Source organism: Hippoglossus hippoglossus, chromosome 4 (assembly GCF_009819705.1).
Source record: "Hippoglossus hippoglossus isolate fHipHip1 chromosome 4, fHipHip1.pri, whole genome shotgun sequence".
Classification (NCBI taxonomy): Eukaryota; Metazoa; Chordata; class Actinopteri; order Pleuronectiformes; family Pleuronectidae; genus Hippoglossus; species Hippoglossus hippoglossus.
The window spans coordinates 15,942,059-16,073,906 of NC_047154.1; the positions used below are offsets into that span (position 1 = coordinate 15,942,059).

General features: G+C 40.4%; 2 protein-coding genes and 1 long non-coding RNA gene across 5 annotated transcripts; 2 read left to right on the plus strand and 1 right to left on the minus strand.

Annotated features, from left to right (window-relative positions):
* Positions 1-17,295: 17,295 nt before the first annotated feature.
* Positions 17,296-82,077, minus strand: LOC117760705. 3 transcript variants are annotated; one of them, XR_004613710.1, is made up of 4 exons: positions 41,282-41,438; positions 20,787-21,099; positions 19,044-19,337; positions 17,296-17,469 (listed from the first exon to the last, which is right to left on the minus strand). It is a non-coding gene; the product is annotated as an uncharacterized LOC117760705 (long non-coding RNA). The 3 variants fall into 3 exon arrangements; XR_004613712.1 differs by lacking the exons at positions 20,787-21,099; positions 41,282-41,438 and adding an exon at positions 81,983-82,077; XR_004613711.1 differs by lacking the exon at positions 20,787-21,099 and having other exon boundaries at positions 41,282-41,434.
* Positions 82,078-95,407: 13,330 nt separating this feature from the next.
* adgrl4 (adhesion G protein-coupled receptor L4) lies at positions 95,408-108,729 on the plus strand. Its single transcript, XM_034583471.1, has 16 exons — positions 95,408-95,468; positions 95,895-96,044; positions 98,405-98,554; positions 99,713-99,862; positions 100,136-100,206; positions 101,044-101,223; positions 102,345-102,528; positions 102,646-102,759; positions 103,205-103,404; positions 104,844-105,023; positions 105,816-106,019; positions 106,368-106,588; positions 107,111-107,177; positions 107,305-107,396; positions 107,518-107,686; positions 108,220-108,729. Exons 1-16 carry the CDS (start codon positions 95,423-95,425, stop codon positions 108,280-108,282), a joined length of 2,241 nt encoding a protein of 746 aa, XP_034439362.1. The 5' UTR covers positions 95,408-95,422; the 3' UTR covers positions 108,283-108,729.
* Positions 108,730-110,866: 2,137 nt separating this feature from the next.
* vtg3 (vitellogenin 3, phosvitinless) lies at positions 110,867-124,638 on the plus strand. Its single transcript, XM_034583327.1, has 28 exons — positions 110,867-110,998; positions 111,534-111,554; positions 111,643-111,794; positions 112,218-112,469; positions 112,997-113,158; positions 113,257-113,405; positions 113,498-113,648; positions 113,955-114,112; positions 115,825-115,990; positions 116,100-116,225; positions 116,394-116,612; positions 116,861-117,078; positions 117,160-117,257; positions 117,338-117,462; positions 117,959-118,060; positions 118,163-118,282; positions 118,425-118,614; positions 118,726-118,813; positions 118,980-119,165; positions 119,748-119,886; positions 119,983-120,151; positions 120,672-120,781; positions 120,860-120,946; positions 121,701-121,907; positions 123,187-123,332; positions 123,552-123,690; positions 123,808-123,921; positions 124,135-124,638. Exons 1-27 carry the CDS (start codon positions 110,929-110,931, stop codon positions 123,913-123,915), a joined length of 3,858 nt encoding a protein of 1,285 aa, XP_034439218.1. The 5' UTR covers positions 110,867-110,928; the 3' UTR covers positions 123,916-123,921; positions 124,135-124,638.
* Positions 124,639-131,848: the final 7,210 nt, after the last annotated feature.

A 131,848-nucleotide genomic window follows, 5' to 3' on the forward strand; every position in this document is an offset into this window, starting at 1 on the left:
TACGGTGGCTACTCTCCCTAGAAGTGTGCGCCCAGACGCCACAGGCACAACTCATGATGCTCAATTAGGTGAAAAATAAGAACCCCAGAGTAAAAACTGGGCCTAAAGGAATCGTTGCATGAAGCACGGCCTCCATGGGAGGACACCACTGAAGAAGCTGTTGAAGTGTCCCTGAAGGCTTTGTGGACGGATGAAAGGTCAATTATTTTGGAAAGAGCGTGCGTCATTGCAACGGTGAAGAAAGGCGGGAGAGAGCGTCCTAATTTGGGGGCTGCATCAACGGAAAGATAATTTGCAAGTTTATTCATGTCTCTGAAAGTGAGTTGGATAATACAGCGGGATAATGACCCCAAACTGTAAAATTAATGAAATACAGAATGAGCCCAGACCTCTTACACCAGACATCCAAGGAATAGGACTAAGCTGAAGTGGTTCAGAAACGAAGAATGGCTCAAAATTCCTCCTGAACATTGTGCGGTTCTGATGTAATTGCTGCCACAGGATGTTTGAGTAGTTTGAGCAGCGGCACTGTGGATGGGTGTGTTCGCCAAAGACATGAAAGACTGTGACTGTTTGTGTGTCATTTGCTTAAGCGCATTGCTTGTGTCTACACTTAGATAAAGATCTGATGATATTTTATGACCAGTCAATGCAGAAAAACAAGTCCTTCACATGCTTTTTCTTGCCACTGCCAGAACACAGTTAAACAATTGTCTTCTGTGGTGATATACAACAAAAAAAAAGTGTCACCGCGCCTATATTGAGATATTTGGACTCGCCAAACGCTCCTGCACTCGCATCTGTTTGTGTCTCACATTGTGTGAGTGCTTTTGATCAAGAGGGAGGCAGGCCATTCATCAGACACTGCTGTCCATTCAGTCCTCAGTGGGGCCTGTCATATAGGTCTCTTACCAGCCCTGAGCCATGGTCAATTTTCAGCCAGACAGCTTCCTCCCTTTGCGATAAAAAGAAAAGACCAAGTTTCAGGATTTATGGTTGATCTGCAACAAGCCTGAACATCTCCTGAGGGAGCACATAAAACACTGAGGAAAACAGAGTGTGAGCAGTAACACACACATTTGTCTTTTATGGCTCGATGTACTGATAATGATGTTTGATTTTCCATTATGTTCCAATGAAGGGTGAGAAAACCCAAGGCTGCTACTTTGATGTCCTGACCCTTTGCTGTAAATGCCCGTGTCCGTAATGTAAACTTTCCCCATTAATTCCGCTGGGATTGTATACCCTGAGAAAGATGGTTAGGTCATACCAGGGCCCCGAGGTGCTCATTAAATCCACCTAGTGAACAATATCATTGTGATAAAAAGGATGCGATGAATCTTATCAGTATGCAATGCCGCTGCTGTTTTGCTTATGATGAGGGACCCGCGCGGCTCGAAGCAGCTCCTCGGTTGTAAAAGGCAAGTTAGCTACGATCACTCGCCCATCCTTTGTGTAATATGTCTTTGAAGGATCCTGTGCATATTTACACGAGGGTATATGTGGTGAGCATTGACAGTGCTTCATTAAAAGACTGATATATTCCCATTTCATTTGGTGGAATCCCCCGTGCCGTATTTATTGGTTGTCCCTGGCAATACCGTGGAACATTAATAAAGCAAACCAATATCATTCAGCTTGGATAATTAGGCAGCCCATCCCTGAGAAGACGCTATATGGCACATAAATTCTATTAATAAGCCATATATTGGTTTAAGATCTTCAGGCACAAGATCTAAACTTGACATGAGTAGAAGAAGATTATAGCACCTTGGTACAAGAATTAATGGATAGTTTCCTCAGGTACTTTTCAAATAGGTAAACACTCCTTCCTGCACTCTTTCATTTTGCTACTCAAATATGTTTTAATTAAGACATCACCGATTCTTTCTCTGATATTATTTAACCTTTAAATGAATACAGCCCGTTTGGTTTTGTTCGACTGACTATGTTACTAAATCCTGTAACTGCATGGTAAAATAATTTTTTCGTGCTAAGTTTAATGTTATTTATATTTTTGGATCCAATTAATGATTGAAAATAGTAATACACAATATCTAAAAAATAATGTATTTAAAGCAAACATAACAAAATGCTAAAATACAGACGCTGTCTATTTAGGAATTAAAAGCAACTGCAATATGTACAACTGGACTGGATTCATTTTGTTTTGAATAAACACCTTTTCCTGCTCTCATAGAAAATATGGTTCGCAACAGAGAAAAGCTAAAAACATACATGACCCTGCCCCTTTTTCTGACCCCCGTTCCTTTCAAATAACGTTTGCACGGTCCCTAACCATAGATGTGAGATAATATTGAAAGGCATTAAGTCACTGAGCAGCTTGTCGAGCAGAAGTTTACCTGATATAAATAATTAAAAGTACTTTAATGCTAATGTTTACACTAAACAGCTTAATATAATAAAAATTGTAGTGCAACTCAGGACTTCTTTTATTTCTTAATACTGGAAGCACATAGTGTGGGTTGTATTATTGGTATTTATCATTCTGCCTGCACTACTATCAAAAACATATTGATATATGCATATATCTATAATCTATGTGGAATATTACCGACACCCACAACCACCTGAGTGGAGGCGAACACGCTGCACATAATTTGTGACATTTTGATAATGAATTTAGCTTCGGTCCACCAGGAAATGACATAACACATATTAGCAATTCCACCTACATATTTTCAGTTAATGAAACTTTGCTCACATGCTGTTCTCAGTCAGGTTGGCCTTTCCTGGGACAATTATTCATTTCATTTAACCAAAGGAGCAACAGCTGTTTGTTTATCGACAGAATATTCAAGGGAAAATAACTGGTTTAATAAAATCTGCTGAATACATTACAAAAAGCACCTCAGTGAAAGACCAAAACTCCTGAAATAAAATCTCACAGATTCATTTATATTTGAGCCGATTACAACCTTTAGACTTGAGGCTCAGAAAACGCAGATTTTATTGTGAACAATGCTGATTTATAAAGCTCTGCTAGCTGCCTCAGAAGATCGACATGGAGAAGAGGGCAGGTTCAATGCAAACCCTCCAGCGCTGACTCTCCCACCACTCTGGTTATAATTACCTCCCTGACAGAGAGGTGGAAGGATGCAGTACAGCACTGAGTGGCTGAGGTATGAGCAGGGCGGAACAGTTTGGCTGAACCCAAGTCTCATGAATACGCTATTTGTCAATTTTCCTCCTAATTCACTCATTTACCATATTTCCCATTATATCCTGGGATTCATTAGACTGGCACATTTGTCTGTGAGACAGCTCCCTAAACTTCATTGCTGCTCGGACGAGTAACAATCCAAACCTCAGTCTACACTGATCCAGACCAATCACAGTAGCAAACAGCTGCCTTACTCACACAACTGTGTATAAACAGCAGCTGCCCGCAAATTGTTAAACAAACGGAGAGCTGATTTTCTAAATGCCTCCACTGCGTCCTCAAAGGGAAAACAGCAAACTCTATTGATCAGTGGCCAGTGGTTGATTTTAAGCGGAAATTAAAATCAAATGGACATTGGTGGATCAAGACTCTGAACCATCGTTATTTACATTATTACCTCTATACTGCATCAATGACACATCCTGCCTAAGCCTGTTGTGAAAATATAAAATGCTAACACGCACAAAGACTTAAACTCTTAGTGGATGTGACACCAGGCCCCATCTTAATGTAAGTAATCTCTCTCTCTCTCTCTCTCTCTCTCTCTCTCTCTCTCTCTCTCTCTCTCTCTCTCTCTCTCTCTCTCTCTCTCTCTCTCACACAGAAACGCTAATTCAATTGAAGCTTAAAAAAAGAGTCACAATCATTCCCACACTGTAAAAAGTAAGACCAATGTGTGCTGTTAGTGCTCATGTAATATGAGTAATGGACTTGTTGGGGGTGGATGGGCAGAACCTCCCATCATGCTCTGGGACAATATTAGAGACATAAGTTAGGTTGTGTTCTACGACATTATCGATGTTGCATTTAGGTACCGTGAGGGAAGTGATGAACACAATAGTAATAGGTGTATGGACAACACATTATGGTTTCTATCAACAAAGTTGAGCAGTGTTTGCAAGACCACTCTCTCTGCATGAGGTCTTGCCTTTGAGAATTCAAAATTTAGAAAATACATACAAAAGTGAAAACATTTTAAGAGGAATAAAACGTAGATATAAAGTGAAGTAACTCAAGACTAATAATAAAATTTACTCAACAATTGATTTTCTTTTTTTTTTTTTTTTTTAAAGAAAGATTAACTAAGCATTTCCCAGCATGCACCGAGCAGACCTGCCATAGTATGAACGATACTAAGTGACTTGGGCAAACACAACATTCAGACATTCACAAATGTCACATTATGGGAATAGATGCCACGTTTGTATCATCTGAAATGGAACCACATTCGCTTGTTTCACTTTTGTATTCAAGTTGAGTTGAGAAGGAATAGATTAACAATGACTGAGAGCTGTGCCATGCATACTCGTCCCAGAGTGAACGATAGGCTTCATGTGTGACCCATTCGTCTGACAGAGAGCTTTCAGAAACTGTACAACCTTTAGTGAATGACTATTGATCTCTTGTTGGCACATTATCTATGAACTGGCAAATATCTCTGGAGGGAAATGTCAGTGTGGTGACAGAGGTGATCCCACTCAGTGTCTTTACTGCAGGCAGCTGGTATGTGATGGAAAAGTCTCCCACACAGAGGAACCTTCTCCAAACTTTACCATCCGGAAAATTACATATTGATTTCAGAGCTTAATTGATTGGGAAACATTTTGATAGGCTACGATATTCTTTTAATAATACATTGGTCACTTAAAGTACTTCTTGTAAATAGATGTCTGTGCAATATATGTAATTCCAATAGGTGAAAAACAAAGACTAACTAATATGGCCTCTTTGCTAATATGAGGGTTATAAGATGTATTAAAATTGGTGAAATGCGTAAAACTTGTGCAAGAGAAGCCTTTTTTCTTTCCCTGAAGATACTGAACATAGGTGTTTAAGTGTTAAATGCATCGTGTGTTTATTATATTTAAGAAGTAGTAGCTTGACTTGACTTGAAATTGTTAGTAATGTTGGTTAAACACAAACAGAAACACAGACTTTGCCAAAGGGGTATTTTGAGGTTTTACTGTGACTTTGTGCTTTGAAACACTTTTCTCTTCCTGGGCAGAGACAGCGCTTGGCAGCAGCTACCACAGTGTCCTTCAGGTAACACACTGAAGCCTTTTGTACTACAGGTGTTCAGGTTCCCCTACAACCATGACTTCTGAGCCCTCTATTAAAAAGCTGACCGCTCCAGGTGAGAAATGCAAAGAGAGAAGCTGTGTGGGGAATGAAATGCTCGCAACACATTCCTCGAAAGACTGCAAAGAAGTTGTACAATGACGGGATTTGCATATTGCTTCCACCTCCAGGCAGCCGAGTCATGTCTGGCTGCCAAATGGGTTTCTATCAGCAGCGGTGAAGTGGCAGAGGACCCATCTAAACAGAGGCTGAGCCAGGACACTGATCTCCTGTGAGAAGAATGTCTGACTGTCCTCTCAGTCATGCAGTGGTGCTGATGGGCTGATAAACCTCTTCCCTTCCTGTGACACCCCTGATTGACTAAAAGCAGAGTCACGACTCCGGGAGACACTATCTCCTTTTCCTCCTAAGGACCTCGAGGATAACTGTGACAAGCTGCTGACCCCCCATGCCCAGGTCCGATTTCTCCAGGACGGGGGCCACTTCCTGGCCAAACACTAACTACCAAACGAGGAATGAAAACCACTGCAGCTCCCTTCACATTATCAGGGCTGGGGAATTCGCTCCCCTGAGACCTATTTACTCATCGGCTTCCTCGGTAAGATAAACGTTACACTTAAACTGCGATGGCTCCGACTGACAAACGGGTGGTGTAGCAGGATGGGCTCCTCGCAGACGTGTTGGCTCACTTGTAGCTGAGGTGTTTCCAGAGGAAGTCAGCCGACGCCGGCTGATTAACTGTTATCGTCGCAGATTTGTTTGTATTTCAGAGCATAAAATCAAATCATCGCTAAAAAGGAACGAGGAAGATAAGTACGGTTTTATGGTTATGTGGCAATATCAAGTTGAAATGGATCCTAACAAATCAGAAAATTAGGGGGTAAGTGAGATTATTTACTACACAACTCCACGCACCGTGAAAAATTACGTTTATAAAGATGTTGTGGTTTATGGGCAATATATATGCACATGGCAGAGACAAATAGCTTTCCCTTACTGCGTAGTTAAGAATAATGATGGTCCCCGATTGTTTTAACAGCAGAACACAGCCTGACACAGAAACGCAAACACATTCTTCGGCCAAAAGCATGACATTTACAAATGATTTCCCGAGGAAGGGTTTATTTAGGGGCCTAATGTATCTGAACAATGTCAACAGCTAGTTTCACATGTCAGCGGTGGTGTATATGTAAACCTTTTTACACGTTTGATCGATGTTGCCAATGAGTGACATACCAGACTTTAATTTGTGTAGTCTTTATTCCAAATGTCAAAACAATGAAGATATGCAGACCATTGCACATGCCGAAGATTAGTTTGAGTGCAGTTAAATAACATGATGTGTAGCCTACTGGTCTTTGTGGTATGTGATACTCGTATCGTGGGTAAACAAGTGGCAGCAACAAGTAGAAGTGACGTAGGTATTTTGTTTTTACCTACCCCAAGAAGGTTATGTTTTTATCTGTGTTTGCTTGTTTGTCTTTTATTTAGCAAGATTACACAAAAACTACAAAAAGGATGACTACAAAACTTGTTGGAAGGACACAGTATGGGTGAGGGAAGAAGCCCTTACATTTCGATTTGGGATTTAGATCAGGGGGCGGATCCTTTACTATTCTGAGCATTTTTGGATGTTTTCACCAATTTCCCGGGAATAACCCATGGATCCGTGTCCAGTTTGGTTTGGCTTGACTGAATTTAAGATGGCCTTGGTGGAGTTATGCGTTTTTCTAAGTGCTAATCCAGTGACAGAATGAACATTTTCAGTATCATGCATTATGGCTTCATCCTAGTTATCATTCATTTCTGGAAATCTTTTGTTGTCTTCCTACAAATTCTACCATCCCACTCATTTGTTAATAACCACAGTCTATGAATTGATTTGCAGAAAAACACTTTCACAGTGGATTTCCAGTAATGACCTGGCCTGCTGGTCAACACAGAGGAGGTGAAAGCAATTTTTCACTTGGCCCACAGAGACCATGATTCTAATTTGAATAGTCCTGTGTCTCTTGTTTTTATTGTTCGGGCAATTTATTTGAAAAAGCACATGGGGCTCGGTGGACGGCTGTGAGCTGCGACAAGAGGAAATTATCGCAGTGTAGAAAATTACTGTTATTGTTATTATTGTTTGGTAAATAAAAAGGAAATAGAGAGAAGAGAAAATTATGAAAGTGTGAATCTTATTAATTTATTGTATCCCCATTAATTTATTTCCATTCGTCAGGCTGAATTGTCTTAAGAAAACGTGAAGAAAGGAGAATGAATGGAGATTATTAGAAGATTATTCAGGATGTTAGAATTAATGTTAAAAACATCAAGTGTAAATAAATCATTCCCAGGCAGGTCTGCATAAATGCAACGCTAATATGACAGGTGCGGCAGATAGAGCGACTTTAACTGCAGTAATGTGACAAATTTCTAATGTCCGTGTTAAGCAATAATAAAAACGTGTTCTGAGTTTTTCACACCGCAGAAAAAAAATAGCAACCACACAATCAAATTTGAATTATTAATAGGAAACGTCCAGATGTTGGCAGGACGGGAGGATAAAGGACGGGAGGGGAGATAGCTGCTGTGGTGGAGGATTATCAGTGAATCCCAAATGAAAGTGGGTAAAACTGCCCAATAGAATGGTCCCTGCGCAGCCAGATGTTGGGGCTGAGCTCTTCACAAAATCAGTCCACCTCCTCTTCATCAGTCTTGTGGAATTTGGAGTTCTGCAAATTTGTGGAATGAAGACATTGCTAAACAGTACGTGCTATGAGTAGCTATACCCACTGATGCTAACGAGTTCTTGCTTTCATAAACTTATTATCGAAAGTGGAGGGCTTAGCTTCTGCTAACAGTTAAAAGATCTGGGTCCTAAATCTAGTTCTACATAGTTCACAGTCTTTTCACAGGTTCAGCAAAGACTTTTAGAAACAAATCTCCGAATTACCTCGACACAGACTTTAAGTAAAAGTGAATATGTGGGTCAGGTAGAACTACAAGAGGGATTGAAGTCAAATCGTTTGGATTTGTATGGATGGTTCAAAAGAGGACGTGTGCAGGGTGCTGAAGAGCAGCAGCATACACAGCTATACAGCACATATCTCTCTCAACTACACTGTTAAATCCATGGGAACAATCACTGACATTATATGTAAACGTGGTGTCTGATTGATACTGGACACACACTGACCAGTGACATTGTTCTGCCACGACCCAGTAGGCAAGAATGGTTTTATGTGATGGGCTGGATTAACTGATCCCTTAAAAACTTATATTTAACATTAACCTAAGTTAAGTGATTAATTTAGACGATACAGGATTAGAGGTTGGAAAATGAATTTTGAATTTCATTTACATGTTTTTAAAGCTGTATTAAAAATGTGCCTTTGTTTTTGTAGATTGCCATTTGTTTCTGGTATAAACACATTCACACAAGCTGAATAACATTGACTTGTAGCATTTAACGTTGATATTTACCAGACTTGCATCTTAATGAATGGGGAGAGCCACAACTGCACTTTCAACGGTCATCTGGAAATAAAAAAGGGCACAGAATCTCCAGTCAAATCTGATTTTATAAAGCTGCTCTAAGCTGTGCCGTATTTCCATCAGATTTCCATGTGTAACATCACATCTAGTGACAAACCCGGAGATAATCATCGCACGACTCTGCTGTTCTCCTCAACTCTATTCTGAGCAATTTACTGTTTTCACTTCATGTTGCAACTTTAATGTTTTGGTTCATTTTCAGCCTTCACATCAACCTCATTTCCAGTCTCAGCAAGCAGCTGTTCGGAGCCAAAATGCTCTCACTAATCCACTGTACGCTATTTGCCTGTTACCAAACACTGCATTAACAACATTGGCAATTAGCTAGTGAACATATAACAGCATGTAGTGGATAAATAGTCAGATTCTTCCCTCAGGGGTTAGAGGGAATCAAAAAAGAGCTAAATAGGCAACAGTTTGCTGACATGTTCGTCAAATCAAATTTATAAAGTGATAATCAGACAGGATTGTGTTTACAGCTTTTAACCCTGCACCCAAGAGGCCCGAAAAAACCTGTTAATGTTGATTTAAAAATAATTCCAACAAAGCTGTTTTATACTCAGTATCACAGTCGCTTTCTCACACCGCCACACTTTCATGGTTTTTGCAATGTTCCCAGACGCAGCTACTCTGAAGTTGATCCAGCATTTATTCCGGGCCTAAAAAAAAAAAAAAGGAAAATCACAGCAAAAGCTCTCAGGTGACAATGTCGGAACAATGAACACTTTGGGCAAGAGCACGCCGCGGCTCTCTCCCGACACCAAGGACGAAAATAATCAAAAGTGGTTTGTTTGTGCAGCATGTCTTTCTGAAACTGCAGTCAGCGCGAACACAAAGCACTTCTTTGCACTCATGTAAACATCCGAGGCAGAACAGATGGGACCGAATCCAAAGGTCATGTTGTCATATCACAAATGGACTTATGATGCAGACATATGTGGCAGCTCTTTAGAGCTTATGAGTCATGTTGTCTGGGCTGGCAGCTAAACGTTAGCCTCGCTTGTAATCCACAGTGCTCAGCCTCCTTCGGGAGCCACTACAAACAGCACCTTGTCTGAGCACATAAGCACGAACCCCAGCCACACACGGAGCTTGTTAACTGTACTTTTATGGGCGGCTCATCCACGCTGCAGCACCTGGGAGGAAATCTAACGCTGAATGGAACCTCATCCCATGCTCAGCCACAATTTTTGTGCTTTGGTGAAATTTCCAGAGCAAACATTTTACACCTCTAATAGTCGAAAATGGTGAATTTTCCAACAGGGGGCAGAGTGATTACAATTGACATGCTGTGCTTGGTTGTCATGTGTGATCAACTTTAAACCCTTTTAAAATCCACTCTGAGTGGAAAAGTTTCAATCAACTAGTATTTTAGGGGAAGCTGTGACAGGCTGACGCTATTTCCAAAGTTTTTGGAGGAGGAAATGTGGCTGATGTTGGTTTAAATTTGATAAATACTTGGATTTACAATAAATTACAACTTAAATTCTCCGAGACTGTCACTGACTCAACACCAGCATCTTTCTGCCCCAACCTCTTCCTGTGTGTTTAAAATTCAGGATTTAATCATAAGCTACAAATATTATCCCAAATCCCTTTCATAAGATCACCCTGCAATCTGCAAAGGAACAATGCAAAGACCTACTTTAAGATAAATTCCGCGGTAATCCCGCTGCATTGTGATGAATTGGATTATTGCATCAGGAAATCCGCAAAACAAAGAAAGTATTTTGGGGAACTTCTTGAAGAATATATAAAACAAACTGTATATTTAAATCAACATTATTATTTAATTAAGCTCAACATAAGTTGAAGTCACAAGAAAATGAAGGAAAAAACAACAGTGAAACAAACTGTAATAAAATCTAATGGCTCAAAAGCACAGGTATGTTTTTTTCTGAATTTCAAATAGTCTTATCTTAGAAGTTGGGTATAAGTGTTAAAGAAAGAACAAGTTAAATAAAAGTGAAAATGCAATTGGAAAAACTTCCTCTAGAGAATTTGCTGACAAGACATTGAAACCCACCTCCGGCCGCTGATTAATACTGTGAGATCCAACTGACAGTTTCCGAGAAAATCAAGTAAGGAGACCTTTGAGATGATTTCATCACATTTAACATTTCACTACTTGTCTCGGCCTAATTGTTACTTCACAATGACTGAGTGAGCGGTAATGGTTGAGTAAACGTTCTCTCTTTTTGGCGGAAGGATATTAATGCATCCCATCATTTGTGTTTCCACAGAACATGTGTGAAGCATCAGTCTCTCCACATGGAGCAGCTGTTACAATAATATATAGTTGAGTGAGTCCGGGTGGAGGAGGCACAGTGACTCAGAGACACTGTCACACAACAGGAATAAAAGGTGTTTGTGTTTGTGTGTCCCACTTTTTTTTCCAAACACGCATGACTCAGGTTAAGTGGAGTGAATGTATCGACTGAAATATGTTTCCATGTCCATGTCCACGATTGTGTACAAACATGACAAGAATAGAAATCATGAAATTGAAGTTTGCAGGTTATGGACACAAAGGTGATAAGAAACGGGTACCAAAATACACAATACAACATAAGTGGTTTTTACTACATATCAAAACCTCTCACAATGTAAAAGTAGTATGCAAAACTGTGTTTGCAATCATTCATTTCACATCAACTCCCTCCATCAAAAAAGTGAATCTATAGGACGACGTTCATTTCCCAATCACGATCTAAGCAGTTAGGGTTTAGTGGACTCCACAGTGTCAGGGCTGTAACGTGGTCTAACAGATGTGGGGATGTCACGCAGCTGTAAACAAAGAGCTTAGGACACAGGAGCTTTGTAGCTTAAAAAATAAGGCTTAAAAAATAACTAAAAGACAATTTTACCTTAGGACTGTTACTTGATTGACTCTCTGTAAAAAGTTAAAAAACAAAAGGTTCGCTGCTAAGCTCCAACTTTCCACGCTCAAGAAAAATGTGGAATAAAGGCTTTTAAAAGAAGTTTTAAACTCTCCGAATTCCCGTTTTTCATTATAATTGATAGGATATTTATTCCTCAAGTACATGTTTCCAACTATTTGGTTTTGTTAATTTATGCTGATTAACTGTTTCCCTGCTAATTACACTCAAGTAATTACAACATAAATCTCTGAACTTTCATTTGAATAGAAATTTGGTGACAAACATGACACATTAACAAACCAAAATGATTAACGTCTTTCAATTTAACCAAATATATTTTAATGTGGGGTGTTGCTCGGGGGCAACAGGAGTTACCGAAGACTGATGGGTTTGAAATGAGGGCTCAGCGTCTTCTGAACTTCGTACGACCAGGACCTCAGACGGTCACTTTTAGAACGAGGATAAAAAGGTCGTGGTGGGTGAAACCAAAAAAAAGGCGACAAGCAGTCGGCTGATGTCGTCTCATCTACATTCCCCCCGACACTGTGCAGGGTCCCCGGAGGACTGGACCGGACATAAGAAGCCATAAATGATTTTCTTAGCACCGCAAGTCGTTGTTGTGTTCAGGAAAATGACCAGACTGTCTGAGATAAAAGCAAATGTCTTTTGGAGCCCGGAGAGTCGGGATAACATGAATGAAAATGTTGAGGTTGTGGGCTGAGGGAGCAGAGGAAGGAAACCCAATGAGGAGGTGAATGGAAGTCATTTTTGTTCTCCTAATAATTCATACTTGATAGACGAAATGCATGAAACGCTACATTGAGGACAAGTTCAGATCTATACGCAACACCTTCCTCTTTAAAAAAAATGTCTCTTCATTATTTACACAGGTCACAGACCCATTACTCCTCAAGGTGTTGACAAAACCCGCCCCTCTCTGCCACCCCCTCTCTAACCTAACAAAACTAAATTGGAGAATGGTTGAACAAACTTTTGCATGTAATCATACACATATTTTATTCATGTAATGATATGCAATATGAGCTAAATCTTTCCGTCTCAGCAGTTCCCGCGTGCGCGGCTCGAACACAGCACCAGTAACTCAACATAAAAACTGTGTTCGCCAATTGATACCAGTCTCTAAATTTAGGACACTTAGAAATGCAGATTTCTCTTTAGTTAAACACACAGCACATTTTGTCCAACTTAATTACACAGAGTGCTGTGGCCTACTTATATCTGTACACTTGAGTTTCTCCAGTGAGGGACCGAACAGGCAGAAATAATACATTTCAAACTCTGCTCCTTGCCAGGCAACTTATCTAGCTTTGAAGGCAGTAGTTCCAAGATGGCTTAAGCTGCTCCGAAAAAAAAAAGTGAAAAATGTCAAGTATGACAGTGTGTGGTGAGGAACGAGCTGCAGACTGAAGTGCACTGCAAGAAAAATATTTCACATCCACTGTATCGTATTCTAATAAACCACATTCTCCACCAGCGGGGGGATTATGACTGTCCATTTGTCTTGGCTGGGCCACCACTGCTAGGGAGATACTCCCCGTGCGTGGCTGCACCATGCAAAGTTAAAAGCGACCGCTGCAAGTCATTTGTCTCTGGTATCACTGGTTTATTGGAAGCCAGGACCTCAGCTCCACTGGATGATACATTATTACCATCACTTGCCCTTGTTTAATTACATCCGTGTATGGGGTCTGGCATCACATCCTTCAAAGCGTAACCATCATGGGAAACTTTGACCAACGTCGGCCTTATTGTGTCATATAATCCCGTGTTTGACAAAACACGTGAAAGAATATTTCAGCAATAACTAAACATCAGTACGGTATCTCGACAGCTTATCCATTAATATGGTTTATCACAGCCGCCGAATATGAAATGAATTCTTTGGCCTTTCCCTGGACTGCAAATGAATAATGAACACCACATTAAATCTCCACATGAGAACCCTTTGAAGAGCAGCAATTTTTTTTTCTCTTTTTCTTTGAGTGACTGATTTTGATTTGAGCCCAGTGTTGTTTATTTATCACATCATTTAATTTCTCCATACTGCTGTTGTTCTATTGGAAAACCACATCCTCTCAAACTCCAGCTCTGGTGAACATATCTCACACATCAATGAATTCAATGCATTAAAGGAAAAACCAGACATGTGCTACACACGTTCAGGGCCATACATCTAAAAACTGAATATTAAATGAATCAAATCAATATGTATTGCACCAGTATCTTTGCATGTTTGTGTATCTGCACATTGTTATTGTCCGTGTGCTTTGAATAGACCTTCAGTTTATTGAAAGACATTAAATAAGCATATATATACATATATAATTAAAGAACTGGGATTATTTCAAAGACATACTGAAGAAAACCTTATGCCAGAAGCAGAGAAATGTGCTTTCTAACCCAAATAAAATGTGGATCTTCTCCTGTTGAGTTTGGTTTATTTTAATATCACTTTTTGGTGACACAATGAAAACCACGAGTTGTAATTAGTGCATCATTAATAATGTTATTTATCTATTAACTCATCCATTGGTAAAGTCCAGCTCGGACCGATAACCTGTACATTGATCCATGAAACAAAAGATGCTGTTTGAACGAGAGTAAATTCCATACATTTTTTAGACTTCTGCTGCATATCATGACATTTCGATTCAATACTTTGCAGATTTGAATCAATCAGCGGCATAAGCTGTGAATGTGATTTCCCTGTGACGGTCCCACATGCTCAAAGTAATCTCATGAAGACATCCTGAGAAGCACTGACATGCTTTTCCCAAACTCATTTTGCAGATCATGCCCATTTGTGGAAGAGAAACAGTTGTGTTTGTGCTTATTTTACCCCTGAAGCCTTTCAAAAAAAAAAGAAGAAAGCAGACATAAACAAATTAAAATGAGCTCAGCATGAAATCTGATACGTCTTGCCTTATGAATGCGACGGCGCTAAATAGACTCATACGTTTCTGGCCTGGATTTGTAACCAATGTACAGCAGCGACAGTGTTTCCTCGGCTGGAGCACAAATAAAAGCACCTCGCAGGAGTGTAAGCCACACATTTGTGTGACATAGCAACGCTCTGGGGAACAGTTGGTGTGTGACTGTAGTTTACATAATGTAAAATAAACAATCCAAATAACTCCCCCGGTTAACACTGCGCTCGGATATGTTGGGAGTCTCGGGCTGCAACTGTTTCCTTTTATTCACATTGGCCATTTTTCAGACGCAAGCATTCCACATGCAATAAGATCTGTGTGTATCCGTACAAGAATGCACTTCTGTCCATTCAGCAGCTGCAATCATAAGTCTACTTTTCCTTTCTCTCTTTTCCTCATGTTGACAAATCGAACGGGAAAATCCCCCCTGATTCTCTGAGAGGCATATTTCTCTGAGAGGTAAAAGAAGAAAATGCAACAAATCCACAATGAGAAGTAAAAGCGTCTCAATCTTGACTGATACTCTGCCTAATCTCAGCTCCAGAGAGAGAGAGAGAGAGAGAGTGAGAGAGTGAGATAGATCTACATTCGGAGTTTGCCACCAAAAACTCAATCGCTCCTTGGATGACTAATGTGTTGCTGGGACAGAAGCCCTGCAATGTGTGCTGAGATCTCCCAGGGCCTTTGTGGCTCTCACATGCTGGACATCCCCATTGAGACAGTAAAGAATAGGTGGTCACTAGGTACGGACACAATGAAACCCAACTCAGGGACTGGAACAATTGCTCGGGCTGTCAGAGGGCGACAGAAACTGTAATTAATGATATTTTCTATTTTCACAGAGGAGAATGGGCATCTGACAGAAGCATTATTAATGAGCGCAGCCTTGTTGGGGGGGATAATGGCAGTTTATTAGCAGAAAGACAGATTTAACAGATCCCTCTCGAACAAAGGCTCTAGACACGTTGAAAAATGGAGACAATCTGCCCCAAAGATCCAATGGGGGAAAATGTTCAATACAACAAAAATGTTTGTATTGTGATCATATTCTCCCGCCCCCCCCCCCCCACCCCTCCTCGAAACCATCTGTTCAGCAAGTTGATAATAAAAGAAGTCGGTTCTGTTTTTTTCCACAATCTTATCTCTTGAAAATAGCGAAAACCGTACGTTCTATCTATTTCTTTAAGGATTCCGTGGTAATTCATCTACACACACTATTGTCTGACAGGTACATAGATGGATATTTGTTTCTTTAGATAAACAAACATACATGAATCTTCATTAAAAAGGTGATTTATTGAATTCTAATGAGGGTTCCTTCACTTCCAGCATGGCTATATCAGAGCTTTAAGATGATTAAGTATAGAACCAGAACATATAGGCTACATCACTTTGGATAGCTACACCAAATATCCATTGTCATGTTCATACGGGTGGACATTTCAGAAAAATTAAATACAGAAATAATCAGAGCTGAGTAATAATACAATAACAATAATTAATGCAATATAATTTCCATCAACAGCAATGTAAAAAAATATAATGGGTACACATTGTTCAAACATGGTGAGGAGGTATAACACATTCTTGTCTTTAATGTTCTACCTCAGATTTGTAAAATGTTCTGCTGTTTATCCAGTTTAAAAACCACAACAGAAATCAGTCTTTGAACTGAAATAGAAATAATGTGACATTCAGTTATATTTAGCGACTGAAGTTAACAATTCAGTCCTAGAGTCCTAGAAACACATATGTTAAATAAGAGGATTTTTTTGTTATTACCTCCACTAAGGAGGTTATGTTTGATTCACTGTTTGTTTATTAGTTTGTTAGTTAGCAGCATTACACAAACAAACAAACTGGACAGACAAATGTGGTGGAGGGATGTAATATGGGTCAGAGAGGAACCCACCTAAATTTGGTGCCTATCCAGATCAGGGGGCGGATCCAGGATTTTCTTTAACATCGCGAGACGGGGGCCATTCTTTGACATTTTCACTGATTTCCGAGGGAATAATTCATGGATCTTGATGAAAGAAATCAGGCATTTTGAAATCTATGAGTGTGTAAAACTTGGTTCAACTTGATTTGATTGAAAGGGACTCTATACAGAGGTATGCGCTCTACTATGTGCCATTCAAGTTGACCATTGTGTTAAAAGCCTCTTATTTAAACCCCTGATGTCAAACCTTTACCTCTTTACTGCAGCACATGCACAGTATGAACTGGAACATGCGTGTTTCGGCTTGTTTGTGCTTTTTGTTGGAGCTTTTTGACGTTTTCACCAATTTCCCAGGGAGACATGGATCTAGGTGAAGAAAAAAAAGGCAATCTTAGGGCACTGATATCTTTGATAATGTACAATTTGGTTCAGCGTGTTTAGATTTAGACGACATTGGGCCTTGTGGTACGCGCTCTGCTAGTTCTTCATAATATCTTATGGATGTAGACAGGCAATAACCATTTTTGGAAAAGATTTATGAAACATTTTCTGGCATTCAACAGATACCAGCCCCCCCCGCTTCATTCATTTCACTGGACTGAAATATGGCTTCGATGTGACACTACAGGCATGTGCCACTGAATGGATGTATGAGACGATTTCCCGAAATGAAACGATACAAGCTCCCCCAAACCCCCTACCCCGAACCTATTTTCAGTTCATGTAATTGATTCTCATCCAGAAAGTTTGACGGCATTATGTTTGTTTGAAAAGTTAAAAGAATTCGGCTAATTTCTCCCCAACCAGGCGATACTTAACCAGATTAGAGTGGCCACTTCAAGCTTTGTTGATGCATCCAAGTGAGGCAGGGCAGCCCAGCTGCAAAAGCTGATCAAAAGAGAGAGGGGGAATGTGATATTAACATCAAGTGCTCCAGCGAGTGACTCAGACAAAAACATTGAAAAAAACATCATTATTAGACACTTCCTTTACCCATGTTTGGAAATGAATATATCTGTTTGTCAAGCAGCTGTGTGCATCCATACATGGCATTGATTCCTACTTTAACCGGCATTATAAGGCAATTCCTCTTTTCCCCTTCGCATCCCGTTATTGGTGATATGCTAATGACATCCGCTGTGATTAGTGATGTTCTTCTAATCTTTATTCCGCGGTGGCCTGAGCAATCACAGAGGTAGAGCTTCGAGATCTACAGCAGCAAGCTCGCTCTTCCCGTCTGCCCCGACTTGATTTTATTTCAATAATAACTAAAATGTTTATTCAAAGGCCACTTTGGTGCACCACTGCGCATTTGCAGATTCAGGAAACACACTCAGAAGAACGTAGGAAAGCCTTTCTTCTCTCATGACCTGCCTCTGGTAAAACGTGTTTAAAAGGTAGAATTTCCTGCTTCACCGCAAATGCTTAAATGCTGAATGTGGCATCGTTTCTCATCATCTCTTCATTTAATCACTGAATTCGCTCCGGTAAGTTTACACTTGTCAACAACAATCTACAGTATCCTTTTTTATCCCTTATTTTACGCATGCATTTCAAGTCTATATTTATTGAAACCATTGTCGGAAATGACCTGTACGACGTTAGTTGAGAGGTGATTGAATTTGTCTGAGGTTTCTGTGCAGCAGCACTTGTGGAGTTTATATAAAAGTCTATTGTATCCCCGGGGAGTGCGGGGGCTGTCCAAATAACTGTGTGGTCTCACACTGTTCCCAAGCATTTGAACTGGAGTCGATCCAGAACACAGACAAAATGGATTATTTGATTTTGTCCAGTTAACTTTGAGAATTCAAGAAAAAAAAAAGAAGAAGGTTACACAAACGGCACCGGCAGCAAGTCAATTTAACTTCCTGCTTAGAACATTTACTAGGACATCACTACAAAGTTCAAACGTGCCGGTGCTATGTATTGAAAAGAGCTCTGTCATTTAACTGGTAACTGAAACACTTTCATAAGTTTCGGTTGAAGTCCAGCGGCTATAAAGTGTCTTTGAATCGAGACACTACAGGGGGTAGTTACTGGTGCGAGTTTGCATTGAAATGCACCTGGAAGCCCTCCCTAATTGGCAGCCGTCTCTAATTGGCAGCCATCTCGTTTGGCTTTGATACTGCACCCCATCATCTGCATGAGCAGAATAGGCCATTGTCTAGGGAGGAAGCACAGGTGAGTTACAGGCTAATCGCCAAAGACAATGCGGCCAGTGCTCGGGAGGAAGCAGAAGTTCAACACGGAGCCATAAAGCAACGCCGGAACAGTGTCATTACAGCGTATATTCATAATATACTGTACGCCGCTGTTTCGCCGTAGCTTGCGAGAAACCGTATTAATGTGGGCAGTAAAACCCGAGTTTAGACAGCAAGATCCAAGGACCCTCTAATTAAGAGCGCTATCGCGGGGACAGCATGGGGAGTGATCTAATGGTGAGTGGCCATGCATGTTTTTACCTGCAGTGTGCTTTATCTACCGACGCCTCGCAGCAGGACCTTAGACCGACCAGTCTACTACTTTACTGCTGAGATATGGACTGAAACACGCAGGCACCAGGAGCAAGTCAAGCACCATTACAACTGGAGTTAAACAAATGGGGAGAGCGTGTCTGCCGGGGTCGTGCAAACAGCACGGCCGGTATGAGGTATCGTAGAGGTACCCTGGCTTCGGATGAAGGCATGCTGCTTCCTGAAGGTGTGGCGAGAGTCTTCACACCACCTGCGGAAGTGAAAAAGACCTCCCGCGTCTTCCTGTGATAGGGTGAAAAGAAGCGTTCATGCTATTAGAACAGCGCGGCAGCCAACTACAACACAACTCAGATACCCAAGGTGCTAATTACAAGAGAATTAACTTGAACTCGCAAACCACAGCATGCAAAGCAAAGGTCTTTTTTTTGCATCCTTGAAGAATATTTCAGACTTTTCACTGTACTTTTTGTTTTTGGTAAATTTGTTCAACTCTCCCCAGACGTGTAGCTGCAGGCTGTGATTAATCATCAGAGTTTTCAGCAGTTGGCATCGGGGCTGCACAGTGTATGAAAAGCACAGAGAGAAGAATCCATATTGATGCAAGATGACAGACCGGTGGCCTATTGACTAACCTGCTGATTTGTACAAGTCAGAGGGATAATTGAAAATGAGGAAATGGAAGAAAAGTTCAGGATGGTCATTTTCTAAATCTAATATAATTATGTTTGGCCAACTGGAGAAAAACACACATTTAAACAGTAACACATATTCGGTATTAAACCTTGTGTTGCCTCTGCTCTGCCTGATCTCTGCAGTCCTTGTGCCGTGTTGCATGTTTTGCACAAGTTTAACATTATCAGACATTTGTGCCATGAAGCCCTGGCGTGTTGTAACTCTTCTGAGGGTTGAAAAATGGATTTAGTTAAGTGCAGGAAGTATTATGTTTAGCTCAGGGCAAAGTGTTCTGTTGAGTTATAGCAGCCGATCAACCACTGCTCTGCTCCGGCGACTGCATGGGGTATTTGTTTACACCAAAGGAAATGAAACTATTTCCATTTAACTGTCCTGATTATTGGCCTCCTTTGCTTCATTCCCCGATACATGTGATATGTTTCCTACTGTTACAATGAGTATCTGCTTTGACCGCAGCAGATGGATGGAAGGAAGAAAAAAAAATAATCCTCCGAGTGAAGGAAATAAAAAAGTTGTGCATCACATGAAGCATCGAGGAGGAATCCTGTTTCCCATTACGTCTTCATAACCGACTGAGTTTTTATGCAGAGGTGATAATGCAATTAGCCGCACTCCCCCTAAATGTGTGCCAGATCGTGCTTGGGTTTCAAAGCGTCGCAGAAATACTATCTTGCTTCAATTTCAGGGGACCTGTGCTTAATTTGGCCTCCTTTATCTAATAGAGTTTTCCTTTTTCTGGCTCCATGTGGTTTGCTGTTGGCTCAATCTAAATAACGGACCACAATGGTCAGCCGCAAGAGCCAAGAGACTGATGTTTTATCTGCGATATTGCCACATTTTTATCTCTCACTTTAACAAATTTAAACTTGAGAATCCCCACTGCTGCTGAGACCATTATCAGTGTTTCAGATGTGAATATAAAGAGTCGCCTTTGCTAGAAGCAGGGGGGGGAAATACAAAAATAGAATTGTGGCCTTTGGTTTTCAAAAACAGCAGAGTGCGAGGCGGAGCTTTTCGAGATGACCACAGAAAACGTACATTTTACCCACATATGGCTCCATCACTTGATATAAGCTCCATATCTTGATTTTCACGTATTCCTCTCAGCATAAATCCCCCCTGCAAGGAATGAATGCTGCAGAGGAGTGGAAGAAAGGCAGAAAGAGGGGTAGGGTAGGTGTGTGGTGGTGGTGGTGGTGGTGGGGGGGGGGTGGGGGCTGGAGAAAACGATGAGTTTGATCCTGTAAGCTGGCGCATGGCCTCAACCCTTTAACGTTTATCTCGCCGGCAATGGTGGTGAATCCGTCACCAATCGTCGGGACACCCCGGCTTGCTCCGATTCCACTGCCCCCTGGAGGAAATAAAAACACAGCAGGCAAATGTAATAAATGCGTGATTCGATTCTACGCTGCTCGTAGATACTCATTTTTTTAAGTCTTTTATAAAGCAGAGCCAGTTTAACAAGTGAAGTCTTCTGCACTTTGCTGTTGAACTTGAGTTTACAACCCAAATCAATATGCTTCAGCTATTCAGAGCAAATGGTGCCTGTGTGGTTGATTTACACAGAGAATGGATGAGGGGGGAAAAAAAGCACAGAAAGAGAGATTCCTCAAAAATCATCTGTTCTCTACCGACGTCTGTCCTGTTACAGCTTCGGAAGCAAATCTACAATCTCTTGTCTCCACGCTATTAAATTGTTACCCACCCATTACACTAAGCACAGATGCCCCTTCCAATCGGCAGCTGGCGCGCTGTATATTTCCGTTAATATTTCACATTAGCCCGTGGCACTACATAATGCCAGATGATTGCTTGTCTGTTATGGTATATGATGAGAAGTGTTCGGGGCTGCTAATGTGAGACGTCTCTGTTTACCACTTTGATGGATGGCCTCCCTGATAGGACCTGAGTTACATTCAGGGGTGTCACAGGGAAAAAGATGACAGATGGGCCCAGCTGCCGAAGATATCGACACTTTGACCAGACCATGAAGACATTAATCACAGCACGGCTAACCAGCACTGAGGGAGAACGGGCGACTTCTCTTATTAAGACACAAGTTGTGACTGGGGAGCGTGCAGTGTAATGGACCGTTTAGTGATCAGAAGTTATATAAATATTATACGGCGAAACACAAACGAAGACAAGAAAGCTGCAAAGAACTGAGGAGACCCAAAGAACTTGTAACGTGATTAACTGTCACCAGAGATTAGGAGCCAGTAATAAAGATAAACGGGGGGTTGTTGATGCTGTAATATAATATTAAGTGATGGCAGATATCCAGAAGTCGGTGTCAGAATGAAAAAGAGGACACTAATGGCTCTTTGGGATCTTCAGTATCAGTCACACCATGCTGTCACGCTGATAAGACACAAGTGGTGGTCACAGTGAACGGGTGTCGCCATGTTGTATCTATGTGGTACATCGTGATTAAATATTTATCCACCCTGACAGAATCACCATAACTTGTTTATAATCAGATTTATTTTAGTTTGTTTCAATTCTTTTTTTTTTTAACACAGATTGTCGTACAAAGTAATTCAAGAGCGACTGTACAAAAAAAAAGGTCCTTCTATAATTGCTGCAACTGTCTCTAAGTCAAACAGACCAGCTGCATGTTAGTGGTTCTGTAGCACAAAATCATAGGAGCTGGAGGAAGTGGATGATGATGTTCGTCTTAATAAATCCCAATCAACACTAGGAAGTGAAAATGTGGACCAAGTCTTGTGTTAAATGTTGATAACATGAATAGTGTTTGTCAGGGTTGGGTTTTCTTTGGGGTGTTTCCTATGCCAATGCTAAATCGATACCATTAAAACAGTACCGGTGAGTACACGGTGGCAAAGCTGATTCTTAACAAAAAAAAAAAAAAAAAGACGGTCGCAGAAAAAAAAAGGTTATTTTTTTTGTAGGGCAAATTGGACCTTGAAATTTAACATATTAACCGTTTAAAGTATACTCAACTTAAACATACAAATGTAAACGAGTGCATAACTCTATTATCTCCCCACCATCGGGGCCAGGGACGCTCACGCTCCTAGGTGATGTGGGATCATGCAAAACGTCATATATTCAAATTTATCCCTCGCACGGAATTGTTTTCAAACGCTTGCTGCACATTCCTGTATCAAAATCCTTTCACATGAGATACAGCCACACTTTCGACCGTTTAGTTTCAGGCATTTTGTTGTCGCTTTGACTCGATTTGGAGGTTGCTGCTAGCTTACTGTTACATGCTGCCAGAGCCATGTAGAGAGTGTGTTGCCACCAGAGTTGAGTGTAATGTTAACTGAGGCCCGTGTGGTGATGTTTGTGTTGCCTGTAAGCAGAGAATTATTCAGTACAGAGCTCAGGCACCGAAATCTGTGTTGTTATTCGGCTCGAGACGTACCGACCGTAAAGGAATTGGTGTCTAAGTGGAACCCTAGTTTTTATACATTCATATTTTCTAGTCCCAGAGTTATATGATGTCATACAATCCTACCTTTTCTCACAAAAAAAACATCACCCCATCATTTTTTTGATTATTACGACAGGCCCTCAGCTTTCCCTAAAAGAGTGATGGACCAGACAACACAAGTCGAGCCGACAAATTAGACTTGAAACCATTTATTAACATAATGTCAGGAAGTTCATTAATAACGGCGTTCTTAATTATTCATGCTCTTGTTTCACCAGATACAGCAATTTTCCTCCTGCCGGGCTACATATCTCAATCGGCTAAGGAAGATTTGAGAAAAAGGGGAAGGCAGAAAGTGAGGGGAAGGAGAGAAAACAGGGAAAAAAAAGAAAAAAAAAAGAGTAAAAGCGAGAGAGAGAGCGAGAGCGAGAGAGAGATCACAACGCACACAAAGATGGGTCATTATTTCAGCACCGCAGGGGAGACAGTTAAACACCACTTTGTTCTGTTCAATTTGACTCAGTGCAACATAACGTGCAACCATCTGGGTGTAAACCAGCTTATACCTTATTTCAAGCAATTTTATGCATCTCATAAGTACGACTGTTTGACTACCCATGGAGCTGTGTATTCGCTGCACAGCTTGGTATTCTATGGAGATCCCACCACTGTTATCAAAGTCACAGTGGCCAACTTTCATGAAAAATGCCTTTCGCACCAGCTGTAAAACAGTCTCCAACGCTGCGAACTCAGAAAATACTCTTTGGTTCAATTTGTGCGAGGTCACTCTCTGTAAACCGAGTACTCACTCCTTTGGATTTGGCTGAATTCATCTCGAAACATTTTTTATTTCTCTAACACATCTGTTGCAAAAACTGTTGCACGGAGGGAAAATATGAAACTATATTTGTATGCTGCTCTTTAATGTCTTGCCAACTCTCAACACGGCTTCATTGAGGTCACAGGAAACACAAAGACTCCTCCTCCTTCTGTTGAATGCCAGATGAGCGCTCCCTTTGTTTATTATGAATATTAATATCTCTGGTAAATACAATCCGACGACAATAATTTGGTCGGACGTGTCTACCTCTCCGCCCAAACATCATGAGGTTTGGCGATTGCCCACTGTGGCATACCTGCACAGATGAAACTCATCCCATATTCTAAATGCTAAGTGGTTTCATCCAGCAGTGAGGAATGGAATAAATATCCGGATGGCTTCTCCCTCACTCAAATATATTCTCGCACACGATTGCTTGCACCGGTGCTTAGCAACGTGGAAGCCGAGCATGATCAAAAGGGAAAGAGGGAGAAAGCAGCGAGACAGAGAGAAATCCTCGCTGACAGTTGCTTTCTCCATGTTTCTGTGTGTTGTAAAGATGTTCCCCTCGCGACTGTGCTCGAGACAACTGACCCTTTGTCCCCGGTGTAATTAAAGAGACCACAGGTGAAGCCTCGGGGGAGCACTCCTCACTCGTTCAGCACAGTGGCCACTGTATCAAAAGAGTCAGTGTCAAAGCCTGTAATGGTAGAATCCACATCTCACAATATTTTCCAAAAATGAAAGCCTCCCACCCTTCATGTGTCTTTTTAATCAACTCGTTAATCTAATCATTTTAATGCATGATACATTTTTTAATAAGAGCATATAAGTGCATTTGTTATTTCTTATATCCTGAAATATATTAAGAGCAAACACTTCAAAGTTGATTTTTATAAATCGTATCAATAAATACAGATTTTCTCCCTTGAATTACGCTTCCACAGTTTGAATCAGCTCCAAGCTTTCGCCATTTTGATGAACAACGAGCTGCACAGACAACTCACAAATGCATACGGTGATGAGTGACTGTTTTCAATTGAATTTCTTATTATAGTAAAGGCAGTGTTCAGTCATTTATCTGATGAATTCATTCGACTGTACCGCGGCTGGGTTGCGGCACATTTCAGCGTCTGCAGTCACATTCACTCTCTCCAGCCTACAGCTGCTGCAAATCCGGCATGAAGAGCTGAAGACAGGCTCTCGCGACAATGTCAAGCAATACGTGCAATCCCATTTCTCTGTGTGAAGAATTCCTACATATTGAGTTTTGAAAAACAGGGTCTATGTTCCCTCGGAGAAATGTCCCCATTCTGTTTGCCAGATAATGACCAGTATGACTTCAAAAACAGTCCACTCTAATTAAAATCCTGGTCCGAGGCGAAACCGCATTCCAAAGGCAGCAATCTGATGGAGCGCACGGATTCACATGAAACATGCGGCATTACAACAGACTTTGATTACTGAGGTAATCATCGGGTGTCAATCATTCAGCATACCTGGCTGAGATATTTGATATTTCTGATGTTTTGCAATATCCATTAGCAGCATGTGAAACACTAAATAAGAAACGTACAGATAATAGTATTTTCTTTTTGTCGGTTTCAAAAGACGGCAATGCACTGGATAATTGGGCTTCACCCAAAGAGAAAGCTGTTTTCATTGGGAACAGTCAAATGAAATATTTATCATCATGCTTTGGACTTGGTTTGAGAAACTACAGATTCCTGCCATTCTGTTAATAGGGGTTATGAAGTCTTGCAGCCCAGGTGGTGAGATAAAGGGTCAGACAGACAGGAGATGAGTGTTTCTCCGAGTAGATGGTAGGTACGAGGACGAGCCTCGGAGATTTCACAGAAAACCTTAGAGTCGAGAAAAACTTCCCTGAACCCAAAGTACATTTACCGAGGTGGATATTTTCGTGTGTGAGTCTGTTTTATGGTTATCAGAATTTCCTCGAAGAATATCTCACCTATTGTAATGGAATCAGCAGGAGATTGGTCGTGGGCCAAGCCTTTGGTAAAAAGGCAGACTGCATAATACCAACAGTGTGGCCATTTATAAGATACTTTACACTTTGGCTCATAACTATCGAGTTTCAAAGAATAGAACTCCACAATGCGATGGCATGTTGCCAATGAGACGCCATGGCAACGTGATGAATGGACAAATATGAGCATTACCTTACTTACTTAAAAAATCATTCTGGTGCTGTTCACAGACAGGATTTACGCAAAGGTAAATAAAATAATCATACACTCAAGCATTTTAATCAAGTGTAGTTACTAAATTTCCTACGGGATCAATAAAGTATCTCTCTATCCATCTATCTATCATTACATTTCATAAACCTGTTATTCATATCAATCAATTTAATTTGTTTAGCACATTCTGTACAGGGGTCGACTTGATGCGCTTCACAGTAAAACTTAGAAAGCACATATAGATACTCCACACTCACAGCCACCAATACAGCACACAGACACATATAGGACATACAATATATTACAAGAATATATATGACTCTTAAAAAGCTTTCTTAGAGGTGTGTGCTTCCTGAGTGAGTTCTACTTCCTACGCTGGGTTCGTCCTTCAGATGTAAACTTGGAGCTTTAGTACAAGCAAGGCAGTGCTGCTTAAAACTCATTACCTGCACTTGCAGTATCTGCAGACACAGTCGTAACCTTCTCTTTGTAAATGCTTTACAGACTCAAGTTCATCCCACCGGCTTCACAGCAGAGCTAAAAAACAGCTGCACAAACCAGCGATCACGGCTCCGAACTGTTTAGCCTACATACTATGGTGATTTGTGTAATCAAAGAATACAAGTAAATTGGTGTTTTTATGGCCTGTCTCCTCTTCCAGTTGAAATAAAATAACCTGCTGTGAGCCATCATCAACAAAGTGGTGCCAGAACCGCTTTGACCAGCACATGAAATACTGCAGCTCGCAGAGAGATCCTCTGCTCCGCTCGCTGGAAACACAAATGTCACCGGGCAACGCACAATTTACTGAATGATAAAAAGAAAATATAGGTTTCTGGAAATGTAGTGAACTTTAAGTATCCATTAGGCCACTGTTTGTTTCTTCTGGGAGTTGGAAGGTATGTTTGAATTGTCAGAGTGTAAAAAATGAACATCACGACTTAAATATGTTTTGTTGATTTTCCATGAATCAAGCAGCTGTGCCTTAGTGGCACAACTCTCCCACACGCCACAAACTGTTACAAGGTGGGCAATACTTCAGCGCACTGTGATTAGCCCATACATCAAAAATTACAACTCACCTAACTAACCGTACATGTTGGACAGAAAAAGGAGAACTGGCCAAAGAGCGCTGCTGGCACACATTCATGACAACTGTTGTAAATTTCATGTTCATTTTAGTCTACAAGTTAAGTTTATATACCGAGTACTTTTTGACTTTCTTGCAGGTTTTGTTCTTGTACCAGAAGTATTGGAAGGTGGATGTGTAATAAAAGCCACTTGACTTTGTCACCAGAGTCTGTGCCTGTAAAGTTCAGGATACAAAAACACTTTGGTTAAGGTTATAAAAGCTGCTGGTTCCAGTTTAATGTTTTACACAAACACATCATATATTGCTCTTCAAGGCAGCATTGGTTTGATGTTTCTTAACCTTAAAGAGTCTGTAAAATTATAAAATGATTTAATAAAGTCCATCATTCCATTATCTATATCGTTTATTCTATGTACCGTGGGTCGCAAGGGCTGCTGGAGCCAATCCCAGCCGACATTGGGCGAAAGGGGGGTACAGGGGCGGGTCCAGCATAAGAGACAAACAACCATTCACACTCTTACGGACAATTTAGAGTCTCCAATTATCTTAACCCCAATCTGCATGTGTTTGCAGAAAGACCCTGGGTGAACCGGGATTCAAACCGAGAACCTTCCTGCTGTGAGTCAACAGTGCTAAAGTGCCTAAAAATGAAATGAATCACAACTTAGCAACCTTATCATAATCGAGTACCTCAAGGGATTGTGTAGTTCAAACTAAAATGCGTCATGACTGGGAGTTGTCCTCCCCTGTGTTACTTTGTAATCACTGAGTCACCGACATGTTGATGGCGAATGTACAAATCCTCGTGTTTTGACTGATGGTGTCTCTGGGGACGGTTTCTTTGTCTTCACTTGTGTTTTACACTCTGCACAAAGAGCTGAACTTTGACACCAGGAAATCAGGTTTTTGTCTCTTTTTTTTTTTAGGTTTAGACAAAAACACTTTGATTAGCGACATATTGTGGTTTTGGTGATAAATAAATAATCAGGCCATTTCTCCTGCTTCATGTCCCTGCAGACTTCTTGTACCTTATTATTTCTAACTTAAATAATGCTGTAATTTAGAGGAAAATAAATAAAAATGTTAATAAAATATATTGTCGGTGAACAGTTATATATTTATACAATATACAGTCATTATGTGAGACTCACCATATTGTTAATTGACCACATGGTCTTGTTATGTTACCAGAAAGTGTTGTCTGTCCAGCATTATGTTTCCTGCCAAACGCATTTAATTGTTGAAAATGAGTTAGTGAGTCAGTGCGTTTTCCAGGAGACATGGTGGGAATTCAAACTGATAGGAACAGCTGATGGGCTAACCACCCGTTTACCAAACTGGTTCCACAGAGGACACACAGATTATTTATCAATCTGACCAAATCATCATGTGTTACCACGTAATTATCTAGTACATTCCAGGATTTTCACCTTGTACCCTTTGGGTTGACATTCAAAACCAACATGTGAATATTCCTGAGTGCATTTATTCAAAGGTCAAAATCTGTGATGGAAAATTTATGGATGTTTACCAGACGTTAATATACGAGATGGCACAGCCTTAAGTATTTTAATCGAGACATGTCAGTAAGTAAAGTGTGAAAAGCATTGCTGCTGGGTTGTTATTGATTTTGATAAATGCAAATAGAACCATCGTGTGAAACATCTTCCCCAGCACACGCTGCCTCCGATTTGAAAAGACTTCATTGGCACTGTCTGCTGGTGCCACCTGGCAAGCCCAAGTAGATTTCTGTATGGCACCGCCACTCCAACCACAGCACACGTGCCATACAGATGGATATATTCTATTAATAAAACTAATGAACACTTGCTTCACACTCATTGGGCCTTCTCCGTTTGGCCAGTAACCACTCAGTGTAATGTTTGCTCAGGTGTTAATGAAATCTCCCGTTACTGCCCGGACTCCACAGAAACATGCTGCCACCGTGACTGATCTGAAATAACACCATGTGCAGTGTTTCTGCAAAGGTTCCTAATATCAGCAGGTAATAGACTTTAGTTACACACCTTTTACAGTCCATTAGAAGCAGCTGTACCAGATGTATGTGTTGAACTTTAGTGCTACAGATCGAGGCCTGGTGCACACAAGTGGATTTTCAACTCTTACTCTTTAAAAAATGTAGGAGACCACAGACATGGATTGAACGGATTTTTAACATTATAATCTTCAGAACGCACACACTGGAAGATTTCTCCAGAACGTAAGACAACAGACTCGCCGTCTGTAGGGAACGATTTCACAGAGACGATTTCGAACATGAAGGAGGATCGGTGTGGGTTCTGTTTTGCAGAGAAGACGGGATAAGTTTGGCTCATTCATTATGAAGGGTGAGCTGGAGGCGAGTTGGAAATCGGGGAGGCTCCGACACAATCGGTCACATTCTGATTATTTTGCAAACGCCTCACACTTCAGGATTACTTGGGCAGATAAGCGGCTCCGACAGCCCTAACGTCACCGTCTTTATACTGAAGGTCATTGTGTTTTATGTTAATTCAGGGATATTAAAGATTCAGTCTATCACCCTTCATTGCAAAGTGAACGCTGATCAACAAATACAGATTGAGCCGCCACTGTACCTCCACAAGCCTCATTTAGTGTGGCTGGATTTGCTTCACAGTAACAAGAGAACATCCAGACCAACGTTAATGTCTTTGTTACTTTGTTTTCATTAGATCCTGAAGGTTTTGGTTTCACGTTGTAATTTAGGGAGCGGACTAAAGACTTCTGTATGACATATGGACATCCTGTCGTCATTACCTATGTGATCTACCTCTACTTGACATTGATTGGTTTGTAAATGAACTGACACCACCTCGTTTGGTTTTACTGAATTTTGGTCCGGACTGTGGTGTTAAAGAGCCATTAGATACATTTTAGACCAGTGTAACATGAATACATTTTAGGTGAAATATGCAAGATATTGATGTTTATACATCAAATGTGAATATTTAAATAGTCGAGGTAGCACATCGGTATCGTCTTAACGCTATGCCACAATTGCTTTTTGGTATTTAGCGACTGGTGGTTATTTTTATAGCACAAAGCTCTTTACAGCTTTGCCCACTTACCGCCTGGCAGCACGCTACCATGCAGAGCACTGGTCTAACCATTGGATGAAGCTCAGCGTCTTGGTAACAGACACTTCAAGAAGGGTTCAAATGCCAATTCAATTCAACCCCGCTTAGCCACAGCGATTTCCAAATAGAGCAGGAAATTCTTTGTAAGAGTGAAATCTTGGGGGCAGCTGTGGCTCAGAGGGTAGAGCGGGTCGCCCACTAACTTCAAGGTAATTGGTTTGATCCCCCAGCTCCTCCACTCTCACTCTGCATGTTGAAGTTTCATTGGGTAAGATACTGAACCCCCGGATTGCCCCTGATGGTTGTACCAGCATTGAGTGCGAGTATGAAATGACTGAATGGCTCTTTGAGTGGCCGATTAAACTGAAAAGTGCCACACAAGTGCCGTCCATTTAATGAATATGACATTTAGGTCTTCAAATCAAGCGTCACATTTAAAAGTAACAGCATCTCTAAACATTTATCTTCAAAAAGCAGCATCTGTGTGCTGTGAGTGAGATGCCTGTGAAAACCAATAATGCGTCTGCTGTTGTGTGTCTGGGCTAAAGAGGTGAGGGCAGTGGAACCACTAGATCCACCACCTCAGGGAAAGAGCTGTCATCGTCAGAGGAGTCTGTGCAGCCCTGACGAGCGCGGGTGTTTTAACAGACTGTACAGTGGGACGTATGCATCCGACAGATAGCGGATCACAGACAGGTCTCTGTGGTGTTAACTGGAGTGTGTCCGCCAGACCAAGAGCCGTCCCTTATATTGGGAAAGGCTTTTTAAATAGTGCCGGAGCTACAAAAGACCAGCTACGTATACAGTATAATCAGGTTCCCCCGTTTTCTCATGCTTTCTGCTCCGCATTGTTTACTGCATTATTGCCAGGAAGATGATGAAATGATTTACTTTCCTTTTTGGCCCTGTAAAGTTAAGCAGCTTAATTTTCATGTTTTTCGGTCCAACCCTTCTTTCGAACTCCCCCCCAGGGAGACGTCTCTCTACTGTTGACCTCTCCTGAATATGAAAAATCTTCCTGTATACAGACCTGATTATGCAAACACTGAATCTGTTCCACAAATGGGAGATAACTTGAACCTGCATAATTTCCTGAATATGGGTTGTTTTTTTTGTGTTTGGATGATGAATAGGGAAACATGTTGTTGCTCATACCTGCCCAACTGTAGCTCATCCTTCTTCCTGTTACCTTGGGCCTAATTTAATAACCTGAGACTCACTCAGCCAACTGTGATCCTACTGTGCGCCCTGATGGCAGAAATATGTGTAAACACCTGCACTAATTACCTTCTCTGGCAGAATATTTATGAAATGAATTAAAGCATGCGTAAAACGATTCATTGGTCAGAACACGGGGGCAATTTTTCACTCGGCCATCCAAACATCTCGTAGCCCGAGGGAAGCACGGCCGCGTTCCCACTGAAACTAAACAGCATTATCTCCCCGTGACTATTCATTTTCAGGACTGTTTGTTGCAACCAGACTAAACAAGATTATCCAACAGACAAAGATGAGCATTGCTCTGCTCTCTAAATCAGGCCACGCTGATTGTTTACATTAGATGTAATCTGCTGAATGTGTTTATTGTCCCGCGGACGTTTCGCTTTTTCATGAATTTCCTCAAATAAAACGATGACAATACCCATTCCTGAAAATAGTATCTCTCGTGAAATAGACCTACGCCAAGAGTTGCCGCGTAAACATCTTCTTGAAGTTTGAGAGCGCTCTGCAGGTACTGTAGAGGACAGAGCACTCAGCCTGGAGAGTTTAAGGTCTAGTTGAGCCAAAACTTCTCCGAGATTCCTCTGATTAAATTACATCAGTGGAATGTTCTTGTCCTACACGTGTGCTGGTACTGGAATGACAATGAGCGAGACAAACGTCCAGCATGATTAACAGTGGTTAATGATTTCTCATAGCGACTAATTATCCACGTTTGGTTATCTTGTACCAGAAGTTAGTGCGAGCGAGATAAATTGATCACGGAAATCATTTCCAATCCCAATGATGATTGGATCTAATTTGAAGAGTCAAGTCAAATCCATTTCTATCTCATCAGTGAAAATGACAAGAGATAATAGATACTCAGTTCTCATTCAGCTGCTGCAACGTTCTATACACTTGATACACTAGATAATGAATTTCATTGATGGACTTTTTTTTTTCTTTCTATACAGATCCAGAACAGTAACAAACTGTTACATCACGCCCGATAAAAAATTCAAAAGCTTACTTGGGTGTTTCACTCAAGTTGCTGCAGACTTTTACTGTGTAAAGAGAAAAAACACAATGCTGATCATAGAACAGGCCTAATGACATGTGAATTGAGCAAAGGGATTTAGCCACAGACCAGTCTTGAGAAATGTGGGAAATCAGCAAAGGGACTTAAATCGAGATGGCAGGATATGTTTATCAGTGTGAGAGGAGGTGGAGCTGCAGAGCCAGGCAGTGGTTTGACAGTGAAGCTGCTCGGGGGAAATGTAAGAGAATGAAGGTCAAGATGGTGGAGAGATAATTTGCTTTCTACAGAGTTAAACTGCCAAAGTGAAGGAGGAAAAATGTGGAGTTTTTTCCTATTTAAACATGTTTAATTTAATCATCACCACACCTCATCTCAACAAATGACCCCAACTCGAGTTTTCACTTTGTTTAGCTTTATTCAAATTTTGAATTCAAATTCGACGATTGCGGATCGAAAACATTCACTTATTATAGTTACCTCAGACAAAGAGTTTATGTTTTCATCTGCGTTTATTTGTTTGTTTGTTTGTTTGTTTGTTTCTTGTTAGCAGAATTACGCAAAAACAACCAGACTGATTTCCACAAAATTTGGTGGAAGGATGTAGTATGGGTCAGGGTGCAGATCCAGATCAGGCAGCGGTTTCAGGAAAACCTCTTTCACTTTCTTTAACTTTGTGAGATGAGGTGTTTTTGTCACGTTTTCGCTAATTTCCCAGAGAATAATTCATGGATTTTGATGCAAATAAACTGATATGTATAGGGGACTGAAATCTATGAGTTTGTCCAATTTGCCACAGTTTGATTGGTTAAAGTGTCTGTTGGGCCTTGGTGGGAGGTTTGTGCTCTACTGAGTGGTATTCTAGTTTTACATTGAATTCCCAATGCACAACGAATAGGAGGGGAAATCACCCTGTCCAGCAGAAAAACCTTAAGGTGCATATCTTTGCACTTTTGTAGAACAAGACAGGAAATGATTCCATCAAAAATGGGCCATGGAAGCAAAAATGGTCAATCAGCTTATTCAGAGAAAAATGAAGAAATGTCGAGACATTGAACGATTGAAAGATCTGAGATGTACTGATCCAATCTGAAGGATCTTCTTTTTTTTTAACCAAAAGTATCAGTCCAATCTCTTTGCTCCGTGTTTGCCAGCTGTCAAAGAGGCACTGTTGCTCACCCTCAATCCACTGGAACCACACACAGCGCCGCGAGCCACTGAACTGCAGAGCACACAGAAACAAATAAACAGTGGCCAGCATTTTAGTTAGTGATATGACAGCAGTGTGAGCAGAGCCACTTTGAATAAAACTAAAAATCAACAGCAAATATTTTTTTACATTTGAATTAAAAAATGTTTTTGTTCATGTTGAGGTTGAAGAAAGGTCATAAAAATAATAATAAAAAAGGTTGTAATAACATCGCCACACTGGTGCTTTTAAAACAGAATCAAATTGCTTTACACATTTTTATGTTGTGAATCTTTTTTGTAATTGTGGAATTAAAGACTGAAAATATATTGGATCAATGTTGGCGTTGGAGCTATATGATGAAGGACAAGGATTGGGGATAAAAACAGGAGTGGATAGACTCCTCGAATCAATGTCATACTAAAGAGACCAGCCCAGGAATGTATGCAGGCGCCGGTTATTTACTATCTGAACATTGCTGGATCTGAAAGTCACATTTCCTGCTAAGGGCAGCAGTTACTGTCCTGCAAATCACGAAGCTGTGCATGCTTTGACTGTGCATTCATTAGCTGGGTATAGCCACGCTCCAGCAGGTGACAGGCAGTCAGATGTGACAGAGTGCAATATTATCCCTCAGACACAGTCTCACCCGTTTCAGACAGCTACATCATGAGAGGATGATGTGTTTGAATTATTGATACATTCTCAAGGTTGAGTGCATCATGCTTTTTGAGGGGCTGTGAATGCCTTGAAAAGGGTTTTTAAAAGACAAGGAGTGCATTCAAGTCTGAAATCCCACAATTAGAGCGATGTAAGTACACTAGAGCTATAAAATGATAACCCCCCCCACCCACCCATCCGTCTGAGCACGAGATGCAGCTCTCAATGACCACGCATGGGTTTAGGGTTTCTGAAGACTTGTGACAGATGCTTCTGTCATTCCGGTGCAGTTGGAACATTTTATCCACGAGCACCGCGGATCACAGAGAGGGAATTTGTTATAATTAACAATAAGAAGTGAATGCATCCTATGGAGATTATACTAATTACTTGAGCTATCTAGGAGGTTCACTATAGGATCAGAGCGTTCTCTGCGTGTGTGTGCTTCTGTGTCATGTGGGGTTCTCTGAGAAAGAAAAACAAACAACCTTGTTTGTTTAATATTAAACTGATCTCTGGGATGGAAAGCGCGAGCCTTCAACAAAGGCACCACGAGTTCAACGTGAACATTTATGGGGTAAAGTTCATTATTGATTGTATCTAAATCTTTAATAACAAGGTCTCCGGTCAGCCATTATTCCAAAACATGCATTTACAGTCCTCAGACTTTTGTCCCTCTGCAGCTTTAAAATTAGTAAATGGGTCTAATTCTCTCCCTCCCTCACAATCCGCCCCGTGCGTTTTAGGACTTGAAACCCGCGCGCCGCTCCCGGCTCACCTGCCCCGCTGACTCGCCTGCAGGCAAGAAGCCATTTGAAAAGATATTTGGAAATTTGTGAACTTATCCTTGAAAGTGACTCTTCATATTGAACTCACGACAACTCAAAGTTGCGAGCATAATGTGTCTGTGTTGTCAGCCATATTAACAAAGTGAACACACCATTAAACAATGTCATTAACCACCGACTCATGCTAATGTCTTCCTTTAACTATCAATGACGCTTAGCTTACTGGTCTGAAAGGGAAATCTGTTTTCTGGATTATTAGTCCAAAAGAGGAGGAATCACTGAGCACTCTGAATGTTGTTGTGGTGCTTGAGAGGGTGGGACACTGCAGTTAACTTGAATTGAAATAATTCAAATGGCAAGGATGGGCAGCGCAGGACTGCTCGTGATTGTTTTTATTGATGTACTTGTGAGTGGTAACCACAGAGTCAATGAATTGGGTGTTGCTTTTATATTGTGTCCTGTGCAATATCCCATTTAGCATGCCCATCTAAATGCTAATAAGATGAAAGCTGTTTTAAAATTGCTCAGTATAACCGATGTGGTAATTCACTGATTGCTAACTAACTGTAACTTTCTGGCAACTTCAATTCCGTGTGACACCTGGAATTGTCACTAAACTACTTTGTTAGTGCTGAGCTACTTACTTCTCCCCAAAAAAACAAAAAAACAAACGGCAAACACCTCTGCCTTCTCTGTGTTTTTGTTTTTCTCTCTTTTTTTTCCTTCGCGCCCCTTCCGTTCCGACCAACATTTTTATCATTTCCCTCTCGATCGACTCACACCTTCTCGCTGCCGGGCTGCACGTCTCTCAAAAACCATTCCATGAAGGCTGAGGGATTCTCAACAGATCCGACCCTGAAAGCACCCGCAGCGTTTGCTTTGCTCACTCTGTAATGAGACGTGACAGTGTGACCCCCCCAGTCATGACTCTCCTGTACGTTTCTGATGCTATACCTCGGTGAAGGATCGACAACAGAAGGCTGGCGTGAGGCTTTAAAATCCTTCAACGAGCCGGAGAAATATTGGTGGTTGTTGCCTGTGACTTTAGCTCCTGTGTGACACTCTTGTTCCGTGGCTATATTAATCAGCCTCTGCCCGTGGGCGCCAACAGATGGCTTTGATAACTTGCTTAAAGCAGTCCAAAAACTCCACAGATAGCGGTACAGTAAACCAGACATCCATCTTTGGCTCTATTTGTTCCATTCCCCGTGCAAACAGAGTCATTATGCACTTGGCTTGGGGGAGAGATTCCCTGTCACGCAGCCTAAACCTCTCCTCTCCAGCGTTTGGATCCGTGTCATCTGTATTTCTTTAAACTAGTCAATTCACATGACTATTAAGTGAGTGTTACTGGTCCTGGCCACCTTGAACAATCTGGCATTTCACAAGACGTTTCTTTTTTTCACGTGGAGGCCTTTTGAAACAACTCTGACACTTTGCCGTTTCTATAAAATAAGGCACACCTCCTTTTTTTTTTTTAAGTTACAGACCCAGTTACCTTTTTGAAAATTACTATAATGCAATTCCTGAAAAATATAAGCAGCAATGAAACAAAACATTAATGGTATTTGCCAAAAACATAAGCAAGCAGTATTATTTTAAAGCAAAATACTAAAGAGTGTAGTTCCTTTAAACATCAGTTGAGCTTAAGCAGAGCTACAGACGATGAGATACTGTCACTGCAGCCGGTTTTATCATTAATGTTTATTTTCCATGTGTAGTAGAATATTTCTTTACACTTGGAAAAGGAGGTAAAGTGACCTTTATGTGCTATTGACGCTTATTTCTTTGGATTTCAAATGATAACGTAAGAGCACAGGCAGCTTTAGTCTCATGTGGAAGAACAATTGCACATTTAAAGCACTTTTGATAGATGAGTGTGAGCGTTTCAAGGTGACTCGAGTATTTCCCTCATAATATGGTTGTTAATGTAGCTTCCAAATAACGGAAATTTATGCAGCGATTTAAAGTCTGCAACCTGAAGTACATCTTGTTTTCAGGTGGCCCCATTATCACATCTTTGCATTTCAATGAGCACCGAGCTGCTCACTACGATATGCTCAATTTATGCCATTCTTCTACACGCCTGAAGAACTGGTGAAGCTAAAGAAATAGAAATCTGGGAAATCATGTAGCTCAATCAACACGTGGTAGGCTGTGATACCCCAGCTCCAGCCAGACCATCCAGATGTGCGTCAGCCTCCATATGTTTTCAATGCAGTGTTCGTTTAAACTGTCATGTCACATCTCTACACTTTTACTCAGATTATACAGTCGTTAGAAGCTGATAATCAGACTGAAATGCTAGATTGGAGATGTGGGCAGTGATTCAGAAGTCTGGAGCTGTGCTGCAGGATGGTGCGGATCACTATTAGATGTACAGTATGTGCTTACAACCCTTGAGATGTAGGTTAAGAGTCAAGATCCAGCTACAGGTCTGTTCACACCCGTCACTGCCTCCTTTTGTCCTGCATTCACATCCTTTGTCTAATTTCTAACAGATTCCCTCCATTCCGCTGCCACCACATCCAATCATAATCATTCAAAAAAAAACCCTAACAAACATAAAAACCTCTGACAAGAACGTATAATTCATTTACTTGGTTTCTTCTTACAAAAAAACACTTCTGTCATACTTTGTTTGTGTGTCCTCTGCTTCCCGTAAAGCTCTCTGCAACAAACCTGTTTGCCAACAAACACGCTCCATAAATAAATGTGGCTGAACTTCAGCTGACCTGAGAAAAAGTCTGGAAATACAGATTTGGCGTGTGGCGTGATAAAATGTTCGCCCTACCCCAAAATTCTATACGACGGGAGTGATGGTGAAATTAATAGATTACAGAAAATCAATACGGTATTAAGGCTACTGAGCACCAGCATTCGGCTTCAGTAGAGCTGAAATTAAAGGAGTTTCAAGTGCCAGGCTTTAAAAAAATGTATGTACGTCAAACAAATACATGCATGGTCACCCCCGCAGCAGATAGCTTTAATTAAAACACGCCAATCAAATAAGTGTTGTTTTACTTTACTATTTTCTGTGATTGGTTAACTGTCACATATCAAAGAGCAGTATGGATTAGTTATCTTGGCTGTGTTTGCTCAAATGTGATAAAAAGTGCAATATGTGAGAGAGAGTTTTTATATTAACTACAGAGAAAAAACAACAGTTAGAAAATATAGCACAAGGAGGGTAGACGGGGAAATACAGTGAAATACAAAGAGATAACGGAAATTATCAAACTTCTTTGTAAATAAATTATATCACACAGCCGGCAAGAGAAATAAATAGATTAGTTTATACACCGACTGTGTGTGTGTGTGTGTGTGTGTGTGTGTGTGTGTGTGTGTGTGTGTGTGTGTGTGTGTGTGTGTGTGTGTGATCCACAGTAAATAAATTCAGAAATATACTAGCAGACGGTCCAAAAAATAAAATGCATACTTCTATTCAAACACTGGGGGGCACATGTTTTTTAAATCTGCCTTTCTCCACCTAGCGTATAAATCAGCTCTGGATTCTCGGTATCCTTCAGGCGAAAACACTGTTACGATGACATGATGCCAGTGGAATCACACTCAGACTTCTCGGAGAAGCCAAAAGCCACAAGAGTGACTTTTCAGTGATTTCCGTGGTTTGACTTCCTTGATTACAAGTCAAACATTAGAAATCTGGCTCCGCTCCTTTATAAGCAAATCCCCATTTTTCTCTGTTCAGGGTTACACTTAGGCCCAGATGCACACACCCATATAACACGACTGCAGCTACACCCGTTTATTATAATATTTTATGGCCGTAATATATTTGTGCATTGCCAAAGCCGTGGCTATTAGGCGAGTATTCAAATGAGGCATTTGGCAAAAAAAATGCATTTCTATCATAAGACATTACCGCCGTTTTTTTTTTACCTCAGACATAACTATATACAACTATTTCGAGCACAAACGAGACCCAGCTTCGTGCAATCCAGGAAACTGGGCAGAGAGTGAATGGTGGGCAGATGGGCAGTGGATAAAGTCTTTTATTTCCACCATTGAGCAGCTCCACACCTTGGATAATAGGAGCCAATTCAGTTCAGCCCATAAAGAGCTTTATCAGGTCCTGTCAGCATGCCTTGCAGGGGTGAGCCGACAAATAACAAGGTAGTGAGAAAGAGAAGTGGTGGGAGTCCGGCTCCCTAACCTGTCCCCCCCCCTCCTGCCAGTGGCCATCTGCATTTTCAACACTCATTTCCGCTTGATACTTCAGATAGGAGATGCCGGAGTTGAAAGTCTTGTTTCGGCACCACGAGAGAGAGAGAGAGAGAGAGAGAGAGGAGGAAGTCAGAGGATTCAAAGACGCTGCTCTCCGTGCATCTCAGACACGTCACAAAATGTCAGGCTCTGCACAGGATGCCTGGTGAACGGCGACGCCACCCTACACCGCCACACCTCACCAGATAGCTCATTCCAAAAAAATATGCAAACAATAGCTGGATCGTTCCTAATAATTTTTGGAATAATAACACAATCTTTTTGTAGCTGGATTAATAATGTTTCTATTGCTCTAGAATTAGTGTGTTTAGAATGTTTCATATGCAGTTGATTTTAGGTCAGCGCGTCTTAACTATTTCAGAAAGTCAATTTCTGGGAAAAGACCCTATTTAAGTGGTAAAAGATGAATAATCCATGTCAAATTACAGCCCTCAGCCTGATTCGATAGGCTTGTCAAATCCAAACTACATTTCTGTCTCCTACCTGACTATATTTAAAAAAAAAAAAAGAAAAGTGACTGTACATCCCTTATAAAGCCTCTGGAGTTGCTGTCAAAATAATAAGCTGTGTTGTTGCAAATGTTCCACTATATTCCACGTGTGCTGGACCATATTTGAGGAAGTGCTTTACTTCTTCAATTTAAAAACAGGCAGATTTTCGTCCGCCACCAGTCAACTTTCATCTGAACTGGCTTCACGGATATTTGATGAGGAGTGGGAGGAGGAGGAGGAGCAGTAAAACACGCGATGATGATCACGACACTTGTAAGTGTGGTATTCTGGTGCACACCCATCATGTGCAGAGCTAAAACCTGCATCACACAGGGTAATGCCATTTTTCCACATATAAAAAAGTAATGTGGGAATATGTCATAATTATAATAATAGTAATATTAATAATAATGATTATAATAATAATTATGATCATGATAATGGGAGTGGAGTTAAACGGGACATTCTGAATAATTACTTTCTGGAAGCCTGGAACTACACATTCAAATGTGTATTTAAAAAAAATCTAAAATAACACTTTAAAGATGAATATCAGTGTAATATATTTATTTACTTAATATTTCAATTTAAATGTATATGTGTATGTATAAGCACATTTTTCTTCTCCCTTCTCCTTCTTCTTTTTGGAAAGTGTTGGAGGCACACAGTCGTGAGAGCTCTTCCATCCAGTTTGCCTCATGCTTGCCGGAATAAATTGGTACCATATGGCGTGATGACAGGATCACTCAATCTTCTGTGTACCTGAACACCACATTAATCATTTTTGGGGGATATTCTTTCCCTTTCATCACACAGGAATTTCCAAATAGCCGCTGCCTTTATTTCTCTCACACATGTCGTGGATTTACATACACAGGCTGCTACACTCTGCCCTTGTTAGGAGCCAGACCGTTTGACCAAGTTCAAGCTGGAGCAAAACAAAATGTTGAGGTTACGTGTCAGGTGAGACTTCCTTCCTGCCCAACATGGTAACTCACATTCAGCGTAATGTGGTTAAGAACTGGGCACATGTTTCAAATTAACTTTTTAAATAAATATATTATATATAAATATATATATATATGTATTTTTTTTCTACATGATAGCCACACTATTATTTTCGTGTATATGGAACCAGTCTATATTAATAATTATATCATTATAATCTATTATAATAATAGAATGGCTGAAAATAAATGTTTTCCCCAACGACTTCCTGTGCCAATACGCCACTTAATTAATAAATAAAAGAAATAACAACTATATTATATTAAATGTCTATATGAATTATATTTGCACCTACCTTGGTTAAATGTCTAGGCTGTAATTCCAGTGGTTTGTGTATGGTCTTACAGCTCCTTCCACTATTTAAGAGTTTTAATAGAAAGGTGAAGCGAGTAAAATAGACTGAAGTGGCCCAGAGGTGAGAGAGAGAGAGAGAGAGAGAGAGAGAGAGAGAGAGAGAGAGAGAGAGAGAATGGGACAAAGGAGAAAGAGTGGTCTTTATAGCAATGTCCGCTTGATGAATCAGACATGTCTTATTTGTTGGCTGCACTGCAGGGGAATTTGCATTGATTATTTTCCCCTCAACAGATACATTTAAATCAATGTGGCACAGCGCGGCTAGAAAAGTGTGAGAAAATGTACAAGGCACCGAGAGCGAGAGAGAGCGAGCGAGAGAGAGAGCGAGCATCCCGGAGCTGTAACCTCGGTTGGACAGGAGGAGCCACAGCTCCCCCTTCATGCCGAACAGATGAGATCAGGACTGAAAGCAGCTCTGAGGACAGCAGCAGCAGCTCTGATCTGCCTGTGATGAGAGAGTGAGAAAATAAAAAAAATAAAAAAAAACAATCTCCTCCCTGCACCCATGAAAACATTTCTATGTGCTAATATGTCTTCATTACACTGCAATTTTTCATACGCCGTTCTGCCAAGTGGTGTTTTCTGCTGGTTTTTATAAGAGGGAGGTGCTCCATGTTTCACAGTTTGCTTCTGTTTCTTTGAAAGCTGTTTCTTTTGAAAGTGTTGTTTTATTGTTTCATCTGTCTTTAGCTTTTCTGAGGATCTACAGCTGTAGGAGAGTTTCAGTTTTTTTTAAAGTAGGTAAATCTAAATCCATTTTAAGCAATTTAACATTGACAAAGAAACTGCTTTGGCTTGATGTCTTAATTTTAATATAAATTTGAGGAACATAACCCTTTTAGTTTTACAACCTGTCATATAAATGTAGTTTGACAAAATAGTTGTAAGATTTGTTTTTTATGTGCTTGTTTGTTTTATTAGTTAGCAGGATTGTGCAAAAACAACTAAACAGATTTCCATGAAACGTGGTGGAACAATGCAGTGTGTGCCAGTGAAGAACCATTACCTTTTGGTGCAGATGCGGTCGGGGGGCAGATGCAGGATCTTTTAAATTAAATTATTTTAAATTGCGGGACAGGCCGTCTTTCCGTCATTTTTGCCAATTTATCATGAAATAATTAATAGCTCTTGATAAATTTTTAAAAATACATTAAGGGGATTGATCTATAGGTTTGTGAAATCGTGTGCAGCTTGATTGAAATTAAGGGGACTATTGGGCCTTGGTGGTGTCGTGCAGCCTACTGAGTTTCAATATGAATTTGAGAAATGTATACCACAAGGAATCACAAAAATATAGTCTGACAAAATAGTCTCTAAAGGTATTTTTCTGCGGCTTTTATTTTACTTTTTAAATCTATTTTTGCATTTTACATTTGATCTACATCATCTTGTTTGTTTGAATGGAATACAGCACAGGAGGCCATTCATTTTTGAATTGTATGAAAAATAAGTCTGCCAACAGTGGTTTCAATACATTGTCAAAAATGTCTTAAATTTGTATAAATGGGCGACAAAAAACCAACTGGGTTAGTATTTATGAATAAATAAACAAGAATTACATCATGACTTCACCCCCCTTTGATGACAAATACAGTGTTGATCAGTAGAAACGTGTTTGATCATCTGATATTTGCCAGTGGAAAGTGGGTTAGGTCATTACTGTGATGTAGTGTGGAGCTGGACTCGTCGCAGGGCTCACTTTGAGTGAAGCGTCCCCAGATGTTGAGCTGTTAGAGGGGTTTTTGTCCTGCACTGCCCCCGCTGCAAACACTGAGCAGGAGCTTCTGCAGGGGGACACGACATTTATTAATTTATTAATAAGTTGCAATGAAAGAAACTTTTATAGTATATTTATAATTTTTGAGCATATTTTTACTTTTTCATAAATGTCGTGATACTTGTTTTTTTTGCTGTTAGAGCTAAATGATAAAAATATCACTTTCTAATTGGCTGGACGATTTGTAACACACACACGCTCAGACGTGCACACTCTCATACACACACACACACACACACACACACACACACACACACACACACACACACACACACACACACACACACACACACACACACACACACACACACACACACACACACTTCCAACTCACTCTCTTTTCCTGTCTCTCTCTCTGTATTTCCACATCTCATTGATAATTTCTCCTGGCGCTTCAGCCTCTCACAGTGAGATCAAAGTGACTGTCACACACACTCACACACACCGACACACACACTGCTAGTGGAGGACGGCTCAGGAGCATCTCCCTACAATACACTATTCCTCTATGGATGATGAAAGAGTGTATACTGGGGAGGGGGATGACGCTGTTACGAGGCAAATGCAGTAGGGGGCGTTGCATTAGGCGCACCTCACATGGGATTGGTTTACTGGATGCCATGAGTAACAAATGGGTTAAGTTAGGACTTGTCCTACAAACCAATCCACTCCAGGGCTGACTGTGGCAACAAGACTCTGAAGTCAAATTAACCTTTTGTCATGGCTGTGTTGGTGGCACGGCATTGAACAGAAATTTACTGTATCAACACACACACACACACACACACACACACACACTACTATGATAAGTGTGTAATCTCAGAGAAAACAACAGTGATTAGCTAAATTTTAAAATAATTTCAACCACAAACGGTCCCCTTGTTGCAAATGGCATAAAAAGGAGCAAAAGGCTTATGTAAAGTTTGCACACTTCCATCCTTTGTACGCGCTCGTCTTCCCGCTGCACAGAGAGAAGCAGAAGAGAGGCTTTCCGATATCTCCTGACTGTCTCTCTTTTCTCTGAAAGGCACATCTTAAGTCTGACTAAAGCGCACACTCGTCTCTCCCCTAGGGTGCAGTGGCAGTGGTGCAGAAAAAGTGAACTGCCGAGGACCCCACTGTTTAGCAAACACTCCTACTGAGGGGAGGAATTAATTATTCAGAGCCAAGGACCAAGGCAGCCCCATTTGATTGCACCACAAAAGAAAGGTCAGAGCTTTTCATATGAGGAACCTCCTGGTTCTGCACCCTGTCAGCTGAGGGGATGTGTACAGTGCACGTGGCTGAATGGCAGTCTGGCTAACAGCTCTATTAGCGCGAGGATGTCTCGGCGAAGATGTGTTCATGAGACATGTGGCAAACAGCAAGTGCAACACGGTCGCACTAATAAACATGCTCAGCAGCTGCAGAGGAATTGGTGAGCGGTGGAAATGATTTCTCCGGCTCCACGTGGAGCTGGAGGTATTTTTAACATGAGGGAATCTTAAGATTCAGCTGGTGCCACGGAAATTAGAGCCACTGAAAACAGACTTCATTCAAATCTGACAATTTCAAGTTAGCAAATGATGCTTTCCCAGATTAACAATTAATATCTATTTAATCTACAGCAAAACAGCTCACTAAAGACTGAATTATTCTGGCTGAATTCTGCAGATACAGTTTGGACTTCTGTGGCAATTAAGAGACTTGGAGAAAGTTTGGTGTCAGGCTTCATTCCCATAGCGAGATCATCTGCATAATCCTATCAAATTTCACTGGGAAAGGCCAAAGCCAACCACGGTGTAAAATGCCAGATTTACATCAAATGCCTTCTTCCGGCTCCGAGCTCACAATGCCAACTTCACAGAACAGACCATGAACACAAAGTGGCAGCGCAAACCAAATCCTGGCTACAAGATCCTCGGGTTTTATGGAGTAAATCTGCCGTTAAAGCAGAATACTGCTGAGGCCTCGTGGCATTGTTGTCCGGCACTGTAGGTCATAATCTCTAAAAAAAACTGTGGACCGGCAAAACCCAGCGGGGATGAAAACGGAGCCAGGAGGAGAGCAAATTCAACAACTGTGCAACAGGGGGTGCCTCTTCACTCCCTATTGGTGTGTGTGTGCACTCAACACATAAAGCCTGGAGTTTCTATTGGCTCCTTCCATTGCTCTTTCAGCCAATCGTCTACGTCCCAGCTCTACCACTCCATGGAAACCAGGCCTGCACCAGTAATGACATCAACTCCAGTCTTCTCCCAGTAACGGGCACTGCAGTATACAGCATGTTTATAAACAAGGTTAGGAAAGTTTAATGCCAAACAAGAGGGGGAAATAAATCAAAACATGTGCAACATAGATTTCTAATTTCACTCAGTAATCATACATATAAATTACAAAGTAAAACCATCATAACAGATCTAAAAACATAACTCCTACCGAACTATAATTGCATGTAATCAATCAGGAGGTTGTGTTTGCTAAGTGTGGTGTCTTCACCTTACCAGTATGAATTAGCCCACTGATTTATGCTCCTGGAGCATTATGGCTGAATAGACAGATACAGATAGGAAAAGGGGGGGATCGCTCCTTTCTGGGAAGATTTCTTGCAGATGGTTGAGCCATTGCATCTTAGCTCTCTCTCAGATCATTAATTTCCCAGGTAATAAAGCCCCGTGTTGTTAGCGGCGCCCCTTCCCCCTGACGCCCCGTGCAGGAGGATGCAGCTGGGTGTAGCTGGTGAGTTGTTGCCAAACGGAGATGACAGTTTGCTCCACTGTTCATCAGTGAAACCACGGAGCCATGCTGAGTCTATAGCACATGGATGAAAAATTAAACTCGGCATCAAAAAATTAATGTGTTGTAATACAGTCTGCTATTTGTCCCCAAAGAGGTTTCTATCACGGCTTCAGGTCGGCTTCGAACGCATCAATTAAGACTTGACAGATATGAGCTTTTGCAGACGTATTTAAATTGAGGCTCACGTTAGACAATATCATGGTGGAAATTGATGAAGAAGCAATTAGACCCTGGACACCTAAATTCTCTATTCCCCTTTTATTGAAATGTTCTTATTTAAAGTCGATCAAGTGCTGACAAGTGAGCTTTCTCCATTTGCTGATAATAATAATATTTTAAGACGCAGTTAAAAGCTCCAAAATAAAGCTACTAAACGGAGCTTGTGTTAGTTTTATTTTTTTGAGGGTGAACATCTGTGCTCAGCATCCAGAAATTGTTTTTATTGTAGAATAAAAATGCTAAACAAATGAGTTTAAGATGAAATAAAATATATGAATCAATAAATGTTATAGTTTACAAGGTGAAGATTAGACAAAACAAATCTTAATTAAAGGATAAATACATAAATACATTTTTACTGAACTGAAATTCCTTTGTACGTCAAAGGCTTCCAATGGTCACATTTTCATCCAAATGCTGCAGAAATCTTAACATAATTTCCATAAAACTGGCAAAAACTACTACAAACTAAGGTGCATTTTGATCCACGACGCTGTTGTGTGAATACTATGTTAGTCGGGAGGATCAAAATGAACAGTTGGTAGCTGGTAACTCTCCAGTTGTTGCCATCAAACCATTGCAGAAGAAGAGAGCGCCGTGTACGCGGTGTAATTAAAAGAACGTCTGTCGAAACTCAAATGAACAAAAAAAGCGATGTGGAAAACACGATGGAGATGAGCCATTTACTTTCGCTTCATGTGTGACTTTGAGGAACATTACCGTCTCCTCGCCGCGCCTCACAGATCGGGTGTTCTGAAGCTTCAGTAGATGTTTGCATTTTGCTTTTACACCGAGGCCAAGTATTTTAATTCAATTTCATTTTATGAATTCTTTGTGACACTATTCAGATATTTTCACTGTCACTGTGGAGGAAAAACGCACTTGATGTTAAGTCATGGGCTCACTACCCTCTGTATGCGCCGACTCTAAACCCAAGTGCTGTATTGAAATGCATTATATTTCTCCACTGAAGCCGAACTGATACAGGTCATGTTCTTTTCAGACGGATGTGGCGCAGCAAAGAGTGAGAATTTATTCAAGATAGTCAAAGGTATTATCTGCAATCGTGTGGTGAGTGTAGCCATCATCAACTTTGAAGTCAGGCAAAATGCACGAGTCTGTGGAAATACAAAAGCTTGACTTTCTGATAGCACATGCATTTCATCACATTTCACATCAGAATACAGAGCTGCCGGCCAGTCACAGTGCTCTGGCAATCCAAAGGCTATCTGCCGTGCGGGAAGGGGAAAAAAAGGAGAGCGGAAAAAAAAACAATCTAACCTTGATTGTCAAACACTTCAGTGCAGTGCCAGCCTCATGAACCTCTATGAGGCAAAACAGCAACACAATCTTCCCACTCATAACATATGCGAGGATCTCTGGAGCAATAAACTGATTCTGAGAGCTCTCATCAATCTTTAATCCCTCCTCAGGCTCCGTGGGGCCGCGGTGAGTAAAAACCTCCCTGCAAAACCAGAGTGAGGCTGGAATCCAGCGCTTTCAAAGTTCAAGCAAAGGCCTGGATGACTTGTTGACAGTTGATGGGACCAAATCAGCCGAGGAGCACTTTTAACCCCTTCTACCTGATGTCTGAGGCACGTGCCAGGAACCATTTTCTGTCTAGACCAAAGGTTTTTCATTTTATTTTGTGTGACTCTTCAGAGCTTTGTAGCCGATGATAGAAAATATACATCAAATATATTTCAGGACACAACTATGCACTGTGTTTAGCCTTGGTTGTGTTCTGAAAAAACAAACAAAAAAACCCCCAGAGGGATCATGTTTATTCAGGCTTTCAAGCCATTTCACTGGATACATTTAATATCAGTTCATTTAATCCGAGGTATTATTGTCGAAATCCTTTTGGACAATTCCTGGGAAGTTATTTAAAAATAACAAGACCAGGCATGCTAGCTGAATGAAAGTGAAGAGAGTCACAGCTGCATTTTAATTTATCACTAGCACATACTGTAAATTCTTCATGTATGGAATCATGTCTTCCACAAGTTATACTCCAGTTGCTCGTGCACAAGGTTTCACAGCAGCAACCTCTTCTACAGCTCAGTCCAGAGGAGGTTTATCAGATTTTTAATCAAGTTTTAGTTTTGATATATTGGAAGTTTTTCAGTACCCGCTGCCACTATGTTTGTCTTTGGTGTTACAAACTATTTTATTCAGGATTCTTTAAATGTACAGTGTGTAACTTTGGTCACTAGGGGTCTCTTAATCGAAACCATAACAAAAGACATAATTTGACCGTTGCGGAAAAGCGTGAGATCATGGGAGTTGTTGTCCTCACCGCCGTTGCCGATGTAAATCTACCTGACGTAACTCAGGCGCAAATCCTGTTCACAGATGAGGTGATGTATTAAAGTTTTATTCACGTTATACAGCAGTCAATAATTATGAGCCATTACGAGTGACCAATAGAAACATTGGAAAGGAAAAACAGCCGCCTGGTGAACTGGCTAGCAGTGGGTTTTTCCGTCATACGCTGTTTCCCCAATAAGTTATAGTAGAGTAAAAACACAACCAAAATGAAACGTCCCGTTGCCTTGAATAAATTTGGGGATTTCTCTGGGTTTGAACATTGTTGGAAACATTTTGGATCATGTTCGTACACAAGTCAACTAAATATATAACATAGGTCTAGTTGTTTGTTGACCTTTTGATGAGAAGAATTGTTACATATCATATCTGTGAGAGGTTTGACAATTTGTTGGACGTTGGTAAATAAATCCACTTTACATTAATTTTTTTCAAACTTGTCACCATACGTTGGACTTCAGTACCGTGCTGCCAACAGCTAGGAATTATTTGGAGGGAGTTTTTAAGCGTGAAGCTGCCTGGTGTTGTGTGGGCTTTGGCACTTTTTCATGGTAACCAAAAGTCAAGGACACGGACTGAGCTGATATGACAGAGGACAATATAAATAACTATCTGTGTCATCGTACCGAAGCCACAAACACAGCAGCTGGGTGGAGCCGTGTGAGTTGTTGCCAAATGGATGTGACAGTTTGCGCCACTGTAGATCAGTGAAACCATGGTACATCACCGAGTCTGGAGCAGAATGATGAAAAATTAATTCAGACACAAAAAAAATTAAGTGCCTCTGGAACAGTGTGCGGTCCGTCCCCAGAGGTCGTTCCCCCCCGCATTGAGGTCTGCTTTAAATGTGTCTACTCCGAGTGGAACCCGGCAGCTTGTAATGCGACCTAAGTGACTGTCTGCTGACTGCGAGCCTGAGCTTCAGACCCACCATATGTCGTTTTCTCAATGGCGTATCGCAACTCAGTAGATTCAGGTGCCTGATTATGGAGCAAACAAAGAGCGGCAAGGTGGCCTGAGAGAGCGATGGGAGCGGCTCGGGGGGTTTTATGAAATGCGTGCGTGTATATCTGTCTCAGAGGAAAGCACTAAGAAAAAAGATGATGGTCCTGTTTACACTGGCTGTGGTCAATGAGAAGCGCTAAAAAGAAAACGTTGGTTGGACGCTGCTTTAAAAGTAAGGCTTCTCACTGTGCGGGCTTTGGCACCAGCATCCAGAATCCCTTCGACAAGGACACAACCTAAGAGGATACGACGGGGGCCAGTCCAACCATCTGCATGGTCACGCTCGAGCCGCAAACAAACATTATCTGTTTATTTTTAATATTAGACAAAACCACTGAACCCACTGGAGCGAAGCCAGACAACCTTCGCCGGCCTCCTCGGCTAATTTGTATCAGAGCTCGACTTGCTCCCCCCCCCTCCCCCGAGTAGTTTCTGTTAAAGCTTGGTGTTATGAAGATATAACAAGTTGGAGTAGGGGAGGCTAGAATGGGGGGGGGGGGTTACCCGCTGCAGAAGCAAAGCAGGTGGCCAGGTTGATGACAATGAACAGACAGCATTGGTGGCCTAATTTCTTCATGTCAGACAACACCATATGGCTCCCCTGCTCCCCTCTACCTATTTAGAAACTGCATCCACATATGCAGGTATCGGAGTCTTCAGGATTAATTAAAATGGGGGGGGGGGAGACAGGATGCACTTCAGTCTATATACTGGAAACGCTGTAGTATGAAAGGAGAAAAAAACGCATATCCCCACAGGTATTTAGGTGTTATGTATGGCACGTCCTTGAAAGCAGCAAGGTTTCAACAGACAGCGCACTTTCTTTCTTTCTTTTTTTTTTTTTACCCCAATACATCCTCAACTTTGGCGTAAAATGGAGACAAGGCCTCTCACTGTTGTGGAGCACTCACGTAGAAAAGTGGAATATATTCAATTAATCTTTCTGACCTTTTAGTGAATGTTTTCACAGGATGACAAAAAGAGCCGGGGCTCGCTCCACCCAACTGGATATCAGCGCACGCACAAGGTGCAAAACAATATGAAATCCCCACGACGGTTATTAACTTTCAAAGACAAGCCAATACCGTGATGCATTTGTTGTGGCTGACAAGGTAAATAACAATAATGATGCATAAATGTTACGAGAAGAGCTTTGTAAAAAAATCTCGGCCCATGATTGTTTCCCAAAACTGAAAGTCAAAGTGTTTCCCTTGACAGCTTCGCCCGCACACCACCAAGAGGAGTGAAAGTCTCAAAGTGTTACCACCAGCAGGATTTATTCATAACCATGTGACTCGTGACAGTGACGGCTGACACCGAGTCTCTCAAAGCTGAGGTGGTGACAGGTAACAGGGTAAAGTATGTGCGCCATGGAGACAGGCCAATCCCTTATGTGCCAGCGACAGAGTATGGCTCCATATGGCTCATGCGTTGCACATGGCTTCGGAAAGTAGAACACATGATTTATTACTGTTCACCTTCCATGCAAGTATATTCAAATGTAATATGTTTATGCTTATTTTTTTAGGTCACATCGATTATAAATTCACAACATGACGGGTTAAAAACAAGTCAGTTTCATTAAAAGTGTTTTTTTATAATAGAGATTACTGTCTTTGTGTTACATTTTGTTACTATCTCCATTTACAGCTTCAGTCCAAAAACATGTTCCTTTATTCAGAGCCCGGTGTTTAAAAAAAAGTGAAAATTAAAAGAGGGACATGATCAAAACATACTTAAAGTTGTAATAGTTATTATGCCTGTTATGATTATAGCATTTAATCCTGTTAATTTGAATTCCATTTATGTCCAAACCCCAGGGATTATTCCCAGGTGTCATCTTAACACAGAAATAAGGCCGTAGACAAAAGCATAAAGTTTTCAGTGAGAAAGTGGTGAAGGGCTCTTGTCACCCCCCCATGGGTTCCCAGCAACATCATGCAGCGGGGGACGAATAAAGCAGAAAATGGGTTTGTGCGGCGTACAATGGAACGCAGATAACAAGAAGGACATGCATTGAAAATGTCCTATAGGGACGAGTTTGCAGAAATGCCTTGTTTCTGTGAGACCGTGCAACGCCGAGCTCTTAATGGCGCACTAGCGGGGGTCACCATTAAGTGACAAAACAATATCAGTGGGGAAACATTTGCATCGCGGTGTACAAATACGCAAGTTGTCAGGCATAGCAAGCCTGGCCTTTTCAACGTGACAGCAATCCCTTTAGGTGCGAGGCGAGTGCAGCTCAGTGGCGCAGGGGACGGCAAGAGATTTGGTGGTGGGGGGACCAGGGGGGGCTGCGGAAGTTGCATGCAGTGAGGTGTGTGTCAGGGCACCAGAGACAAAGCAATGATTACACACAATGAGAGAGCAGAGCGCACGCTGACACTAATGCAGTCCGAGGGGAGACACAAGACAGAGCACTTGTGACAACTGTGAGAGGGCGTCACTCCTCTGACAGACACCATTAAGGGTTTCATGGTTTCTTCTTCTTCTTAACACACTGGGATATATTAAGTAAACAGTGAGCAACACAGAAATGGAGCAAATAGTTACAATAATAATACAAAAATGTATTCATTAAAGTTTGTTTTTATCACATTGATGCAGCAGAAGCAAAGACAAGGGTTATTTTAACTCAATTAAAACTGAACAGCCTAAAATTAAATTAAAGTTAGACAAATAAAACAAAATAGAAAAGAAAAAAAAGTATTAATATAAAATCTTAAACTGAGAAATTTAATTGTTTAATGAATTCTTATTTTTCATGGTGCTAGAAACCAACAGTAATATAAAACTAGGAGACCACTCAGATGAGCATGTACCTCTGCCAAACAGTCGCCTTCAACTCAATCAAGCTGGAAACACTCATAGATATCAGAACCCTAAATATGCCAGATATTGTTTTGATCAAATTGAAATACTTAGCTGGGAAATTTGTGAAAACGCCAAAATAGGCTTAAGTACTTTGCAATGTTAAAGAAAGTAAAAAAATTATTGGATCTGCTCCCTCATCCGAATCTACGCCAAAACATAAAGGAGATATAAAGGAGCAGTTTGTAGAATTTCTAAGGATCTCTTTGCAAAAATAGGATATAATTCTCATATCTAACTTATATTAACTGTGTAGTGAGTACTTATTGTTACGGTAGAATGAGACTTATCTGTTTTTTATATATCATATATAACATGTGTCTCGGGTCAACTTCCCACGGACATCACCATGCTGCATATTGCTACAGTCGCCCGGAGTGGACAAACCGGTTAGAGATGGCGTTTCGTGTTTGATGCAGCAGCATAAATTCAAAAGACGAAGGAGAAACGCGCCTGACGACAAAAAAAAGAAGAAGTCGAACCCGGAGGTTGTTTTTAAGGAAATTACGTTGAATGGAGGATTATACTTAGAAATTTACAACATAAAAAACAAAGGAGCGCGTACCAGTATTGTCAAAGAAGCAAAAAACGCAACGTGGTGAAATGAAACAATATATAAGCTTCACTAGAGGCTAAACACTTTAATTGGTTCTCCCTTGTGTCCTGGGTTAGCTAACCCGAACCCAGCCCAGCAGAAAATGTCATGGAACTCGGTTAAGTGCTTTTTGTGTCATCCTGCAATCCAATAAATAGATTAACGAAAAAAAAACATAACCTCCTCAGGGGTTAAATATATATGTAGGTAAATGTAGGTAAATAAGGCTCGTAGAAAGATTTGGTACCAAGATGCCCAGAAACTAATTCAGATGCAACTGGATTTCCTGCATGTCCAGTTTCTAAGAGTATAAACACAGTTGTTGTTGCATGAAACAGCTCTGGACACTTTCACAGGGTGGACCAGTATCCTGATAAGGAATTCCTCACCATGCTTGACCATCACTCTGCTTAATCTAATCCACGAGGATCTTGATGAAAAGTGTTGATGGTTCAATTTACATCATGAAGCAGCTTGTTTTAACAGAAGATTGTCAAAAATGGGTTTTTACCTTTTTACATTTATTTATTTATGTGTTTCCCAGAGATTTAGTTGCTGGTTTACTTGTAGAGTAAAACCTTGATTTAGTTCACTTGTACCTGAATGAGGGATCCTTCACTGGAATGAGGGAAATATAGTATGAGCCATAACTGTATTCAAACACACACATGGTGTTTAAGATGTATAAAAGCAGATACAACTTGGCTACAGTTCGCTCAGAGGTAGTGTGTCATGAAGCCATTACAACTTCTAATTAAATTTGATTTGGGAGTCTTACAGCACATTACACATGCATAGGAAGCGCTGTTATTGATTTTGACTGAGTCTACCTGTGTGAGTTCCTGTGAGCCACGCAGCCTCCATCTCCTGCTGACAGATGGGAGTCCTGATGCCTTACTGACTGCATCTCACTTAAGGGATGTGCTTCTGGCACATGCAGTTTGTTAAAACAACACCTGTCTGCAGCTCTCTCTGTGTGTGAAATATTTAAGTGATTCTGCACAAATACCCATCACCATATGTAATACCATGGAAACTTAAGTAATTTTTTACTTCCAAACAGTCACTTCATTTACATTTCAATCACACAGCTTCAACGTAATGTGTGTGCAACATACAGGAGCTGGAATAGAAACACAGACAAGTATCTGGAGACAGTATTCAGATGAGAGATATCTAGCAGTGACCTGAATAATGAGCCTAACGATCACATTTTAAATAATTAAGAAAACTGTCATTTGCACATCAAACCTGCTGCAAACACACAGACATCATCCAGCATTAAATATCTGATCACACAACTTAGAATATGAAAGGTTTATATGATCAGGTTTATACACTGTAGCTTTGTAGCAGTGTTCATTTGCTGTTAATGTTCACGAAAACCTGACTAAATTGGTTTGTTAACAGCTCTTTTGTGACAAAAAACCCAAATCACTGAACAATAACTGCGACTATATCGACATGCAGCATTCCATAATCTCATTTTCTGTTTGTTCAAACACAGATGTAATCCAAATGGCCTCTCTCTGAATGGTTGTGCTGCTCATCCTGGGCTCTCAAATCATCTTTCTGGTGAGTCTGCCCGACAACAAGTGCACTTGGAACAGTGCAACGCTGGACCTTCTGCAATTTACTTACATGTTATGGCTACTGGAGAATCGGATAATGAACATTGAAGGGAAGAGAACATGAAGGCAGCGGAAATAGGTTCACATTTGGATTCACTTCAAGTGTATTGCCACCGAGCAAATAGCTGGTTTTGTCAGGGGATGAAACCGGTGTCATGAAAAACCACAAACCTGAAGAGACACCTTAACGCACAACAGGCAGAAATTGAGCTGTTACTGAGCTGTGTAACATTAATTTACATTTATAGCCACATTAAACCAACAACTACATTCAGTGGGGTAAGAGTAAATATGAAGATTAAGTCGTAATGAACGTCAATCAGCTCTGTTGTCTGATGCTTTACTTAAAACAGACTTGTTTTGGTGCATCAGAAATAAATAAATGACAAAGCGCACACAACTTAACCACGCTATGTAATTTCAGTAATGATCTCATGACAGATAAATGTCTATTCGCCAAATCTATGGTTGATAAAATGCAGAGAACATAATGAAGGTTGTAAGTAGCCATTTCGTGCTCGTATCTTTTTATGTGTGAAAACAGGTTCCAGAAATAGTTTAACCCGTTCATTTACCGTATAACTAGAGCATCACTACCCCTCAGGCGTGAAAAAAAATCACAAAATACAATCAACACCTTCCTGCCACAGTCCTGTTGCAAGAGTCCCATAGGATTTGCAAATGTAGTGGCACCTTTTCAGACTTAATCTTAAAAATCAGCTGGATAAAAAGATTTTTTAATATTATTATTGGTCTGAACTGAAAGTAGACTGATATGCTCGTTTGTCTTTTACTTAGATGACACTAATTTGTCCAAAGTTTGGTTTTTTAAAAATGGACTAAAAGTGTCAAAAAATTTGTAGGATTTTAATCTAAAAATAATTTAAAAAATCAACACGACTTTGCAGTGAGATGCTACTGAGACTGAAGTGGCCACAGAAGAATATGTTGAGTTAAACTTCTCCAGGCTTGTTGGTTGCTACACCAACAGATATTTTTTTTAAAACAAACTATCAAAGCTATTTCTGTTCTTTTCCTCTGTGTTGAACACATAGAAAAGTGCCACTGGCAATGACACTGATGCCTCAGCTCAGTAAAAACCTTATTAAATCCAATAAAACAAACACGCAGGGGCCAAAACGCATCTGGATTCTTAAAACAAAGCTCCGAGTCACACTTTGTTGTTGCAAAAATGTAATGATCATCACAATATTCACAACCCTCAGGTTCCAGGTGTAACTCTCCCTCCACGTTTCAAACAAGCAGCGTGAACAGCTCGGGTCCTCTCTTCCATACATGCAACTATTGCCTCGGTTACTGAACGCCTACCGTATTCCTAAAGGAAGGTTTAATCTGTTTACAAACACTGTCATACAGTAAACCCAAAGGCAACACTGTAACGCGGAGAGGAGGAATCACCTCGGTAAATGACAGAGAACTGCTATCAAAACATAATGATATTCTGTATTTTAACACTTTGGAATGGACCAGCGCTCCCCGACTGTCACCGTAAGCTCTGCTCTCTCATGACTCCTGACTGGGAGACACTTTTGGGAAAAATCAACAAAGGAGAACTCTTCATCATCTTGGCAGGCGGGTTTCTTCACAAATTACCTTTTCCCCTCCATCCGTCACACACAGGGGAGTTCACCTGCTTCTGGAGCACAATGCTCCGCCGCTCACTTCCCCTCACATCGCACCTCTCCGCGGCTCATCTCATAAAATATTTCTTCATTACGACTTGAAAGAATGTCACAAATGCTGTGAATTTCAAGTCATGTGCAAAAAAAAATAAATAAAAAAGAAACTGACAGACACTTAAAACTGTCACTGGGGAGATAATTTGATTAGTTTCCCTGCTGGCTTTAGACTTATTAATATAACCAATGTTACGCCAACAGCATTAATGCTCTTTACAGGGTTTCCTAAATATTTCACCAAACCAGTGACCTACAAAATTGCGGGGCTACGTTTTGACAGCTTCTCAAAGCAGCTGCCGAAGTTACCGCAGGTTACCATCCTTTGGTTTCATTTGCATTTGAAAAGAGGCCTGTGTCAGCCCTCTGCCAGGTTGCTCTGCACCTCATTCACGTACTGCATCCAATGATTAATCCAATGTGAAACACTAATAAGCAGCAAGCATCACCCCGTGGACTGGGCCTAATTGGGTCAATCAAAGATGAGCTACGGAGAATCGCAGAAGGGGGAGAGAGAGAGAGAGAGAGGGAGAGAGGGAGAGAGAGAGAGAGAGAGAGAGAGAGAGAGAGAGAGAGAGAGAGAGAGAGCACTTTCAGTACGCCAGCAGTTTTACAACTATCAGCGCAGACCCCTGCAAATGAACAGGCAGAGGCTTGTGGACATTATGACGGGGGCCTTTGATTAGAAAGAGTCTCCTGATACACTGGCGGTGACATTGCATATCTCGCCTGCCCATCTTTGGATCTGACATCTCACTACGCAATTTCCACTTTTCCCCCGCGCTCCGAGAAAAGGAAGGGTTTGGTTATAATGTGAGAAAGGTACTTGCATGTCCTCAACCCTTCTGCGCTGGAGTCCCAGAAGACTTGTGATTCCAGAGCCTCTTGTCCGGTGCTTTGCATACTGATGGGCTGAGTGTGGAGGCGTGCAGCTGCCGTTCGGAGCACCGCAGTATACAGTGATGCATTCATTTTTCATTAGGCTTTATCTGTCCTCTGCAAGATGAAATATTGCATCAGGATTTCACTCGCACTTTTATTTTTAAAACCTTTCCTGCCATTTACAATTGACCTCCATAGACTTCAACCGCAGCCCCCGAGGCGGCGGCCTGGTGTCAGCGAGCGCATGATGAATATAAGATTACAGAAATTACTGTTTGGTGATTTAAATATCTGAGCCTCATCTGTACTGAGTCTAATTGGCGGGGGTTAATTTGCCCCTGCTGTGGCTGGCCAGCAGCATTTTAGATTAAAACTCAATTGTGTTATATGAAGCGCACTTGTACACAGAATAACAGTCAAGTTATTAAGTGTTCACCCCGGCCCTGCGATTTTAAATACAGTATAATGTGGCTTTTTTGGGACCTGTTTAAAAGACACACAAAAAAAATGAAAAGATGAAGTAAGGATGCAATTATTCAGTCCTTTAAAGTACCTTCGGCTGCAATAACAAGGTTTTTAAATGGCAAATGTAATTTATATGTATTTATATAGAGCTTTTCTAGTTTTGATGACTCAAAATGCTTTACAGTAGAGTTTTGCCATTCAGACACACATTCATTCAGTACATCTATGTTCTCTTTGGCCAAGGAATGGGGGATCGAACTGCCAACCTTTTGGTTGCTGGACCCGCTCTACCCGCTCTGTAAGAAACCACCAAATTTTCAAGTTCTGCCACAAACTGTTCTGCACTTTTTCCTCCTGCAGGATTTCTCTGTATTTTGTTGAATCCATGTTCCCCTTTATCTTGGCAACCCTTCCAGGGCCTGCTGTGGTGAGGAATCCATCAGGCAAGATCCACCACAGCATGGAGCTCTCACCGCTAAATGCCACAAGGCAAAGAAACGCTTCTACACATGTTTTATATGAGTTAAACACGAAGGACACAGATTCATTTGGCTACCAGGCCTCACAATCTGGAAAACAGACATCTGATCTAATGTGAGGTCACGTGAGTGCTCACCTCGGAGAAGAAGCAGAGTGTGCGAGATGAAAACAGACAACAGACGAGCTCGGCAATTGCATCCAGCTCGGGCCAAGTTTAGAAACATTGTGCAACTGAAGCACTGGTGTCATCAGTAAAAAAACTGACAACACAGATGGTCCTGCTGTCCACAGGGGAAACATCATACCGACTGTTCTGGGTTTAAATATAGCATCGGAGATTATATTGGAAAAGGTAGCGATTAATTACTCCAGCGCTGCATGAAGAAGACTACATTTCATCTTAAGAAAAGCCAATCTCATAATGATTTAATCCCCTCATGGCCAGAGACATTCATTTTATTTTTAGAATCAGATAGACAAGTGAAATTCTCACTTAAAAACAGGTTCAACTTTAAAAAGATAGTTGTTGATACAGCATCACATCTGTCAAAAATCCTGAAACTAGTGATACGTGATTTAACAACACGCTGAGGTGTCCTTGAACGCACCAATATGGAGGTAAGTCTAAAACCTTAGTTGGTTACCAAGAATGATCAACAACAATTGAACATATATGTAATTCAGGTATGCAAATAGTTAATAGTAGAAAAAAAGTACAACAACCAGTGATGGTTCAGGAACTATGTCCACAAAAAGAAGCCGAAACAAAAAGATGCAAAGTCATATTTACTTGTGCTGCAACAAAGAGGTAACATTTTAACATCAGTGTTTCAAATGAGAGGTTATACACTTTTTCAACACAATGGTAAAGTAGAACAGCACACTGATCTGGTGCATAAAGCAGTAAAGTCTAATGTCCAGATTTCCAATACAATCTGCGATAATGTTCAAGTTCATATTTTGCAAATCATCAGTGAATTATTGACCTTATTCTGAGGGTCATGTTAAAAGTTGGGCACTGAACTAAAACAGAATTGAAGGCATCAGTTTAAGAAGCCGGTGATTCTGCTGAGAGTCAATAAAATGCAGCAAACTCTGTGACCCAGTTTTTTTTTACCACTGAATAAGAAAAACAATAAATAAGACAGTTTTGTAATACATGCACGCTGGCTTAAAATCATCAGCAAGAACAGTGGAGAGTGTGTTGTGTAAAAGTGTCTTCATTGCTTCAGTGCTCTGTGACTGATGGAAAAAGCAGCTTTTCTTCTGCCAGATTGTGTTTCAGTTATGACAGAAAGATGACAGTTGATGATACTGATCCTCTAAACACAAAATACTGTTTTTTCTAGCATTTGTTGTTGTATTGTGTTACGTTGTAGTGTAGATAGTGATAAACACTGTTTGTAAAGCCCGTGTGGACACAACAGCACAGGCCGCCTGTGAGCAGGAGGGATTGAACCGTCTCGACATGTGACTGCCACAGTCAGCCACAAGGCCATTAAATTTTTAACCAAACCTTTTGTAGTCCCAGTTAAAAATGTATTACTGCACAACATGACAAAGTTTCTCTTTTTTCCTTGATGTGTGTGTGTGTGTGTGTGTGTGTGTGTGTGTGTGTGTGTGTGTGTGTTTGGATGTGGCCGTTAATGGCGCATTCACTGCTCTTGACTTTTCTTTCCATTTGCCTGCAGGACAGATGTGTTTAAAACACACTTGTGAGCACAGCAGCATGGCTAACATGTAATCTATCTAATTATGACAGGGGAGGGGTTCCCCTGTAAAATATTAAAGAGCCTCCATAACCTTGGTTTCACCCTCCCTGTTTACACGCTCCTGACACACACACGCACTCTTTGCCTGTTAGCTCCGTGTCCTAAAGCTTCACTGGGATCTCCAGCACTGGTTTTACACCAGTGTCTTTTCAAAATAACTTTTAAACACAATAGCAAAGTAGAATTTTGGTAAAAGTGAATGGAAAAACAGCTCTGCAATAAACTGATTGTTGTGTGAAAGAAACACAGATTTAGCTGTGACATTTAATTATTTAAACTTTCTGTTGTCATTATACTATATTACATTGTGATGAGTTGCTGTTATTCTGACCATGAGGGCTGGATACACGTATCTGATGGTTCTCTGCATCAGAAAATAAAATCTGACATCTGAAAAAATTAATTTTACAAAGGTAGAACCTATAGTGGTGCGTCATTGTATTCAATTATTATGTCAATTTGCTTGATATTTGTGTATATATAACATGTATAAATAACAAAATTACCATTGATCTATTTAAAGTTTGGAAAATCTGTATATTCTATAATTATGACAAACTTGCACCTTTTTTATCATCTTCTTACTGCATTGGTCACGTGACTATTTTGTTCCAATCATTCTCCAGTGATTAGACCTGCAGTAAAAGTTGGACATTAACCCGAGAGATAAAATAATAACGAGATTTCAACCCCATGGGCACATTCAAGTCGGCGGAGTGAGAAATAAAAATGAACCAAACAATGGATTTGAAGACTAATTACAATTCTCGTTGCGTTCTTAATATAGTTCTTAAACAAGGTGCTGCATTTCTATTATATAAGTACATAAAATTGCTCACATGCACAAACTACAAAGAAGATGTATAATCCTACTTTTGAAACAAGCAACAGATTGATCCCACTGACACAGAATTGCATTGGAACAAACTTATCGTAGCAATCAACATAAATTATTTAACTTCAACCATTATATCAGTTTGTTAGTTCGACATTTATCGCACAACAATAACTTAACACTCAGAAAGCATTGAGATACCAGAGTAAACACCCATAGCTGAGTAATATTTCCAGGAAAATCAGCAGGCAGTGGCAGCAGCAATTTGCTTGGAATAAAATTAGATCAAATGTGGTAAACAGCAATAAAGAAGGCGCATGAAATGTTAGTGGCGTGTTTCCTCCAGCTCAGCCACCTGTGATGTGTAATCACTTTTAAAAAAGGAAACAGTTTGCTTCCCCTGCAGCTGTATCAGGTAAACTGTTGGGGAGATGTAGTGTCACTGTTCTAATATGACTTTTTAACAAGATCCAATAGTTTTGGATATTTTCTGTTTGATAACGTGTCGTGTTTTCTGTTTTACCCAGTGTCTGTGTGGTGTTATCCTGCAGCATGTCCCAGCTATTTCTCCTCATGTGGGGGAGGAGGAGCAGGTTTGGGGTGAGGGGTGGGGGAGTTTCTGGGGGGAGTGCCGGGGATGAGAGGGTCCAGGTGTAAGCATTTGACCGCTCACATGGGGAGTCTTCCTCCCTGAGATAAATGGAGAAACGTGGTATCAGCAGGTCATGTGTAATAAGCGTTCATGATTAATGTCTTTAAAGACGAATCACCTGAGGGACACTTCAATCAGGAAGCCACGCTGTGATATGATAAATGTGCACTTCTGAGTTAAAACACACACACAGGAGAAAACTTTCTCACTGGCCTAATTGCCTCGGCACATGAAGAGGATTCATTTGATCTTCCAGATTTGTTTTCCAAAGGGAACATTTCGACACATTTTAAATAAACTTTGAGCTTAATTTTTAATGCCGTTTGACCAATATTGATATCGTACTTCTCCTGAAAACAGAGGGACGAGTGTGTGTGAACTGCTTTACACCATTTGAGCTTCGCAACATGTGGATTTTGTGTACCAGGAAATTACAAATAAGCAACAAAAAGCAGCAATTACATCCGGCAATCTGTGTTTTTTTTTTCTTTCTTTGTATCTAAACCACAACGGCTCATTCATTCCGGTTCCAAGTCATTCCTCAGGCTCAGTGTAGCATAACGTAAACACATACGTCATCCACAGAGTTCAGCCACCCTTTGGTGCTGCACCTTTGGTAATGAGCAAAACTCCTGTTTGCCACATACTGTTCAGTGACAAACTGATGAATGGACAGCTGTGTACCAAGCCTTTGTGCTAATATTGCTCATAAACAACAAACAATATGGCCAATTGAAGTTGTACCGACCAAACATCCAACTCATCAACCAAACATCCATCCAACTACCAACATGAAACTTTGCCTGCAAAAATAAAATATAGCACGTTATCAGCCATAGCCCATTATCTTAATTTGCCTTAATTATTTATAATCCAACATATGAAATAAGCCAATTCAGATTTCCACACCCATATCATCAGCCTTTAGCGCAAACATTAAAATGAGCAGAACATCCAAACACAGCAGAGTTATCTCACCATTTCAGATGAGAGTCCATGTTGCTGTGATGTGTAAACTGCTGTTCACAAACTGAACACGTTCTGGTCACAAGAAGCAGCATATACTGACAACCTCTTTGACACGGTTTCAATTATTTTGGAGCCGACTCCAGGTAAAGTTTTAGTAAACATTAATCAAGTTGTAGACCTAGCAGTCTCCATTAGGTTGGGTCAGTCCAGAATTGCAAAAAAATGGGGTCGGGGCTTGTTTTTCAAAAACACCCCACAGCCCTTACAGGAAGCCTGTCTCTTCTGCTGCCAAAATAATTGATTAACCTCAGAAATGTATTGATGTAGTGCTTTTCTCCTTGTGAACGTAACAATGAGAATTTGGTCCGACGAGAGCATATTGAACAATCCATCAGCCGGTTGAAAAGGAGAGAGAACAGCCCGACTGTAAATCACATGTGAAAACATGTGGAATGGATCAAATTATATTCAAAGAGTTAGTTAAAGTTGGGATTAGACTTTAAAATGTTCCGTTGACTAAGTGTAACCAGTTTCTGAAGAATTGTTCAAAACAAATCCCTGACAAGTGAAAACGAGTTGAAAGATGGTTTCCCTGCAGAAGCATACTGAGAAACAAATTTCCAGCAATTGTGGGTGTTAGAGAAAGAAAGTTTGAAAAATGCAAACAGCGAGGGAGCATTATTCTGACCACTTCATATTCCAACAGGCGACAGATAGACAGATACTTTATTTGTCCCCATGGGGAAAAATTGGCTTGCAGCATAATCACAAGGTGTTTCATCACGACATCATAGAGCCACGATCACAGAGTCACCAATGGCATCCTCATAAATCCTCCAACACATACGGAGTCAGTGATATATACACACATGCCAGTGCTCCCGTGTGGGGGGGCGGGGGGTGTAACTGATAAGCTACAAATTTATGTTCTGCTGGAGTATATAATGCTTTACAAGGAAAAGGCTTCCAGAATGGGAACGATTTTCTCCTCGGACCAGTTGCATCAAGCAGGACCTTTGTATGTTGCCCCTTCAAAGGGTAAAAGTTATACCTTCAGAGTAAACAAAGTTTTTGTCTCATAATCGAGGTGGTCCTATTGTTTAGCCAATGTGGTTCTGGGAGATAAGGAATTCTACCCTGGTTGCATTTTTTTATGGATCATGGAAAAACATTTTGCAAGTCAGAAAAAGGTCTTACGGGCCATGCTATTCTGATTGATTGTTTCATGGTAATGATTAGACACCCTAAAGCTCCTGGTTAAGGTTAGAGGTTCTGGTCGTAGTTCATTTCTAAAAACGCCAATGCCAGTATGAAGCAAAAGACAGGATGTGATTACTTATCAATATTTAAACAAAATAGCAATCTTTCCCCAACCTTAATTGTTACCTGTTAACTATACGTGTTGCAGAAGCCTAAACCTGAATATACACCCAAGAATCATGATGTAGTCACCATTCAAATATTCTGTGTAGAACGATAACATCGTATAACATGGGTAAAGTGTTATTACAGTAAGTTTATTGACAAATTCACAAATCTGTAGAATACAAGTGTCATTTAAAGAAGACAGGGTTGAATACTTCGAAATATAGCTTCAACTTGTGTAGAACCATTATCACTGCCTCTCTAGTGCACAAACATGGCAGATTGTATTACATGTACCGCCATTGAAGTCTAATCTTTCTCTCTCTCCCTCAGAAAAACATGAAAAATAAAAAAAACAAGATTGTATTGTTTGCTCATCTATTTCCATTTCTCAAAATGCCCGGCCTCCTGTTGGTTTGTGTAGCTGGGGTTCTTTGACCACCGCCGTGGCTGCAATTCCTCCCACACAGGAGAGAATGGCATGACATTTACCAGAGCTGCAAGGCGGTAATACATTTTTTTATTTTTTCGGAATGGCAGCACTGGAATATACAGGGCTGAAAGGACCCACGCTGGGCCCCACTGGGACTCCTTCACACTGGCACGCTAAGCTCATTCAGATGGGGGCAGTAATTACAGGCATAGAGGCAAAGCTGAACTAATGCATACAAGGTGTAACGGGCTCACAGACCAACTGTCTGTCAGTTTGCTGCTGGAACACCCGTTGGACCTAACCATAACCATTATGACAGATGTTTGTGACAGCTCCTGTGATTTACAGTGGCCACAGTGTCCTCGCTGTTCAGAGTGATCAATCTCAAGATGACTTCATCACCACGGATTTAATTTGAGGTGATTAATTATACACTCATATTTACATGTAATGCCACAGATCTCTGAAACAAAGTCAATCACTGACCACACTGGAAACCACTCGTGTAGCTGCGGATTCTTACTTTCATTCCCACTGGCCAGTGAACACAGCTTTACTATTCTACAGTATAAAAAGCTTTGCCAGCTCATCTCTACTGCACCACAAAAGTGACACATCCCCACCTGTAATTGTGCCCTGGTCTTTTTTTAATCAAGGCATCATGTAGTTAAGACAGCAAACTGTACAACCGCAGAACACACAGAAAATCCTGCATGGAGTTGTAATGAGGCTTGCCATTATTTAGAGTCACACACACACACGGCCACTGGATTTGCTTAACACAGTAAAGTATATTTATTTCCATGGACAGACATTTGTCCATGAAAATAAACCAGTGGGAGCAGTAACCTCCGGCTCAAAGGCCATATTTTCTGATTTTAATTGGGTGTCTTCACGGTCGCATTGAGAGAGGTCTCTGTTGCAATACAAAGGAGGAAACTAAGAATACCACTGCCCTTTCATTATTCCCATAAACACTGCAATTGCTCTACAGTGAAATGAGAACTTTTGTAAACTCAGAACGTGCACTTGTTAACTTACTATTGAAAGTTAACTAATTAAGAGGTTGGTGATGGTTGTTTGTCTGCTTGGCTGACTCTCTGCCTCTTTGTCGGCTCGTTTTGTTGTCAAAGCAATTTCAAATGTCTGAGGCAGCAACCAAAAACATCATCTCAGTAGGGTGGCACTGGAGCAGTCATAATCAAAATCACATCTCAGCATCTTTGATATGAAAGCTGACCCCCCCGTGAACATGAATATCAATCTCTTTGACTGGCACTGAGCGTTTTTTTTCCCCTAATACACGACTGAAGAAACATTGAATTATTTTCCAAAAGAACTTCTACTGTTCTCACTTTTCTAAATTTGAATTAATTACATTTTCAGGATTATTTAAATGTATCTGTATCCCTGAAAAACCACAGCTTGCTATTTGTTGTCTGCAGAGACCACTCTTTAATTTGCGGATGGTCTGCAACAGCGAGGCCAGACCTAGAAAATGCAAATGACTGAAGCCGTTTTACGACATGCACCGAACTCCAGGGGCTGTTTGTGAGAGCGAAAATGTCAGAGTGAGAGGCTCCAGACATTTTCCGAAGTTTCTCCTGCCAATGTCCAAATGAGGCCGTGTGAGAAAATGGCAAGAGATCCTCAGGAGGATTCCCTGCGAGCGAGTGGGTGTGTTGATGAGGTTTCTAACACGCGTCGGGTGGACAAACAAAGAAAACGGCTTGAGTGATAAAGTTACATGATTGGTTGGCCGGCCGAATGTTGGAATTTCTCCATTGGCCGAGGAGGTAATTTAGCCAAATGTTCTGGGATTTTTTGGAGAAAAGCAATTACAAATAGCTCATTTGTTTGACACTGCATGATTATCAGTATTGAGCAGAAATTGTCAATGGCTAATCACAGAATTAGCCACTGCCATATCGCAGCAAAGAGGGTTAGTAACCAATGCGTGGCAGTGGTCGTTCATGTAGAAAAATTGCAGGTTGCCGGTAAATGAGACATTAAAAGCAACTTAAGGTCGTGTTGCAAATAGTTAAAGCCAACACCCTGAGTCACGGTTATATTGCAGTTGAGAAAGTGCTGAACACAAACCTGACACAGCAGAGAGAGGAGCCAGAAGCCGTGTCCACTGGCGACTAAGTAATTCCCTCTGGTACTGCAGGTAAAATAAAAACTGGGCTATCAGACGAAGGTGTAGCTATGGCTCAGGTCGTTGGGCGGGAAAGTGAGTGGGTCAAAAGGCTGGAGTTACACAACTACTGCATCAGGATGACTGTTCGTAAACTCGCCCAAAGAACGACACTTGCTACCAGAGATACTTGCTGTTACTAACAATTTCATATACTACAAGAATCCCCCTATTCTAATGCAAAGACTAAATGAACTCTGAATTGAAATACACAACAATCTGCTGAATCTAACTCAACTATTGTCTACACACTGGCTGCTGCTGGAGCGGGCAGTTAAGGGCCTTGGGCTGCTTTGCTCTTGGAGTTGCATGAGGAGGTAACTGAAGGAGACTGATCGGTAGCTGACGGACAGCACCTCCAAACCTACATGTCAGGATACTGTGTGTTGACACATGCTGACTGACATCTTGGTTGTGCTGACCTGCATGAACAACATGTTCCAAAAAGATTGTGTTAACAATTCAAAATAATGGTGAACGTCCAACCTGTCCAGAACATGACCCTCATTAGCCTGAAGGACTCGACACATGGACCAGTTGAACATACTCATCATACTGCATATGATCCTCTGCTGTAGATTTAACTAGCCAGCATTGGATAATGTATTTTAAATGAGCTCAACCTTAAACAATGCAAACATTATATGTAATACTAAAACCATATACCATATTTTCTCCTAGATTATTTTCACACTGATGTTGCTTCTTTTATTTTGGTAAAAATATGAATAGGAATATCCAATTCCACCACTGCAATAAAAGCATTAAAAGATCCCACTCATAGAGGCTGCAGCAGACATTTTGCTTTGTGCACACAGAATGCATCACAGAGGTGACTAAGCATGGAGCATGTGGGCATCATTGCCGACCTAAACACATTACTCAATGCTTTTAACTATGCAGATGCTGAAAGCTCTCTGAAGAGCTACAGACTGGAGGCTTTCGAGTGCGTACACAACCACTTCGGGTCACAGAGGGGTGTAGCACCGCCGCCGGTACAGAAGAAGTGCTACTTCCTCCCAGTGAGAGTGCTCACAGGATCAGGAAATCCCTCCTTGGGAGAGTTTTGCTGACTTCTGATCACTTCCCTTGGAGAAATATTCCCCGACTTCACATCTCTGGCTCTGGTAATCCCCGTCCCTGGTGTGGCAGCAGAACGTGGGTTCAGCTTTCAGAACAAAGCCAAGGAACAGAGGAAAAGACGCTAGACCTAAAAAGCATTCACTTGTACTGGAATCTCCCCCGAAGCATTTCTTTACAAGAAATCAACCGGTTTAGGTCAATGAACACCAGGAAGAGGGTTAATGTGTTTAATATTGGTTTGTTCAGAACTTATTTGTGTAATTCTCTACTGTTGCAATTATTATAAATAGTTATATTTTGGCCTTGCAGGAAAACAATATAATTTTGGAGTCAACATGTAAAAGAATCTAATTAATCAACAAATCCAATCATCCAACCATCTGCTTTGTGTGTTGTTGACTTAGCATTAAATGTCTCATTGAAAATCTGTTTTTATGACCCCGTCTGAAAATATGACTCAAAATGAAAAAAGAACCCATGCTCTGCCTTTAAAGGTCATATTTTAAAGTCCACCTCTTAATTCTGCCCGTGTGAGAGTTTGAAGAAAAGGAAAGTCCAAATTTTACATAATACCGGAAATTCGAGCCGAGCCAAACCCTGACACTGATCCTCTGCTGACAAATATAATCCTATCAAGTTCATTGAGTGGAGGTGTTGTCGTTGCTAAGTTATGCACTTAATGGATCTGGTTTAGAGTTTCAGGTTCCTGTTGTAGCGGAGGTCGGAGGCCTTTAAAAGCCACCGTGAGCCAGTTACTCAGTACGGATCTCCTTCCTGGCTGTAATGAATCTCACCGTTGGGTTTCTGTGGAAAGTAACCCAAAGAGTGACAGCTTCATAAGGACAAGGGACACAAATGTATTGGTCATACAAAAGGATCAATGTCTCTGTTAAACCAAGTGCATGAAAGTGAGATAAAAAGAGTAAATTAGTTAGTATGTACTGGCGAGGATATTGAGCTTGTATATTTATTTATATGTATATTTGATAAAAAAGACTGCCAAACACTTCAGTTCTCTCTACAATGGAAATCAAATACTGTTCATACAGTTTGTCCCGAAGTTCCCACAAATGTGGTACCCTTAATCCCAATCAAAACCTGAGCCCTAACCTTAACCACTATGACCTCATCACCCAACCCCAACCCATTGGATCTGGGTCTTAAACCTACACAACCTTAACCTCACACTTTAACCTTAAGTCCTTTATTTACAGCTTGTTAGAGCTTTTACACCTGAATCCAAAAGTCTACCTTTTAATAATTTATCTTAACTCCTTCAATTACTTGCACTCAGCTGCAACTTGAATTAGACCATGGCTTCAAATCCTAATCTCAACCAATTAAACATGTTTCATCACCTAACATTAACTCTGACCAAACCAAATTCAATCCGCCTTACCAAAGCTTCATGACACATTTCAAACCTAGGAAAACTCTTCCCAACCTTTCGAGATAGATTCACAACACTAACCCCTCCAACTATATCTATACCTGGACTTAAACTGATGAAGTTTCAGTGAAATCTAGGATAATAAAGTTTGACTGTACATGATTTCAAGCAGGATATTGTCCACCAAGCTGCTTAAAAAAGGATGCAGTAACACAGAGACCTGTGATCACCCAAACAATGTGGGACTCAGGTACTAGATCTGTTTAGCAATGCCTTTATATTTAATACTGCACGAATAAGACCATTAAAAAGTGTTTTAAATACTGCTGACTCATTTCCTAAAGGGAAATACACAATGCAATACAATTGGTAATTCACCACATGGCTCTCATTCAGAAATGCAGGGGCCACAATCACCTTTATTTCTTCTGAGTTGGCCGCAGAGAGAAAAACACCTTAAATTTGAATTAAGCTTGTATAATCAAACGCCGGATAGTGCTATAATCAGGATTAAGAGAGAGAGTGTGGTTTATGAGTCCATTTGGATGTTACATGATCTAGTGAAACACAGAATAGAGTATAATGAGCAGTAAAAATTTTATTCAGTGAGAAAAATCTTCCAGCATTACGACGAGAAGTGCAGCATAAGAAAATCCATAAAAACACATGCAATGTTAATAGATTTTAATGATTGATTCAAAGATAATTGGAACGTCAGGAATGAATAAGTGCACGAGAACAGAGATATGCTGGAGAGTAATGGTTCAGCTGGTGGCAGAGATTCAATCATATAACAGCCGCTGCAACCTTGATGCAAAAATGACTCGTCTCCAAAACACCAGACGATGAAAACCTGAAAAAGTTAAGTGCAATTGAGTTCAGTTCAATTTCGTTCTTTATCCTGGAGCAGATAGATGGGGAAAAAAGTCAATGATCAGACATTGGATACTGGGGTTGTAAATGCCATATAAAATGGATGTTAGCAACTTTGACTCAAGTTTCAAACATTTGAATAGATATTTTTCAGTGAAGTAATAAAAATCATTATTAGTACTTAGAGGGCTGCTCTTAACTATGAAATATGCAGTATCTGGATAATGAGAATGCTCTTATTCCCATAATCTTTTCTACAAATGCAAAATAATGTGTAAAACAGTATAATGAGTGGTCTTGAGTGGATGTGCTGCATGCGCCTCCTGACCCGACCGTGACCACGGACAGTGAAGATGTTTCCTTGACAACAAAGAGCCACGGCTACCAAAGCCCTAGTCAATAGCCAGGGGTGAAACAAACATCAGCTCTCTAATATTTAAAGTGGCCTCACTCCCCAGTCATTTGAATGCAATGAATAGGTCATGTGAAAGTCAATTGATTGGGACAATCCCATGGGTCATACAAAGAAACTGGGAATGAATCCACTTTTCAATGGAATTTGGCGATAATCTATACCTGCAAGCCTTATGATGTGATCTGACGTAAAGCAGGGCGTATGATTTCAAACTAGGGGAATGAATTGATTGGTCGATTGATCAGCAAACAATCATCTTCCCCCACAATGCCGACCGACCTCAACCTCTGAGGACCTGAACACCTATTTGTCTCAATCTGCTCAAGTTACGACACAGAAGTTATGTTTTCACTGCTGTCCATTTGTTAGTTTATTGGTTGGTTTGCGTGTTGTTTGTAACCAAGATGACACATTTAACATGACAATACAGGGCAACATTTTCACAGGTTCCGCAGGAAATATTCCATGAATCTCAAGCTCAATCAGTTTGGTGTCAGTAAACATGTCTTGCACAAGTTGTTCTGCTTGTCTTTCCCCTGTTCCTCCTCCCCCTCTATCAACACATGAAGAAGGGAAGACACAAGCTGACCTGAAGAAATTCTCATGAAACTTAGATGCCCCAGAAAGCATGTCCAAAAACACGCAGTAAAAAGTTTCAGTACATCACAGAGCAAAATACCTCCTTGAACAGATTGCTATTCTTTCCACGTCACGCCTCTTGTACAATACAATAACACCGCCGAGCAGAACGGCAGCCTGCACAGAGGTGTCCTACTTTAATAAATGAGCTGTAGCTCATGTAGCTCGCAAAGAAATCAGATCATCAGAACTGCAAATGTGCAACACAATGTTGTGACAAAGTACATCTGAGGCACATTAGAGGTTTAAAGTAATGAAATTGCTGCTTTTATGAAGAATCACTTTTGAATTTGCATCGTATTCCCTGTGTATATACTCAAGGGTACGACACGGTTGTCTTCAGGTGTTTTACTAACATCAGTTCCTGTACACAAGTGATTTAATCAAATTAGGAAGAACAACTCTAACTGTAACTGGGAGATTATCATTCCCACATCAATGTTATTGGCTGCCTCTCTATATCTAAATTGAGTTAATGACGGTTATATGAATCAATAATGTGTAAAAGGCAACCTGCGGATGGTCTGATGGAAATTGGCTGTAGGAGTCATTAGTAACGATGTCGTGTGTCATCAGAAGAGCTAAAGAGCCGCACACGAGCCTCCTAGAAACAACACGTGGCAGGGACCTACTGTGAGTCTGTATATGAAATCATTGATATGTGGTGACTGTCAGTTCAGAACTCTGATAGTATGATCAGTGCTGGTGGTTGAGCAGTATTTTCACCAGCACAGAAACTATCAGAGTCATTATCGGCCCGGCTTGCAGTGCGTGTTTAGTATATCCGGAGGGTGACCATTTGGGAATTACAGGAACACCACTAAGCTGTAAAATTACCTTCCGTGCACGCTCTGATCTCGTCTTGATTCAAAGTTGAATTGCTTTGTGGACGAGTTTTCCACCAACAATCACAATTAGTTTTTACAGTTGAGCTGTTTAGAGATTTGTTGTTATGTTTCCTTGACTGTTTTAAAGACTTCACTTGTTGTTATGGCTCCATTCAGGAGACGTTTGCTTGAAGGACTTTATGGCCCTCTAAGCAAACAATCGTTTAAATTCAATTAAGGCCATGAAACACAGTTGAAAACTGTCCTTTTAAAGCTTTGTTGTTGTGCAGTCTTGACCCATGTGCAGCGACTATATCCAGCCTAGTATGTGTGTTGCACGTGACACTAGGTAAACTCTTGCGAATGTGCTGTGAATAAAATAGAATCATTAGCACAAAGCTCTGCATAATGAGGAATAAACAATAATGGGATGAACCCACTGTGCTTCTGCCCATCAGAGAATTTCATAATTAGCAATTAGTGGCCATTGTATTACGGTTGGTGCAACTCGAATCTGGCTGAAGTGTCGACATTCACTTACCTATCCGGAGGCATTGAGAATAAAATATCCCACTGGATTCGGACGTGATTAATGTCTGTCACAAGAAGGGCTGCAATGGCAGATTAGGCATGATTATGAGAGGGCTCATTTATTTTCAACATGTCATTATCTTTGACAACATTGACGAAGCAAACGGCCAGACTGTGTTTATGAGTGCAAGTGGAAGCAGTGTTTTCCTGATCATTAATAGTTTGCATGAAAAAAATAATTAAATAAAGTCGAGGAGGAGCAATGAAACAGTAAGAGACTAATTACATTCCACAAATGTGCATTAGTGTATAAATCAAAATATAGACATTTTAATTCAAACGTCATTTGGAAGCAAAGGTTTTGATAATAAAAAAAATGCACTTTATGGTGCAAGGAAACACTGAAATCTATCGGCCCTTCCAATACTGATGCTGTCGAACATGTCATGTGCAGTCAGTTTAGATATTTACCTTTTCAAAATTGTAAATAAAAGAGTAAGATTTATGTAGAGGCGGCATTACTGTGATTCAAGAACACAATTAAAAAGTTATTGTCATCACAATGTAAAAATGATATACTTATATCCTAAATTTAATCAAGCTGCACTCATGCATATTAGTTTCCTAAATGTGTCTGACTCTCTTTAAGATCCATGAACTGTTTCCTTGGAAATAAGTGAAAATGTAGAAAAATAGGATCGACCCCCTGATCTGGATTCACAGCTAAATTGAATCGATTCTACCCTGATCAATACCACATCCTTCCACCAAGTTCCCGTGGTAATCTGCCCACCAGCTTTTTTGACAAATCCTGCTAATCAACAGACGAACGCAGTTGAAAAAAATAACCTCCTGGGTGAAAGTAAATATGCCAGAAAGTAAACTACACAGAGATTCCTCTCTTCACCTTGACTATTGTTCCTCCTCGTTCATTTCACCCAGATTCAACCCCCGTCAGACATCTTGTATCTTGTCCTCATTAATTCTCTTGTTTTCATCTCCGTCCTCATAAATCTAATTATGAAAACCAAAAATGTTTGACAATTGTTTTTTTTAACCAGGTGTCTTGTCATTTGACCAATCATGATACATTTTGATGAGCAAAATGTGAATAATTAATCGCTGTTTTCCGAGGACTTGATTGCCAGAAAACCAAGATAAATACAGTCGGAATAGAATCATAAAATATTCACTTGTGTCGTGAACATTATTAACTCCAATGTCATTCGTACATAGATGCACGTGTCCTCGTCCACACAGCTTGACCATGAACTCTGAGGTAACTGACGACAAATAATCACTGTATTCAAGACGTCGTGTTGCGAATGTCAACCAGATATCATCACACGGCAAGAAACACTGACCTAAAGCCTCAGGGTCAAGGTTCAAAGAGCGCTATCTGCAGCGAACACAGATCTCCACCGCGTCCCTGACATATCTTCCAGTCGGTGCTGCAACATGTTTTACAGCGATTGTGTTCGGGTGTAGTGTGTGACCACTTCTGCGGCCCCTCTAGTGAGCGTCTCGCACTCGACAAAACGCAGCAACACAATCGATGACCTTTCAGCTCCAATAAACGTCAGACATCATCATCGGCACGCTCGCTGCCAAACTGTCTGTGTAACTGATCTGATTACAGAATACTCTGTTCTTTTTGTCTTTGCACTGGTATTTAATGTCTTTACTTCTAAATGTAAAATTAAAAAAAAATGTAGTAAGATTATTCCATCACATTGATATGGACGGTGAGATATTTCTTTTTTCTCCTTCCCTCCATAACCCAATTATTCTAGGAGCGACTGGACTCAAAATAAGAGTTGAGTTTTATCTGAGCCTTTACATCACGATGACTTGGTGCCATCTACTGTTAATACAGAGATCATCTGATGCTTGGGGATGTTGTGCACTCGAAAAACCACTGAGATCAGGGCAGCTCAGATTTGAGATAAATGCATTCTCTGCTTGGATTTATTTTGTTAAATGTGCACTTCTACATTTGTCCAAAACAAATCTCTATTTTATTATTATCAGAATTTTAAAGAAAGAAAAGAAAAATCCACCATTTTGCTCACCATATGAGGAATTTTCTGAAAAAGGAACAAAGAAAAACAACATGAATGTGACACCAGCTCATTTCTCATTAGAATAGCTTGTATAACCACAGGCTCGATGTTGTTTGTGTTATTATATAGGAAGACTCTCACACACAAAGCCACTCCTCATGTTTGCCACGAGCAACTCAAAGCAACACATGCTTCACTATATTCACACAATTTGTACGGACGATCTTTCCCCAGAATTTCAACATGGCGCCTCCTTCGACGGGTAGTGTGTTGCCACCGCCGCGGACAAGTTGGATTGTGGGAGTTAGGTATTAATTAGCATATCAGTGACACAGATTAACATACATTTACATATATTACGGCTGAATTAATCATGGCATGTAGTAGAACTTGGAGAGGCATCTGAAAACAGTCTGCTCTGAAGTCGATTCAAGGAAGAGAGCTCCCTGTTCTTGCATAGTAATCTCATGCAGCTCCAATAAGCCCATACAGCGTGTACAATAGCAGCCTGTGATAACCGGGCTCTCGCATACATGGTATTGATTGATTTCTCAAATTCAGCATCTTCCGTTTCCTTGGTGTGGCTGAGTTTCTCATTAGTAAAGGATTTGGTTGTAATGTTTTTCGCAAAAACATTTTTTTATGGAGTTGTTTTACAATGATTCGGCTATAAGCTTCAATGTGGCTGCTTCATGTCAGGCTTATAGGACCCAAACCGCTAAGTCGTGACCCACAACAAAGTTATCAATGCTTATGAGAAACCAGGAGCTTTGGATACTTCATCTTCATGGAAAAGAGCGCCACTCTGAAACAGCCGAATATCTCCGACAATAGAGCCCTGTGTATTTGTCTATTTGTGTGTTTGTTTGTTTGTTTGTTTGTTTGTTTGTTTGTTTATTTCTTACAAACGCTACAGAACAGATTAACACAAAACTTGGTGGAAGTACATGGGCCAAGAAAGAACCCATTCAATTTTGGCTTGGATCTTGATAAAAGGGGTAAATCCAGATTTTTAAAGAAAATCATTTCTTCATTCTGTGAGTTTTTTTTATCTTAATATTTTCACTCCCCCCCCCAGGAAATAACTCATGATATCTATGTGTGTGAGGAATTTGGTGCAGCTTGATTAATGTAAAGGAACCGTTTGGACTCCGCGGTGGTAGATGTGCTCCACTGAGAGCCGTTATAGATGATACTGTTTATTTGGCTCTCCTTGGTTCCTTACTCGACCTTGGGGTCAGCTCACCATGTGGGTTCACCTCATTAGTCAATAGAGACATTTCTGAAATCACAAATCTTTCTGAAATATTGTAAATATTATTTAGCTTTTATTTATTTCCATGAATTTGAATGTTTCATTTGCGCTCTTGAGGACAGAAGATGTGTAATGCTCAGTTGGTGAATGTAATTTACTATTTTGTCAAGGTATATTATGTGAAGTGTGTGTATGTTGTGCTTAGGACTCTGCATTACTCTTAAAACATGACATTTACATTTTTTAGGATGAATTTTAAACATCTTTCTTTTTACTTGTGTCCCTAGTCACACAAGCGTCCTTGGGTTTCTTGGAAGGCGCTATATAAATTCAAGAACCTGAAAATTGGGTCAAAGGTCAAAATTTACAGGCACAAGAAATCGTTTCTTTATTCGCAGTTGGTCATAAATTGTAAATAAAAGGGCCAAAATATCAATTTCAGTCTCTGTAAAAGTTGAAACAGGACGTGTGTCATGTGAATAACATATATATCAACCCGAAGTCCTCTTTCAGCCACAAATCCATCCCCCTCTCAGCCGAGGTGAAGCAAATCCACAAAATAAAATTGATAAAATAAAGTGAGTGAGTCTCAAAGTGGAGGGATTAAACTAACACATCAAATGTCACAGATTCCATTATCAGCATTTTGGTCATGGCTACTTTTGTGGTTTGCTATCTCGGCGGAAACACACAGCGAGGGTCCCTATCTAGGTATGAACACAGATCCTGCCTCTGGCCCAGGTAGCACATAATGTGGCAGCGCTCTCAGAGATGAACACTAAGCAGATAATGTGGTTCCTCCCAATACTCATCATTAACTCCTGACTGCCAGGTATTTTGTTACAGGCCATATTGAGCCGAGACCATATCATTGGTAGTATGACTCGGGTCCTGACCGCCTGTTCCACCCAGTTAAGAGTAATACGAATGGGTTCCTTTTTAAACACTACTTAAACAGCCCTCTAAGTGTTCTTCAAATTGTAATGTAATGAAAGTGCCATGCATGAAACTGGAATGCAAGTGCTGGAGCAGCCGGTATCACTTGAAAAGGGGCCATTAAGAAGGCAACCTGCAGGACTTGATGGACAGCTTCTTCTCTACGTTGCAACACGGAAAAGGGCTGACAACTTGAATTATATGGTCACTGCAGCGGTCCGTATTGGCTTTGTAGACCTGCTGACACCTTCACAATCAACTTGACCCATCACACACCGAGCCGTTCAGCCAGTAAGAAGCGTGGGTGCAATGAAAAGCAACTCCTATTTCACGTTACCCTGAGTATATGTAGGTACGGCAAGCGACTCTTCCAAACAATGTTTCAACCAAAGAAAGCGCAGGAGCATGTAAAGAGTAAATTATTGTTTTAACTCTGGAAATGTCAGGTTATAAAACATAAGAGATAACATATACTTTAATTACATTCATTTAATAGAAATGATGACCTGAAGGGCCACGTTTTACACACTGGGAAAAGAAAATAGTTGGAACACATAAAATAAAACTATTGGTAACACAAGAATTTTAATTCCTTCAAATAAAAGTTTGTTGTGTGTTACCAATTGAAGGATTTTTTTTTTGAGTATTTAAGACTATTTGTATTTCTTTCGGCCTGATTGTGACGATGCGTCTAAAACCTAACATCCAGTTCACACAAAAAAATGTTGTTACCTCACATTCACCTTGAAAACATTATCCAGAGTCATGACTCTATCATTACCATTTTAAATAGAGAATATAAATCTGTGCAATCATTTCCATAAACATGAAAATCTCCTTTAAGAAAAACATTGTTCTTTAAAGATAAATACAACAGATTACTTTATTTATTTATTCTGAAAAGAAGCTGCAACTCATTGCATGACTTGACCTGAGGTGATGTTTTTTTTCTTTCTCTTTCTTTACCAAAGCAGATAAAGACGTTTTAGAAGAGAGATGTTTGTTTCATTATTCAGATCAAGATCTAGATAAAGAGAAAGAACAGCTAATCAGATGCATACAGAAAATAAGAGCATCCATGTGTGTGCTAATGTACACTGTTGTTTAAAATGTGGAAAAACCTCTGTGAGGGGATTTCCTGGTTATTTTATTGAAGCTGTTGCCCCTTCAGTCGTCTCTGTTTGTCCCTGCTGAGCTCGGCTTATTAGTTTTACTTTGGGCCTCATGTGTAATGACCGAAGCCTCAATACTACATATTATTATATACATTATTCATGTTATATTACAAACAATACAGTGAGTGTGTCGGAGGGAGAAGTGTCTGAAAACGCAGACACTGCACTTTTACAGTCATTCATGCACAGTAGACAAAAGGACTTGACGACTGACATTAAGAGGATGTATTCAGAAAATAGGTGAAGTTCTACTGCTCTACTTCTTTTGGTGCAACAGTGATTTTATATTTATCACTAAAAGTGTGTCACTTTCGAGGGTTTTACTACCACTGCTGGTGTCGAGAAAGACTGATTCGCTTTTCTGCGATTATGCTTCAACCACGCCAATACCCACCTCGATACGTCTCGGCAGATCCTCTCATAAGATATTGTAAAATATGCCTTTTGGTATAGCCTGACGCCTTCACGTCTAACATGGTGGATGGGATCCGTGGTGTTTTGAGTAACTCCACTTCCTTAGGGGAACGATTTATACATCACACAATGCCGGAGCCAGGAGAAGGCCTGACAGCCTGAGAAATGGGAATGTCAAATATCTGACTTGAGCTTTTTATGGCAGTTTCTCAGTTTGTACTGAGTTGTGTGGTTTGGGCCTGGGAATACTGAGGCCTCAGAGAGATTCAATACAGACGTTCTGTTGATGCTCTCAGAGACGGTCCGTTTGACATTTTGACACCACTTCTATTAGTTTTGTCTATTTCCACCACTGGCTTGTCAGTCAAAATGAGAGAGATACTGGAACCTCTGGTGTGAATACTCAAAAACAGTTGATTAATCATGCGTGAAGGTCCGTCAATTAATCAGCAGGACATGGACCTTTAAAAAACTAACCAATTCAACTGAAAAATGCAAGACCGCAATGAATTCTTTTTACACATTAGCCATGTTCTTTCCTATTAACGACATTTAGGTTTGGCTAAACAGTCTCAGAGAACTAAGCAATGGAAAGTAAGTGGTAAGAGTGCATTGTTTTTGCGATCTTTCAAACAAGACTTGGAAATTATGATAAAGCTGTGGAGTGTACGGTGGCCCTGAAGTGCAAACCACAACGGCAAACCACAAAACAAAAGAACAAATCATAAAACACAACGGTAAATAAGAAGAAATGCAATAAAATGAATTCCTAACAGGAAAGATAGTCGCTTCCATCAACAAGTCTTGTCGCCGATTGGACGTTTGCATTGTCCTACTTTTTAACAGGAACAAAGTGCTGACAAAATGTGTTTTGTGATTTGTCTTTTTATTTGCCGTAAAGACTTGCACTTCTTTCGTAGAGATGATAAAACATTTTTAAGGAAATTGTTGACAGAAAATTGAGATGTATAAAGATAAAACCAGCACAAAATACAGTCTTCCTGTCTAAATATTACTATTAATAATATCAGATATAGTGATCTACCAGCTGCAGATTCTTCTAAACATCTCCACATAACTTCAGGATGTTCCTGCTCTTTGTGATTCCACTGTAGCACATGCCTCCGCCGAACAATATTCCAGTACTGCTCGGGATGGGGGGAAGGTTGCTATGATCATGCATGCTTGCTGAAATTACATGCAAGGCCACCATTTTGAGGCGTCTAACAAAAGGGCCATCCGGTGGCGTAGCGTGGCATCGAAACGACAGTCTTGCCCTTGCATTGTTTGACACGTCACACGATGGCAACGCAGTAACTCCTTAGCTCCTAGAGGTCACGGCGGATGGATGCACCACTAATCTCTGACACTCACTGTGGGACGGCGGGGGAAATCAACGCAAACTGGGGCTTTAGATAACTTCGCCATCCACCAGCGACCTCAAATGCAGACACATCTCTGGGCGCGCTGTGCTCCGTCGACCAAATCCCTCTTACTGCTCGGTGACTTCAGACAAGGAGCCGGCGCCCGCCCCACAAGGATAAATCCCAGCAGAGAAAAAGACTATATATTAATCTGATATTGTTGTTTTATTGTTTGGGGAATCATGCAGTGCAAAGGGATGATTGATCGGAGGGCTTGAGAGACTTTTATATTGTCAAATAGGTCCATTTAGGGATCCGTGGATGTTTCTCCAGGGGAATTGATCTCACCAGTCCAAAGATACATAAGTAGCATCATGTACAAGTGTTTTCCTCTCAGTACAAAAGAATAGGAACTTAGATACCTACTTACTAACTAGTACTGGATTATAAATTATTCTATTAAATAAATACTTTGTATCAGTTTTGGTAGAGGCAGATTTAGGGATCTAATCATTAGGTACAGTTCCCAAACGAAGCCTATATTTGTCTCCAGTATCCTGTCGACTCACTCTACTCTGGATGGATAAATAGTGACTGTATCCTCCTCTGTGCCCCAAGAGGGAATATTATCAGGAAGGTTTGTGGTTTCATCGATTTCAAGGCTGCAATCATTCCCATCTGATGTAGTGGGCTGAGTGAGGATAAGTGAAGCTCTGCAGTCCGTGGACCGGCTCGGTTTGACAGAGGGACAAGTTCAGAGATAACTTCAACGAAAACAATCCACTCGCTACACGGGTCTAAGAGGTTATTTCCTGTAACCACCGGGTGCCAAAGCATTGCCACTCTATTCAGTAAATGTTTAATTACACCGTAAGGGATAGAGAAACCTGCCCTCCAGATGCCCTGGTCCATTTTTGTCCTTTCAACTTGAAATGTATGTATTATCTTTCTCTTGGGTTTCTAAAATTGGTGGTTTCTGTAATTAGTATTCTGGTTTGAAATGCTTTATGTTTCTTTCTCCACTTTTCTCCGACAGAGCACATTCATAGGATGACCCTATTTCAATATACTTGCGTAAAAAAAATAAAATGCACAAAGTACAAAACACCTCTAATGGCCCTCTCTGGATATCTCTGTACAACTCTCTAATGGTGCTATCAGAGTGAGTTTCAAACCATTTAGCAATTTGCGGTGAATCAGGGAACACGAAGAAAAGAAAAAAAGTTGAATTCACAGTTGCTGTGGTTGAAACATCAAGACAGATGGAGGAAAATGTGCTTGCACAGGTTTCTCTGAAAGAATAGGGAAACAGGGAAACCCAAAGCAACACCGTACTTGGTTTTAAAAAGGTCTAATAAATAATGATGTTAACTTCAACACCCTCTCCTCTCCATTGGAGCCTCCGTCGTTTCTCCATCCCTTATTTATCACGTGCTTATTTTGGTTTTAGGTCAAATTTTATTCTGAAAATATGGCACAGAAGCCCTCAAAACCTTTCATGCCTTCACATCTATATGATTCCACACTCACACACACACACACATTATATATATATATATGTGGATTACTGATATCCACCATGAAAATAAACATAATGAATTAATCAGTTGGCTATGTATTTACGGAACTGGCTTCCATAGCTCATTGTGTGCTGCAGCGTTTTAGTGCTCTATCCAAAAACCTTGTGGGAGCAGCAGCAGGGAGGATCCCCTTTGTGTCCTCTGGCATTTTCCATCACTGTTCTTTACTGTCAGTCAGGGGCACAAAGACAAGGCACTCTGGGCCTTTTTTCTGAAGAGCAACCTAATTTTCATCCAGGAAAATAACTAGATTAAATATTACGAACATATTAAATATTACAACCACTCAAAATAGTAATTGTAAGTAATTATAAAAAGATGAATTTGCATTTCCTGAAGCACCATTTTAATGGATTAATTTCCCCTCAAATTGAGGGATCTATGAATATCATGTTTTTTTTAAATCAGTGTTAAACCTTTTCCTCAGATGTCAAATTAAATGTTGCGCACCAAAATATATCAATAAACGAACGACCCAACTGGCAAAGAAAAGGTAAAATTCTATAGTTTCATTTGTTTAAAACAAATATGTAAACAATTAATTATATCCTTAAATGTGTCTTTTTAGGGGAAAACGTTAAAATGATTCCATTATATTTAAAACATTAAAACAACGAGTAGAAATTTCAGCCATTTCGCTGAAAATCAATCAACCAACATCAGCAAAGCAAAGATTAAACTCTCAAGCATAAGTAAATAAAATCTGCTTCTCGTTGTCTTAATCAATCTGTTTGCCAAACATAACATAAAATAAATATCAGAACATAAACACTTGATACAAAATTAATGGCCACATATGCTAGTTTTTTCCTGCAAGATATATTCTGATGTCAAAGTGCCCATCCCTCTGCCGAAATCACATGCACGCACACGTCAGCAGAGCTCGCACGGCTCGCCACCGTCACATTTAACAACACAGTACAGTGAGAGAAGCCTAACGGTCCACACTGCCTTGTATTTCCCTGGTAAAGACCCAGCGAGCAGCTCTTCAATAGTAATGAACTTCTTAATGTAACAGTCATCACTCAGCCTGGCGACAATATCACCAGTCCACACAAACTATCAAATCGCGTCCGCTGCAATAACATTATCAGGAAGTGCCTCCAATTTATCTTTATTAAATCAATAGGGATCTGATAGCCTTACCTGCAGTGGAGAGCTTGGCCCGGCGTTGGAGCCGTGAGTGTCTGGTGCATTGGGGACAGGGGGGAGATCTCTGGTTCACTTGTTGTTGGTCGGGGGCCCGGGTAGTTTGCTGTGTGGCTGGAAGCGACACTCCTGAGGGCCCACTGTGAATAGAGGTCAGGATAATAGACACAGTCACACAACAAAGACTGATAATCCTGTCTCGCCCCACAGCTCCCATGTTGCAATCAGACATTTTAAGAGCAGTTAAGTTGCAGTGAGGGGCAGCTGAATGAACTGCGGTTAGGAAAGACTCCCAAGGTCCCATTATGGACAGTAACCGGTGTCAATTCGCAGCAATTAGACCACTCAGATGTGTCAGTAGACAGGCCTCAAATTAATAAATAAATAACGCCGACCACAAGTGCACGCTGATATAGGCTTTTGAGTCATTTGAGTCTCCCAGCGGTGTATTTCAGAGCGGAACACTTAGTCCTTCAAAAAGTGACGAGGTGTACCTCCTCCCCTCCACTTATCCTGGGTGACCTTTGAGTGAAAATAGTCCTTAGCGAGCAAGTTGCTTAAAATCTGCTTCCGCCGGCCATTAGCAACATTTGTTTAAAGTGGCACACGTCCTTTAACGCCGCTTCACTATCAGCTCAAACTGCTGAGATACACACAACGGTAAGCAAGACCACTGCGCTCTTTACTCCGGGAAAGCATGAGTCAAAATCTGACATTAGCATTAGCTATAAGATGAGGACTAAATTGTAATGGTGCAGATAATGAATAAATGAAGGCAGAGGATGCAGTTATCTCCCAGCTGATGTTGAACACCGTTCAAATGTACAGATCAAGGTTGTTGCCTTAGGCCTCGGAGCAAAGGGAAGTAAAAGAGTAGCCCCGGGCTCACCACTGTGTTGTCTCTGTAAAACAATATTTTTTTAGGATCATCACAGTCTGGGGACGATTTGTAGTCTTAGAGTTGGGTATTTGTTTCACTACTCATCTTGTCTGAAGTCCAGTGAAATCAACACTTTATGGAAAACTTATTTCTGTAAGGATTACATTATTTTGCTGATAATATATATATTACAAATTTCGTCTCCTCCTAAACAATTTTAAATATATATAATATTGTGATAATGTTGAAGATCATTTTCTAAACACAGCCATGAAATATGATCTGACAAGAAATGTACAGACACGACTTTATGAAGATGGCTACCTCCACCAAGGAGGTTATGGTTTCATCAGCGTTTGTCTGTTTCTGGACCCAAATGCAGATGATGGACTTACAGACTTACAGTCACAGGAAGGCAGGTAAACAAAGTGCAGATCCAAAACTCCACAAAAGAGTCGACTAACAATGGAGAGTGAAACTGAAACAGTGGGAGCTCAAAACGACAAACATACTGTACACTCACGACCTGACCAAGACAAAGGGAAACGTAGAGACTAAACACACAGAGGATGCAGGTGAAACACATGAGGACAGGTGTAGACAAGAGCAGGAAACAGGAAGCAGACAGGAAGTAAAGCAATAAAGATGCAGTTTCAAAATAAAACAGGAAATGAAAACCTCAAAGGGCAAACAAAGACAAATACCGAATACTTAAATTCATTACATTAAAAAGTCCAAACACAAAAACGTCTCTCACGAATTGTTATTTTGCTGGATTACTAAATAAAACATCTGGTTTCCAAGAAAATTGGTGGAAGGATGCAATGTGGGTCAGAGAGGAAACGATTCTGGTGCGAATGGGGACGGGGGACTGAGAGAGGATACTTTTTTTTTTCTCTTCTCTTTAATCTTGTGACATAAATAATTGTTTGTGTTGTTGTTGACATTTTCACAGTTTTCCCAAAATAATTCATAGATCTTGACGAAGAAAATCAGGGAAAATTTGTGAAACTAATATCTTTGAGTGTGTGAAATTTTGTGCAGTTTGAATGAATTGAACAGAGGTATGTGCTCCACTGAGTGCCAGTCTACTTTCTGTAATTATATATATAACAGAAGTCGTCTCCTTCTTAACCCTTTTGTAGGAAAACATGGTAATAACTTTAAAGATCATTTTGTAAGCACGGTCAAAAAATAAGGTCTGAATCTTCACTCAGAGAAGATGGTTCTTTATGGCAAAGAGGACGCAACACGTTGAATGTTTTCTCTCTCTCTCAGGGCCTCTTGTCTCATGTTGTGGCCTTTAACAGGGAACAAAGCAAACGACCACAGAGCTGAGCCTCTGCGTTTGACTGGGAGCGCTCAATCAAGAAGAAGTCATTAGTTCAGAATACGGAGTAGCTTTGCTGCCCGGCTTCAGCTGAACGCCTTTCACCTCTCAGCGATGCATAACTAATGCGCAGCGGCCTTTGATCTGATGGAGACAATCGCGTCACACGTGCACGGACACCTTCCACCGAGAGAGGAGACCTGTCCAAGTAAGTGTCAGCGAGCAGCCCTCTCACAGACGTGCACCGAGGAGGAGAGCGTGAGCAGAGAGTTGGAGATGGGTAAAGGTTTAGGATGCCAGCAGAAAGAGAAACATGTTCACTGGGATCTCAGAAAAGCAATTAAGATGGTGATGTGATAATGAAACCTGTGCACTTTTAGTTTAACAGGGCTGCAACCATTGATTGTTATCATTCATGATTAATCTGACAATTGTTTTCTTTTTTCATCACTTGCACAATAAAATATGAGAAAAAAAGTGAAAATTGAATGACAAATTCTCAAATTGAAATATAAAAAACTGTTCTACACGACCCACAGTCGAACATATTCATTTTACTATGACACAATTAGATCATGAAAACCAGCAATACATTTGAGATGGTGGAGCCAATAAATTATTGACATTTGTCCCTAAAAAGTGACATAAATTATTTATTGTAACCAATCAACTTCCCGTCAATCAACTTATTGTAACTTAGTAGTTTTCATGAAAATAGATTGAGAAGCATTCCTCATTTTTTCAAGATGTTTTTATTTCTTGATGATATCATCAGGGTATGTCAGCTGGAGATAGATAGATAGATAGATAGATAGATAGATAGATAGATAGATAGATAGATAGATAGATAGATAGATAGATAGATAGATAGATAGATAGATAGATAGATGGATAGATACATTGTGTATGGGTAAAATGTGTTTCTCTGGAGGCTTGCAAATGGTTGAATATTCAATTATATTCATTATTATTATTAACTTAAATGAAGAAAAATATAAGCTGAAAAAATAAACATTGCTCATATGTTTAAGTGTGTTTTTATGGAGGCAGTGCGATTTGTAGTTATACCCAAAAAATATATAATACTAAAAATTACTAATCCTTGGAAAGTAAGACTGGAATCTGTGGTTAGGTGTCAAGTTTTTTCCTCTCAGCAGAAATGAAATCACATTAATGACAGCTGTCAGCGGCTTTTCAGCGGCCGGAGTGGACACTTCAGTTTGTGATTCCCCCCAAGAAATCACAGGAGCCTGTAAAAGCCCTCTTCTGTGTCAGCAGGGCAGACCGGACGCCTGTTCCTGGACAGTCGGACACACTGACACAGCTGAAAAACTGGAGAAAAAAGGAAATGGTAAAGTTAGCGTTCGGAGAGCTCTCCTCCGAGAGGTCAGAGCAAAGACAGGTCCCCCTTTCAGACTGTGAGAAAAACGAGAGGCTGTGTAACCTTCACCACTCCTGCTTTAACCAAAGTACCCAAACTGTGTGAAATGAATGGTCACTATGTAATAATGGTGATTTAAAAAAACGTTACAATTGCCTCTCATTTCCATTTCAGATTTAAGCTGTTAAAATACCAACGGTAATGTCCCGGCCCTTGCTGCTGCGATTTATTTAATCCTTACTCACCACTGTGAAGTGGTGAGGAAACACGGAGACTGCAAGAGGCAACACCGACGTCTCACATTCTGTATTTTTATATTTCATGTTAGAAAATAATAAATTGTTTAGAAACCAATGTAGCAGAATATTTTGTACAACTCTTAGGAGCTGTAGCGAAACGTCAACAAGAGCAAATACATCCTCAGCTCTCTGTATCTCACCGAGGCTGGAAACAGGTTGGGTTGAACTCAGGGAATTTATTAGCACAACCTCCCTGGTGGGTGAAATTCCAGGGAAAAAGGCAGAGAGGCTTCTTCTTCTTCTTCACACTTGGCTGTAATGCCATGAGCATCCTCTGCTGGTAAAGAAACACTTCAAACACCACGGCGCCTAATGAAACATGCCAGAGAGGAGCTAATTAAAACACAACCTGCATGAATAACCCATATGTATATACCGCCTGTTCATTCTCACATTACAATCATTTCTTACACTATAGAATACACTAACGAACACATACATACACACCAGGGAAATAAACTCAATGTCAGGATGTATGCAGATGACAGCATATAAAATATTTCTCTAATTTTATGCAGTTTTGTGTGTTTATTATTTTTGAATTATGAATGCAGAAAGCAGGGTAAATACAGCCAAGCATAATGTATGAGCCCTTCGCCTTGGACGTGGTGATTGTGTAAATAAAGATGAGACAGAATCATTGTATCTCTGAGTTAGGTGAAAACTTTTAAATGTAAATTTTCATTTAAGACTGAAACTTACAAATGTTTTCATGATTGATCAAATCTGACAATTATTCGGTCTGGTGTTAGAAAAGAGTAAAACATGTCAGGAAAAGGCCCAAGTTTTGGCGCGTATGCAACCAGGCCAATATTAACTTTTCACCAATATATCCGTGTAAATTTAGACTAATTCATTTTTCAGCCGTAGACTGTATGTCATTATAAGCCACAAAAATACAGTATTTGTAAAATGGAGATTTCATCAAACACTGCCAAGGTGTGTAAGAACAATGCAGCAATGCCACGAAACAAGAAATCTCCTTCCATCCAAACCGAATGTCTCGCCTGAGGGTCAGAAGCGGTTCAAAGCAGGAACACACTGCAGCTCTCACTCATTGTCAACCTGCAGCTCACAACAACTTTGTCCTAACCTTGCCAAAACACTACCGCCAAAAAAACACAAACCTACAATGCTGCAAGAGAAACTTGTTGTTGGAATGTTTCATTTATAAAGGACGTCACAGAATTCTCAATTTTTAAAACAGAACTTTCAACTATAAATCAAAAACAACAGCGGTTGTGTTTGAGTTTTTTTCCGTAGCCGTTACACTTCCTGTATTTCCCAGATCCACGGCAGAAAAGCTGCTTAGGCCATGAATCAGATTGGTGGGCCTATGAAAAACCACCATGTGGGCACAATAATAACTCATTGTCCACAGAGACACGGGCTGCAGTGGTAATCTGCAGATCTCCTCACTGAGGAAATATAGATATTTGTAAAAGCGCTGAGGGGATTAGGCAGGGTTTTCTACCTCCTGCTGTACGCGGCCCGAGTCATGCTGAGAGAAGTTCTGTGGAAGTCTGTTAAAGGACGGAGAGGATTTGACCCAGCAGCTGCGTGACTCTGATATGACCCAAACAAAGCCACCAGCATGAGGGCGCAGTGCGGGTGTCGTCTGTCTCCGTGGCTCAGCCCCCGTCTTTACAAAGGAGACCAACATGTTGACACAGAATATAGAAAATCTCAGTTAAATTGAGACGCAGCATCAAGAGGAAATGTCGATTTGTGAACGTTTGACGAATTATACGCAAAATATAACGGCCGATCTGACTCTCACAGTGAGGGATTATTAAGAAAAATGTACAGCAGTCTTTTAAAGAGGCTTCTCTCCAAGCTATTAGTCCACACCGCCGATGCACATACGCAGCTATTAACCCTCTCAGTGATTCTCCCGAGTTAATTCCTGATGAAAAATAAATTGAGTTGCTCGCTACACTTTCATAACATTTCCTCCCTCAGAATAAATGGGCTCCTTTATGAGAAAAGACACTGTTGTTAATGATTTTATAAGCAGGGAGCCCACCTGACATCCTGTTTTCTATTACTGTTCTTTATTCAATTTGGAGGCCGCGCTGCAGGTGACCTAACCTATAAAAGGGCACTCCAAACTAAATTATCAGGGCTGCTTGAAATTTTATAAATTCAGACTCGGCCTCACAGAGGGATCTCAAACCAGAAACTAATGGCTTCACCTTTAGCTTAGCATAAATCAATCACAGCAAAGGTTAGAACACATCATGCCAGGACTTATCAATGCACTTTTTTAGCATCATAACATGTAGTCATTTTGGGAGTGTAAATGGCCGATGCATGAGGTCATACGTGAGAAACCCTGTGTGCTTGTATGTGCTCACATGTATGCACCCTCACATTCATAATAAATAACTGTGCCTTTAAGACGGACATGTGCAATAAAATCAAACAAAAAGTATATTATTTGAATATCAGTGTAAAGCTATAATAGGACAATGTTGTTTGATTGGCAGCTTCACTTATGTATGTATCACATGTTTATAAAGAATTCTAACATAAAATAGCCTGAATGATTAGAATTTTATTAAAGCTCTACAATTTAAAATATAATTAATTGAAAATGAAAAGCCAATGACGTCAGTAAATCTTTTATATCATTTTAAAGTAAAATTGCGAAACATTCTTTGGCTTTTCATATGTGAGGATTTGGTGTTTTTTTTTCTTTTCTTTTTTTAAAAATGAATATATTTGTGCCTTCACTGTTAATCAAACAACGAGCCATTCAAGACAATATTCAATATGCTTTTTGAACTTATAATTGGCTTTTTTTCACAGGTAAATTACTTTTTTATGACTAAATATATACAGTTGAATCAAAAATAAAAGTAAAAGTTAGTTGCAGCCTCACTTATTTATATAGATATATACATAAAGGTGCCATTAAAAGAGAATGTAAATGAAATTTCAGAATGATTAGATGGGATCTACCTGGAGAAATCCCCTTTATAATAGAAGTGATACAGATTACATTCATTTTCATCATTATTTAGCATTTATTTCTATTGGAACGCAGTTGTGAAACTTAGTATAAAAAGCAACACTGATCATTTTATTTTGTACATTTGTAAAAAAGTGTCAGTGTGAAGCTTGGTCACCTCAGCAGGATCCTCTTTATCCTTGAAAGAGCACGAGTCGTTTTATTCCAGTTGCGAAACTAACGAGAGGCTGGTGGCGCCAAGAAAAGTCCCAATCAGTAACACTTGTTGCACCTGAGAACATGGAAATCTTTGGACTTCTGAATGTGAGAAAATGGAAAACAGTGTCTCATAAAGAAGTCTGGAATATGGATTGGATCATTGGACTGTGTTCAATCTGAGTCAGGACAACTTTCATGAAGCAGTCGAGCGTGAAGGAAACTCATTTGTAAATTGCTCCCGATCTTTGGAAAAATTGCTCCTTTTTCAAATTTAAGTCCAGATTTAGAGTTGAAAAGGAACAAAGACTTTTCCATATATGTATGAATATATATATATATTTACAGCTGTATAGGGAGTGAAGTGTATTTCAGTATCAGCCAATAAGCTAAAAATGCAACTTTTTTAACAAGATTTCTTTCTCTTCTGCTCTTTGTGAAGTTTGACTGCTTCTAGAAACATGATAGGTCCATGATCAGATTCATAATATAATAGTAACAATGAAAATAATTTAAATATCTATGATTACATTACATGAGCTCGTACTTTTAGCAGTATTATGGTCTCCTCCAACATAAAGGATTTATTCTTCTCAATTTAACAGACTAGAGATAGAGATGGTCCTGAGGTCCACATGAGTCCCGTTGTAGAAAATGAAAATGAAAGTGAAAGATTATTCAAGTGCTCATTTGTTTGGAAGCAAATAAATACCTACCTAAAATATTTGTACATATTAAGAATACACATAGTATTTTAACTACTTCCATGAAACTAAAAATAATATCTGCTGTCATTTATTTGGCATGATGGATAAACGAGAAATAATTTAAATGCACTAAAATGTTCTTATCTCAATTTAAAGTCACACACATACTTTTTTCAATACATATAATTCTCAGTATAGTTAAATTGTTGAGCATTAATTGCTACACCACCACTTTACTATTTTTCTTTGTAAATGCAACATCCAAAGCCTGAGCTATGACGCCTCATGTTGACATTAATGTTTTATACATGTCCTATTTCCTTCAGTAGGGTCCAGTATGTAACTCTAGATCAGTCTGACTATAAAATAAGAACAACATCATGTACAATTAAATGTTCATCCACAACGATAAGGACAATCTGTAAAATGAGTAAAATTGCAGTATATCGGTAATAGAGTGAAGCTGCAGTGAGAACAAAGAGCAGTGTGCTACGAGCTCTTCACCAGGTTTGGTTAATTTAATTAACGCTGATTAAAATGATATTCATCACCTTCGGTCAATAACCTTGTTACCTCATTAGATTGTAAACTCCTCCCACAGCATTAGACCTGTCAGGCAGGTAAGTAGCTGCCTATCGAGCCTCCTGTAATCCCATCAAGAGGTCGTGTACAAAGATGTTGAACCTTGAAGAGAAAATAGTGATGCATTGATTATTCTTCCACTCCTAATTAAGAGGGGGGGCATTTACTTTATTTCCCCCTCACCCATGAGAATTACGTGACTGCAATTGTTCGGGGTGGACAAATTTCCTTATAGCTTTCACATCAGAGAGTTGTCCCCCGATTCCTCTTGACTGTTCTGCAGAGCCCCAAAGATTCTGCAGAGTTGACACGATACTTTCCTGGATTGATTCACACAAGATCCAATGTTTTCTCCAAAAGATTTGCGGTTGCTGAATATTTGATGTGAATAAGATATAAATAAAGCAATAAACAACAAGACAGAGGAGAGCAAAGATAAAAGATAAACAAAAAAAGAATTGAGAGGAATAGTCTTTGCATGACTTTGTAGTTGAAAAGCCAACAACTGTGATTTACCCAAAACTGATTTGCATGTGACCTTGTCAAACTAATATAAGTCAGGATGCAATATTGAGCCTGTTTCTTTTCATATTTATTTTATATTTATTTCTGAAGTTTTAAGGTGACACAAAGCAGCTTTCTATTTTCTACTTTAAGTTTGGTCATTTTGACAGAAAACCACGTGTTCAAACCTTAGACAAAGACAACTGACCTCATTTCAATTCAATTCAATCCAATTCAATCTTATTTGTATAGCTCCAAATCATAATATTCATCTCAAGGCACTTTACATAGAATTCTTAATCATACACAGGAACTTTGATGTAGCGACCCACCTGATTATTTTTTACATTTACAGCACATGGTTTCAAATGTGTTATTAAAACCTGTCAGATATTTCCAGGGACAATTTAGCAACTAGTAACTTCACTATAGTCTTAAGTGCTCCTGTGTAACAAATGGAAATACAAGGCCTTGAAAATCTTGCATCTCTTAAACGTAATTTGACCGAAGAATCACTCTTTGACTGTTTAGCTTTTTCATATTAGTCTGTGAATAGCATGCAGACCTTCTGCCACCCGTGTGTCATAATGTGTCTAATAATTAACATTTTCAAAGTCCTCATACAGCACTTTGGTGAATTTCAGAAGTTTGACTTTATTTATTCTCCAAACACTGTATGTACTGCTCCACTTCTCGGCAAATGTATCTGACCTACCTTTATTGTGACATTTAAATCAAGGGTGTTTTAACCTGAACTTGTTCATCATGGTTAAAAGACTGTAAATCTGAGATATTTAATATGTGTTAAATAACCGTCAGAGCCTTCACACTACATATGGAGTCTGACATGGCATGTGAGAGGGAGGAGCCTCTGACCACCAGGCAGCAGCTTGAACCCAGAGCCAAACCCTTGATTTGCTGCTGTATCTCTGAATATGTGGGAACAACAGTGTGTGGCTGGTGAAGACACTTATGGCCAAACACACTTTACTTTTCACAACCGTACATTGTGTCTGCTCTCATATCTACAGCAGTGAACAAGCTTAAGTACTGCAGTACTGCTTGTACTGCAGTACTGCTTGTACTGCTCTTATGTCTCTGGCTCAGGACGTAGAACAGGTCGTCCTCTCACAAGAAGGTTGGAGGAAAAATTAGATGGATTCAAATGTAGTAAAAACATTAAAAATATTAAAACATAAGCTATATTAATAATTAACACAGACACATTTATATGACAAACTCAGACCTGACCTAAGTAAAATCAAGATAAAAAATATAATTAGATTGAAAGTTATTAACAGTGGGATGTCTACAGCTTCAGGGCAACAGAGAAAGTCTGGTCCCCTTTAGTTTTAAGGTATAAGGTTGGACTGAAAGAAGTTGTTGTGACTCAAGTGACCAGAGTAGAAGGAGATTGGTAAAACTAAGGGGCTAAACCATTCAGAGCTTTAAAAACATTGTGTTATATTTAAATGTATGTCCCCATAATCAGTTTAATGGCTAAAATTGTGATTTATTTGCTACTTTTCTTTTACTATTGTATGATATAAAATGAAACAAAAAAGGGAAGGTCTTTAATTTCCTATCAGTGGAAACTCGATGGAAACCTGGCGAGGTTGTGTGTTCTGTGTGAAGAGGGAACATGGATGAAGATCCTCGTTCACATCCCGTCTTACCAGTCACATGTTTTACCCCCCTGATCTTAGGTAACATGTGTTTATTACAGAGTTTTCTGTCTGTAAAAGTGAAGTTTGAAACACCTACGCTGACACGAATGGATTGTGTCTGGTCAGTATTGGTCAGCCCAATAAGAAATCATTTGTTGACTTTATAAGAGGATATTCTTGATCCTCTTATCTTCCGCTGACCAAATGCTGACGAGCAAAAATGACCAAAATTGAAGTTGACTGACTTTTACTCTTGTCGCACCTGACAGGTCTTTTTTTTTCAGTTCTTCCCTTTAAACGAAGTGAAGTGTGTTTTGTAAAAGCAGAAGCACCACCTATACTTAAGTGTAGAGTAAATGTTGCGGGGTAGATCTCCACACACACAGAGCAGCTGGCTTCTCTGAACCAGAGCAGAAAGCACACTTTTGCTTTGTGCACTGAAATATTCAAGAGCTCCAAGTTTATGAGACAGTTACTGCCATCTGTGCCCCAGCGCTCAGTCCTCCCGTCATGGCTGAACATAAGGCCCAACATCAGAACTGATATGTGTGAGAAGTGTCACATAGATTCTCTGGTGTCGCCCGCGCTGCAAATCTCAATATCACCTGAATGGCACAAACAACACTCTTCATTTGCCTCCACACGCACACACACACGCACACACACACGCACAACCCCATGCAGAACTCTGGTGCCGAGTCAAAATTTCCATATCCATGAGCGAGGGAAGGAAAAGAGGAAACATTTACACAAGACTGCCTCCACACAGTCGCAGAGAGCTTTTCTCCTAGGTGTCTTTTTTTCATATAATGTCATTGTGGAGCAAGCAAGCTCCTGCGAGAGCTTTTACGAATCTCTCCCTAAATGAGAGATTTCCTGAGACAAAAAAGCGGAGGAGGAAGGGTGCAATCAGACCAGGTTTGTTCGAGACAACATGGCTTCCTTCCTCAACGTTAGGCGAGTGTGTGTCAGAGCGAGACATTCAGATGTGGGGCTTTTTTTTTTTTTTTCACCGAGCACTTTCCCAGGACAGTAATGCAGAGCAGTTCTAATGGTGTCATTCAAAGCAGCTGCCTTTCTCCAGCGATAAACTGAACGCCCTGCCTAAGCAATTCAAACCGCCTCCACAGATTGCAATACAGTCAACAAAGAACTTATCTTCCAAGTGGAACTATTCATCAATGAATGTGTTTGTGTGCCAAGAAGTAGAAGGTAATTTGAAAAGATCTCAGCCACACCTGAATGGCTACTTCTCTTCATTCCACTTTTTGTCTTTTTTGTCACATTTGAATTCATTTGTTTCCCTGCTGCCGCTGCCGGTTGCAGTGGCTTTTAATAAAACCTGCAAATTTAGGTGTTTCTCTCAGCATTGTGTTGTGTGGGTCAGTAGCAAGCCAACAAAAACCATAACACCCAACCCTGCTCATTTCCCGCACACAGAATGGGGTCATTAGTCCAATGCGAGAAGTCGACGTGCCAAAAATAAGACGTGTTGTTTTATTGCTTATCTTCAAAAGGCACCCTGAGCACATGAGAGCTGCACAGCCTTATGTTTCTGTTCATACAGGCATGTTTTTACAACACAGCTATTACTTAGTCCACGTTGATAGAAATACAATGTGCTTAGAAATGTGAACAATGGCAAACTGCACCATAATTCACCAACATTATAAATGGCACATGTGCAAGACCAAAGGAAAAGAGCAGAAAATGGAACCTTTATGTAAATTTGGCTATTGATCCATCTGTCCTTTCATCCATCCATCCATCCATCCATCCATCCATCCATCCATCCATCCAACCATTTTCTTGCTCTTCTCTGGGGTTGGGTCACAGTGGCAGCAGGCCTAGCAATGTGTTCCCTACTAAGGCTGCAACTTTCTGTCCGAGCTCAACCTGAGCCCAACAGGGATTCTGTTTTGTGTTCGAACCCAACCTGAGCCCGACGTTTTACCCGATTACAGGCACGTGCAAGGGAAAAATTAAGTAGATAGCCTGGCCAACGTCACCAAACCCTCACCACACACATTCCATTTCATATACAAACCTGGCCCGACCCATCATAGCCCGTCGTGCTCTGGTTGGGTATCCGCCCACGTCTCTCTCCCCAGCTACGCCTTTACGCTCCTCCTGGGAGATCCCGATCCGTTCCCAGGCCAGATTGAATATGAAGTCCCTCCAGCAAGTTTTGATAAGACTAGATCTGCATACATAAATATTTCTTTCCACTTTGTTTTCTTTCATTTCAAACAAACGTGTGATTCATAGACAATCTACGTAGCTAGATAAGGCAAGAATTTTGTTGTTTATAGTATAAGAACCCGGTGAGTGACCCGACATACATCAACCACTCCACAAAAGAATCTGCATCACAAGGTTCTGTATATAAACTGAAAGTGTATCCACAGTCTGAGTCTGGAAGAATTACAGTTGTTTAGACCTTTGTCTGAAGAACACTGAGATGGTCAGAGGAAGACACCCACACACACACACACAGCGTTGGAATGTGTGTGTGGATTTGTGTACCGTCCTCTGCGGAAGGGAGGGGGTCGTCCTTCAGTTGAAGTTAGTCGGTGTTGTTTTGGCCTGATCTACACAGCCCACTGTTCGTGTTCGAGCTAGAACAATGGCACTGAGGCCTTAAAATAGCATCATTTACTGTAAGTCACGGTATCAACACACAGAAAAAAAGCTGCTTAAACTCTTCTTATATGAAGTGTAGAGCCAATTGAGGAAAGTGTGTCGGGTCAGAGCGGGTGGTGAAGGGACCGGGCCGCATGTTTGTGAAGGCAGATTAAAGAGCAGGACAGGAAGGGCCAGGTTTGGGGAAACAGGAAAACTGATGCAAGGAAGTGGAGTACGTCAGCAGCCGGCCCACCAGCCTCTGTGCTAAAAGTAAAATCAGACCCAGCGCGAGCATGGAGTCTTTGCTCAAGTCACCAATGAAACTTGTACTTTTGACAGGTACGTGAGCTTATGTCTTCTACATCATGGGCAGGTGTCTCACACAGACACAGCCACGCATGTGTTTGTATTTATCTCGTCTCCTTTTTACCTAGTTTGGCTTTAGATTTGAGCCTGAATGTAATATTTCTTTAAGCGTATAATAGCTGTATTTTGTGATGTTTACATGTACAATATATTTTGGATTGAGACAAGGGTGTTCTAAACTTGTATGTACAGTGGTTCAGTGGTTAATGTCACTCAACATTGCTTTTTGATGTTGTGCGAGCAGCAGGTAAACACAGTCAGAGATATAGATATGGAATAAGTGAACATTTTTATACCACAGTTGGGGGGGAAAAAGCAGCAGTTGCATCACGAAATGGTCTGGAATATAAATGTCATGGTTTGTGCTGAACTTACACACTTTCACTGCTTCCTACGCAGCATGGCTCTCCAGTCTGATGGACCCATGCAGTCTCTCTGACATTTGTGATTCTTGTCACCCACTTGCAACATGCAAGAGCCTAAACGGATCAAACGACGCCTGCTTCTGTAACCACGGATACACCGGAGACGGAACAACCTTCTGCAAGGGTGACTGCCGACACACAAAATCCACTTAGAGTATTTACATCCATGCAGGAGCGCAGACAGTCGTGTGTGTGTGTGTGTGTGTGTGTGTGTGTGTGTGTGTGTGTGTGTGTGTGTGTGTGTGTGTGTGTGTGTGTGTGTGTGTGTGTGTGTAGCTGCTGCTGTGGAAGTATTTTTGTTTGTGACTGATCATCATGAGCAGACACAAGCATTAGAGCAGCATTTGTACACATGTAGGTTAAGGTAGAATGGTTGTTGACTGAGCAGAGCAAAATTACAAAGATGGAGGCCACTAAAAATATGAATTCACTTGGATTTGTTTAAGCTTTTAAAGGGGCAAGTTAATAACAATAGCAGCTTAATTAATATTTATCGGATTTTAAAAATGGATTAACATAGATACAATTACATTTCTTATTCAAAAGAAAATCAACTAAATGATTGTTGCATGCGAGGAAACATGTTTTTTATTCCTGTGAGTGATCTTTAAAATATATTTTTTTCAATTTCCTAGTCTGTGAGTAAGTGAAATAAAGATCCATATTTGTAGTTTGACTAACTACGTCTCTACCAAACTGTTTTTGGGACACAGTTGTAATACTTTTTGTGAAAATATCTCCATGATGCAGCTTCATTAATTCATTTTAATGGCCTCTCAGTCTGCATTGTTACTCCAGTTATGTTTCTGGGCCTTTTAGAATTCCTGGAACCCATTTTGTTTCCTGACCTGAAGTCTGATCACAATCACAACGGATCTTACATATTTCACGAGCCAAAGGTAGATCAGAATGCGAGTAATATAAACACGGCAGAGAAGGATTTTAAAACAAAAAACGCACAATGAAGTTCAGGGTTAATGGAGTTCCTCTGGAGGAGCAGATTCCAAAATAAAGTTAGGAAAATGTTAAATGGATTTGTAAAAGTAGAGCTATTATTAGCATAATTTCAGAGATTGTGACTTAAATAATAAAAATGGGTCAAGCTTCTTTACTTTGTTGGTGTAAAATCACTTATTTATTCAAGTATGTTTATTGAATTATGTAAATGTTATTCATAGATAAAGAGCTGATCCATACAGTGTATTTAACATTTTTAAAGAACAAAGTAACAAAGGCCAGAAACACAGTGTGTACAGTTCGCTTTAGGAAAGCAAGGCATCAAAGTGCATCATAAACTACGTGGTGTGAAGTGTTTGCTCAGCCATGATGGCTGAAGGGTCCTGTGTGTCACGGAGGTATTTCCTCTTTGAATAAAATCACCTCCTGTCATCCGAGTGGAGGATTTCCCCTCCAGGACAGCTTTTGTGCGGAAGGTACAGACGAGCGGAAGAGCGGAGCGTCCGTCACAGCTGGACTAGTGAAAACAACAGTGGAAAGTCTTAGCAGGTCATTTCCAGTAAACTGGGAGAGCTGAGACAAAAGGTGTGTTTGAAAAAGATAAAGCCGGAGGAGCATTTCGCTATTATGAGTGGACCAGGCTGCTCTGTATCTGCTGCCATGGAAACCTGGGCTGGAATTTTAAGTCATTTGAGACACTTGTAATCAAACAACTGCTCAGGAGTTAGAAATGTAAATGATAGAAATGTCCACAGCTGAGCATAAACATGTTCACGTCTAACAGGAATGGTCCAACAAATACATGAAGCTGCATGGTTCATGTTCAGGAACTGTTTTCAAGATACCAGTCGGCAGTGGTGGGATGTAACAAAGTACTTTTACTGAATTACTTCATTGCCCAAGTATTTTTTTCCTTTGTCTGTACTTAATTTAGTAGATTTATTTTCAGGTACTTTCAGGACATCGTTTTTTTATATTTTCAAAAGTGATCGATAACGATGGGGGAATCGGTCCATTGATCCAATCAGAGTAGGCAGGTAACACTAGGCCCCGCCTCCTGCAGCAGTAGTGTCACTGATGAAGAGACACTGCCAAGGCTCTGTCATAATGATGTAGCCTAGTTGTAGTAACAGTAGTAGTAGTATTAGGGAATAGGCTGCACATTTACTTTTAATTTTTTTACTTACTAACTTTTTCTCAAACTGAAAAGTTAATGTTTTACTTTTGCTTTCTATTTGAGTAACACACGCAAGTCCAGTGGTCAATGTAAACTTGTTGAACTTCCAAAGGTACAATGACCTGCTTGACTCAGAAGCTTCACATAAATGTTTACTTTTTATCTATTTATTTGTACTTTTACTCAAGTAAAATGTTTGAGCAACTCCTCCGCCACTGCTGCTCAGTCTGTCATCCACTTCTTCAGTTTATCCCAGCAAGATAAAAAACGATTGGTCAAACTTCCACATGCACAAAACCTTTCTTGTCTGTAACAGAAGTTCACTTTCTGTCCTCGTCTCCTCGCCCCAGATGACAACGAGTGCCATAACGTGACTAATATCTGCGGGGACAGGGGGACCTGTACCAACACAGCGGGCAGCTACTACTGCACATGTGTCTCTGGATACACATCCACGGGTCCGGACAAGTTCCAGCCCAACGATGGCACCGAGTGCCGCGGTAATGTCTGATTCCCTCTCAGTGTTTGTATAGATGACATCATGATCAGTGCCATCAAATGTACTGACCGAGGGCTTCACACATATATCACATGTACGAGTGTGAGTGAAAGTAGTTACTGTATGGCAGTGAGGGTGTCAGGACTGTGTGTGTGTGTGTGTGTGTGTGTGTGTGTGTGTGTGTGTGTGTGTGTGTGTGTGTGTGTGTGTGTGTGTGTGTGTGTGTGTGTGTGTGTGTGTGTTTTTGTGTGTGTATACTGTTTTCCCTTTCACTCTACTGAGGAGGATAAACACACGGGGGTGATTTTCCTTCCCTCGACCTTTCACTTGCTTCCTATCTGCTATTCTGAGAACCCGTCTGAGACACTTTTTTTTCCTCATGCGGTATAGCGTACCGTTCCTAGTGGAGAGGCATACGGCTGATTTTAGATGCAGATGTATGGATATTCAGATGTGTAGCATGTAGGAATTGTAGTTCCTCTCCCAAAATCAATTATACAGTATATTAAATACACAGAGTGGGATTTCTAATGTCAGATTCTACTTTTGATTTGCATGAAAAACAAAACAATAAAAATCACGTCCACTCTTAGAAGATACTTTAAAGACAGATCTCTGTAAGTGGAGCAGTTTCTTCATTCTAAGAATTGAAGTTACCAGATGAAAAATGTATTTTATAATGTACAGGATCAGGGAACACAATTTACACATAGCGTACAATTATTTATATTATACATATAATTATGCACAAGTTCTGATTCAGTAAAATGCACATTTAAATAATTCTTTATTCACTCTCAGATAGATAGACCCTGAACTTTGTTTTGATGGCTAGATGAAAGAACGTCCCTGACCACTGAATCCTATCCACTTGACCTCGATATCCAGATCTTGAAATGTGTCTCTTTATTCTTTATTGAACAAGGACAATGCAAAAAAACATTAAACTCAAAAATTCTGAAATTGTTAGTAAGTGACTATTATTTTTAAAATACTACTGACCTAACAGGGACCAATCAGGTTTCAGCTGGGGCTGGTGCCCTCTAGCCCCCACCCCTGGATCCACCCCTGTTCAATCTATATTTATTTAACAGATGATGTGTTGGGACTTATACTTTAATCTTATTGTCTTTAATTGGATATGAACTCTTTCTTTCAGACATTGATGAGTGTTTGACGGGACAGGTCTGTGGACCAAACTCAAACTGCCACAACACCAATGGATTTTTCTCCTGCACCTGTCAGCGCGACTACGTCCCAACTGCAGACACCGAGCACTTCCATCCGGAGAGAGGAGTGAGATGTAAAGGTCGGTGCACAGTGACACACACATATCACACACGCACTAGTACGTAGATCCAAGAACATACACCGGTCTACCATGCACAACCAAACATGTTCTTTTGAATGAACGGTGCAATCTTAGATTTTCTGACATTTTAGGAAACACTCGTGACAAAGATGTGTTATTATGCATGTGCTGTTCTGTGAAACTCCGACATAACTGAAATGTTCTCGGTGAATTCACGGGAAAATATACTCAGTAACCGAAGTGATGCTTGTGGTAATTGTTGTTTTTCAGAGCATCCCCAAAAGCACTGCCATGACAACATCAGGTGCATCATGCAGACGGTCAATAAAACACTAGAATTTGTAAGTACCGCTCTCCCAATAATGATGGAAATACATATTATGACTCTAAAGTAGACATGAGATGAAAAAGGCCTAAAATACAGAGTAAAGTAACACACATGCTTGATGTATGTAGTGTGTTCACACTGACTAAAGCATTATGCAGTGTAGTGGAAGCGAAGGGACCAGCAACCTATTTCTAAATGTATAAAAATGGTGGCCAAGAAAGGAGGACGTATGAGTAATTGTAGTTTCAGCAATGGTGGTGTTATTTTAATGCTGTATGACAAGCAGGGTACACATGAGAGAGTAAATATTTTGTCAAGCCACAATCACGGTCACATTTTGCGATGATCATGTCCAATGAGCGCACAACGTCCTTGTTTGATGTGGGACAACACTACGCACTTCACAAGTATCCTGTGTACAATGTACTACATGTGAGTGTACTGACTAAAGTATCTGATATGAGATACAGCGCACCGCAGTACAGTTTTGCCACCTACAGGCCAGAAAAGTAACTGCAGCAAAAATTTGGGACAGACATGTTGATTTGTGCCATCTAGAGGCAAAGAAAGTAATAGCTTTAGAAAGTTTGATACACAAGCCACCTGCAGGAAATTACTGGAATTGCTTGGACTTTTCTTTCCTGTAGGTGGCAGTATTAGGCATGTGTTGAATTGGTCTGAATGTCCCACCTCCTTCATCCTTCCATCTAAAGCACAATTTAGTTGTTTCACAGTATCATAATATATAATTATAAAATATAAATAATAACTAGATGAAGTATGAAAACACTGAAAACACTCTTATACTCTAACACAAATGTTTCTTTTTGTTTGTTTGTTTGTGTCGTAGATGAGCAACCTCACGGAGCCCCAGAGTTTACTGAAGGAAATTGCCAAGCAGACGTCCGGTGAACTCACCTCGGTGGAAGTGATCGCTTATGTTGAGGCCCTGAGTCGCTCTGCATCAACGCTGGCTGCGGGAGAAAAGGATTCCACTGTCAAACCATCAGTCATCAACTCAACTCTCTCAGTAAACCTTGTTTTCCATTCGTGTTTCTCATTCAGCATCTGGAGCTCTGCCTGAAATGCAGCTACGCTTTGAACTGGTTTAGGAAAAAAAACTGTAATTGTATCAAACACGTTCCAGTTCTGTGAAAGACTTCAGTGGTTTCCTACACAAGCTGCAAGTCATTGTTTTTTGATGCCAGTGTATAATATCTTTAAGTTTTTGGCAGCATTGGCACCATTAGCTTATCATGTTTCACCAAACCTCTCCGCTGGCTTCTACCTCGCACTTATAAAACTGTTGTTTTAGGAAAGATGACATATCTGACACATTAACTGTTCAGTTACTGTGTTCACAAAAACATGTCTGACACTTTAAAATCAATTAACACTGCAAAGTAAACACGTTTTATCTCAGGTCTTTCAGATCCACATCCTGTGCAGTAATGAATGAAAAAGTCGAAAGAGGCCAGGCTGTGCAAACACACGGTTCTAACCACAGAGGGAAAACATATTGCAAGACAAGTATAGATTATGGCTGTGTTTGAAATCACCCACTCACTCACCAACCCCTACATGTAGGGACTTTTATATAGAGGAAGTGAGCTCATCGGCAAAAGATAAAATATCTCTTTCAGACACTACTCACCGCATTTTCCCTGTGTCGGTGACTAAGTAATTGTTGCAGGACTAGGACGTACAACAAGAAGGTCAGCCTGTGGAAAATCCCACAATAAATTTGAAATGTCAATTTTACACTTAGTATTAATACTTTATGGTAAAAAGCATTTTGAAGGAGCATCTTTTAATAAAGAAATAAACTAGTTTGTCACAGTTTTTGCTGTGATGCTTTTCTCTGCTCTTATTAACATTTGTACGACAGGTCGGTCTGTTCCTGCTGCTCCTCTCGTCTCTCCGCCACAAGCGCAATGCATGATGGTATATATTGCTCAGTTAGTGACCATCGGTTGTACACTACTTTTCATGATGCATTGTGGGAAACAATGAGTCCACTAGTGAATAAAAAACTACAAAATGGCGAACTCACTATTTAGTGCACTAAATCGAGAGTAGAGTGATTTCTGACTCAGCTGAAATCAGACTCTATTATAAATGTGTTGCACTGATACAACTCCTTTTCAACAGAAATTAGTCGAAGCAGTGAACAACCTGGTGGAGAAGGATGAACTCGTGGCTTGGAGCAGAATCAAAGAAGATCGCCGGGAGCGCACCATCACCAAGCTGCTGCACACTGTTGAACAAAGTGCTCTGACATTGGCCAACAGCTACAAAACTCCAACTGAGCTGGAAATCAAAGCTACCGAAATGGGTGAGACAATAAATATACACAGAAAGCTCTCGCCAGCTCTCAAATTCTAATAAGTCGTCCTGCCCTTTATCTCCAAACTTTTAATTTCTTCTTGATTTATTTTATCCTCAACTGCAGAATTGAAACTCTTTACTTTCGATGCCCGTCACACAAAAGCCAAAGTGTCTGCTTCCATGGGAGGAGATCACATGGAGCTGACTCGGAGACTGGGGCCGGAGGAGGACAGGAACGGTGAGATAACTAGTTTCACAGCAACAACAAAACCAGTGGAATGAAAAATGCATTTTCCCAGTCCTTTCCATCTGGCTGCTTCGCTGTGGAGGGAGTAACTGTTTTGCTTTGTGTTGCCATATGTCACCCGTCTTAAAAGCTGTTGAACTAATGGCTTCACTAACACTGAACAGCAGCATAGACATCAGATCAAGCTTGGAACAACTTCTAATGCAGAAACATGACACAATCTCACAGAAAGTTATGATTGAACATAGTTTTTATGGGGCTTTTTAGTTACAGTCAGTATATATTAGTACATCTGTTACACACTGGCTGCACATTTTCCAAACGTCTCTCTGATCTGATCCGAAACACAACCAACGTGATTATGAATCATCTTTGACAATGAGGTCGACTCCCTTTCGTCTAGAAACTTTTTTCTGTTGCTGTTGTATCTCAACAGGAAGCGTGTCGGTGGTGTTCCTGCGATATGACAGCGTCGGCGACATCCTGAAGCCGAGCAGCGACCCAGGTGTCACCGACTACTCGCGCTACGCGGGAACAGGGGAAATCACTGTCAACTCCCCGGTCGTCGCGGCAGCCATTAAACCTGCTGACGTTTACCAACTTGACCATGTCACCTTCACTCTGAGGCACAATGAGGTAAAAGTCCACAGAGTGCTGAGGCCGGTTTTCTCTGCTGTGCTCTTTACGGCCTCCTTCAGGCCGCGACACAGTGTCATTGTTTTCTGTCGTGAACAATGTGACTCTGTTGGAGCGGCCGGAGATCTGTCTTTCTTTCTTCTTTGGTGTATCGAGAGAGATTTGCTGAAACTAGTCCACGATCTCACTTTTTTTATCCCTGGGTTTATTAAAAGTAGCATTTTGAAACAGCTTATATATAATTATTTCCTCCTCGTTTTATTGAATATAATTTTTTCCCTGTTGTTTCGCAGATCCCAGCTCAATCTTTAAGACATTATTCTTCACTTAAATTGGAAATCTAGGTTCAGTTATAAGTGTCTTAACATATACATGTGTGTAATTGTCACACTGGAGCCATTACTGCGTTCTCCTTTATTGTGAAGAGTCACCTCGCAAAATGAGTCTGGCAATAATTTGCTCCAGTTTCCATTAACACCAATTTACACAGACACACATGGGAAGGAGGAGTTGGTGTTTTGTGTAAAGGTTTCATGAAATTTTAAGATTTCGCTCCACGTATTCCTGCAGTGGCCCCTCAGTTACAGGGAGGGAAAGGTGAATAAATGATGGCGAAACGCGGGTGATGAGGGAAATTACCCTGAAATTTAATGTACTGGTATTTTCTTTTCAGATAATTTAAATGCCGGAGGAAGCGAAATCATTATTTTTGTTGGGCCCTTGAGGTTTGAACGATAAAGGTGTTGATTTATGTTGAGCAGTGAAAATTATCTTGAGATTCACCTTAAAGGGCATCAAGCAATCATTTTGAATGCTATATTCCCATAATGCACTGGGTTTCTTGCTTGTCTAAATCTTTTTTAAATAAAACTCAAGGGGCAAAATGTAGTGATTTATCTAAAGATTTAGAAGTTAAGAAACAGGAGACTATATTTCATATTAAATATTTGTTAATTATTTCTCCAATTGTAGTTGTTTCGTGGATTATTGTCATTGAAGAAATCTTGTTATGTGAATTTTAGAGATAAAAACCTGAAAGATCACAAGGATTACATTGGTTGTCACTCTGGTGTCACCGTGCACCATTGCCTTTGAGCCAATGTATTTATAAAACATTTTGAATCAGTAGCTCATAAAATTCTAAAGTTGTTTGATTAATTAGAAAAACAGAAAAGTCAACGTGAAACACAACAAACACGTGAACACCAGTGAAAACAACAGCTACAGAAACAACACCAAATTAAACATTTTATTTTTTCTGATACGCTTTTCAAAAAACTTTGGATGAACAATAATTAAGTTTCACCAGGACTTTGATGAGGCCTGCACAACCTGCTCCTGAGCCCCTGGTGGTGTGGCTCCGCCAAGCAGCGCAGTGCAATAACTAATAAAAAGCGTCCACAGTTAACAGCACCTTTGTTCCCCTCTATCCCCTGAAGCCCATAGACACTAAAGCTGATGTGACGAGCTGCGCCTTCTGGGAGTACGAGCCGGACAGCCTGCAGGGCCACTGGGCCACTCGCGGCTGCAAGACCCTCCACGTCAACAGCAACGCCACCAGCTGCTCCTGCAACCACCTCACACACTTCGCCATCCTCATGTCCTCAGGACGAGCCAACGTGAGTCATCCTGATGGGTTACTTTCTTTTTTTATGTTCAGGCCATTCACACCATATTCACTGTTCTGTTCTCCAAGTTGTCAACTTGTCTTTAACTATGACAGTTTTTAGCCCTAAAACAATGAAGGTTTCAGATGATATTTAGTTTAGTCTTAGAAAGACGATCGTCTTCTCAATCAGTCTCAAACAGTGAACTTTCAGTTTGTCTAAAAGAAATCCAACATATCTGAAAATATTTCATGATGTGGTATTTGTTTTATAATTATAAAAATATAGAGTATAGTGAATGTTCTTGTGTTCTTTATTCCCCTTTATTCAGATTCCTCATTATATAGATGTGGGACTATGATTGATGATTGATAATATTTGTTTTTAAATCTAATTGTATTATATTATATTATATTATATATTATTATATATTATTATATTGTGTTTTGTTTTATATAATAAATACATTTTTTCACCTATTAAAAAGAAAAAATATTATGTTCTGCTCAGAATAATGGTATTGATTTGTTTTGAAATGGTATTTTACGGAATACAACCTGACACAAAACCATGCAGCCATGAGAAATTTAATATTTAACATAAGTAAAATAAAAACGTTTCCCTGACATTTTTATGCAATAATAACTATGAGTGGCTGATACAGGGTCAGGAGCTTTACCCACTGTCTGCAGGCCAACTCACTCATGTAGCCCCAAGTCATATCAGATGGAAAACACAAGAGATGAGAACTTTAACATGACACGAGCTGCGAATGAAACACCTCCCTTTTCATTTGCTTCTCAGCTGGTGGCCCACTACACCATCCTGACCCGGATCACCCAGCTGGGGATGATCATCTCGCTCATCTGTCTGTCCATGTGCATCTTCACCTTCTGGTTCTTCAGCGAGATCCAGAGCACCAGAACCACCATCCACAAGAACCTGTGCTGCAGCCTCTTCATGGCCGAGTTCATCTTCCTCATCGGGATCAACATGAACACGCACAAGGTGAGTTCACGGATGCACTTGAACCCAGTGAGACAAAGACGACTTCCTGCTTGCGTGTGTACATGTATCAGTGTGACCCCATTTCATGACGTCACATTTAATTTGAAAAACCCCCACATTTATATTTATTATATTCATATTTCAATAAAAGGAACATTTTGAACATTTTTACAAATCATTTCAGTTCATATAATAGCTTTTTTGACATGATAATAACGAGAGTAAAGTCATGTCTTTAATCAGGGTAAACAAAGAGAATCTAAATGACAGTTATTGGAGCAAACTGACCGTGATCATGATAAAATGTTTAAATCTGTGTCTAACTTCCTCTTCTCTGCTACTCGGCAGCTCTTCTGCTCCGTCATCGCGGGGCTGCTGCACTACTTCTTCCTCGCGGCCTTTGCCTGGATGTGCATCGAGGGCATCCATCTGTACTTAATAGTTGTTGGCGTCATCTACAACAAAGGCTTCCTGCACCGTAACTTTTACGTCTTTGGCTACGGGAGCCCGGCAGTGGTGGTGGCCATCTCTGCCACGTTGGGCTCCAAGTATTATGGCACCGATAAAGTGTAAGTACAGAGAGGTGGGGGGGGAGACTAAGGGCTTATGCTAAGACCTTCTTCTTTTTTTTTCTTCTTCAAACTCATTCAGCATTTTTTCAGGAAAGACAGATAAACAAATTACATTAATTATAAAGACAAGGGGACAGAGATTAAATTCGGCCTGCAGGGATTCAGAGGAAGTTGAAGTCGCTTCGACTGCCTGGAAGCAAGAAAGTTATTAAGAGAATTAAAAGAAAGTGTGAGGTACCATGGAGACTCTGAATGGAAATCTATAAATAAATATTATCCTGGTGTTTATTAATGCAAGAATATCAATATTAAAAGATCGAGGTTTTGCCAAAGATGTGCTGATTGTGTGTTTGTGAGAAGAGATCGCTTTTTCCTACCAATTGTTTTTGTACTTGTAGGAGAAGAAGGGTCTGTACAACATACAACATTGTCATAATTGAGATTATAAAGGATTATTACAGCACGTTCAGTTAATAAAATGTTAAAATAAATGACTGACTTTGTTCATTTGTATCACAGGTGTTGGCTGAGCACAGAAAACCATTTCATCTGGAGTTTCATTGGACCTGCGTGTTTGATCATTCTGGTGGGATCAGATTTATTCTTAACCAAAAGTGACTGTTGTAATTGAAACAATCAAACAGGGATTGTTTCACAAAGATAAATATTCATCATATGCTCATGTTTGGTTTTTTTGTTGATTTCCTCTGAAGGTTAATCTCTTGGCGTTTCTCGTAATCATCTTCAAAGTGTACCGGCACACCGCTGTGAAAAAGCCTGAAATCAGCCACTATCAGAACATCAGGTAGGATAATCTGTTCCTGGGCTGAGTGGGTCAAAGGAACATTGGAAATAAAACTGTTAGTTCCTCATTTGAGGGATTATTAAGGACTCGTGTGTCTGAAGTGGGTTTGGTCCTCCCGCAGGTCGTGTGCCCGCGGTGCCTTGGCCCTGCTGTTCGTGCTGGGAGCCACCTGGACCTTCGGAGTGCTGCACATCCTCTACGAGACCACCCTCACTGCCTATCTGTTCACCTTCACCAACGCCTTCCAGGGCATGTTCATCTTCATCTTCCTCTGCGTGCTGTCCAGAAAGGTAGGACGCAGGACGCTCCCACTTCTCTTCGTATTGATTCAGACTTATTTATTTATTTAACAATCATTCTGTGAGTGCAGGTGGAAAATCATCAAGATGGTCAGATTTTAATGCCTTGCTAAAGAGTATCTCAACAGTAGTTTGTTAATCGAACAGTCATTTATTACATTATATTATATTATATTATATTATATTATATTATATTATATTATATTATATTATATTATATTATATTATATTTTATTATAGTATATTATATTATGATTTATTATATTATATTATATTGCATGCAATCGAACTTATTCCATACATTATTGAAATATTACCCAATATATTATATTATAAACAGCATTTTAATGAGGTTTCAAGCTAATTTTTGCCTATTTAAAAAGAATATGCATTTTTTAAATATATATAAATCTAAAATCTAAACATACATACATATTATATCATATAATAATATATGATATGATACGAAATGATATGATATTATATTATATTATTAATTATCCTTCTTGTATGTGTTGTTGCAGATTCAGGAGGAGTACTACAGGCTTTTCAAAAACGTGCCATGTTGCTTTGAATGCCTGAGATGAATGAATTTCCACCAAAGCCTGAACATCTGCACTTGTACAATAACAGTCGATATTAAAGCTTCGCAGTGTCATGTGACTCATACTTTCATTTTCTGTAAAAATGCAGAGGGAGGAATAGTTTAGTTCGGATGTCTGATGAATGAGAACACGAAGCACTTGTGAATTTCAAAACATTTAGTTTCTCCAGAAATCCTGCATCATGTTATAGAGTGTTTTATACAATAAAAACATACAACTGTATCTAATACTCCACAAAATACATTCCTCTGAGAGTAATACTGCAACCAAACTACTTTTTGTTATATTTGTTGTTAATTTAAACCCTTTTCAACTATCAGATTACACTAAACAATAACCTGCAGTATCTGTTGTCTTTGTTTCTTTCTTGTGTTTGAAATTGATTTGTAAATTATTAAAATGAATGTGGCGCACAAACTCTTCTCTTCTTTTATGTGCAGAATCAATGGTATTGTTTAATGCATTCTTTCACCTTGCCTCTGTGAACAACTAAGTGTACAGTGAATTAAACATGAAACGTTGAGAAGACCGTCTCCATTTTCTCACGCATGGAAGTCAGTCTGTATGGCAACAGCGCCATCTACTGGACATAATGAAGACTTGCTAGGCACTGTGAGGCCTCACCTGAATTAATCAGATTACTGACTTCATGAAGCTCTTAACATCATTTACTTGTTATTAACATCCTGGAAAGAGGGAAATTCAGTTTCACTGCAAATTTTACATTCACCCCAACAAACCACACCCCATGAAACAAACAAGAGTCAGACAACAACAACTGTAACAATCTAGTGTCTTTAAATAATTGTCTTAATCCCATGTAACTAAACCAAGATAAACTAGTTCATTAAAACAATCATTATTTTATAAGAGCCCAAACAAAGAACCTCAGTTTATTCCAGAATCTTTAACTGGACATGCTTTGATTAACAAACAAACATTTCGTTTGCAGAATAACTTTGTGTTTGTGTTGATTTGTTTTTCATTTCTTTATTTACAACTAGAACTGACTCAGACCTAACAAGTGTGCAAATAGCTCTGGAGGCCTATTGGCTTTTGAGTTAAAGAAAAAGAAGAAGTTTCATCATCATACTTTGAAAAGTAAACAGAACTTTAGAATTGACTCTGCTAGTTTTGGCCAATGAAGGTGACACGGCTGAGGTTACTCATCTGTTTCTTTGGTGTTATCACCCTTGTCTGTCTGTTTGTTTGTTTGTTGTTTGGTTTCTATGTTTGTTAGTTTGCCAGATTACACAAAAAACTACTGAATGGATCCTTTCACCATGAAACTTGGTGTGAGGATGAGGTTTGGATCAGAGAAGAACCCATTACATTTAGGTGCAGATCCGGAACAGGGGGCCAGTCGAGTATTATTATTTATTTTCCACTTTCTTTTACGTTGTGTGATGGGACGTTTTCAGCAACTGTTTAACTGATTTCCCGGAAAATAATTCAAAGATCTTGATGAAAAAATTTGGTGTGTTTAGGGAAATTAAATTGATGAAATTTGTTGCAGCTTTATTGAATTTTAAGGGGAATGTTGGACCTTGGTGCTGGTATGTGCTCTACTGAGTGCTATTCTAGTTTGTTTTATTTCGTTTTGTTAACATCCAAAATACATAATTATATTTTAACAACTGTTTTGGTAGTTTATGCTTTTATTTTTACAGTTTTAAGTAAAGTAAATACCTAAAGTGCATATGAGTTGTTGATAGACAGCATCAATTATTATTTAATATGTTTTACTGAGAGCGTCTCTACTTTGTCCAAGTTTGTTAAATCAAGCTTAGTCCAGAGACGTGATGCTAGAGCCCTCTAGTGGCCATCACCGGCAGGACAAGCTAAAGAGGCAGATGGTCAGGTGAATTGAAGCCTGAGGATGAAAGAGGTTTGACGGCTCAGTGAATCCTTGAGTACGATCACACTCTTGTGCAGCCTGAACATAATAAACCCGACAGAGAGAACAGACACAGGCTGATTGCTGCTTGATGTCATCACCCTCAAACTGCACACGTTCAAACAGGCCTGTTAGTGGAGGCCGAGGCACGTTTACTTTAAGAATAGGCATGAAGAGCAGCGATTGTCCACACTGTCTGACTCAGTTGTGCCCAGGAGGAGAGCTCAGTGTATGAAAGACCTGTGGTTGTGCTCATATTCGAGAAGTAAAAGCAGCAAACATCTTCCTGACGTCCATGTGGCTGAGATGCACTGAGGGAATAGATGTGGATCCCACCGGGGCTTCTCCATTCAGCTGTGAAAAACTTGTTTACTTCATTTTCTGGGCGACTGAAAGTGAAATGTTCGCTTTGAATTCTTCTGACGACTCAAAACGAGCCGGGTCCTGTGAGATTATGTAAGAAACAGTGTCCTGTGACTTAAAGATATATCAAAACTGATGTTATTTTTAGCAGAATCCATAAGAGTGAATGTTTGACGTATTTAGACACTTCAAACAGGTGCTCGTGTTTTGTCCCTGGTAAACTTTTAGAGTGAGGCAGTTATCTCTGTGTCACTCTGACAATGTCAGCGGTCGATGTGGCTCCAGTTCAAACGATTATGTGTTTACCTGGAATCGGTCGCTGCCCAGTGGAAACGCACCCTGTTGTAAATATAAAGGACAAATGTGAAATGTTTGCTCTCCACTCCTCAGTTTCCACCATGTGGCGGCTCCTCCTCTGCTGCCTTGTGGCCCTGGCCAGTAAGTTTTCACTCCTTCATCCATATTATTTTATATGCAAAAGCTTCATTGATATTATTTTGTTATTTTACAACAGTCAGGGCTCAGTCCATGCTTTACAAAATGTACTTAATTTGAGTTTCAGAGATTTTGCAAACAATCCTAATCCTTGATTTAACTGTTTATTTCTGATGCATAGAGCTATAATATATTCCACTGTTCCAACAAGAGAACACATATGTACAATTGTATGATATTGATGTTTTTGTTGTTGATGAATCCTGAATTACCAGTAACTAATTTAGGCACGAATGACAAAAGTAAGGACTTTTAGAGTTGAATTGGGACCATTTATGGATTCAAGGTTCGGGTTATTAGTGCTACCTGAGTTGCTGACTTGTTTCTGTTGTATTTATTTCAGTAGAATTAGTTGTTTGAGGTTTACTGTTAAAATTAGTTTTGTGTTGGGAATTAGTTACTTGAATGAAAGAATGAAAAACATGTTTTCCGTGCTCTTATATTCACAAACACTGACACTATGTTCAACATCTTGCAGCGTGCCAAACCGTCCGCTATGGTGAGTCCTTTATGTCTTCATCTTTAAAGCATTTGTTTTCCATAAAGAACATGTGAGATTATATTTCATTATATAAAACATATTGCAGAGCTCAACCTGAATCCTCAGAAGACGTACGAGTACAGCTATGTGGGAGTTGTGAATTTTGGACTCGGGATGCCGAATCAGGCCGAGTCCGGAGTGAGGATAACCTGCAAGGTCAAGATCACTGGTGTGTCCACACAAACCTTCGTCCTCAAGGTAAGAGGGAGAATAAGGAGAAAAGTTAGGAATAATATGTCGTTTAAACCTGTTAAGTGGTTGTACAGGCTTTTGATTCCATTATATATCATTTATACATAAAAAAGTGAGATTCCTCGTGACAGTGGTTAGATTAGAAATGATTTATTATCACAACAGAGCTGTTAATGCACTGTAATTAATGCACGGATGCATTAATTACATCCACCATCACCTTTTTGTCTCTTATCAACAGATGCTGCAATCAAACTCTGTCTGAAACATTATAATCACAGTAAAACGAGCTTTAATGTTCAACTCCACTGTTCTCTCCTGCTGGATTAAACATTTCACCTGGGTTTCATCTATAAACCTGAGTTTTCATGTTGATTCTGCACAAACACTCATGACTAAAATCTTCTCCTTTCCATCTCTGGACCAAAGGTCTCAAATTTACTCTTCGAGGAGTTCAACGGCTTCCCGGGGAAAAACAGCTTCATCCCCTCCCCGAAGCTCACCCAACGTATCGCCGACCAGCTCGCCAAACCCTTCATGTTTGACTACGCCAGCGGACATGTTGGTGACATCCGGGCCTCTGCTGAGGTGTCTGACACTGTCGTCAACATCGTGAGGGGCATACTGGGCTTCTTCCAAATCACTGTCAAAACCACACAGAAGATCTACGAACTGGAAGAGGTGAGTCGCTGACAGAAAAATAAACTGGGCTGAAATATGAGCACTTCCTGGAGTCACTGAGAGATGCTCTGTTAACAGTTAAGATACTTTACTATGTATAGAAATGCACTATCATGGGAAAAACCCTTTCAGATTTATCATCTCGTTTTCGAGGGTCCCAAACATTTACAAATGTGACACAGGAAAGAGACAAAGAGAACAAAGTAAGGGCAGAAAAAACACAACCTTAGACTTAGATACAATCAAATGAAAGAGAAACAAGATCAATCTATGATAAATAAGGACTGAAGGAAATACAAGAAATCATTTTACTACTTAAAATATACAAAAGACAGTTTCTTTTAAGATGAAAGAAAACCTTTTTGAATAAGCTAAATGACGACAACGAGCGGATATTTAAAGGTATCAAAAGAATTATCAAACCCCAAAACACATTCACTGCTCTTTTCTGCAGCATCTTCATTAACTCTACACAACATCAATAAAACTATATTTACAGACGTAAGAAGATCTCATTGTGTTTGTAGGTTGGCATCCATGGCAAGTGCCAGAGCAACTACGTCACTGAAGAGAACATGGAGACCAAGGACCTGACCATCACTCAGGTGGTGGACCTGGATCGCTGCAAGGAGAAAGCCGCCATCTACAGGGGGATGGCGACCGCCGTGCTGGACCAGGTCTCCAAACAGGTCCGTGAGCCTCACCACAGATTCATCAGATCCCACAACACATCAATTAAAACACAGCAAAGTCAGAGGTGTTTGTGTGTCTGTGTCTCCTGCACCAGAGAGGGGACTCTGTCGCTTCAACAGTGAGATATGTTTACACGGTCAAACCCACAGCAGAGGGAGGTCTCATCACCAGGGCTCACGGCCTGGAGCGACAGTTCTTCAGTCCCTTCAATGTGAAGGGCGGCAGTTTCAAGATGCAAGCGACGTAAGACAAAGAGGAATATGTGCACATTACGCCGGCTCATCCGCACAGAGTCTGTGATACAAATGCTTTGAATAACCTCTCCTCTCCTACAGGAAGGAAATAGTGCTGCTCCATGCGATCGACACTGAAAGAGCCGTCATGTTCGGGGCAGTGGAGAGCAAAGGAAACCTGGTTTACAAGTTTGTCAATGCCAAAGCTAACGTCCCCATAATGATGCAGAACCTGGACACCCCGGTTCCAAAGGTAAGAATCACACTCGCTGTGGTTGCACATGGAATATTTACATTCATCAAATCTATTTTTAAAGGATGCACTCAAATAGATACGGCACGTAAAATTTAAATAAATACAGAAATAGCCGGGGATGATTCATTTAAAATGCATCAACATTTCCTTTTTGAAACCTGAAGCAAAACCGCTTTATTCTCTCTTATATGTCGATTTCATTTAAAGATATTGAACACTTTTGTGTGTTAAGGACCAAGTGAGTGACATATATATACGCTAATTATTTCTGGGAATGGAAAAACCTGCTCATGTTCTTTGCAGGCGATGGAGTTGATCAAGCATCTGGCTGAGGCTAACAAATATCAGATTGACAGCGCGACAACTGAAGACACCATAAAGGTCTACCAGCTGCTGCGAGTGATTCCCTACGAAGGGTTGGAGGAGATATGGAAGCAATTAGCAGGAAATGAAGAATATAGGTGAGTATCGCTATCGTTCATTGATGCAAAAAAATATTCAACTCTAGAGGCATAAAGATAATAACATTTAATTCAGCTACAGAATAAAAAACTAATCTGGATCTGGCTAATTACATATATATATATGGACTCATGCCTCTCCGGGCTGCATGTAGACATGGCCGGGATACGTTTGCATAATTATCCCAACAGGAAATGAACCAACCAATCAACTTGCCTGTTGTGTAGGTCTGCACTACGCCATGTTGCTCACAGCAGCTTGTTTGTAAACGTTTGCCCAGAAACAGTCAGTTCCAGCTTGTTTACTGCTCAGTGTTGTTAGATATAGATTTAATCGCAGCAATCACAAAAACAAAAAATTAAGTACAAAGACTTAAAATATTATAATATATAAATTAAAATTAAAAAAGAATCAAATTATCATGAATTAATGCTAACAGAAATAAAAGTTACAATGAAGAGAACCTCATTGTTTCACCATTGCACTTCACACAAGAAACACCCAAAACTAAAGTGCACAACAACCAGCATTATCCCGACCTTTCTTCTCGTCCTTTAGTGAGCTAGATTCCCCTGCTCCCCCCCCCCCGCCTCTGCCTTTCAGTGCAGAGACCTGAGGTCAATGTTCCCCGCCCCCCTCCCCATCTCCTACTGCTGACTTTGAGATCCTCTCAGCAGGGATGAGCCTGTCTCGCTCACAAAGTAGAAGCGGGGCGTGCACGTCAACAAGGTTAATTGACCCACACGTTGACATTCTGTCATTGACGTGACGATGAACGATAGGTATCGCTTGTTTGTTTGCTTGTTTTTTGGTGCCGCCCCCGGCAAGAGGCCTCGGTGGGCAGCTGCCATGTCACCCATACCTAATCCACTACAGCCTACTGGTGCCCATGACCCCCTTCGCTCTGTAGTATCTTAGCATTGTAACATTTGTTAATTAGCACTAAACACACAATACAGCTGAAGCTCATGGAAATAAAGTTAGTTTTAGTGTGGCAGTTGGGACGGTGTGTGTGTGTGTGTGTGTGTGTGTGTGAGTGAGTGAGTGAGTGAGTGAGTGAGTGAGTGAGTGAGTGAGTGAGTGAGTGAGTGTGTGTGTGTGTGTGTGTGTGTGTGTGTGTGTGTGTGTGTCGTTAATAGTGTCCAATAGTTGCCCCAGGCATGTGACCTTTCACTAACTTTTACTTTAGTTAAGTTGCAGAAAGTCGATTTAAATTAAACTAATTAAGTTGTGAATAATATTTTTGAGAGTATCTTTGAACCCACCGTGAACAGTGCACTCAAGAGCTGAACCTCCTCCACAGATAACCTTTAACCAAGCTTTTCATTATAGCATCATAAGACGACGAACAAAACGGTCCCAGGCCATCTCTAAAATCTCGTTCTGATCCACTCCATCTGATTAGGTAATTGAAGAGTATCCTCCCACTTAGTTCAGGAAGGATTTAGTCTGGTACATTACCGCTGATGAATGATTTATTATCTTGAGAGGCACGATGACAGAGAGGTGATGAGTGAAAGACTGCGCTCTCTGCCCATTAAGATCCAGACAGCTTGTATTTCATATCGTGCAAGAGCAATTAAAAGAGACACCTGACCTTGTCTTCCACACCTTTACCTTCTCCATTTTTCCTCTCTTTGGTTTATTTGAAGGCTGATAAGTGCTGTCTGATGAATCCAATTCCCCTCACTCCCTCTCTCAATATCATTAGACGTTGGTTTTTGGACATGGTCGTTGAGGTCGGCGATGCCAGAATCCTAAAGTTCCTGGAGATGAGGTTTCACGCCGGAGATGTGTCTGCAAGTGAAGCCGTGCAAGCCTTAATGCTGTCTATGAACCACCTCAATCCCATTCCTGAGCTGGTGGAGATGGCTAAAGTGAGTCACAGGGAAGTTGTAAATGTGAAGAAAGACATCATGCACACTTTCTTCTGGATATGCCACCTGGACGGGTGGCGTCAAATATGTCTCTGACTCTTTTCTGCAGATGTTCCTGAACATTCCTTTTTGTAAATCCAACACCTATCTGTGGCACACTGCGGTGCTCTCCTATGGATCCCTGGTGTATAAGCACTGTGCATATTATACACCCTGCCCAGTAGCTGCTGTTCAGGTAATCAGAATAATAACATACTTGAAATAGCCATTCCATCAGAAGCACTTCAAGTCATAATTAGCTAAAGGATGTAATTTGACTCAGTAAGTAGCATCAACCAATTACAATGTGTAAATGTACTTTGCTGATAACAGCCACTTGATTATTGTTTCACATCTGTTTCAGCCTCTGTTGGACATGGCCACGCAGGGTCTGAAGAATGGCAGTGAGGCAGACATGGTCCTCACCCTGAAAGCTCTGGGGAACGCGGGTCATCCGGGCAGCATTAAAACCATCATGCGCTTCCTCCCCGGAGTGGCCGCCACCCCTGTGACTGTGCCGCCCCGAGTGCTGAGCGCGGCCGTGCAGTCGATGAGACTCATAGCTGCCAGAGACCCTCAAAGAGTAAGAACAGCATCCACTGAAAGACATTGTTACCTCTACATTCATCACATTCAAATGATATTTAATAATACGTCTGATTCATGCATAATCTTTATCATTGTGGAGGTAAAAAAAACATCTGTCCACAATCATAATTATCTGCCTTGTAAGTTCACTGAGAGTTATAGCGTTTGTGCAGGAACAGAACAGAGACGACTTCAGCTGCGGGGGGGGGGGTTTAATGAGTCAGCATTCTCTTGTGTTTTCAGGTCCAGGACATCACCATGGCTCTGTTTATGGAAAAGAACCTTCCCGTTGAGATCCGCATGCTGGCCTTCATGATCCTGTTTGACACCAAGCCGCCCATGGCTCTGGTGTCCACACTGACGACACATCTCCAGATGGAAAAAGACCTCCATGTTGTCAGTTTTGCGTTTTCCTACCTGAAGAGTTTCGCCAGATCCCGAACTCCAGACAACCAATATCTGTGAGTTTGAAGATTTTCAAAAACGAACCGTATATCGTTGTTTGTGTTGTTTGATACTGAATCTGATTTCCTCTGCAATAGCTCGACTGCCTGCAACTTGGCTGTGAAAATCCTGGCCCCGAAATATGGCCGTGTCAGCTATCACTACAGCAAAGCCATGCGCATGGATTGGTTCAATGGTACGTTCCAAGAGAGAGTCCTGGATCCTGAGGTTTCTCTGAAAACAGTTATGCAGGAATTTCCTATTCTCTCTATGCAGATGACTTCCTCATCGGCACAGCGGCAGAAGTCTTCATGCTCAGAAGTGCAACAAACATCTTCCCCACTGAAATCATGATGAAAGGGAAATTATTTTTCATTGGAAGAATTCTGCAGCTCCTGGAGGTACAGTGTGATACACAGTGTGAAACACAACCACTGACACTGAAGTAACTTATCTTGTCAGAGAGTGGTTAGCACTGTCAGCTCGCAGCAAGAAGGTTCCCCGGTTTGAATCCCTGTTTGGCCTGGAGCCTCTTTTATATGTTTTCCTCGAGTGCCAAGTAGCTGCGGAACAACTCTCAACTTATCAATGTATTCATCAAAATACTTAAAATACTTATATGCAGCTGCAGGCCAATCAGCCACAAGATCTGCTGGAGTCCACCAATCACCACCTTGTCCTGGCACGGACCTGTTTGCATGCATCACCCACTCAAAACTAAAAGCCAAGTATCGCGATAAGAAAACAAAACATGTCCACCACAGACACAATCTGAAGACTTGCAGATTGGGGTTAGGTTAATTGGAGACACTGATTTGCCCGTAGTTGTAAATGTGAGTTGTTGATGATTGTTGTTTCATGATCAGTAATTACCTTCTTTTCTTTTGTCCTCTGCAGCTTGGAATCCATGCTGATGGAATTAAGGATTTGTTCAGCACTATAAACCCTGGATTTAACGGGGATGTAGATTTCACTGACTTCCGGTCCATTTTAAACGTGGTGAGTATATCATTCTAATTTAAATGCAAAAAAAGATCACAGTTACACTACAGGGAATCTGCTGATGTGTTTGTGTGCCCATTATTTTGACGTCATCCTCAGCTTCAAAACTGGGATGTTCTGCCCAACGATAAGCCAGTTCTCTCCGCCTATGCCCGCGCCTCCGGACAAGAGTGGTTCTTTGCTGACATGAGCAAAGAGTTCCTTCAGAATATCATCAGGGTGAGAGATTAATCGGACAAACCGCTACGATTGATCCATTAATGTCGAAGCCAGCGCAGTCAACAACAGTATCACTATGTTAAATGGTCTACAAAGCCGCCACATGCCCCCCCCCCCCGCTGTTCTGTGATCTTACTTGCAGGCTGTCAGTCCTGCTGCAGGGAAAGGAAGCCTTCTGTGGGAGGTGATTGAGAATCTACAGAAAGGAATCTCATGGCACAAGACCAAGCCTTTCTTGATCTTCGAGGCTCGCTACTACCAAGCAACGACCCTGGGTCTCCCGCTGGAGATTAGCAAATATTATCAGTCAGTCAATGGCATCACAGTTAACGGTGAGGAGACAAATCTATCTGCAGCATATGAGCACCTTAACTAATCTAATCAGTATTTTCGTAATGTCGTAAACTGTTTGTTTTATTTGATCAGTGTTCTTTTCTGTGTAGCTAAAGCTGCAGTAACTCCACCAGTGACTGAACATCTTGGACAACTCTTGAATTCAGAAATTTCACTGGAGACTGATGGTTTTATTGGGTAAAAAAAACTAAGTCTTCTTTTAATTTAGAGAGAATATACTTCCAGCATGTTTAGCAATTATACGATCATGTTGTTTTATGTCATTTGCAAAACCTCATCATTGCCAAAGTTTGTATTTGTGCTGTAGAATTACATCTACTGCTTTCACCTCTTCTTTTTTTAGCTACACAAAAGATTTTTGGGTTTTCTATGGGATTAACACAGAACTGTTCCAGTGTGGCTCCGAGTTGAAGTCTAAAATGCCAATCGCAATTCCATGGAAGTTCTCCGCCAAGATCAACGTCAGAGAGAGGAAGTTTGAACTCGACTTTCCTGCGTGCAAAAAAGAGATTGAAATAATATCAGTCAGGTAGGTTTTAAATATGGATTCAGCAAAAAAAATCACAATTGAAATCACACTGAATCGATTCATAGTGTGCACTGCAGCTCTTGATGGAGCAATACATGCACAAACAAATACAAAACCGCCTCAGTTTTTCTTTTCTTTTTTACAAAAAGCTTATGGGAGTCCATAGTTACATTCTAAATATGAAGCAGTTGGGAATCACACAATATAAAAGCTTGGTATTAGAAAACTGTTTTTTAGCATTTAGCATCATTTTAGTAACAGCACCTCAACCAGAGACTAACATTAGCAAACCAGCACAACAAACACCAGCTTTACTTGTAATTCAGTGAACTGAAAACATGATTGAGTGGTTTGTGACTCACTACACTGGAGTAGGAGCCAGGCAGCCAGGATCCTTACCTGTTTACTGACGGACTGAACAGATGTTCAGACAAGTACGAATTCTACATCAAATTGTGACACCTACAAGCAAAAATCGGTTCTTATAATGTGTATGTCTGAGTAAACAAATTGTATGCATGCTATCCACAATGCAGCCTGTAACCAGTATAAGAGTCATCATTTCCTTATTCCCACCGATAGCTCCAATGTGTACGCAGTCTCCAGGAACATAGAAGAGCTAGATAAGGCTAAAATGACCCCAATGATTCCCAAAGCCATTGACGCCAATGACGAAGTTGCCCACACAGGGCCCTCAGTGGTGACGCCTGAGTCCGATCAGGTACAGTCAACACCCGTCAGAGGTCAACCAAACAAGATTCATTAAACTGGAAACAGATTCATATTTTTCTGTTGTTTATCTTTTCTTGTCTCACAGATGATGAAATCAAACTCCTGGCATCCACTAACCAAGATGTGCGCTGAGAGTAACATTTATGGAGCCGGCCTCTGTGTGGAGTCTGAGCTAAGAAGAGAGTATTATCACGAGGAGTACCCACTGTACTATTTCCTGGGATACACACACATGGCACTCAAAGTCAGCCCAGGTATTCACATCCAGTTCTTTACATTCCACCACACAACGCTGCTAAACTCACATGAGACACACTCCTCAGTGACAGGTCCAGGTTGAAATGTCGTTTCAATTTTCCAATTTGCAAACATGGCTGCTGCAGTCGCTGCAAATCTAAACTTTAGATTTAAAAACAGCGAGGATGGGTTTAGTGGTGAGGTCTGACCTGAACAAGCTGTAACAGAATGGGAGAGAGATTAATTCAGCAGACCACCAAGCAAGTGTTTCACTGACTTGTCTGATTGAAAGTTTTAAGTCAATTTCACACCTGAACACCAATGGATGTGGGTGTGAAAATGTCCTACATGAAATCCAATGCCGGCAGATGAGAACACGTGTAGTTTTTATTTTTACCGTTTTAAGTATATATCATCTTTGCATTGATAGTATGTCCCTGCTGTAATTTTGTTGTCATTTAAGTCTAACAACGTATTGTATATATATTTTTATTTGTTAACTTTTTTTGCTAACATAGCCTGTTTTCTTTGTTTTAGCTCACGCAATCAAAGCCGTTGACAAAATCCACTTTGAGGTTAATGCCGGCCCGAGCACACTTCAAATGAGCACACAGCAACTGCTGGAGAGTCTGAGGAACCTTTCCAAGGTAGTTGGCTTCCCTTGCAATGTTATTATCTCTGCACCTGCTCCGCCGTTTTATCCTCATCCTGCATTGTGTTTACAGGCGGCCACTCAGCAGATCCGTCTGTCCTCTGATTCAGCCTCAAGCACCAGAGGATCTCATCAGAGCGAGCCTGACAGCTTCCTGGAAGTACGCGAAACATGCTGCACATGAGAGGGACACATGTTCCCACCATTACCTTGAAAGAAGTGAAACATGTTTGGAACCATGCAGAGATTTCTGTGCAGGCAGACGCTCCATAAAAAAAGTGTTTTGTCTGACATATATGGAGCGACGCCGGCGAGCTAGTTCTGGCAGGCAACTCGAGCTGCACTGTTTCAATCGCGTGACACTCATCATGTGACATACATCATGTGACACACTTCATGTGACATACATCATGTGACATACATCATGTGACATACTTCACTCGCCACTACCATCTACAGTACTCATCCACCTCATTAGGCGGTCTATTTAAGCAGAGGGAATTCCCATCCCTCTCTCTGCTTCCTAACTACTACGCAGTATCACAGACAATTGTCTCAGCCCCTCCACCACCCCAGCATCCACCTGTAGGCTCCGACAGGGGGTTACAGTATTAGCTCATCACTCCCATCATTCCTGTGTATCATATGGGGGAGTGATTAAGTCGGAGCCTAGACGCCAAACACTAAACCTGTTCTAATGTTGAATAAACAAACATTCAAACGTGAGTTGTCTGACTGAAACAGCACATATTGATTATTTCCTCAGGTCTCACAGCAACTAGTTAGAATTTACCCACAATAACAACGGGTATGATTACCAATCCACACATGACATATGATAAAGACTCACACTGGACACAATGCAAACAATCCCATCACAGTCTTATATGTGGCCTTCTATGTGATTCCCTCAGGTTGGGGACTCGACACCTGAGGCCGTGTTCAACGTCAAAGCTTTCGCCTTGAGTGGCAACGAGAAGCCTCAGGGTTACGACGCAGCCGTGTACTACACGCCCGAGGCAAACGTTAAGAACACCCAGCTGATAGTGTCCCAGGCTGGAGAAGACACCAACTGGAAGATGTGCATGGACACCACTGTGAGTGCCCATGCTGAGGCCAAGGTAGATATGAAACACACTCAGTTACTCAGATAGAGAGAAGGAATCTAAAGAATAATTCTCTCTTTACAAGTACATGGTGTTATTGTCAACATTTTATCCTTCTTCTTCTGACCATTATCTGCAGTGGAACCAAAGTATATTCTTTCTTTCTCCGCACCAAAGAACTCCATCGTTTTCCAGAAACAATTAAAACCCACTTAGAGAAGCTGAACCGTCCCACTGGGGAACATGTGCCTTAGTTTCAAAGACTATCCACTGCAGTGTACTCTTAAACAAATCTGTCACTGTATTTTCTGTCTCTGGAGAGTTTGGGAAGTTTAAAGAGTAAAAAGTGTCTTTACACTCCCTAGTTACGCTGACAAGCTGAAAGGAATAAAGTAAACTCACTGTCCATGTTCATGGTAATGAAAGGATATGTAGCCACATGCAGTAGTGAGGACCTGTGATGTGTTCTCATGGATATTAAGATGTGAGCAGAGTTCTGTGGGCTGAAGGCATGAGCTTTATTAAGGGTATAGATATGAAGAGAATACTCACTGTCGGATAAATGTAATGTTGGATTTGCTTGTTGAGGGAATTTCTAGACGATAAAAAGATAAAAGATGCTAGTCCGCCATTAAATTTATTTAAAGATACAATATGTAACAATTCTTCATGAAAATGATAAAAATATATATATCAATAGACCTATGTTATATATTTTGTTGACTTGTGTGCTCACATTTTCCAAAATGTTTCCAACCATGTTCAAACTCAGAGAATTAATCTATTTTATTCAAAATAACAGGACGTTTCATTATGGTCGCCTTTTAATTGTTTCACATCAGCTTAACCCATCTCTGCTGTAACTTCTGGGGCTAACAACATATGAGGGGAATTACACACAACTCATTAGTACGATTATTTATCACCGCTGCAGAACGTGAATACAACTTTAATACATGAACTCATCCATTAACATGATTTGTGCCTGAGTCGCATCAGAAATGGTGGTGAAGACTACAACTCCCATGATGCCACGCTTCTTCACGATTGTCAACGACTAGATGTTTTGTTATTGTTTTTGATTTAGAGTCAAGCGTCCAAAGTTACATAAAGCAAATTTCAAAACAAACTTAAAACATCCAGTCTCAAAACATTTGACTGTGTGTAACTGACAAACACTTGTGTAACTCGTGTAGAGAGGAAATGTCACACTGGCCGCTCCTTTTTGAGTTCGACGTTGGGACGGGTGTTTGTTGAGTTTCCCATCGTGATTGATCCTTTGTGTTTGGTCTAGGCACACATCCGATGGGGAGCTGAATGTCAGTCCTATGAAATGTCAATGAGAGCTGCAACTGCACATCTGCCTGGTTCCATGCCTACGCTCAAGGCCAAAGTACACTGGACCAAGATCCCAGAGACCATGGCCGAGCTGGGCAGACGGTGAGCTTCACTGGGGGGGGGGGGGGGGGGGGGGGAAATCAGTTTGTGTCAAGGAAGTGATTCAAATGAGAGAATAAAAATGTGTGGAGGAATGAAGGCTGAAGTGAAGAAGGGACTGAAAGATTCCTTCACTTGTTTTGTTGAAACATTTTCTGTGTTCAATACAAAATCTACTGGAATGTGTGTGAAAGAAGCATTTTACCTTTTTTTTTTCTCCAGAGTTGGAAGCTACATCCCCGGCGTGGCTCTGCTTCTCGGCTTCAACCAGCAACACGAGAGTAATGTCGATCAGGAGGTCTCTGCATCAGTAGTTGCTGCCTCAGGAGACAGCGTCGATTTGAAGATTAGATTCCCACAGGTGCTGCTGCAAATTTTCACCACCTACATTTCTATGCAAAACGTATGAATCACTGCATTGCAAATCTTGACTCCTGTATTTACACAGACGTGTCCCTTTCTGCTGTTCTGTCATTAGTATACAGTGTACCACAACTCCATCCCAGTTCCACTGCCACCTGCCAGTTCTCTGGGGTTTCAGCTCTACACCACAAACACAACAATAGATGGATTCGGACATTTTTAAAAACAGGTGAGCTACTGAGCTAAACTGAGTTTAATTGAATTGTCATACTTATCTCTGTCTTTTTTTAAAAACCTGTACAATTTGTGTGTGTGTGTGAGCATGTGAGCGTGAGTGTGTGGTGGTGGATTGTTCTGACAGACGTCCATGCAAAGCAGATAACAAGCACATAACCAACAAGGCCATTTTTGCTTCTTTCATAAAATATGTTTTGTGTTGCAGAAAGACAACAAAGCCCAGATGGGAGCCAGATGCCTCTTTTCACAGTGATAACACTGCAGCCCAAATCGCACCTCCGTGATAAAAGTGAGGATCATAAAAGATGTATCAGTGATGCCTCAGATGTCGCCCGTTTGGAAATAACCTGTAACGCTCTTGATTTATTCATTAGAAAAGCCCGTTAATATTTGAACACCCTCTTTTGAAGAAATACCGTGTGAATTCCTGCTTATGTTTCAAATACTATATCTTCATCACACTGGATTCATAACAGTGGCTATTGTGCTAAATCTGGGTGTCACGTGATTAAAATACAGAACAGCCTGTTTCTTCCTTTTACTTTAACCATTATAACACATTCTGCATGTAAACAATATTTTTTAAAGTATTAAAGCCAGATAATGATACAAAAAAATGATAAAAAACACTGATGAGAAACTTGATTCAGAGTTTTTAAAATTGGTCTGTTGCAAACTTTGTCTGTTAGAAATAAAAGGGTGCAATTTACATGACATTATATCTGCCCAATGTAATTCTTATTAAAATACCTAAATTGTGGAGAAGCAACTGCAATTCTGTTGATAAAATTGGCAAATAATCTTTGTTAACCGGTCCTGTTAAACTCTTAAAAACCCTCTGTGATTGTCAGAATACTCAATGATTCAGTAAATTGAATGACTGGAGGGTTTCCTGCAGAAAGAGATGGATGTTTACAAGGTCTGTTTGACCTGCTCTGTTTGTTTGGTCAACTGATGCAACAGGACTGTTTGCAGATATCCGCACACGGTGCCACCATCAGTGCCTCTGCCACACACAGAACTCTGTGCCCTTTGGAGTCACAAGAACATGTCAGTGCTCGCTGGGCTAGAATATTTAATATCCATGCATCTCATGCAGCTTTTTAAAGGATCTCAAAATAGAGGGGGTTTCTTACGATTGGATAAAAGATCTGATGAACATTAATTAAAAACGCCACAACTGGGTTTGGGCCAAATCACAATTTTGAGTCATAACAAATGGGATGTCAGCCGCCAAAGATAATGATTTCCTCCTAACTAAAGACTGGTTGTCCTAACTACCCCTGGCTCTGGTGCCAACGCTCATTCAGCCAGATGGTGTAGAATTGCAGAGAAAAGACGATGCCATCAAAGGCTGAGCACAATTATAATGGCGCCATTATGTTCCATTTACATCTCTAATATCCTGTGGGCTTTCAAGTGCCGCTTGACGGGAAGATTGCAAATGTGGCGTGCCAACGTCGGGATCCACAATCAACTCCTGTTGTCTCGGGGATCAGGACACGCCGACCTTGTGTTGACACGACTTCACCAGGTAATATCAGCTGGTTGGGAAGCATTAGTGAATGACTGATCAGGTAATTTAGGGGGGGAGGGTTCAACCATTCTCTCCTCTGCTGCTCGCTCTGTGATTGTGACGAGCCTCATTAGGCACAACTATAAGAGCCGTCTGAGAGTATAGCTGATAATATAATCATGGTTAGAGACGTTTCTGTCCAATTACTGCATGTTGAGGGCAGAGAATCAGTCAATGGACAAAGAGTCTACACAGCCATATAAAACCCAACAATTTAACAAATGCAGAAAATAACTGAGGGGCAGGGTTTGAACACTGAGACCTCCATTAACATCACATCTGATGAATATGTTTAATTTTCTAAATGTTACTAAAGCGTATAGTGTTTTAGGAGATGAGACAATATACCATAAAATGTAATCTCTTTAAAACATTTTTGTCATTACTACCCGGGGGCAAAATCCGTTGGAATGCATTTGTGTGTGTGTGTGTGTGTGTGTGTGTGTGTGTGTGTGTGTGTGTGTGTGTGTGTGTGTGTGTGTGTGTGTGTGTGTGCGTGTGTGCGTGTGTGTCTGGGTTAGGGTTACCGTGAGCACTAGAGGACAGTATTTACCAGACATTCAACTATGCCTGGCACGGTGCTAAAAGCCTGGCACCGGTGTTTGTTCAGTTCACAGAAATGGCTGCACACTGGTTATTGACATTGTGAGGATGAATCAACATATGGCTTGGCACGGTCAAAGTGCTCCTGCTACTCTATGGCCTGCAGAACACAGACATGGACACATTTTACTGTATCCTAATACACATTTTAAATAATGAAAACATATATAAAACACGTACTGACTGCTTATATTATTTGCATGCTTATCAAGGTAGTAAGAAACTGTACAAATCACAGAACACTATCTGAAAGTGGATCATGCATGTTTGGTAAAAAACACAGAAAATCATAAAAACCATAAAAAGAAAATGGTTTATTTCCTAAAAAGTCTATTTTTAGGAAATACATGAATATTTGTACTAAAACTATCAGTAATCTGTTAAAAACATCCTCCTAATTAAAGAAACACATCTTATATGCAGGCAGGAAAGTGGGCGGGTGAGGGCGGTTATATCCCTGACAGTACCGAGTGGACAAGCCGGCACACGGACCCTAATACGACACCTCCTGCAGGCTCAGAATCTGACATGACGCCCGCTGTTGGACCTCCGCTGAGCTCTCCGCCTCCCGCCCATCCATTTCACCATCACTCATGTTTCCCTGATGTGATTAATAATCTCGTCGCTCTGTGTGAAAGTAGTTGTGCCACGTTTTCATGGAAAGATTTAAAAATGACCAAATTTAAAATGAGCCCTTCATTTTAAGACATTACTTGTATCTCCTACCAGTCAGTACTATCAGGATATATTGACATCATACTTTGTTACTGCTATGAATCAGAGCATCAGGAGAGGTTGAAGCCTCTTGGTGGTTTTTGTACAATCTGAACTGGGGTCAGCTGCTGCAGGGGAGATGTTTGTGCTACAGAGCTGAGTTTCTATTGAGACTGAGCAGAATCTGACTCTCACAGGAAGAATAAACCGGTCCAGTACAAGTAGGATATTCAATCATAACATTGATGCCCTGTAGGTTTGTAGCTCTCGAGATTTCAAATCAAATCAAATCAAATGTACTTTATTGTCCCGATGGGGAAATGTTTCTTGGGCCACAGTGCTACAGCAACTGCAGAACAACAAAAAACAGTACACAAGTATATATCGTGTAAGGTCCAGAATAATAATGCAGAATTAAAGTGAGCTGAATATTGCACCTGCCCTAAAAAAAACGACTTAAAATGATAAAACAATAAAAGGATATAACTCGTTCAAAGATGACAAATAAAACTGGCATTAAAACCTAAAAGCCAGAGAGTAAAATGTGCCAGAGAAAGTGAAGAGGTTATAGAGATAAATGGCCGAAGCAAGATGTTTCCTCATTGAGTGTGAGAGACGTCAGAGAACAGTATGTGTGACGGGTCATTAAGGATCCTGTGTGTTACTGTTAGAAAAAGTGTGTGATGCAAAATTCTGTAGAAATTAAAAACTTACGTGGAAAATAAGATGCATGTTTAATGAAGACCCTATTAAATATAAATTAGATTAAATGCTCTGAGTGGTGCAGTATATGTGCAAACACAAGAAATGAGACCACGCTGTGATAGACTTGTACAGTTCCCTAAGATGTTGAATCAACTGTAACGTTTCTAAAGTTGTATTTTTTATTCCATGCTGGAAAATAGACCTAAGTTCCCACAACCACGAGCAGGACAAGCAGAGCAGAACAAGCAGAGCAGAACATTGGTGGATTAGTTCATTTGTAATATTTGCACTGACATGCTGATTAAGGGTGAAACCAACCCAAACTGATTTATTTCAGTCCATGTCCTATTGGATTTGATGGAACCATCCGATAATACACTGAATGTCTCTCGACAAATGTGGTGATTCAACAAGTAGATAAGAAGTGTTTTTCTACAAGGTTTTGAATCATGTTCTTCTTCTCTATTACTCTATTACATGTGTTTGTTTCATTATTTGAGGAGAATTGTCATTATACAAGTTCCTGTTGTGCCTGTGAAGAAATAGAAAACCTTAATACAAGAAAATAAAACAAAAAATGATCCATGTAAGAGAATTCAAGATAGCCCCTTCTTAACCAGTAGCTCCTCCCACTCTGCTTCATAACATCACAACAGAAAAATATAATTAGTTTTCATCACCAGCTCGATTCAGCCTGTGGGACTAGTTATAATTTCAAAACAGTCAAAACAGGTTATTTGTGGCAAAAAAGAAATCCCACAAACAAGAAACATAATTATGCAGCTCACATCAGCATAAAAGCACAACACACAACTATTTAATGAATACAATTATTATGTACTTTATTTTTTTGCTATACGACGCAATGTTGAGGTGGAAATTCCACAACAACAAATGGAGAGTTGATAAAAAGTTTGCATGTATGTGAGGATAAAAATATAAGGTGTTCAGCCTGGGCTGTGCTACTGAAACGGTGAAGGAAAGAGGGATGGTACCGACATTTATTGCCTGTGTGTGTGTGTGTGTGTGTGTGTCTGTGTGCATGTATGTATGTGTGAGTGTGTGTGTGTATGTGTATGCGTGTGTGAATGTGTGTGTGTGTATGTGTGTGTGTGTGTGTGTGTGCGTGTGTGTCTGACCTCCAGTCGCTGATGGAGCCGCCCTGTCACAGGGTTATTTCAAGTTCAGGAAGTTAACTATTATTTATAATCCTCCATAGCACAGCCTCACTAGTTGCTGTTTTTGGGGGAAAACTTCTGCACCTCCTGGGGTTCAAAGAGAGTTCAATACCCCGTGAGGCTGTTTAGACTCATAAAACGCACTCAGTTTACTTCTTGAAAACGCCGAGCTCACAACAACAAACACAGACGAGTAATCTGACTTCTGTGACTTATTCCGATATCTGTTTAAACGTTCGATCAACACATTCCACCTTTCTGTAATCCTGAGGATGTTTTCTAACCACACCAGAAGGAAAAAATGGAGATATCATCCTCCGAGGAGACATGACAAAGCTTTGTGTGATCTTCGTGCCAAAAAGGAAAGTTCTGCCTGAATGTGATAATCTGTGACAGGTCACCTTGTAATCTGGGACACTTGTATTAAGCTTTACACAAGGATTAAATCACCTTGCTTTATCCATGCAAAGCTCAATATTACAACTTCTTTAAAAAAGCAACATGCAAAAAGGAAAGAAACCTGAAAAAGAAAATCTATTTTATTCATAGAAATGTCATTAATTCATATCGACATATGAAAGTCCTATTTTTTCATAAAGAACCCTATTTTAAATAAAGAAACTGTAGTATTCATTTAAAACATTCTATTAAAGGTGGATATTTTTTTCTTTTTTTTTTTAATAAATCAAAATTCAATCACCAGCAATGAACAATAACTAATAATTATTCATTCAGTAATTCACCATTCTAACAAACTTGCAGGTGAGAGACTCATCATCAGCAATCAGCCCATTGTCTTCTCCACATGTTCGATGAACCAATGGCTGTAGACCACAGGACCAATGGCTGCAGACCACAGGACCAATGGCTGCAGACCACAGGACCAATGGCTGCAGACCACAGGACCAATGGCTGCAAGCCACAGGACCAATGGCTGCAGACCACAGGACCAATGGCTGCAGACCACAGGACCAATGGCTGCAGACCACAGGACCAATGGCTGCAGACCACAGGACAGACCCTTCACTTCTTTTTGGATCATCTCTTTCCTCGAGTGCAGATGGATTATAAACTAGTGTATTTGCCGTTAACTCCTGTCTGACAACTTCAGATCATATTCTACATCTGACACTTCCATTGTTAAAATGATCTAGTAACGATTATTTGCAAACATAATATATATTCCATATTCGTTGTAATATGTAATATGTATATATATATATATATATATATATATATATATATATTTAATATATGTTAAGGACGCCAATAAATCCAGAGTAACGGTCCACAAAGTGAATATGATCCAGGGGTTAAACTGTCAGTGTGTGGACGTCCTCTGAATCCTATCTGAAAGTACCACATTCAAAAGCAGTTTTACTGAGGCAGCTTTTGCTTCTGTAATATTTTTCGGGATTACTCTCAGCCGCCCAGCGAGCAAATCCCAAATCCATAAACCCTGCCGCTGGCCACAGCTGCAGCGAGGCTCCTCGCAACCAACCGGAATAAACCAACGGTGAGCAAAACAATAATGATCCGTGAGGGGTGTCCGTCCTGAGGGGGCGCTGGTGAGGTGGGCAGCTGATGTGCCAGGATGATTGACATTAAAGCTCTGTGTGTTGGAGGACCTGAATTAACTGTGCAGCAGATCCATCATAATGCATACAAGTGAAGGGATTTAAATCTATGGCATTAATCGCTCTCACATACATGAACACACACACATGCATGACCTCTTTCTGCTCAATGTTGACCTCTTGACTGAACCTTCACCTCCTGCTGGAAGTTGCTGATTTAACATGAGGATTTGAAACCTGCAGAACTTTACAGCACCTCGCAGCTTCACTGTCTTGGTTCCCTTTCATCATCCTGCAGCAGGCAGCTGTTTCCCACTTTTAAAACAAGCTCTAAAAACCTGCTGTACCGACCGGATCCGCACACACACACAATGTTACAGACTGGCTGGTGAACACAGTGAAGCAATTAGCAGCTACAGAGCTAATGAGATAATGTTTCTCACTAGAAACTAATATCAGAAAGATTAATGAATACTGGACTTGCTTTAAACCAAGGGAACAGAAATGTGAATCCAAATACACACGACTGTTGCGTTGTGACGGATGTGTAAACAAACACAAATATTTGCTTGGGAGTTATCAACTAAGAATAATGTGTGTACATGTATAATTATTTCCTCTTCTACCAAAATCTGTTGATGCTAAAAAAGGCTAAATAACCTGAAATATAATGAACATCAACACCTCAATTCAATAAAATGTTAATTCAGTGTTTAAAGGGTGTAACAAATATAAGTCCAACAGAATGTGTAAGCCTAACCCACAAAAATAAATATCATATTTCATTATTACAAGAATCATAATTCCAGACTTTTGATCTCCTAATTATGAAAAAGGGTAAATGTGGTTCAATCATCCCTTTTTAACAAGACACACATTATAGACCTTCCTGTTTTAATTCTCTATCCTATATCATATAATGAATATGAGCTCAAATAGCAATTACATGTTTTTAAAAAGAGTATTGGTTTTGAAAATGTTAAACATATTAAAATTTCTGCTAGACCTCGGATGTGAGGTTTAAATAAAGGGAGTTAGATTTTAGGCTACAATTTATATTTAGTCAATATTTGTTTTGAGATAGTTCAGTCAGATTTCCCCGAGGTGAGGTCTCCATCTTTTTCTTTTTGTCCTTCTGTCAATACGCACAGTGTTTGGTGGATTTATGTAGCTGGTCAAATATCGATAACAGTGTATTTTTCAATACACTCTATTGTCTTTTCACTCTCAGAAAATCCTCCGAGCTCAGATCTATATTGACTGCAGGCTCGGGATGTAGCAGCAATAACCAAATAACACAAGGAAATGTGACAGATAGTAGCATCTCTAAGACTTTGTCGGATTTTGATTTAAGGAAATTGAAATATAGGGGAATGAAATTGAGTCATGGAGGAAATAAAGACACAGTTTACTTCCATAAGTTATTTTTGCTGTTATTAGTTTTCATTGTCTTTGGTCTGACTCAGAGGAGACTGAGCGACCGCCCCGGCGCCTCCCTGTGCTCATCATACATTGGAGTCATTGCTCCTGTCGTGTCGGTGAGTTAGAGGCTTTCCCCAAACGCTC

Coding starts and splice junctions, on each gene's coding strand:
- vtg3 (XM_034583327.1), top strand. CDS start 110,929: ATGTTTGCTCTCCACTCCTCAGTTTCCACCATGTGGCGGCTCCTCCTC. Junction 112,470..112,996: donor AGATCTACGAACTGGAAGAG/GTGAGTCGCTGA, acceptor TTGTGTTTGTAG/GTTGGCATCCATGGCAAGTG. Junction 119,166..119,747: donor ATTGAAATAATATCAGTCAG/GTAGGTTTTAAA, acceptor TCCCACCGATAG/CTCCAATGTGTACGCAGTCT.
- adgrl4 (XM_034583471.1), top strand. CDS start 95,423: ATGGAGTCTTTGCTCAAGTCACCAATGAAACTTGTACTTTTGACAG. Junction 105,024..105,815: donor TGTCCTCAGGACGAGCCAAC/GTGAGTCATCCT, acceptor TTTGCTTCTCAG/CTGGTGGCCCACTACACCAT. Junction 107,687..108,219: donor TCTGCGTGCTGTCCAGAAAG/GTAGGACGCAGG, acceptor GTGTTGTTGCAG/ATTCAGGAGGAGTACTACAG.